We start from the raw sequence: 144,179 nt of genomic DNA, 5'->3' as shown, positions 1-144,179 counted from the left end.
TTTAAAACCAAGAAGTGTAGTTCCAGTTTGAAATGTATGCCTTAGTTGCCTGATGGAACAAATTCATTCATAAACAATTGCAGAGTTGAAAAGTGTTGTTTTTTTAATTCCAGATTTCAACTCCAGTAATCTGAAATTTGCTTTTCAAAATTGTTTTTCAAATTGCATTAGCAGAGAAAGCAGTGAGTATATCTTTTGGGTATAAATATAAAATATCATAATACAAGTGGAATGTTTAACTATCCTACTCTTGGACCACACTTGTTATTATTGTTATTATTTATTATATTTATAAACCGCCCTCCCCCGAAGGGCTCAGGGCGGTGAACAAACAGTAGATAGAGCCCAATAAAATCAGTAGTCATTAAATAACGGCTCTATGTATATTTAAAACCAACCCCATTAAAATGCAGAGTTCTAACGTCAGGTATATCGATGGCATCCTACTAATACATCCCCTAAAGGGGGAGAGGGGAAGAAGAGAGGAGAGACAGCAGGGTCCACAGATGTTAAGAAGGGGAGGGGGAGGGGGGGCTGTTCCTTCCTGAAATGATGGCTGGGAGGCAGTGATGGGATCCAAAAATTTTAGTAACAGGTTCCCATGGTGGTGGGATTCAAACAGTGGCATAGCGCCAATGGGGGCTGGGTGGGACACAACAGGGGCGTGGCCGGGCATTCTGGGGGCGGGGCATTAATAATTTCTCTGTTACTGTAAAAAACTCTTACTGTAAAAAAAGTTTCTAATTTCCAGCTGGTATCTTTCTGTCCATAATTTAAACTCATTATAGCAAGTCCTATCGTCTACTGCCAACAGAAACAACTACTTCTCCTCTAATTGACTGCCTGTCAAATACTTAATACTTTCAAATACTTAATTTTGTTTCTAGAAATCAAAGGAAGGATATTTTCCTTAAACAAGGAACTTTACCATATTTCTAAAACATGTTTTGAAAACAGCCCAACAGGGAGAATTATCCCGTTTTCTACCTTCGCTAACCAGCCACATAGGAAACAACAGAACTTTATGATTTTTGGACCTAATGGAATTTCTAACAGAAAAGCAGACCCAATTAGTAACCCCCTCTCGGCACACACAAATAATTAGTAACCCACTCTCGGGAACTGGTGAGAACCTGCTGGATCCCACCTCTGCTGGGAGGGCGGAGCGGGGGCGGGGGCATGGGTGTCCATTATTGAAATTCACACTATTGAAAACTGTAGTTCAAGTTTGGTAAAAAAATTTCATGCGCACTATGGAAAGATAAATCGATGTCTACAAGGCTAAAATGTTTTTGATGCCTGTTCTGAATTCTCTGGTGACTCCATTTTTTTAAAAAAATAGATATTTAGACTTTGAAACCCAAAGTGTCTTACAACACCATTTCCCCTTCCTTCATTTTATCCTCATTACAACAACCCTATGAGGTAGGTCATTCTGTAAGTCAGCAGCTGGCTCAAAATCACCCAGGGAGATTTCAAGGAAGAGTGGGAGTTCAAAACCATGACTCCCAGATCAGAGTCCAACCGACACACCATACTGGCTCCTAAGCAAAGGTTGCCAAATCTGGCTGGGGATCTTCATGGATATTTGGGGCAGTGTCTGGGCAGAGCTCGGAGCAGAGTTGCCGTATCCTCCAAGGGAACTGATTTCTTGGAGATGTTGTAATTTTGGGAGAATTCAAGCCCCTGCCTGGAACCTGGCATCCTTCTCTTAAACCAGCCCTGCGTAGTGACTGAAGGAGCAGCATCGGCCAGTTCCGGCTGAGGCAGCCAGCACCGCTACCCCAACAAAGGGCTGACTCAGAGAGCTGGTTGGAGACCCTTGTTTTAACAAGAGCCACCTGTCAACGGAGCCGGCCGTTTCCCCTCACAACTTGTCCAGTTTTTGCCTCCTGAGTGACCCCATCTATTCACCATCTGCCTCCAACTGTGATATATTGTGTGTGTGTCTATAGCTGCAAAGGAGGCAGGAACAGCCCACTTCCTGGGCCTGTCTAAATCTCCCTATCATTTCTCCTGCTGCCTTACTCATTCAGCTATGCTGGAGGTAGTCTTCCTATAAATTAGGAATTGTTCATGGGCCTGTCTGATTTCCAAGCGTGCTTCTTTTTCCCCCCTGTTCTGCTATGATCGAGACCAAGGCGTCCCAAACCTTTGATACGCTGCTTTTCTGCATTAAAATGGAAGACAATGCCATTTTTACACAAGGAACTGTGAATATGTTTGTGTTACCTCACAACTAGGCACCTTCCCTGCAAATAGACAGCTCCCTCAGTGTTGCCTCTTAATAGTCTAAAAATTGTCAAGACTGTGGGAGGGGGTTGTGAAAAGGGTTAACACCCCTCCTTTTAAGATTGCTAGGAAATTCCTGGGGAAATTCCTGGGAAATTGCTAAAGATTTGAGGGAAGAAGAAGAAGAGGAGGAGGAGGATAGTAGTAGTAGTAGTAGTAGTAGTAGTAGTAGTAGTAGTAGTAGTAGTAGTAGTAGTAGTAGTAGTAGTTTGGATTAATATCCCCCTTTCTCTCCTGTAAGGAGACTCAAGGTGGCTTACAGACACCTTGTGAGGTAGGTAGGGCTGAGAGAGTTCTGAAGAACTATGGGCGTTTCCCCACTTACCTTGGTCCGAAGGTTGCTGCGCGCAACTCCCAGCACACGCAATTCCTGGCGCACGCCCGTGGTTCCCCACGACCCCGCGCTCTGCACGGGGTCATCAAAAGGCGCCATTTCAAAAGGCACCAGGAATTACGCGCGCTGAGGGGGCGCGACAGCAACAGCATCGGGGCGGCTGCGCTGTTGCCGCCCCTGTAGGGGGTAGTGCTGGGGGACCCCACGCTACTTGAGGAGAGTAGCACGGGGCTTAAGGTAAGTGGGAAAACGCCCTATGACTAGCCCAAAGTCACCCAGCAGGAATGTAGGAATGCGGAAACACATTTGTTTCACCAGATAAGTCTCTGCTAGTTCAGTGGAGGAGTGGGGAATCAAACCCTGTTCTCCAGATTAGAATCCACCTGCTCTTAACCACTATACCACACTGGCTCTCTACTCACCAAAGTGGCCATTTTCTCCAGTGGAAGTGACTTCCATGGTATGGAGATCAACTGAAATTCCAGGGGATCCCCCGGTTGGCAATTCTATGCCCTTTCCCATACACCACTGCAGGACAGGAAATCCAGTAATATATTCTGGCTTTGGCCAGGAAAGGGCAGGGGATAAATGAAATAAAATAAAATCTCCGTCAGTCTCCCAGAGAATGTATTTTTTTCAATCCTTAAGCAAAGGGAGGCCACGATAACTTTGCAAAACAGAGGCAGTCGACGTGCCTTTTTTCTGATATATGGGCCATAGAGCAATGCCAAACTCTAAGAATATCTGAACTGAAGCTGCCGTTCACATCTCTCAATTTCTCCACTGGAAACACTGGTCTTCCAGTAAACCGTTATCCTTCTGGAATGTGTACGCAGCTTGTCCGTCTCTCTGTATGCCGGTATTTCTATGTAAAACCTGAGAGTCAGACAGCACAAACCTGAATCTGTTTATTCAGAAATAATCTCTGCAATGTATGGTGTACTCCAAGGTAAGTGTGCATAAGCAGTGGTGGGATCCAAAAATTTTAATAACAGGTTCCCGTGGTGGTGGGATTCAAACTGTGGCGTAGCGCTAATGGGGCTGGGCAGGGCACGACTGGGGTGTGGCCGGACATTCCGGGGGCAGGGCATTGCTGGGCGGGGCTGTGGCAAAGATGCAGCCACTGCGTCAGTCCTTGGGCAGGAAACGAATGCACACAGACGCAGGCTGCCACGCACGCCGGTGCACCTCCTGCTAGATTGCTTCAAGTTCTGCGCACTACTGCTGAGAGAAGGGGCGTAACTAAGGCAAAAATCACGTGGCAAAATCACCAATTAGTAACCCCCTCTCGGCACACACAAATAATTAGTAACCTACTCTCAGGAACCTGTGAGAACCTGCTGGATCCCACCTCTGTCAGCATAAGATTTCAGCCTTAGTTGAGACAGTAGAGAAGACATGAAATTGTCTTGTGCCACTGAGATACCGGCATGGACACTCCCTCAAAGCAAATTCTGGAGTATTTTTCGTTCCCAGCAAGCCATGTTCAGAAAAGGGCTGCATATGTGAGCCAAAAGGGGAACTATCTTTTATTTTCTATCTCTTTATTTTCCACATAGGATTTGTTTGTAAAAAGGTGTCATGAGCAAGGTGACCCTAAGATGTACCATTTCGTTGCCATCAGTGGCTCTAGCTGCTAGCCCATGCAAAAGTGCCTCGCTTGGTCCATGCTTTTCTGTCATAAAGTGGTAATTTTCCCACATGGCAACATAATGGAGCCAGAAGCATAATGCGCCCTCCAGAGCTCTCTAGGTCATTCATCTCCCCCACCCTGTCATTTTAAGGATGATCCACAATGTGTGAACATCACCCGCAATTGAAGCCTAATTACGTTTCTTAAGTGAGCGCGTTGCATTTTGGAGGAAGTCTTAAACGAGCACTTATACGCCGAAATGCTCTTGAGTACGCCGCGGTGGATTTTAAGGCCCGCTACGTATCCTGAAGCCTGTGCTGAGCTGGCCGCGGTCTACTCCCACAAGTACTTTTAGCGCAGAGTTATTACACCATTATGGCCTACGATTGTCTTTTACTGCCTCTGATTTCGTCTGTTGTCAGACGTGAGGAAAGTGATGTGTAATCCGATCCAAAGGGCTCTTGTTTGTTTTAATCTACTGTTTTAATATATTATGGCTTCCTGCCCATTACGCTTCTCCTCCGAATGGATGGGCCCTGGAGTCATTTGGAACCATTTTATATTGGCCAAAAGCGCAAAAGCCTCTTGATGGCCGCGGAGACCCGAAGAGTGAGAGCGGCCCTTGTTTTTTCTTCCAGCTATTATGCAGAGCGAGATATGTGTGCAGCAGAGTCTGGTAATGGGACTGTGAAGAGCCCTCCACAGATTGCATAATGCATGACTGCTGCAGGCCTTGAGTGGTGAGGCAGGCGTCCCAAAGGAGGGCTTGCATGCGGGCGGAGGTGCAAAATTGCAAATCCCTCCTCAAGCGCCTCTGAAACCAGTCTTTATTTGTATCTCGGTACAGCTTTCAGCTTGCCTGTGTCACGCTTCTTGGCATAAATTGTACTTTGCTTCCGTGCTGACCTGCTGAGGTCTCGTCACGCCGAGGCTTCAAAACAAAGTCCAGGCCAGGCCGCACTATTTCCATGTACCTCTGCTGCAGCCTTTCCGACAGGGGACTGTAGCTAAGGATGGGGAGGGGGGAGCAAACAAATCGTGCAGGGCAACAGACGCTTCCCCATCTGGCCGCTGGAAATCTTATTCAGTCCTGGAGTGCTGGCACAAGTATAGAGGGCTGCGTTTATTTTAAATGCCTTCCCTGCTCTCGCTCTCTCTCCCTTTTGCAAAGGCGGCTTCTGGGATTGCTTTATCAAGGGGGAAACTCTGTGGAAAGAGGGAGAGGGAGAGAAAAGAAACCCCAGTTCATGTTATCTCAAGAAAAAGCTTCCCCCCACACACTGATTTTTTCCAGTTGGAGAAAAACACAGGTGCGTGTATTGGGAAAAAGTTGCTTAGAAGGGTGGCTCTTCCCAATAGGAAAACTGAGGCTGCCTGCTTTCCACCTTGGTTGGGCCCTGAGTTCCATCTTGGGTCCTACCTACCCCCTCCCTCCGCTGGCCTTTAGATCGGGCACCTGGTTTTAACAACCTCTGTTGTTTTAACCTGTATTTAACTTTGTAACTGCTGTTTAAGTTTTAAGTTTTTAAGTTTTTAATGAATTAAGTTGTATTCTTGTAATGATTTGTTGATTTGCTGTCTTAAAAGGACAGCCATTTTGTGAGCCGCCTCGAGCCCTTTGGGGGTGAGGTGGCTTATAAATAGATAGATAGATAGATAGATAGATAGATAGATAGATAGATAGATAGATAGATAGATAGATAGATAGATAGATAGATAGATAGATAGATAGATAGATAGATAGATAGATAGATAGATAGATGGATGGATGGATGGATGGATGGATGGATGGATGGATGGATGGATGGATGGATGGATGGATGGATGGATGGATGGATGGATAATTAAAATGGCAAGGGAGAAAGGGTTAAAGTCTCTCTCTCTCTCTCTCTCTCTCTCTCTCTCATGTAGGGTTGTGAGGTCTGAGTTGGGACATTCCAGGAGATTTGGGGGTGGAGACTGAGGGGGGTGAGGTTTGGAAAGGTGAGGGTTTTCAATGGGATGTGATGCCACAGAACCCATCTTCCAAAGAGGCCATTTTCTCCAAGGGAATTGATCTCTGTTGTCTGGAGATCAGTTGTAATGGTGGGAGATCTCCAGCCACCCCCTGGAAGCTGGCAACCCTGATCCCATGCCTTTCTCCTCCTGGATAATGCAATCCCAGACCTTGCATTTACAAAAAAATGGTTATTAAAATGTGGAAGGAGGCAGGATTTTGATGGATCAGGGGTAGAGCCTGGAAGAATCTAGGAGACAGTCGTGGTGGAACCTTGAGGAATTTCTAATGGCTATCTTCTAACGACTGCTCCCATTAGAAGCTGTCAGGTCACTGGTGGAGGCCTTCATTTGGGGTGCCCCTGTTTTCAGAGATTAAGTAGGGGCTGTGGGTGAGGGGGGGGTGTCTCAGTAATGGCACCCTCCTCTTGGAATAGCCTTCCCTGAGACACTCATTGGTTCCTTCTTTGATGTCTGGTAGGTAATGATTTTCTCTTTGTCCATGTGTTTAACAAGGGTGCCCACTCTAGGTTGGGGAATTCCTGGAGATTTGTGGGGGTGGGTGGTGGAGTCTGGGGATGGTGCAGTTTGGGAAGGGGAGTGACCTAATCAGGGACTAATGCTGTAGTGCTCTGCCCCGCAGCGAGGGTACATTTCCTTTGGACCAGAGATTTCATTGCAGACACGCTGACACCGATGGCGTTCAAGATCCCGGAAGCCCCGTGGTTCCTGAGAGTGGGGAAACCCCGATATTTTCCCTCGCTGTGGTGCTTCTGCTCCTTCCGGTCTCCCCCACCCCCCACCCCTTGTAGGTATTTTCAGGGAGTCAATAGCCAGCTTTTCCCACAAAAGCAAAAATTAATACTATTGAGCCTGAGCAATAACATGAGAAATATCGATATGAAATTTAAAGAGCTAAAAAAGAAGCTGGCATTCTTGTGATCGACGGGGAGTGGGGGCAGGCAAGCCACACAGCAGGTGGCGGGGCACCTCCTCACGTGTAAACAATGAAATGCCAAGAAATCCCCCTGCAAACACGCTGTAGAGTGAGGAGAATTGTGAAAAGCACTCCATGCATTATGGGCCTTAGAATTTACCCTCCAAAGCAAGATATAGTGCCTTAGAGTTCACCGTCAAAAGGAGCCACTTTCTTCAGGGGAAGTGATCTCTATAGGGTAGAGGTATAAGTCTAGGTGTTGCTAGGGTTGCCAGCTCTGATTTGGGACTGGAAGATTTGGGGGCGGAGCCCAAGGAGGGCGTGGTTGGGAGAGAGGAGGACTTTAATGAAGTGTAATGGTAAGGAATCGACCTTCCAATTCCCCACTACAGAAGGGAGCTAAAGTCGACTCGGTTCCCTTCAGTGGAGGGCGATTCCAGGCTGTCCCCATAGCAACTGAGTTGGCCCCCCGGAAACGAGCTAAGTGGGCGGGATCATCTTGGTGCCTGTTTCGCTCCTTGATCGTGATTGGCGCTTGTGTTATGGCGGGAAACGGGAGCGTTCTTTCTTTCTTTTTTTACAGTTTTTACAGTTTACAGTGACATGCGCTTTCTGCCTGCCACGACTCTCCCGTTCTGTGCATGCCACAAAAGCGGCTCGTGATTGGTTGATTGGTTGAACGGATGAGGTGTCATTTCGATGCTTCCCCACTTCGAAGCGGTATTGACCTTGTTCCGGCAGAAAAGTGTAGTTCATAACTGCGACAAGGATGTCACAGTTCTGAGGGGTGATGGTGGTGGAACTGAGACAAAACAATGTTGAGCTCGGTGGCAGTGGGGATTCACTGAGGTGAACCTAGGTAGAAACCAGTTCAACTCTGTCAGTGGGGAAAGCCCCCAAAGTGGCCATTTTCTTCAGGTGAACTGATCTCTGCTGCCTCAGATGTAATATCAGGGAATCTCCAGCCACCATCTGGAGGATGGCACCCTTAGGCAATAGCCAGGTGCTACCTGGCTATATATAGGTTCTGTTTATGGAATACAATTTTGTTGCTTTACTATTTGACTAGATGCCTATCAATTCTGAAATTGCCATTCATTTTAATAGAGTGCAAACACGTTCTTAATAGTCAGGTAGTACCTGAGGTTAGAAACCTTTAAACAACCAATGTCTTGGTTGTTACTATTTGTGTCCTATTTATTGCTTGTATTGTTTCAACTGTTGAATTGTTTCAATGAGATTTCTTGCCAGTAATTAAAATTATGGTTTTATTTATATAATCTGTTGTTGTTGTGAGTTACTTCCTCAGAGATGTTTACAACTGAAAGCGGAATATAAATATTGGAAATAAATAAAACTAGATGTTAAGGATTTTGCGATATCTGCATCTTGTGCAATTTGGAATTTACTGGCTTTTCATATAAATGGACCAGCATTATGTCGCGGTTGGAATCTCTTACTAGAATCTGGAAGACTCATGTTTGAATTTCCACCATGCCATCAAAGCTTGCTGGGTGAGCCTGAGCCAATCCTTCCCTCATGGTGTAACCTACATGACAGGGTTGTTGTGAGAATGAAGTGGAGGGAGAGAGAATGCTTTGGGTTCCCAGTGCTGTGCAAAGTAGGGCATAAATACCTTATAAAATACTTTAAATAGATCAGATTCGTAAACGATTTTTACCTAATATCCCCTGGCATGAACTAGAGTTGTCTGCTTCGAGTTGGGAAATATCTTGGAGATTTTGGGAGTGGTGATTGATGAGGGAGCGCTTCAGAGAGGGGAGGGAATCAGTGAGGTATAATTCCATAGGCAGCCATTTTCTATGGGTGAATTAATCTCTGCCACTTGGAGATCAGTTGTAATAGTGGGTGATCTCCAGTCATGACCTGGCAATTGGCAACCTTAACATGAACCCACATTTGCAAATTCTGTAGAGCCGCAAAGTTTAGAAACTTGCTAAAAACACCGTCAATTGTCAAATTCTGCACACAGCATCAATTTCTTTGTGGTCCTCTATTTTCGTGGGACGCAGAACCCTCTGTTTCAGATAAATCAAAACGTGTAAATATCTCAGCCATTGGAAATAGCTGATCACCCACCCACCCCCCATTTGCTCAGACAAGTGTGGTTTTCATTTATGTAACTGTTCCTTTTTTTTTCAAGGTCAAAACTGGGTTTCTTTGTTTCCTTATTTTAAAAAAAGAGAAAAGGAAGAAAGCAGTTTAATTTGAAATAATCATGCAAGATCTTGTCGGGTCAAAAAGCATCAAGACTAAGGCAAGGTCATCGGAACAGACTGATTGCACAAAGTGAAGTTAATCTGGTTGGCACTGAATGTAAAATGTTAATGGAGAATGGAGTATAAATGTCATGACCTTAAACGGATAGAAACAACAGTATGACAGAAATGTAATTTTTGTCTTAGGAGGGTTTTTTTTATTATTATTGATGTTTGCCAGCCAAGAGAGAAAGACATTTCCAGTATGATGAATGAATGCTTTCTCCCCCTGATTCTTGATGGTGTTTGGGAAAATTATATTTACCACATAATTTCTGTTCTTGCCAATTTAAAGAATACTGAAAGATGAGTTGGAATGGGAAGATAATCCCGCCTGCCAAAAAAATAAAAAGGATTTTGTGTGCACAAAAGGAAATGGGGAGAGACGAGTTCATATAGCGTAGCATTTTTTAAAATTAAAAACGCTGGAGAGAGAAAGAGAAGGAGGGAATTTTCATTCTTTCTCATTTACTGGTAATAGATATTGGCCAAATACTCCCCCAAAAAGGATGTTTTACACAATGTATAATCAAAGTATAGAATCTTGTGGTTCCAAATGTTGTTGCTGGAACTGTATGTGGTGCTAAGTCGTGCAATTCTCCCCTTCCCCATTTAATTTTTAAAATGTATGGGCAGCTGCTGGAAGGTTGCAATCTCAGAGTCCTTGTGTCTCCCCCCCTCCCCGCCACCCCCATGGGTGGGAAAACAGCTGGGGGGATTATTTTGATTGGTTGTTCTTTGTCAAGCCTTCTGTGGTTGCTTTGCATTGAACAAAACCCCAAGCCATTAAGGGAAAGAACCGCTTATGCAACTGGGCATCAGGTGAAGTTTGAGCCTCAAATGGCTTTAGGGAGAAATTAGGTAGGTCTGCTGATAGGCGTTTGTCCTGATGGCTCGGTTTGCTTCTGAATACAAGGGATAATGCGGGGAGGATGCTGCCTCTTCCTGGCCCGTTGGTGAGCTTCTCAAAGGAGATCTGACTGGCTACCATTGGAGAATAAAAGCTCCCTTTAACAGGTCCTTGGGTCTTAAAGATGCTACTGGACTCAAATCTCACTGTTCTGTGACAAACCAAACAGCTACCCTCTGAAATCTTTTACAATTGTTTTCCTGCATACCTGGGGAACTCCCTGGATCAGCACAATCTCCCTGGGGTGCTGTGTGGTTTCCGGGCTGTATGGCCGTGTTCCTTCCTTCTTTCCCCTTCTGCTTGCCGCTGTAATATCATGTGGCCCCTACCGCCCTTCTTTTCTGATGTATGTTTTAGGGGGAATAGATAGCAGGCGCCATCTTGAGCTAATATTAATATTAATTTTATAAGCTGCATTTTAATGGGGTAGGGTTTATTTTTACTAGAGCCATCTTAACTCATATTTATTGTATTTTAAATTGATTGTGCTCTACTTGTATTGTACACCGCCCTGAGCCCTCCGGGGGAGGGCGGTTTATAAACCCAACAAATAAATAAATAAATAAATAAAAATTCTCTCCTGACGTTCCGCCTGCATCTGTGGCTGGCATCTTCAAAGGATCTGATAGTATTCCTACTATCAGATCCTCTGAAGATGCCAGCCACAGATGCTGGTGAAACGTAAGGAGAGAATGCTGCTAGAACACGGCCATACAGCCTGGAAACCACACAGCACCCCAGTGATTCCGGCCGTCAAAGCCTTCGACAATACAATCTCCCTGTCTTGTTTTGCAAGTAGTTTGCAGAGTTGGTGTGGGGGGGGGGTCTCTTGATTATGCAGAAACTCATAGAATCATAGAGTTGGAAGAGACCCCAAGGGCCATCAAGTCCATCCCCTGCAATGCAGGGACACACAATCAAAGCATTCCTGACAGATGGCCACCCAGCCTCTGCTTAAAAACCTCCACAGAAGGAGACTCCGCCACTCTCCGAGGTTGTGCATTCCACTGTCGAACAGTACTGTCAGGACGTTTTTCCTGATGTTTAGGTGGAATCTCTTTTCCTTCCCCTTGAACCCATGACTCCTGGTCCTAGTGACTCTGGAGCCACAGAAAACAAGCTTGCTCCCTCACCAACATGACATCCCTTCAGATTTCTAACCTTGGTTGTCTTTGTGGGTAGCCCCCGTTTACTGCATCTGTCTCCCCACACTGCCTTGGAAAATTCCTTTTGTTCAGATTTATGATGACAATGCAGCTTATGATGGCAATACAGAACCATTCTTTAGTGAACAACTCAGTAATTGCCAGTAATGTTCAAAGGGCCAGTGTGGTGCAGTGGTAAGAGCAGGTGAACTCTAATCTGGAGAACCAGGTTTGATTCCCCACTCCTCCACATGAGTGGCAAACCCTTATCTGGTGAACTGGATTTGTTTTCCCACTCCTACATTCCTGCTGGGGAGGGGCGTCCCTCCCACGGGGACACGTCCCTGGGTGCACACCATCTAATCACGTGGAGGGGGGCGCCGGGCCCAGGCCATGTTTCCCACCTCTGGGTGGTAGACCTGGGCACCGTCGCCGGCTCCAGGTGGTAGACCTGGGCACCGTCACTGGCTTCAGGCTGTAGACGTGGGTGCCACCACTAACCTGGGGCTCCTCTGTGAGATCAGCAGACAGCTCGATCTCTCTCTCTCCCCCCCCCCAATATCTAGGGAAAGTGGAGCCAGGGGAAGGGGGGTAGAAAACTCAGATTTTGCCCTGGGCAGATTTTTCCCTAGATACACCTCTGCTGTTGGGTGACTTTGGGCTAGTCACAGTTCTCTCAGAACTTTCTCAGCCCCACCTACCTCACAAAATGCCTGTTGTGGGGGGAGGAAGGGAACAGAGTTTGTAAGCCAGCTTGAGTCTCCTACAGGAGAAGAAGTGGGGTGTCAACCCAACCTCTTCTCTTCTACTCTAACACAAAGTTGCCCTCTATTAAGCAGAAGCAGTGGCATAGGAGGTTAAGAGCTCGTGTATCTAATCTGGAGGAACCGGGTTTGATTCCCAGCTCTGCCGCCTGAGCTGTGGAGGCTTATCTGGGGAATTCAGTTTAGCCTGTACACTCCCACACACGCCAGCTGGGTGACCTTGGGCTAGTCACAGCTCCCGGAGCTCTCTCAGCCCCACCCACCTCACAGGGTGTTTGTTGCGAGGGGGGAAGGGCAAGGAGATTGTCAGCCCCTTTGAGTCTCCTGCAGGAGAGAAAGGGGGGATATAAATCCAAACTCCTCCTACTCCTCCTCCTCCTCTTCTTCTTCTTCTTCTTCTTCTTCTTCTTCTTCTTCTTCTTCTTCTTCTTCTTCTTCTTCTTCTTCTTCTTCTTCTTCTTCTTCTTCTTCTTCTTCTTCTTCTTCTAGAGGGCCGACCCTGCAAAAGGCACACAGGATCCTTGCGCAGCTTGTTCCTAGGACTTGCAAACCAGAAGTTTATCTCGGGAATTCAGTGCAGGAGGCTAAAAGGCAGCAAGAGAGAACCCCTCTAGTCTGAGCTTCCTGGTGTATAAACTTCACATCAGCAGGGTGGGTGGGGAGCTGCTGCATCTTTCCTGCTGTGGAAATTTGCACAATTCAGGTGAGCATTCTGTGTTCTCAGATTAATCATGGGATGTGAAGAGCATGACGTTATTCAACCTGCATTAAACTGGGAGGCTGTTCCTCCCTGCTGCCCCCTTTGGTGTGGAGGCGGTTAATAGCTAAATGACAGGTAAAAAGTCAAGAGGAGAAAACTCTCTTTCCCCGCAGAATCTTCATGCTGTGAAAAGTCAAGCCTGCAAACTTCGTGCCTGCAACGAAGCTGCAAACGTTCTGCCAAAACAAGGAGAAAAGGGAATCGAAGGATGTGTGAGGTAAGTCAGGCCGCTTCCGCTCATGCAGAATAATGCACTTTCGATCCACTTTCAATGCACTTTGCAACTAGATTATACTGTGCGGAACAGCAAAATCCACTTGCAAACAATTGTGAAAGAGGATTGAAAGTGTGTTATTCAGAATGTGTGTTATTCAGAATGGTGTCTCAGAATGGTTAGAGCACTAGGTGAACCTCTGGGTAACCAAGGTTTGCTATGGAAGTTTGCTTGGTGACATCTCTCAGCCTAACCTACCTGACAAAGTTGTTGTGGGTATTAAATGGAGGACCATGCTGCTTTGGGACCACACTGGGGAAGACGGCAGGATATGAATACATGAAGGCTTTGGATCTTGGTTATCTAGGGGTGGGCAGCCTATGGCGCTCCAGATGTTCATGGGCTACAATTCCCATCAGTATCAGTCGAACAGTATCAGTAGAGGCTGATGGGAATCGTAGTCCATGAACATCTGGAGCGCCATAGGTTGGCTGCCCACCCCTGATCTAGGTGCTAAGTGACGTATGGGATGTATGTTGTCCACTAGCATGTAATAGCTGGTTTTCTATGTTTAAATCACTTTGCGGTTGTGGCAGCGCAGCAAGTCTTCCATGTGAGTCAGCTTTTAAATACATACATTGTGAGGAGACTAATTAGACTCCACAGTCTTAGCACTAAGTGGTTTATAATGACAACCAATATAAAGAAGCCTATAAACATCCTGGAAAGATTTTCTGTCCGATCTCCTGTCTCTCTGCTGGCAAAGGAGATATATTTTTCAACTAAGGCTGCCCCATTTGTTTTTCTAGACAAAGAATCTGGGAAGCTAACGGGCCGCTTTTTGCGGAGTGAAACGCTGTGGTTAACATCACGCAGTCTTGGTTCTGTGCTTTGAAAGAAGGCGTTTTGTGGAACGCAGGCAAGGTACCAGGTTTGATCCTTGGCATCTTTCAGGTTTATAAAGGATTTCACATTACTAAGCTGAGGAAGACCTGAGAGAAGCACTTCCAATCAAATATTGGGATGGACAGGTGTAAGGCTATAAGCCCTATTTAGAGGCAGAGTGAGGGGAAACTGCGCCTGGGGCATGCATGCGCCCTATGCCCCTGCCGTGGTGCCGCCCACCCTGCCCCTGAATGTTCCGCCACGCCCCCTCCACGGCCTGGCCACGCCTCCGCCGAGGCTCTGCCCAGGGCGTTTCACTCCCCTGCCCCATTGGCGCTACGCCACTGGCCCTATTGAATCAGATCAGTGGTTCATCTAGTCCAGCATCCTGTCCCACAGAGTAGCCAATCAGATGCCATGGAGGGCCAACAAAGAGGGGCTGAGGTCTTCCCATGCTGCTTATTTTCTTAAAATGCTCAAGCTGCCTTCTAGCATGGCCATTCAGAAGTCTGCTGCTTCTGCATGTAGCAGGAGGACTTTTATAAATCACAGTATTTCCAGTTTCTACTGCATTGTCTTATACAGTGTAATCTGCTTTCTGTACTGTTTATATTATATCTAACTGTTGTCTGCATAGTTCTCCAATTCTGTAATCCCAGTCTTGTTGCATTGTTCATTGGTTGTCATTGTCTTGTGCTGTCTGTTTGTACTGCTTGACAGCGGCGTACTGAGGGGAAATTACTCCTGGGGCAACACCTGCCCCCGGCGCCCCCCCTTGAGGGACACCCCACAGGCCAGCAGAATTTTCCAAATTCTATTCTCCTCAGCCTCTGCTCCCAGAAATCATCAGAAATTTCCCTATTTAGAGTAGCGACCCTCGGTGATGGTGGTGGTGGTGGTGGTGGTTTGTTTGTTGTTGTTGTTGTTGTTGTTGTTGTTAAAAAATAAATTAAGCCCCCCTCTGCAAGCAGCAAACTAGCACCGCCGGGAGCAAAATGACTTGATGACTTTTTACTTTCAGGGGATTTTTTAACATCCAAAAACAATACGCCTGTTACCAAATAGAAGCGGTATAGTCCACTCTGGCAAGTCATTCCGCAACATGTAACATGTAACTGGGGAGGGGCAGCTCTGAACCAGCTCACACTGGCTAAACCCTGAGCAAAATAGCCTCCCCGCAAATATTCTTCGTTAGCATGCCAAGATGCATCGATCTCTAGCCCGACAAGGAAACCACTTTGCACGGGTGGTATCCCCCATTAAATGAGATGCCGAGCCCATGGAAAGTAACCCCCTCCCAGTTAGGATCACCTTTGAATCAGACCTAAATTGATCAAAAGCGATGGTCTTAGACTGAGCCTAAAATTGTCCCCGGTGGGGTGAATACAGGGGACATTAATTAACACAGAGAATTGGTCCCGTCGATAATTGCTCCTTCAAATCCCCTCGATGGCCATATGATTAGTTCTGGTCACCCACTCCAGAAAGACTGTGGAGTGGCTTCCCAGGGTTTAGTCAAGTGGCTCTCAAATGACAATTGGTTACAGCTGGATGAGCTGCCCTCCATATTTGTTATCTGTGCTTATCGCAAGGTCAAGCTGAATACACTTTCTGACAACTGGAGCTGCAAATGGATGCTTCCTGCTGCTGGGCTAATAGAACGCTACAAAGCCAGATGGGTTAACCGAGCCAGCGAAGAGCCATTTCAGACCTCATTGCAATTATTTCTCAGGAGCTCCTTCTTCTATCTATCTATCTATCTATCTATCTATCTATCTATCTATCTATCTATCTATCTATCTATCTATCTATCTATCTATCTATCTATCTATCTATCTATCTATCTATCTATCTATCTATCTATCTATCTATCTATCTATCTATCTATCTATCTAATCTACTAATCACATTCTTACCCCTGGTTTTTCCTGTAAGGAACAGAGGGCAGTAAATGCAACTACCCCCCCCCCCCACTCAGTTTTTAACCTCATGTTAGCCTTCTGAGGTAGAAAGCTGTGACTACACACAGTTGCTCCCAAGGTGCCCAGTGACTTGTGTATCTGAATGAAAATTTGAACCCGGGTCTCCAGTTCAAAGCTTACCACACTAGCTCCAGAGAGCCTGGTGTGGTGATTAAGTGTCACCCTAGGACAGGGGAGCTCAGCTTTTGTTGAGCTTGTAGACATCTTTAGGATTTTGTGGGGCGCAACCACAAAATGGCTGACACAGGATGTGGACCCAACCTCAAAATTGGCACCTACTCTTAACTCAGTGATTTCGGATCAACTATGTTCTCTCTGATTATTAACCTACTACGCTGGGCTGTTATGGGGGGCTATCGATTCCCCTCCCCTTCTGGCAACATTCCAACGCATCTCATGCCACTTCTGAGAGTCCCCCATACTTAAGGCTGCCAACCTCCAGGTGGGGCCTGGAGATCTCCCAGACTTCTAACTGATCTCCAGATTACTGATCTCCAGATTCTTCTGCTGAAGAAATGGCAGCTTTTGTGAGTGACTTAGTCTCTGTGGAGATACACAGACTTGTACAAGGTTTCAGAAACCAGCCAATGGTGCAGCAAAGGACTTTTGCTGAAAAAAGACAAAGCTTTGAGGTTTCCTGTATTTTTATGGAACATTCTGAATGGCACGAAATGATTGCTCTTGATTCATATATGCCATGAAGCTCAAGATTATGGCCAGTGCTTTAAATCAGTGATTCCCAGATTTCTGACATCTGACCTACACAGAGATATTGGGTTATTTATCTGAACTAAAATTGGAAACACTTCAGTTTTATGACCCAGAAGCTTACTTTTGGATGAGGGAAGGAAGAATGATCTGCATGAGTTACTCATTGCAAAAGCCCAGAACACTTACTCGAGCAGAGATGCAACAGGCAGCCTCCTCAGAAGGTTATCAGTTCTGCATTATCTTACACCTGATGTCAAGATGTCATGGAATTAGTCCACCCTAGCAGCAGTTGACTGTGAAGAGGCAAGGCGATGAAGAACAGCGGGCAGGTTTGGCATGGGGTTGGAAGGTTTCCGTTGTAGCGGCCCTAAACTGAATAACCTGCTTCTAAATCCTTTGAAGTCAGCAGGATTAGAAGGGTGTATGATTGTTCGGGTGGATTGCATTGTAAATATTATTTCAGTTGGCTTTGTGGTAAACAGCCATAATCAGCAGTGAGCCGTGCTGCATTTTTACCTCAGAGGGAAAGAAATTTGAGGTGGGTCCATATATATAATGGAGGAAAGGAGGCATGGCATAGCACTATCAGATTTAGCCAGATACCTCAGCCACTATTTAGCCACTATTAGCCAGATACCTCAGAAGCTAAGGAGAGCTGGTACTTGTAGACCTCCAAGTAAGATTCTTCAGAGGAAGGCAAAAGCAAACCCTGGATCACCTTAAGTCGGTTGTGACTTAAGAACATAAGAACGAGCCTGCTGGATCAGACCAGAGTCCATCTAGTCCAGCACTCTGCTCCTCGCAGTGGCCCTCCAGATGTCTTGGGGAGCTCACAAACAGGATGTGAAAGCAATGGCCTTCTGCTGCTGCTGCTCTTGAGCACCTGGTCTGCTAAGGTATTTGCAACCTTAGATCAAGGAGGATCGAGATTGGTAGCTGAAGATCGACTTCTCCTCCATAAATCTGTCCAAGCCCCTTTTAAAGATATCCAGGTTAGTGGCCCTCACCACCTCCTGTGGCAGCATTTTCCAAACACCAGTCACACATTGTGTGAAGAAATTTTTCCTTTCATTAGTCCTAATTCTTCCCCCCAGCATTTTCAATATATGCCCCCTGGTTCTAGTATTGTGAGAAAGAGAGAAAAATTTCTCTACCCCAAGCATAATTTTATAAATCATATTCCCCCCCCCCCCCAGAAGTCTCCTCTCCAATCTAAAGAGTCCCAAACGCTGCAGCCTCTCCTCATAAGGAATTTAATGGCACATAGGTATGCATGTTTGTGTATGTGTATGCGCTGTGTTCGTGTATGTGCTGTGTGTGCTATTGTTCCATTTCTGCTGGCCAGAGTAAAGGAGAAAATAGTTCTCTTTAAATGCTTTTGCTTAAAAAAAAAAAGAGCTCTGAAAGATAAAGGGAAAGTTCAGCCCTAAGTGCTTTCCCTTGTTTGTTGATGGACTCGCGTCTCATGTACTCTCTGCATGAAGCCGCTCGAGACAAATATGAGACTTTTCCGTAGAAGAGTAAAGGGAAGGTCAATGGAACTCACTGTCAGAATGCCTCAAACTCTCCTACAGGAAAATATAAGTGTATTAAAAAAAACACCCACAAGGAATGGTTTCATTCCAGCACCAGCTTCCCTTTGAGCATCTCTATATGGCAAACTTCAACTGGTTTTGCAGTCATTCCCCTTCCTAGTTTTGGGGGAGAGTCTTGGGGGCCTCTTGTGAGAATTTTAACCAACCCCTCAGCCCAAATAAGATGCCCAGGCTTCTTTGTGGTCGATTCTGCACAGCAAATGTATAATGGGTTGCAGTTGTGATAAAGGAAACCCATTTCTTGTTTACGCATTCACGTGCGTTCTGTGCAGGCAGCAGTGGCGTAGCGCCAAGGGGACAGGGGGCTGCACGACGCACCAAGTGCATGCCAGTGTGGGGGCATGGCGGGGGCATTCCAGGGTGTGGCGAGGGCATGGCAGGGGCGCGGGGCGCACACGTGCCCCGAGTACAGCTCTCCTTTGCTCTGGCCCTGGCAGGCAACAATTGGAGCCCACAGAAACAATCCAGGTTGTTGTTGTGCCTTCGCCTCTCTCTTTTTAAAAATTTCCTGCAACACATGTGTAGCTATGAAGCCATGCAGAAGTGAACCCCTACAGCCATGCCAATCATCCCACAATGCGACTGCTTGTATCTGCGTAGCTACACAGATGCAACCTGCAAAATAAAAAAAGGAAAAGGGGCCTCCCTGCAACAGCTGGGCAGTGGCAGGCGGCTTCTCCCTCACCGTGGAGGGCTCAGTGGAAGGGAGGCGCCTCCAGGCTGGCCGTTCCCCCCAGCTACCAGCAGGGGATGGAGACATAGGGTTGCCAGATCTAGTTGGGGAACTCCTGGGGATTTGGGGATGGAGCCTGTGGAGGTCAGGGATCTCAAGTGGGTAAGAACATAAGAAACAACGAAACTTTTAGAAAGGAAAGAAGTAGTAGTAGTAGTGGGAGATTTCAATTATCCTGATATTTGTTGGAAGTTAAACTCTGCCAAGAAGACTATAAGGTCCAACAAATCCCTTTTGGGACTCTTTAGATTGGAGAGGAGACTTTGGGGGGGGGGGGGATTTGTTGGACCAGAAAGTAGAAGAGGAAACAAGGGGAATGGCTATTTTTGATCTGCTCCTAACCAACAATGATGACCTGGTTAGTGGGGTGGAAATGGTGCTGTCCTTAGGTGGGAGTGACCATGTTCTCCTGGAGTTTGTTATACGGTGGAAAGGGGATGCCAAGCATAGTCAGACACTCATTCTAGAATTCAAGAACGCTGATTTCAGTAAACTTAGGAAACTACTGTGTGTGATCCTGTGGTTAAGAATACTATAAGGAGGTACATGGTGGATGGGAGTTTCTGAATACTGAGCTCTAGAAGGCACAATTTCAAACAGTTCCAATGAGCAGGAAAGACAGTGGCCCCTTCCGCACACGCAGAATAATGCACTTTCAATCCACTTTCATAATCCTTTGCAAGTGGATTTTGCAATTCCGCACAGTAAAATCCAGCCGCAAAGTGCATTGAAAGTGGATTGAAAGTGCATTATTCTGCATGTGCGGAAGGGGCCTAAAGGTGTCTGAGGAAACCAGGGTCGAATCCCCACTACCGTCTTAGCCAGTTTCAGAACACACACTAACCAGGTTTGAGGGACGACCTCCCCATTGCTTGCATGGCAGATTCCGTTTCTGGCGCTCATTCTCCCCGTTAATCCGAGTTCCGGCAGGACCTGATTGCAAGTGCCATCAACCCCATTAACACGGTTCAGAGCTGATCCAAGGGGAGGGATGAGAGTTAAAACCCTGACTCATTTCCCACCCAGGAGCGTGACACAGAATTCAGGCAACCAATCAGCGCTGCGATGCGCGCACAGCCTTTCCTTGGTTTCGTTTCCGCTTTTGCGATCGGCCAGCAGAAGGGGATGCAAATGTTAAACAGTCAAATGTGTAACTTTGAATCGTTAATGGTTTACACAGGTAATAATTAACTGTTTGAACAGTTAAACAGTTAAACGTTAAACTTTTAAATGCTGGGTTTTTTTATCACGCCCCTACAATGTACATTTCTGCAGTGGGAAAAGGTCCCGCCCCATCAAGGCACACCAGCCAATCAGGGGAGACTGGCAAAGCGAGCTTGCCTGGTAGGGGGGATTGCTAAGAGTTCTGCAACCGGGTGTGTCTGCTGTGTGCTCCCTGCGGTGGGGAGGAAGAAACTCTGATGAAGAGGACGCAGTTTCACAACGGACAGGTTTGGATCTGCGTGCAAATTTCAAGTGGGGATTCGACCCAGGATTGTTGTCTAAACAACTTTAAACTGAGCTAAGATTTAAAAGGGACATGTACAAGAAATGTAAAAAGGGGGAATCACTCAGGTTTGCCAGAGAGGTTAAAAACAAGGAGCTCAGGTTTGCCAGAGAGGTTAAAAACAATAAAAAGGCTTTTTTGATTAGGTCCGTAGCAAAAGGAAGAAAAAGGTTATGATAATCACTGCATGGAGAAAATGGCAAAATACTAAAAGGGAACAGAGAAAAGGCAGAACTACTCAACATCTTCTTTTCCTTGTTCTTTTCCCAAACAGAAAAGCTCCCCTGTGATATTCTTGCAAACAAGCTAGTAAAATGTGGGCTAGACAATGCTATTGTTAGATGGATTTGTAATTGGTTGACTGACCAAACCCAAAGGGTGCTCACCAATGGCTCATTTTCATCTCAGAGAGAAGTGACTAGTGGGGTGGCACAGGGTTCTGTCCTGGGCCCAGTGCTATTCAATATTTTTATCACTGACTTGGATGGTGGAATAGAGGGCATGCCATTCAAATTTGCAGGTGACCCCAAAATTAGGAGGGGTAGCTAGTACCCCAAAGGACAGGGTCACAATTCAAAATGACCTGGACAGATCAGAGAGCTGGGTCAAAACTAACAAAATGAATTTCAACCGAGATAAATGTAAGATACTACACTTAGGCAGAAAAAAATGAAATGCACAAATATAGGATGGAGAACACACAGCTTGGCAAAAGTACACATGAAAGGGATCTGGGTAACTTAGTAGACCACAAACTGAACATGAGTCTGTAGCGTGACGTGGCAGCTAAGAAAGCCAATGCAATTCTGGGCTGCATCGATAGGAGTATAGCATCTAGATCGAGGAATGAATTGTATCACTCTATTCTGCACTGGCCAGACCTCACCTTTAATACTGTGTATAGTTCTGGGCACTGCAATTCAAGAAGGATATTGACAAGCTGGAACAGGTCTAGAGGAGGGTGACTAAAATGGTAAAAGGTCTGGAATGGGCACTACGAGGAGAGACTTAGGGAGCTGGCTATGTTTAGTCTAGAAAAGAGAAGGTTAAGAAGTGACATGATGGCCATGTTTAAGTATTTGAAGGGATATCTTGTTGGAAAGAGAGCACCCTTGTTTTCTGCTGCTCCAGAGACTAGGAAAAGGAGTAATGAATTCAAGGTACAGGCAAAGATATGTCACCTAAACACTAGGAAGAACTTCCTGATAGTTAGAGCTGTTCAACAATGGAATTCGCTGGCTTGGAGTGTGGTGGAGTCTCCTTCTTTGGAGGTTTCTAAAGAGAGGCTGGGTGGCCATCTGTCAGGAGTGCTTTGATTGTGTGTTCCTGCATGGCAGGGGGTTGGACTTGATGACCCTTGTGGTCTCTTCCAACTCGATGAGTCTATGATTCTATCTAGCTGTTTCTCTGCTTCCTTTGCCGGTCCTGTCTCCAAGGAGCTCAGGGTTGTACACAGGGATGTATTAATAATCCATTTTTGTTTCCACCACAGTCTTGTAAAAATAGGAACGACGAAGAGCAAATGACTACCCCAGAGTCACCCACTAAACTTCATAGCCCAAGTTATTTGAACCCAACTCCCTCCAATACAGATCCAACATTCAGGCCCTTTCCGCACGGGCCAAATACAGCACCCTGGGGACTGCAAAAATGCGGTCCCCAGGGAGCCGTTCGCACGGGGGGCACAGCTGCTTAGCAGCCGCAGCGCTTCGTTCTCCCCATAGCGGGCGAAGCGGTCACGCATTTTCCCACCCTCCCCAGAAAGTGAGGTTTTGGAAAATCACGTTGAATTTTCCAGCCGCTGCCGTGTGAACAGCAGCGGCTGGAAGGCGCCATCCCCCTCTCTTTGTTCGAAGTCGACCACCCCCCATTTTGGTGAGTCACCGCATCGCCGCCGAGGTCTGGGGACGATGCCAATAGCACTGCCCCAAGCGACTTCTGGGAGCGGTCACTCAGGGCGGGGGGCGTGTCTCCTGGCCTCAGCGACGCGCCGGACGGTCACAGAGAAGGTAGGTCGATCGGACGACGGCGCTCCACGGCGCCGTCTTCCCTTTTGTTACCGGAACCGTTCGTGCGAACGGTCCCGGGGGGGTTGGGTCGGCATTACTGTACTGGCTGCATTGGTGACTCTTGCTGTGTCTGTTCACCCACGAAGCTTCCACTGCCCCATAAGTCTGGCCACTACCACACTACTATAGAATAGAGATCCCCAACCTTTTTGAGTCTGCGGGCACCTTTGGGATTCTGACAAAGGGTGGTGAATGCAAGCACAAAATGGCTGCCACGGAAGGCAGAGTCATACACACAGGGGAAGCCCAAATGCAGATAAGGATGCTGAGAATTTTTTTTAAAATACTCTGGCAAAAAGGAGTGATAGAGAATAAAACCAACAGTCGTGACCGCTGTTGCTGAAACAACACCATTTTAACCTGCCCAACCAACTGGATGTCCTCTGGCCTTACTGGGCAGATGCCCCCATTCGGTCTCATCCATTTTCTAAAAACATTTTGTGGGCACCACGTTGGGGAGTCCTGCTATAGAAGAATATGTAAGGACTGTATTTTGTGATATGACTGCAGATCAGCTACAGCAGTGGTTCTCAACCTTCCTAATGCCACGACCCTTTAATACAGTTCCTCATGTTGTGGTGACCCCCAACCCTAACATTTATCCATTTTACAGATGGAGAACACTGATGCAGAGAGTCTTTGGCGACCCCTGTGATAGGGCTGTTCGACCCCCAAAGGGGTCGCGACCCACAGGTTGAGAACCGCTGAGCTACAGGAATCTGAGGATCCCATTAAATGTGGGGTCAATCATTTTGTGTAAGAATGGGATCCATCACCCCTCTGAGATATTTATTTCTTGTATTCATTTAATTCGTCTGTGTATCTAACTTTTCTCCCCTCTCTTTCACTTTATCTTCCAAACAACTGTGTGAGGCAGGTTAGGCCCAGAGAGTGGGACTGGCCCAAGATCACCGAGCGCTCTTTCATTGCATAAGTGGGTATTTGAACCCATGTCTCTGACACTCTTAACCACTGAACCACACTGACTCCATGCTATCTGCCTCCGTTGCCCATGAGACAGTAGTGTTAAAGCTCTTGAAACACTGATACTGTCGAGGCGCTTCTGACTTAAATGTTGCACTCGGTAATAGAAGTTAACGGTCCTGAGGACCCCTTCTGCACACGCAGAATAATGTGTTTTCAAACCACTTTCACAACTGTTTGCAAAGGGATTTTGCTATTCTGCACAGCTTCTAAGGCCCCTTCCGCACACGCAGAATAATGCACTTTCAATCCACTTTCAATGCACTTTGAAGCTGGATTTTACTGTGCGGAATAGCAAAATCCACTTTTAAACCATTGTGAAAGTGGATTGAATGTGCATTATTCTGCATGTGTGGAAGGGGCCAAAGAGCACTGAAAGCAGTTTGAAAGTGCATTATTCTGCATGTGCGGAAGGAGCCGTTGATTCCCAGCATTTGGAATTTCCCTTGGGCTGATGGGAGGGGCAGAGGAACATTTATGCCATCGCTCTGAATTTTGAAGGAGGCAAAATGGGAGAATTGTGAATTTATAAGAGACTACCTAAAATGGAAGCAAACTTTCAGAGCACGCTTTTTGGAGATCTGCTGCACGTTTAGTGTTTGTGCTGCGTGCTTTAGCAGTCTTTCTTCCAATATGCTCGACTTGAACACATGAAGCTGCCTTTTACGAAATTGGACCATTGGTCAATAAAAGTCAGTATTGTCTACTGCGGCAGCAATTTCTTCAGCATCTCAAATTGAAACCTTTCACATCATCTACTGTCTAGTCGTTTTGACTGGAGATGCTGGGAACTGAATCCTATCACTTACTGTACGCCAAGCAAGTGCTCTTCCACGGAGCCAGCAATTTCTGCCACTTGCTGAAATCAGGAAAGCCCTGAGAGTCCTAAAAACAGCAAATGCTCTTCCAGTGGTGGGATTCAAAAAATTTAGTAACAGGTTCCCATGATGGTGGGATTCAAACTGTGGCGTAGTGCCAATGGGGCTGGGCAGGGCACGACGGGGGCGTGGCCAGCCATTCCGGGGGTGGGGCATTCCTGGGCGGGGCTGTGGCAAAGACGCAGCCGCTGCGCCGGTCCTTGGACAGGAAACGGATGAACGCAGGCGCAGGCTGCCACGCACGCCGGTGCACCTCCTGCTAGACTGCTTCAAGTTGTGCGCGCGACTGCTGAGAGAAGGGGCGTAACTAAGGCAAAAATCATGTGGCAAAATCACCAATTAGTAACCCCCTCTCAGCACACACAAATAATTAGTAACCTACTCTCGGGAACCTGTGAGAACCTGCTGGATCCCACTTCTGTGCTCTTCCATGTAAGGATTGATTTTGCACGCAGCCCTCCATTTTGTAGGAGTCGGTTCTTGATGTAATTACTTTGTACATCCCAAGCACTCTACATGTCTATAAAACATTATAAATGCACAGTCTATATTTCTGTAATTTAATCCTTATGTGGGAACTTTGAGCATAGCATTTCCTTTTATTCCCTCTCTAGCAAGTAAGGAGTGATCTGTTTAAAGAATGTTTTGGTTGCATGGAGCACTTTATGAGAGTGAACCAGTCCTTAAATTTGTGCAGCCCCATGTGGGCATTAGAACCATACTATGTAAACAGAAGTTCACTGAACCAAGATGCATAGCTCCGGATTCTCCACAGTCTTTGCTCCTGTGGTGTATCTCTGCTGCTTAAAAAAAAGGTCTCTTTTAAAGCATGTCCTTGCTGCTCAAGGGAGGGAAAATAGCCATTTCCTCATTTATTCAACTTTGACAAACCATATGTGTTTTTTCTTTTATTTTTCACATCAAGAACTATAAATTAAGACTTTGACACATATACAGTAATTTGTTATTAAGGTAAAGGATGTCTGTTGGCACAAATAATTGAGTAAAAACCATTTAATAATAAAAATAACATTCATTCTGTAGCTACTTTTATTTGTCTGGAACACTCGATTTAACATACCACCTTCACAAAAGAAAATTAAAAAAAAACAAAACGAGACATATAATGGCATTATAAAATATACCTTAAATTACAAGTATTCTCAGCAAAACTTAGTAAGCTGACCCATGCACTGTTTGTTTAAACAGTAACAGGCATCGCTATTCTCTCACGTACCCCTTATATCCTTTGGATTGAAAGAAAAAAAATTGCATTTGAACATTATGAAAATATTACAACAACTGTATTTTTGGTTAAAGTATGGTTGGTGGATCTGTTACCATGACTGGTCTTTATTGAAACAAATATCGATTTGGCTTATTGCGGAAGAACATATAAAGCTTTTTTTTTTTTTGGGAAGTTTCAACACTATTACAATCATTAACTGTCTTACAAAAAAACCCTATTTAAAATCCTTGTATCCATTACCGTCTTTGGCAGATAAATAGGAAAAAACAAAAACAAAAACAAAACAAAAAATAAACAGACTCTAGTACAAAGCTTTCGGCTTTTTTAAAATCACAATCTACTTTTATAAGGCCAAATAAAAAATATGTTCTTTTGCACTAATGAAAGCACACGTCCAGTATACTTTAAATGACAAAAAAGACATATAAACACTCTACTGATGGTTGCTTTGGACATCTCGTACAGCAGGCTGCCATTTTCCACACACCCCGATTCCTAAGTTACACACTCCTAAAGCAAGGGAAAGTGTACTTAGCAGTTGATTTGGCTTTATGGCGTAATGGACGAAGACTGGTTTGGGCAGGGAGTTTGCAAACAGGGAACGAGGATCAAGAATCGACCCAAATATCGACAAGCACAGACATACTAATGCCAAATGGTTCTAGTATAAACTGTGTCGAGGCCAGGTTCGGTGCCGTTTGTGCAAGGTGTTTACCCACGCCGGAGGCACAGCCGTGCATAGAAGAATGTTTCACATCATGGTAAATCTGAGGCTGTTGGTCACCTTGTTAGGGTTCCCAGCTCTGGGATGGGAAATCCCTGGCGATTTTGGGGCGGAGTCTCAGCATGCTCCATGCCATACAGTCCACCCTATGAAGCAGCCGTTTTCTCCAGGAGAATATCTGGAAATAAGTTGCGACTCCGCAAGATCTCCAGGCCACATTGTAAGGTGGACAGCCCTGCACCCTGTCTATGTGATTCAGCAGACGTTGTTGAGGACACCGTTTCAGAATGGAAACCTTAATCCACATTACCCAAATAAAGATGGCATTCTATTTTGGGTCCCTATATCCAGATGCTGTGGACAATAGTGGGTTAGACTATATCAGTGGTGGCGAACCTTTGGCACTCCAGATGTTATGGACTACAATTCCCATCAGCCCCTGCCAGCATGGTCAATTGGCCATGCTGGCAGGGGCTGATGGGAATTGTAGTCCATAACATCTGGAGTGCCAAAGGTTTGCCACCACGGGACTATATTCATCATTCTGGACCTGCATCTAAAATATATTTCAATTAATATTACCTCACAGTCTGTAACACCTTACTTTATTTGCTGAAGGCCTGTGAAGGACCCTGCCTCTGTTTAATTTTTTGGGGTGCCATACAAAATGAAACAAACGGCTTTCAAACATATTGGAAAACTGAAATACAGTTGCATAGGCAAGGCAGACGAGTGACAACTATAACTGGTTTTAGGGTTTTTTTTGTTTTTACTTAATTATCAAAAGTGCCTATTGTCAATCATACGAGACAACAAGATTGTAACAGACCCTGCTAATTCCAGTGGGGTTTGGTTCCTGCTGAGCGTTAACTCTCTTGTTGTAATGCATCCCGAAAGGAAGAAAGCACAAATACATCAATGTGGTAATTTCCTGTGAGCTGGGAAGATGATACTACTTCACGGCATTGCTATGTGAATCTGCAATCATATTCCATGTATTGCTGGAAGGTTGTTTTTTTTAAAAAAAACAAAACCATAAAGCCAAAGGAACTCCTTTTGATTTTTTAAATTGGAAAAAATGCACAGCTGACTCGTATTTCCAATCAGAGGTGTCTTTTCAAACTACCCACTCACAAATCACATGGTTAATTTTAGAAATGGGGAAACTCAATTGACGAATCTTTGTCTTTCATATTTATTTTAGTGTCATCATAAGAATCCAATTTGGATTGGGTGTTTTTTTCTCTCTCTCTTCAATGTGCACTGATTTAAACACGTATTAAAACAGAAGTACCTTCTCTTTGCAAACCCATGTTTCAACTGTATGAGACAGAACTGTGCACATTTTCACAGTCTAAATGCATGTATACACAACTCTTCCACAACTGCTAAGGGTTAACAGCCTCCCATGCATAAATAAATTTCATGAAATCAAGAGGGAAACATCTATTTCCAAACAAAAAAGAAAATAGTTGCTATTAAGAACCACAATGCATTACACTGCTAAGTTTTTTTTGCCTCATGCATCAAAATTATAGCACTGAAATTATAGCAGTTGCTAATTATAATACTACACCGTTAACACAGAACAATTAATCCTTCAGACCAAGTAGCACAAATGTAGAAAATAATCATACTTTTTCTTCAACAGAGCAAATTAACACAGATTGTTTCTTCAGCAAAATATGAAAACTGTAAACTTTTGGGCTCATTCTGCAACTTTCCCCAATCCAGAATAAATAAAAATCCAAAGGGAAGAAAGACGGACAAACATTTTTAAGCGTACCTTTTTTTTCCTGTCTATTACAAAAGCACAACCTAAAACGTATAAAGCTTTTTAAAATTTCTTTTAAATCACAGTTACCAAAATGAAAACAAGTGAATAATTTATTACATACGCTATAATAACATTACTCTAAACACTATTATCTATGAGGTATATCTGAGAAAATTCGGTAAGGAATTGAGCGGTCTGCGTTGCCAACATGCCCAGGTTCATATTTTAAAGCTTTGGAACCATGAAGAAATAGACAGAAGAAGAAGAAAAAGTAGTAGTAGTAGTAGTAGAAGAAGAAGAAGAAGAAGAAGAAGAAGAAGAAGAAGAAGAAGAAGAAGAAGAAGAAGAAGAAGAAGAAGAAGAAGAAGAAGAAGAAGAAGAAGAAGAAGAGAAAAAGAGGGAAAGGGCCTTTGGTATTCTTATTACAAATCGTGTTCTTTGCAGGGCTGCATTGCAAAGCACCACAATACAGTAAGCTCACCAGTTACAATATGGCGGCTCAGTTGACGCTGAGGTATTCACAGGAAGAATAAAAAAACAAAAAAAAGCACAGAGAGGTCTAGACTGGCAAAATCGTTGCTTTGGTTCAAGCAAGGCACTCGTCCTGTGGTAAATTCACACTTTGCAAGTGAAAGAAGAGTCTGATATCAAAATGCAATAGCCGTCAAAGGATCCTGCCAATTTTGATCGTTTTCTGTGTTCAAGGTTTTCGGCCCTCCTTAAAAAAATCTCTTGCAGGGCAGGAGGTCTACAGAGGGCCTGGCTTGGAAAGTTTAACACAAAGGATCTATCATTATCTTCCACACATGGAAGGCATCCTGAGAATTATTATAGCTCTAAGTTAAAGGCGTACAGCCGTACGTTATACAATAGGATACAAGGAAAGAAATATATGCCGTTTTGAGGAGGGAATACAAACATTAAGAATAGAAAAGGTAATTTTTTAACAAATGTATATGGGGTAGGGGGCGGTTTTGTGTTGAACTGAGGAGAGGACCACAATTTACATTCTGGAAATCAGCGGGGAATTGCTAATGCCTTGTTGGAAATTGGAGGATTACTAGCCCTGCAGCTTTGGCTGAATTGCATTTGCCCATAAACCCCGGACATCCTCCCACCTCTAAAATCTCTTGCTACAAGTCCAGAGCCGGGGGTACATTTCAAATGTACAAGGTTCGAATAACAGCTATGGGTCCCTCTCAATGCATCCTCTAGGAATTAGGGTTCTGTCCTGAGGAGCTAGGGGGTTCTTTAACTGAGAAATGCTGCCACCCTGAGCTAACAGCTCCTGGACAATACTCCTCAAGAGACACTGTGACAGGATAAAGTTAATTTCTCTGGCATGGGAGTGACAGATTCCTCTGGTATTCTATTGCAAGTGGTGAATGCTGAGACAGTTGTGTTACATATCGTCTTAAAGTACTCACCGAATAGCTTCTTTTCACAGTCTAGCAAAACCTCATGTTCATCAGGATTTGCTAGAGCTGGTTTATCTATCCAATAAGAGTGACCAAAAGCAATTCTTAGGGGTTTTAAGCAGACATGCCAAGAATCATGCCTGGGCTCTTCAATTCTGCTGCCCACCTTCCTAGCACTGAGATCTTGTCTTTCAACCACCTTGTGAACTGATTTTATATTAATGAATGTCGGCTGCAGGGCTACAAAGGGGTCATCACTTCACTGACGCTCCTACAAGGTCTCGGTCCCCTCTGCCCAAAATTAACAATTTTGGTTTCCCTCCAGTACGAAACAGCGGGATCTAAGAGAGAGATTTGCACAGGTGGGAATCTGTTTAGGCAGTCCTTTCTAGACTGAGGGAAATGAAAAGAATGGATACACAAAATAAAGCTTGTAAAATGTTTAATCGAGAAATGGGGTTGCAGTTTCCAAAGTCTAAGAGGCTTGAGCAAGTTGCAACTCAAGGGGCACTTTCTTTGTCTAAACTTTACATAGTAAAGTCCTGCTCCAGATTTGGAGGTCGCAGCAATATTTTCTTGGAACCAGGTTTGTCTGTTCTCCTCATGGAATTCCCACACAAGCACAGCTCATCAGTTCTCGTCTGAGCTTCCAAGGGACCTTTTGCAAGGACAGAGTATTTGTGTCTGCTGGTAGCTTTTAAAAATAGCCTATTGTCAACACAATCCAGCCAAAGTTAAGCGTTTTGAAGTTCCACGGGTTTCAATGAGAGAGTTACAGCAGGTACGCAACACTTCCATTTAATCCAGTGGAGTGTAAACAAACTTAATTTTGCCTGGCTCATGCTCAGTTTATTTCATTTCAAGTATCTTTATAATTTGAATGCTGATTTATAACATCCTTCCTATTATAAGCCGCCTTAGCAGATTGTTTTGGGCCCAAACGTGTCTGTGTCGGGGGGGGGGGGGGTATTGTATTCAACAACAAATTACAAAAGATACTTAAATGGTTTGTCTTCACGTTTCTTTTCCCTTTTGGCAAATCTCCAGCAATTTTAAAATTAAGCTCAATGTCAATTACCCAGGTTTTGTTTCACTTTTCACAGTGGTCAAAGTGAGGAGTTTCTCAGAAGAAGAAGAGTTTGGATTTATACCCCACCTTTCTCTCCTGTAAGGAGACTCAAGGTGACTTACCAACTCTTTTCACTTCCTTTCCTCACAACAGATAGCTTGTGAAGCAGGTGGGGCTGAGAGAGTTATGAAGAACTTAGACTAGCCCAAGGTCATCCAGCAGGAACGTAGGAGTGCAGAAACACATCTGGTTCACCAGATAGGCCTCTGCCACTCAGGTGGAGGAGTGGGGAATCAAAGATTAGAATCCACCTGCTCTTAACCACTACACCATGCTGGCTCTTCAGAAAAGGGTGGCCCAATAAACTATTTATTTATTTGCAGTTTTTAACGGTCAGCAAGCAAGTTCAAGGAGCAACTATTGCTAAATAAGTCTTCTTTAGAATCTCCCAGACATTCCCAACAGGCATTTAGCAATTAGCTGAGTTAATTTTCTAGGAACAAAAAGGAATAAATTCAACTCATGTTCAACATGATTGCCTTCCTTCATTTTAAAGTCCTACACCTTAATCTCAAGCATGTTTGCCCTCATCCAGTAGTTGCTCGGGGGGACAGCAGCTGCCAAGAATGTGTTCATGCACACATATCACACCACCACATGCAAAGGCTTCTTAAGAAACTTCAATACCGTGGGAAAGCTATGAGCCATTTAAGGGAGTTCCCCCTTCCAATCAAACCAAAAGGAAAGGACTTCCTATGCAGGAGATCATAATAACAGAAATGGACTAAAAACATGCGGCTAGTGGCAGTCGAAACCAATGAGATGCATAGGCTATTTGTGCAACCAAAGTCCCGTGATCCTACTTCTGATGAAATATGCTCCGGACTGCAGTCCTAAGGATACAGTCAGTGGTTTCTATCCTATTCATGTCAACCAGACTTAAAGCTCAACCTTAAACCCCTCTTCTTAGAAATAAGATGCACTGATTTCAGTGGAGCTTATAGCTAAGTATGGGTGCTCAGGATGCCAAATAGGAGCAGGTTTCTCTGAATTGCTGTCATCCAGCAGATGTCCAGTTAAACCTGGTGCCCTCTTTGCCGCCTAATACCCACTAACCATGGGCCACTATTGTATATGAACTTCATGTGGCTGATGGCCAGGATCTAAAGGTTTAGCATAATTTTGCCTTGTTGAACTTATAAATGGGTTGCTGTTTTTCAAGAAACCACACATCCATTATTTATTTATTTTATTCATTACTTAGATTTCTACACCGCCCGATCCCCGAAGGGCTCCGGCATACATTAGGCATACATAAAGCAGCCTTAGGCCACTGCTCATCTAGACCACTACTATCCGGTCTGGTTGGCAATGCAGTGGCTCTCCAAGGCCACCAGAAAGGTCTTTCTCATCCTTGTTAGCTAATATTCTTTTCAATGAAGAGGTCGGGGATTTGAACCCGGCACCTCCGGCAGGCAAATCATGTGACCTACTGCTGAGCTAATTTTGATCCCAGGCCCAGGCTTCAGTTCAGCAATAGCTCTAGGCAGAGCCTCTTAGAGTTTGAGGCTGATTCCACATTGGCCAAAAACAGCAGCGTGAAAACGGTGTGAAAACAGTATAAACCCTTTTACACCATTTTAAACCCTTTTACACCATTTTCACACTGCTGTTTTTGGCCCATGCGGAATCAGCCTGAGAGAGGCCTGGGCCGCCTCCATTTTTAGAGGTCCCAGCAGCAGTGAGGGGTCGGAAGCAAATCCAGCGTGGTTCCTTCCCCGGCCTTCTCTGCCGCCATTGAGACCTATCATGGCTGCTGGTCTTGCTACCCCTGTTGCAGTGGTGGGATTTAGCAGGTTTGCACCACTTCGGCAGAACCGGTCGTTAAAATGGTGCTTGTAAACACCATTATTGTTAAATTATTTGAATCCCACCACCGGAACCGGTTGTTAAATTATTTGAATCCCACCACTGCCCTGATGGAAGGGGATATTTATTCGTAGCATGCATTACTGGGACCCAAGTTTAAAACTGGTGAACATCTTCTTTTAATCTTACCAGGGTATTTCTTTGACTGTACACGTATAACCTAATCTGGAGATAAGGTCAAAAGTCTAGATTGGAGGTCCACCATGAAGATGAGGCCAAGATCAAGTGGCCCTTCTCCATGATCTCCTCATAAGGCTCTGGCTCTGAGCAACTAGTTTCATCCTCAGCGACTAACCGGGAAAGGATTGCGCCTCCCCGCATCCTTTTATCCGGCCAGTTCAGTGCGGCCGGGATGAGTTTCACGAGTTGTATCCATGGAAACCTTTCTCTTGCGGGCAGTTGCCCCTTCCTGGATGAAGGCAAATGTGTTGACAATCAAGGTTGCAGACCCGTTTTGGAGAGGCAGGGAAAAGAGGAAGGGGGTCGGCAGAAAGATAAACACAGAAAATGTCCTTGTCAGAATTAGCAGTCCCCTCAAAACGGTGTTTCTTTGGGGGTTATCTGAGTTGCAGCTGTACATATTGAATGTCAAAAGAGGGGGGGGGAAAGTTCAAAAATGAGCAAGAGAGCACAAGCAAAATGCAGACCGCACAGAGAAAGAAATCTTTGGTATCTTTGGTATCATCAACACGATTAAAATTACAAATGGAAAAAACTCAGTGAGGTAGCCTCTTTGGTTCTCACTAGAAATAGAAAGTTTTTTTTCTCCTTTTTTCTGGTTTTTTTTTAATCCTTTTATTTATTTATTTTTTTACACACACACAAAGTTCATTCTTGGAAGCAGCTACTTTAAGGGTTTCTCTCTTTTTAAATTTATTTCTTTATTATTATTATTATTATTTTTTGCTTGTTGTTATTATTTTTTTTTAATATTTTCCCCGCCCCCAGCTTAGGTTTTTAAAAAGCCACAAAGTTCAGGCAAAGTGTTGCAGTGTCTTGGTTTTTTAAAATATTTTTTTGAATCCCCTGTTGTTCCTGAATGCGTGGTTTTAGCCAAAATATTCCTTGCTTGTCCAAAAAGAAAAAAGGAAAGGGAAAAAAAAGGAATATCACTCTGTTGTTCTGACAGCAAATAAACTGTAGTGCTTTAAGTTGATTTGATAAAAAAAATATAAACTATACAAGAGCACCTTCAGTAGATGCCGAATAAGTTAAATAAATAAGTTATATTATGAAGGCTTTTTTATGTGCCACAACAATAATTAAAACTTATGCCTCACTGTTTTATTATTATTATTATTAATTATTATTTTGAGTGAGGTGAAGAGGAGGAATTAATTTAAATAACTTAAAGATTGATCATTTAATAAAGCATTGAAAGTGATTATAAGAAATAAAAAATACCCCCATTAGGGGGGAGGGGTGGGGGATTGGTAATATTTTTGGTAATTTATCCTCCCCCCTGTAACAGAACTTGGCAACTTTCTTTAAAACAAAACAAAATCCAATCCCTAATGTTAAAGTTATGCGTTAGCCTCGGATTTGCATCTAAGATGCACTACACTTCTAGGATTGATCAATACGCACAATTAAGCGTAGCCAACAAAAGGCAAACTCACTTGGAAATTGGCCCTTGGGCATGCCCCATTGAAATTTGAGGCAGTTGCGTTCATCTGTGCTTTCGCACAACTGTGTTCATTTCAATGGGACGTGCTTGGGAGCAATTCCAGGTGCATCATAGCTGTTATCATCAGGAACGTCATTCAAAGAATCGCAAAAGATAATCAGTCTCCACCAAACCCGGAAGTTTTAGCTCCAGCTAAAGTTGTCTTTGATGCTCAAGGTTGTACACCTGCATCCAACTGCAGATTTGACTTGGAATGAAGGTTTTAGCGTGAGCGAAAACTTGTGGGCTTGGGGGGGTCTCCATCCAATTCAACAAATTACACAACTGAGAATCAATATATCGGGTGGCAGCCTAAACATTACCAGGGAAGAAGTAAAGGCTTTGAAGTTGACTGGCATAACTTTAAACAATAACGAAAAAAAATATTCTTGCAATAAATATTGTCAAATAGGCCAAATATAATCTATAAAGATCACAAAGTACTTCAATATAACAAGCAAGAAAAACATCAGACTTTGTTCCCCCATAGCTATGTCATTGCCGTATCTCCTCTTTTTCCCCCTATTTTGGGTGTAAAGAAAAAAAAGGAGGTCGCTATTCCTGTAAGTCGGTGTGAGCTTTACATTTTGCTGGTTTTTGTCCCTTTGTAGGTCTTTGGATTTAGCTTTAGTTAAGAGAGATCCAGAATAAAGCTATTCAACCGAAGTAATCAAGCACATTCCTTGTTCCTCCACAGATGATTAAACAATATCCAAGGTTTCTTGAAAGTTGAATTCATCTTGGATGTGCCCATGAAAAAAAACTCCAAGTATAGAGGTAAAGAAGATGTTGGGATACTAGGCCATTAGAATTGCTTTCGGGAGCTGAACACAGACAAAAGGGGATACTTAATGCAAAAAAAAAAATAGAGGTATTTGTCAACCATGTTTATATCAGAATATGGTAGAAAAGAGTAATAGGTATAAAAGGTTGCCTATTAGGGGTGCAAAGAAGATGGGTAATTTGGGACACTGTGGGGGGTGGGGGTGGGAGGGAAGAAGCTCGGTATTAGAAATAATTGGCTCAACCATTGTCCAAAATGCAGAACATTAATACCGTCTTTCAGCTCTGACTTATTAAAAACAGAATATGCTTCTCAGGTTTGAGTAGACGTACCAGATGTTGGAATACCAGATGCAATATGGGATTGTTTTTTCCTCTCCCCCCCCCCCCCACCTCCACAGTGTGAAGCTGAGAGATCCTAAAACCAATATCAGAATTTTGAAAGGAGAACTCTGGTAGATCTATGCAAACGTACACAGGTGTTCTGGCGCATCAAATATGCATACCTGCATGGACATGTATATTTGTGCGCGCAGCATATTCTGTAAACCTTTGAGCACTTCGGTCCTCACTCAGATGAATCTGTAGGAGGCCTGATACCTGATCCCACAGCCCTTCAAGTCTTTACCCTGACCCTACAATACAAATGATTCTGAGTGGTGACATCACTTCCCTTTCCTTGGAAAACCTACACTGGTTCTGCAAGAACTAGTAGTGTATATATGTCCCAAGATGCCAGGACCAATCACAGGAATGCAGTACAATCCCAGCAAAGTCACATACACCCCCATGAGATTCACGGCATACTCGTGTAAAGCTGTCCAAAGCCGCCTGCCGATGACCCCAGCGAGATGTATGCCAAAATATGCATCAGAAAATTGATTTTCGGCGCATTTTCTAAAAATAGTGTTGCAGTAGAAGATGAAATGGAAGACTTAATAATAAGTTTCAGCCCTAAGTGGGATGGCTCAGGCCCGTCCGATTTTGTCAATCTTAGAAGCTAAGCAGGCTTGGATCGGAGACAACCAGAGAAGTCGACTAATACACATGAGGCAGGTAATGGCAAACCATCTGTTTGTTTCCTACAAAACCCTGCAAGTCACCATAAGGTGCCTACGACTTGATGGCACTTTACACATCCGCCAGTGATCAATTTAAGTAAGGTGAAGTCACAAAAATGTACCACATTTGAACCCATTTAAAAAAAAATCACTGGAGAATAATTGGGGGGGGGGGGATCCACTAATGATTCTAACTAAAGTTTAACACAGAAATAAACTGGATTTAGAGTGTATACCTTTCCTTAGGAAAACTTGGGAATTCTGACATAGAGTTCTTAGCACCTTTACCAAACTACAATTCCCAGGATTCTTTGGGCAAAGGTTAATCAGGATATGCCATAAAGGTCACTTGGCCAAGTTGAGACCTGGGAGCTTTGCTTCTGTAAAAGTAGGGGCCTGGTTTGTTGTGGCTATATTGTTGGCTGTCTATCAATAACGCAACTATCTTTTATCTCATATATGATTGTTATATCTTGTTCAGTGCTTAAATAATGCAAGTAGCTACGGTCTGCACTCAGCACACCTGAATGCTTGGAGAGAACCGAAAATGTCACTTAACATCTGCGGTTTGTTTGTCGCCCAATAGTTCTTTCTGAGCCGCTGTAGCTTCTTGCATGCCTATCACAGAGCCGAAAAACAGCTTGGCTTCACTGCATGGTCTTTGACTCGCAGAGACCAAAATCCTCTTTGGATAAGGAGCTTAGGTGTGAAATTTCCAGTTTCTCCTCATCCTGCCACAGCTAGCTGAGCAAGGGTTGCAAATTTGTCTGTGTATTGAGTTTATAATGAGACCTTGGCCACATCTTTGACGGTGATGTTATGCCGGATGAGTCTCAAGGGACCAGGGGATTTGTTCTGATTCTCCTTCAAACTGGTGATTCCGATTCGAAGCGGAGGGGTATGGTAGGGTCTGTTTGGCTCAGTACTGCGGAGGGCTCCTTTGGTTCGGATAAAGCACATCATTATCAAATGCACTTTAGCTCCATGCTTTTTGTATAGCAGTGTGAAAGTTGCTGAGGAGAAGATAAGTCTCCCAAAGTCCCTGAAGTCCTTTAAACAGATGCCACCCTCTCTAAATGCTCAAAGATCTCACATAGCTTCCCCACCAGAGCTTCCAGGGCCAATTGACAGACTTGGTGCCAATCTTGATTCAAGGACAAATGCTCTGACACTTCAATTTGGACGGTAGTGCGTATTATACCCCTACAAACATGAAGTAGTGTCTCTTATTAACATCCATGAAAAAGAGCTATGGTTTAATGGTTCTCACATCTTATTTCCAGGAATCCTCGGATTCCTCAGAAGCTTATTAGGAGTTGTTGGTGAGAAAATCAAGTTTCCCAGAAAGGCTGGGATCTTCCTGGTACGGACTTTTCTGCATTTCCCTTTTCCTTGGAAGTTCATGTTTCTTTGTGGTGGGGGAAGGGGGGGGGTTTGAGGTTGGTTCTACTTGTGTTTTGCTCTCTCTAGCGATCGATTCCATATCACCCAGGTTTAAGGCCAGCATATCTTCCTTTAGATTTAAACTGCAGGGTTTTATGCTAGATATAAACGTACGTAATAATGAATCAGCCTCTAGAGGGAGCAAAACACATGCAGATTTGAAAAAAAAAAGACCTGAGGAAACAGGAAGAAAAAAGAAGCGAGGAAAAGGAGAATGCAGAGAAGCCCAAGATGGCAGCTTGCTCATCATCATTTGCTTTTTAATGGCACAGAGCCACAAGGGGTGTCCTACAGCACACACTCTCAGTGTAGGCAGGGCAGCTGGGGACCCCAAAGGCCTAAAAATCTGCTTCAATTTATGGTGCTCTTTAAAGCGTGTCCCAGAGTCCTTGCAAATTACCAGCATCCAGTGGCACAAGGGATTTCTCAGCAAATCTGGAAATGGTCTACTGAAGATAGAAATAAACTGCTTTCCTGGCATATTGAAAAAAAATGGCTTACTATGAAATGTCTAACAGGTATACTATAACTGATTTGGCTATGGATGCTTGATGTACTTACGTGTGTGTCTGCCCCTTCTAACAAAAAGCACAAGCAGTGAATAAATGTAAGCAAGCTAAGCAACAGCGCTTGTTCCCCAACTGCGCACATTCCATTTAGCAACTTGTTTAAAAGCCTGAGAATTATAAAAGGAACAAATAATAATGCATGGAAAAAACCCAATGAATATCTTCTGAGAACAGGAAATGACCACTATGATTCAAAACACAAAGTCTGCCTGTAGTTCTGGGATCTTATTTCTCTATACAACAGAAGCAACCTGTAATGCCAATCCAAAACTCATGCATGGTATGTTTTCCTGATCTGTCCCTGTGACCATTGAGAGAATTAAAAATCAGCATTTATTTGTTGTCATGGTGATTCTTAATGGAAATGTAGATTTTTGATGTTAAAATCTTCCTATCCGTACTCATTTTTGAGAAGAAGAAAAATCCACCTCCGAAATCTGAGCTCCTCTGAATTTTTGGAACTTTTGAAATGTTATCTGTTTTCCATGTAAGGACTATGTACTGCGGCCAAATTAATTTTTCGAAGAAATAAATAACGTGCGTGTCTTTTCTCTATGGAAAGTTGTCTTCCTTTCTTTTTTCCCTTTCTTTCTCATTTTGAAATCTGTGCTCTCAGCAGTAACAATCTCCACGTATTTTAACAGTGCTAGATTATAGAACACAGGTCAGTTTCTTGGGCAGTCAACCGATTCTCAAATAGTTATAGTTTCCAAAATATCAAATCTGTAAAAAGAATCCCAAGAACCTATAGCTGGCTCACTAAATTATCAGAGGTGGATTTAGTCCATCACGTGGAAGTAGCATTCATTTCTAATTATTAGAATGAAGTCAAAATTTCATTGGAGGTTTAGAAATTGGTGGCAATACAGTGTTTCCTAGTTGGGAGAGGATCCCTCCCAACAGAACGGGGGGGGGGGGATCCCTCCCAACAGAACATGTGGGCCCAAATAGTGTGATACCTATTGGCTGTGCGGACAAAAACTGGTCATGCATCTCTGACTGCTTCAGGTGCAATAACTTTACATCAGATATGAAGGGTCCTACAGAGTGTGGTGTGCAAGAAGTAAATAGAGGAAGTGGGGGAACGTGTATGCAGGAACTGGGGGATGTAATAAGGTCTGACCTGGACAATCGTCCCGGGAAGATAACCTACAATACACATATTAGGTCATCAATGGAGAAAGGGACAGAACATTTAGCAGATTTAAGGAAGTGCCATCACGTTATATAAGAAAATTTTGGACTTGGCTGGTCATGACTCAATGGACACATGAAACACCCTGAATAACATGATGAAGAGTTAACTGGATTCCATGATCTGGACTCTCCCCCACCCCCACCCCCCATAGTATCCCTCTCTCAACCAAGAAAACGTCACCAAGTTGGCATTCACAACATTTCCCCTCTAATCCTGCATTGTTAGAAAAGAGTTTAAAAAGCACGAAACATACACAACCTCATTGAACCAAAACTAGCATTTCACCAGTACGACGCGCTCCCCTCCCCTCCACCCCTCACCCACCCTGCTAGTTGTGGTTAGAGAAGATTGTTTAGTTTAGTATCCCAACATCTTATACTTGGAGCCCACAGAATCCTTTAGAAGATTCCATGCAGGAGCTGAAACTGGGGGGGAAAAAAACCAGAACTGAAAGAAAATCATCTTTTGCTTGGTTGGTTGGTTGGTGCTGCTCAAAAGAAACAGAATCAATTTACCTTTACACAGATCAATGGTGCTACAAGCATATTAGCTGTGCAAGGGAAGTAAATGAACTGAACGAAAAGTCATGAGAAATCCTCATCTTTGGTATTGTAGCTGTTGAGGTCTCGGTTGCTCTGTTCCTTGTTCTTTTGAAAAAACTGCATAGGCACAAATTAAAGACAATCTTCAACTTTAAGATTACTGAGTTGTCAAATGAAGCAGCAATCCCATTGGCTTTTCCATTCTTTTCTTGTCAACCCTTTCCTTGAACTCTGCTTCCTAAAAATGTCCCAAGATGTCTGTCAAAACACAGTGTGTTCGCATCGGTTTTGTTTTTTTCCTGACGTGCTTCCTTGTTTTGGTTTTTTTTTTTTAAATTATTATTCATTTCTTTTTAATTTTTTTTCCCTAAACGGAATAGTTTGTTGCAGTAGTAGGTGCAGAAAAAAGTTTCTTTGGTTTCAATTAAGTAGTACATAAAAGAGTCTCAAGTGTCTTTAAAGGATCGTTAACAGCGTTTGGCTTGGTTTTGAACACTCAAGCGGTGTTCCAAAGAAAGGGGGCTATTCACTGGTAAATATGCACATTGAGGTGACTGTAAGAGCTCCAGTGAGAAAGATGGCGAATGGGTACCATGAACACTGGACACTAGCACGGTGAAAAGTTAGCTTCGCTACTTCCTTCGAGAGCATTGTCTCTTCAGGCTCGCCGGGAGGAGGAACCGAAAGAGAGCTAGGCGTCGACTGCTGCTAATTTCTAACATACTCAGGATCTGACTATGTTGATGGTGATAACAAGGATGAATGTTAGAAAATGGTGATTATGATCTTTGGTTTGCAGAAGCCTGCATCTTTGGTGTGCTGCATTCTTACATGATGTGGTAAGGTGGAGATGAGTTTTTTTTTTTAATCCATGGAACAGACCTGGAGATTAGAGTTAAGTAAGCGATCAAGTAGACGGTAACATCTCGAAGGCATAGTTTTGTCTTATTTTCCTGCCTAAAAACACCAGCTAACGTGAATAGAGAGAAGCAATGTGGCAAAATCAAAACCAAACCCGTTACTTGGAGGACGGTGACAAATTGGATGTCTTGAAACTAATGAGTGTGTGAATCGAGGTTCTTTCCCACCCCCTCCAGAGAAATAAAAAACCCTCAAATGTTAGAGCTTTGGAAGTGTTGCATTTGCTCTGTGTGGTAGCATTGAAACTGGTTTCCTGAGTGTGTGTCGGCACTATGTACAAATAGAAATTGTGAAAACCTGCAAAAAGTGTGCTTGAAACCAATGTGTTCACTAACACCTCCCTAACTCCGAGCACGTCTTGAAAGAACAGGCAAAGAGTCCAGAGCTGTTCCACTTTTCTCTGTCTATTGTCTTTGTGCTTGATAGTTTGGGTTCAAGGGAACCGAATCATACTGATCCAAGACTGTATGTTCACAGACAATATTTTCTTTAAAGACAATATATATATATTTTTAAAAGCCCAAAAGGGTGTAGTCAGATCATTCTGAAAATATTTAATGTAACAATGCCTGAGTTTCTAAAATAAAAACCCAATGTTCTTAGGTCTTATTTAAAGTTTGTGCTCAGTACTTGTATGTTTCATGTTTGTGAGCTTTGGTATAGTGTAGTGTATATAATCTAAGCATTCAGACAAATAAATTAGGTCAGACATGTTTGGCTTTCTTTGGGTGGCCAGTTTTCTAAGCCAGGCACCATTTTGCCTGCTGATCCCAACAAAAATCCCATTCATCAAAACAGATGAACGAATATTTGAAGTTTGGCCTGGCTCTGCCACCTTGGCTGCGGATCAACTGGAGTCATGAATGACCTATTTCTATTTCAGACATGCTTAGCTTGTCTTGGGTGCATTTTTGACTTGAACGCTAAAAAAAAAGAAAAAAGGGATAGTCGTTTAAATCAGATTCAATGTCCTAAGCTGGAAATTAGTATTACTGTCTAAGAGAACTGTGCTTTCAAATCACCAGTGAAGGGCCCCGTTAAGAATACGTTTCTTTCGTTACACATTAGTTGAGTTGTGCCCAATTTAGATTCTGCTCTTCGATCATGCTTTGGTACAAGTGCTGGAGGTTGAGGAAGATCCCCCGGTGCTCAGGTCATCTTGCCACTTCTCGAGACTCCGCCTCCTAGCATTCATGAAGAAGTTACTGACCGTAGTAAGTTCCAAGCCCAGCTGTTGCGAGATCGTGATCTGCATTTCTTTGGACGGACGTTTGTTCTCTTTGAAGATGGCAAAAAGTGTTCTACGTTGGAGATCGGTGAAGACCAGACGCGATTTCTTCTGGGAGTTGTTCCTGTCTTTGTTTGGTTCTTGTTCTTTGCGCTTGCAGGCTTGGGAAAGCGAAGCAGAGACAGGGTGGGGGAGGGGGGAAAGAAGAAAAAGAAGAATCAATGCGCGCATAAATACCAATCAACTGAGCAGGTGATACATTGAAAACATTGATGAAGCCGTAGATGAGATGTAAACTGTTAAACTTTATTGTGCAAATTGCCGAGATGTCAATATTGTACCTTCTCAGGCTCTCAATTGAAGTAACGAATACAGATAGCAGGCACCGGGAAAACAATTGCAGTTAATGTAGAGTGATAATTAACTGGGTCAGCAAGACCATAGAGCCAGCTTAGGCAGCCACACCTGAAGGGGGTTCGGCAGATTCATGGAGGAAGGGGTCTACTACCCAGGGTGCATAAAAGGATCTGCCGAGACAGCTAAGCTCTGAATACCAGCGCTAGAAGGCAGCATAGAACAGTGACGGCGAACCTTTTCGAGACCGAGTGCCCAAACTGCAACCCAAAACCCACTTATTTATCGCAAAGTGCCAACACGGCAATTTAACCTGAATACTGAGGTTTTAGTTTAGAAAAAATGGTTGGCTCCAAGGCGTGCATTACTCTGGAATAAGCTTGGTGGTAGTTGTTGGCTTTGCTTTGAAGCAACCATGCAACTCTTCAAACGGGTGAATCATTACCCTAGGAGGGTTTACTCAGAAGCAAGCCACATTGCCAGCAACCGAGCTTACTCCCAGATAAAGGATCGTACTTTAGTTCTTTGCATGAAAATCAGTGGGGTTTAGCAGCGCTTAACAGGGTTACCTATACTGCTTCCCCAAAACTAGGTCTTAGGTTTAATGCTAATAATTGAGCCCAGTGGCCCAGGCTAGCCTAGATGTGTGTGTGGGGGCAATTCCCCCCCTCCACATTATGAACTCTGTTTGTGCGTGCCCACAGAGAGGGCTCTGAGTGCCACCTCTGGCACCCGTGCCATAGGTTTGCCATCACTGGTATAGAAAGTAGCATCAGGGGAAGGCCTCCGTTTCTACGATCTGTTTGTTTGGCCTTCTAGAGCGACTGGTTGGCTGCGGTGTGAAACAGGATTGCTGGATTAGGGCCCTTTCCGCACAGACACTTTAAAACAAATCAAATCCACAAACACTGAGAAAACTTCAACGAGAAGGAAGAGACTCTGAGAATTAACAAAACTTGGCTCCCAGTACTTAAAAACGCCAGAAGCAAAGGCCAGTGGCGTGGTGGGTTCATGGACAGTGGACTCTACCCAGACACAGGGTTTGCTTTCACTAAGACTGTTGCTGCTGCAAGGAATGCAAATGCAAATCACTCCCTGGCCTGAACACACACACACACACACACACACACACACACACACACACACACACACACACACACACACACACACACACACACACACACACACACACACACACACAATTCAGTGCAGTCAGCCACACTTTTGAATAGTAAGTTCCACCCAAACACTTACTGATTGGTTCCCCACCCTGGGACATAGACAATATATACCCCACTAAACATTCCCTTCTCACTGGAGACAGTGTGTCTCTGTGACACACCTCTGAAGATGCCAGCCACAGGCGAAACGTGAGGAACAAGATCTACCAGACCACGGCCACACAGCCCGGAAAACCCACAACAAACACTTTAAAATGTTTTGAGGCAGGAAATAAAACATTTCCTCTGTGGAGTTCTAAATTATTTTTGCCGTGAAGTGTTCTATTTGCAGCCTCAAAACGTTTTAAACCAATGTGCTTTTAAAACGATTCTTTAGTTGAAATGTTTTCAAAACAGCTTCATTTGTCTTTACTGGCCTTTGGCTGTATTAAACTATTAAACTATAAACTAAGTTTCATTTGTCCGTGCAGTCCCTTTAAGATCTTTCCCTTGCCTCTCTGCCTTCCCTGCATTTCCTCTTTGGTGCCATTTTCTCAGCACACCTTGCCCCTCACCTGTTTTCCTGCCGGTTTTTTCTGTTTTTCCTGCAAGTTTCTTTATTTGGGGGGGGGGGGGGGCTGATAATTGAAAAAGAAGAGTTTTGGATTATACCCCACTTTTCTCTCCTGTAAGGAGACTCAAGCCCTTGGCCCCTTACGCACACACAGAATAATGCACATTCAATCCACTTTTACAATTGTTTGAGGCCCTTTCCCCACTTACCTTAAGCCCCGCGCTACTCTCCGCAAGTAGCGCGGGGTCCCACTGCACTCCCCACGTCAGGAGCGGCAACAGCGCAGCCGCCCCGACGCTGCCGCTCTTGCGCCCCCTCAGCACGCGGCATCCCTGGCGCTGGCAAAAACGGCGCCTTTGGATGACCCCGCGCAGGGATGCCGCGCGCTCAGAGCAGCGCACAGCGACGGCGGCAGCAGGAAAAGTGGGGAAAGGCCCTGAAAGTGGATGTTGCTATTCTGCACAGTAAAATCCAGATGCAAAGTGGATTGAAAGTGGATTATTCTGCATGTGCGGAAGGGGCCAAGGTGGCTTACAAGCTCCTTTTCCTTCTTCTCCCCACAACAGACACCTTGTGAGATAAGTGGGGCTGAGAGTGTTCTTAAGAACTGTGACTAGCCCAAGGTCACCCAGCAGGAATGTAGGCGTACGGAATCAAACCTGGTTCTCCAGATTAGAATCCACCTGCTCTTAACCACTACACCACACTGGAGTAGCAAATTGTGTGTATTTTTCTGCTGGAAAAGACCCTGTTCACATATATCTATGCACATGTTTACTTCTTCAGGACAGAAACATTGACTTGCATGTGTGAAAGAACCATCCTGTGAGCAACACCGCAGCCCGAGCTTGTGCATTAGTTCAAAAACGACACTTGTCAATGGAAGCAGTCTGCATGTTCAGCTCAGATAGTCTCTAGCAGGGGTAGGGAACCTGCGGCTCTCCAGATGTTCAGGAACTACAATTCCCATCAGCCCCTACCAGCATGGCCAATTGGCCATGCTGACAGAGGCTGATGGGAATTGTAGTTCCTGAACATCTGGAGAGCCGCAGGTTCCCTACCCCTGGTCTCTAGTGTTGAATAATCAGGTGATTCAAACAAGTTCAGGCATGTGTGAATTGGCTTTTAGTCCATAATCACTTAGACAATATATACTATATCCTTATGACGAGTGCATACCAATGGAAGTGGCTGTGAAATGAATTCAAACTACGGAACTCTTTTAGCATAGCGGGTCAAACATCCTTGACCTAATATTTTACATCTACTCCTGTGGACTCTACAGTTCTACATTTCCTTCCCTGCTCAGCTGCGCTATGCTGACCAAATGCAGCATCAGTCTGCGAAGTTAATGCATATGGTTGGAGACATAGCTGAGTCAACACAATTCGCCCCCTCTCCTCCTTTCCCTGAGTATGCAAAGGCCTCGCCAAATGCACATTATGAATCTCAGGTTCCCTGGATGAACAGAGGAAGGCCAGCCTGGAACAGCAATGTTTTTACAAGTCTGTTATCTGCAGCCAATCAAAAACAAGCATCCTTCACAATCCCCCAAACAGTTGGCAACTGAAGCCCAGTTCAGACATTCAAGACGCTTTCCGCGTGGTCAGCTTATGGGAGCAATGTAAAATAGGGATTCCAATGGCAATTAAGAACTAACCCGTCCTTTTTAGATGGAGAAGAACTCTATGGAAGCCACGGAGTTTTGTGGCGAATGCTAGACCATCACCCTGGCACAACGCCAGGGCTTTCAGGTCATGCCGGAAGTGACATCAACATGTGGAGAGGACGACAGCTGATTTCCTCAGTTGGCTGGCCTGACTTTGCCTGCCAACCAACTAGGGATGCCAGCCTCCAGGTGGGGCCTGGAGATTCCTTGGAACTACTTCTTTTTTCCAGACCACAGATATCAGTTCCTCAGGAGAAAATGGATGGTATATATCCTATTGAAGTCCCTTCTCTGCCCCAGTTTTCTCCACTACAGGCTCCACCCCCAAAACTCATAGCTGGCAACCCTACTAGCGGGCAAGTGAAGCTATTTTGCTCCTCATTTCCAGCGTACACCGAGACCTCCCAGGTTAGCTTGTTACAGAGGAAATACACAACAGAGGTAATGTCACAGCTCACTTCATCAGGACGAACGCAAAGCTGCCAATAGACTAATGACCCCTTAATTCTAGGTGCCCGGGGGGCTTTTGTTGTTGAGTGGAACATAACTGGATAGTAGCCAGTCTTACCACCAGAGGTGGGATCCAGCAGGTTCTCACAGGTTCCCAAGAGTAGGCTACTAATTATTTGTGTGTGCCGAGAGGGGGTTACTAATTGGTGATTTTGCCACGTGATTTTGGCCTTAGTTACGCCCCTCCTCCGCTCCTCAGCAGTAGCGCGCAGAACTTGAAGCAGTCTAGCAGGAGGTGCACCGGTGTGCGTGGCAACCTGCGCCTGCGTGCATTCGTTTCCTGCCCAAGGACCGGCGCAGGGGCTGCGTCCTTGCCACAGCTCCGCCCAGGAATGCTTCGCCCCTGGAATGCCCAGCCACGCCCCCCATTGTGCCCCACCCAGCCCCATTGGCACTAAGCCAGTTTTAATCCCACCACCATGGGAACCTGTTACTAAAATTTTTGGATCCCACCACTGCTTACCACCACAAATATTTTGGATCATAGGTCAATGACATACGGACATCATGCATTACAGAAGCCTACAAGCGACATCAGAGAGGAGAAAAGGCAGCGGAAATTATATGTGATGGGAAGTTTAAAATTTGAATTTTGACGAGAGGAAGTCACTTCACAGGAACAGGAGGAGTTGGGGCTGACCTTTGACCTGGATATGGCATCACAAGATATGACCTCACACCCCACTGAGCTCTTTTCCCTCCTCAAACTCTTTCCTTCTCAGACATCTCCCCCAGAAATATCCCAAGCCAGAGTCAGCAACCCTGCTGACAGTCCAGTTGTGCGGTGGCAATTTTTTTTGCTCCCCCAATCAAATAAATAAATACAAATTAACAGATTGATACAGTCATAGAGAACGGGGGAAGGATTGGCCAAAGGTATGGTCAGAAGGCATGTAATTCATCAGGTGTGGAACTAAACAGGTGTGTGTCTGTTCATGCCTAGATGGCAGACTTCTTAGTGGACTGTAGGTGTAACCCCCATACTCAGAATGGGTTGACCCAGAAAGGGGTGGAGACTCAAAGCAGCAGAAGGCTGCAGAGCTCATGTAGTTTGGAGGAGACAAGGCTACCAGACTCGGACCTTGATTTGTATAAACCCTTAACACCTTGTTAAGGTAACTGCAATGTTGTTGGGAACTACTGGGAAGGTAGTTGTTTATATTTGCTATGTTTCAGGGTTTCTTTTTATGTTTGTAATGGGTGAGAGTACTCCTGGAAACCTTCATCATGTTGAATCCTGTTCATCAAGCCCTTGGAGTCTTCAGGAGCCAACCCACTTGCAAAGAAGAATTGGACTTGGCAGTATCAGTAGACTGTAATAAAAACACTGTCCTATTTGCCATGAATTAAATCACAGACGCATCCTTGACATTTGTGCATTTTTACTCTAACACACAATCCCAATAGTAAAAAAATGTGTTCTTTTGAAGAGTGATAGCATAGGCTCACATTCAGGGTAAAAGAATGGTGATTTAATCATACTTTGTATATCACCACCAATGTTCTTGGAACATGACCCCCTAAAATAAGTTTTTAAAATCTGACATTTTTTTAAAAAAAAATCTGACAAAAATACAGTGCAAGGAAATCTGTGAGGTGAGGGAAATGTCTTAAAGACCTACACACAGCAAGTGAAAACTTTTTCAAGACATTTTCAGAAAAAGAACTGCCAGGGAACAAGATGCAAATAAATCATTTTGAGGCTGGAAACAAAATATTTGGCGGCTAAAAAATATTCGGAACTCTTTAGAGGAAACGTTTTATTTCCTGTCTCAAGACATTTTATCTTGGTTATGCAGAAAGAGCCATTGGCCAGTTCCCCATGGTCAATTAATTGCGTGATACTCAAGCGAAATATCAAGGATTCAGGAAAAACTCCCCATTGCCTAATGGACGAACAAGGATTCATCCCGGTTTTGGCGCTCATTCTCCCCCTTATCCTGCGTCTTTGCAGAACCTGCTTGAAAGTACTACTTTTTTAAAAAAACACATCTTTGATCCAGTTGGAGGGGAGGATCGGGGGTCTAATCTTGGTTCAAATTTCTGCCATAGAGCATGACGCCAATGCCTTACAACCAATCAGTGTGCGCGGTGCTGTTCTCACAAGAGCACGAGACAGCATCAGAACCAACCAGAAACTTGGACGGCGGAGACGTGATGACGTTCTGACGTCAGAACGTCAGCACGTTTTTGCGGGAGAAAAAAAAGGTCCCACCCTAGCAGGGCATGACAGCCAATCAGAAGAGACCCGCCAAGCCGATCGCATGGTAGTGGGGATTGTTACATTTCTTGAATCTGAGATAGGCCTAGATGTCTTCACTGGAAACATGCTGCGGTGGGGAGGTTGAAACCTTGATGAAAAGGTGCAGTTTATTTTCAAACTTGGTTTGATCAAGATTGAATTTCCCGGTGGGGATTTGGCCATTATGTTCAGGTTTTAAAAAATCATGTTAGAGTTTTGTCCAGATGGCGCTGTAGCTGCTTTGAATGTTGAAAGTCTCGAGAGCCTCCCCCCCCCCCAAGTTGTTTGAACAGTGCAGTAAAGTTCAAAGTTGAGTGAACTGGGTGTCATGTCAGAGTCCCTAAAAATGTTAACAAGAGTTTCTATTTGTGGTGGCAGGGAGATTTCACTGGGAGGGGAAGGTGGGGGTAGCAAGCGAGGGCACTGGGAGGGGAAGGTGGGGGGTGGCAACCAGGGACAACAGGAGAAGGTGGGGGTAGTGACAAGCAGGGGAAGGGGAGGGAAAGCTGCGTTGACAGCCGCATTGTTTGTTTGCCTAAATTTGGCGTGAATTGGGGGGATTTAAAGGGAGAGCTTCCTTTAAATCTCCCCAAATCCATGCCGAATTTAGGCAAATAAAACAATGCTGCTTTTCATGAGGCTCCCAAACCCCCTCCCTCAAATCCATTTGATTCTAGTGGGGGGGGGGGCAGTAGCATTGTCAGGGTACCCCTGGGACGTGCTAACGGCACCCCAGGGTACCACGGAACCCTGGTTGGGAATCACTGCTTCTACGTGCAGTCTGAAAGGCATTCTACTCTACCTGGATCTAGCATCAGCTGAGAACTTCCTGAAGTCAGAGGAGTAGCAGCAGTGGCCACACAGGGTAGCCAACAGGCCTGGAGAAAAAAATTCCTTTCTCTTTAATGGGATTTTAAAGGGATTTTAGCTATTCTATTTTATAACTAGTGGAGCTTATGTAATTTGTACTTTATTTATCTGTATTTAGTTCCTGCTCCCCTTGCTCTGATTGTACTTCTAGTAGACTTTTATGTTGTACACCACCCCGGAGCCCTTCGGGGATAGGGCGGTATATAAAACTAAATAATAAATAAATAATAAATAAATAAAATGGAAGCTCAATGTGTGGAAATGGACAGCTGAAGCTTCTTGGGGCTTGGAGGGAAATAGCACCACTTACTAAATAACATCCAGTTAACCATCTATTAAAGGGACAGGAAGTAGGTGTCTTTAGCCACCATACCTGGACTCAGACTCTACTAAGAACCCCATGGCTACATCTAGATCAGGGGTCTGCAACCTGCGGCTCTCCAGATGTTCATGGACTACAAATTCCATCAGCCCCTGCCAGCATGGGAATACCAGACCATTCCAAAGCCTAACATACTTTCAGATAGAAGTTGACTCCTTCAAAGTCAGTGGCACTTGGTGGGTGAATTCAAAACTGAGAAGGGCCGCAAACAATGAAATCCTCAACTGAAAACTCCTACCAGAAAAACCAGGAACCTATTTGGATAGAAGAAGGCCTGTTTGTCTGAATGCGTGTGTGAATGTGCGTGCATGCGTGTGTGTGCGTGTGCACCCCTGAGAGGCTTTGGTCCAGTTGAGACTTTGTTGTTGCAAGTTTAGCCCAGGTGGGAAGTGGGAGAAACAGAGCTTAGGGTTCCAGTAAAGTTCTCATCCGTTTACGCTGGGTGTCTGAGGAATGAGTCATATGAGGTTTTCCCTTCTCTTCTTATTGCCTCACTTAGGTTATTTATTTATGATGCTTGTCTCCACTCCGTTTCCACGAGAAGCCCGGAGAAGCTGTGGAATATGATCAGGAGCTACAATTCACTGCAGTTCCTAAAAGGTTTTCTTTTTGGTGGTGGCGTGGGGGGAAGGCTGTTTTATAACATCACTAATTCATGGCCTGGGGCATCATGCGTCTTATAGTTATCAGTGGCTAATGATAAATAATGCAAAGCCTGCGTGCTTCTCGATGCGATTCGGTAAATACTTTCCTTGAACTGTTAAGTTTGCCCTGGAAAAGAAATGGCCGAGGTCCGCTGCGCCCCCCCTTCCCCCTCCCACCGCCAGAGATGCGCATCTCTCTAAAAGGGAAAAATGGAAAACGTTCTCCACAGTGAGGCAGTTCACGATGAAGGTTAGGGAAGGAAAGATGTGTCTGATGGCACATGATGTTCTGTCCGTTCCTCTCCCGATTCCCTCAGCCGCTGACTCTGTATCCCAAGAATGACCGAATTTGCAATCAGACATTCTGGCTGAAAACCATAAATGCATATCTGCACAGAGGAATATGCTAGCAGATGGACACCTAGACAGAATTCCCAGTGCTACCCTAAAACTGCTGCTAATTTGAGATCCTGGAAACTGCTTGACATAGGGAGAGAGCAACCAAACACGAACGCGGATCCTAAGCATCAGAGGGAAAATGTAGGCAAAATCTGAGTTTTCCGCCCCCCTCCGCCCCCGAATGGGCCCTCCCCCACCACAACCAAGCAACTTTTTTTGCACCAGGTCTTGAAGTCAGTGTATGGACCTGGGGAGAAGGAGTAGGGATATGGGAGGCAATTTTCCGCCCTCCACGCGACTAAATACATACCGTCGCCCTCTCTGGGAGGGGTTTTTACTGACAGTTTTAACGCTGGACGCCAAATGGAACGCTGTAATTTTATATATTTTAAAGATGTTATTGATTTTAAATGTTATTGTTATTGCCATATTGTTTGTAATATTTGTTGTCCACCGCCCAGAGCCCTTAAGGGATGGGGCGGTTTATAAATGCAATTATAAATGAATAGAATAGAATAGAATAGAATCTTTATTGGCCAAGTGTGATTGGACACACAAGGAATTTGTCTCCGGTGCATATGCTCTCAGTGTACATAAAGAAAATACATTTGTCAAGAATCATAAGGTACAGCACTTAATGATTGTCATAAATGAATTGTCATAAATGATTGTCATGAATGAATGAATGAATGAATGAATGAATGAATGAATGAATGAATGAATGAATGAATGAATGAATGGCTGCACCCAAGGGACATTAGAGCCCATATGTTCCCCTGGGTGGTATGTCCCTGCTAAGCATACTTCCAAGGTAACTCATCTAAGTCACAGTTCTTTTACACAGCCTACTCCCTACTAGGGATGTCAGGTGCCTGCTAAGGGTGGTCGAATCCCTTCCATTGCCTGTCCTTGATCTAAGGAGCAGTGGAAGGGAAATGGGGAAAGAAGACAGCATTGTTGATGTATCAACATCACTTCTGGGAAAGCAGCTGGAATTGATGTCATCCCCCTTCAGATGTTCTAGGAACTGACTACATCTCTATGGTATTTAGCATAGTTTGGGAGATTCCTAGAGTGTTAAGTGGGACAATAACTTCATCTCTGGGTTTTTGCCTGGAAGTGATGTCAGCATATCAGCGACCCTTTCCCCTCCCAGGCCCTGCCCCTAGACTGCTCACGGTGAGCTTAGATGCAGGATGGTATCCCTACCCCTTTCAGATGGTCAGCTATACGTCTGCTATATCTCTCTAACTTCCTGTTGTACCTGCTTATCTCACTTTCTCCTGAACATCTAAAACTGCAATGATTGTCATGCCCTTATATAAAGCAGTGGTGCGACCGCACTTGGAGTACTGTGTCCAGTTCTGGTCGCCGCATCTCAAAAAGGATATTGAGGAGATAGAAAAAGTGCAGAGAAGGGCAACAAGGATGATTGAGGGACTGGAGCACCTTCTCTATGAGGAGAGGCTGCAGCGTTTGGGACTCTTTAGTTTGGAGAGGAGGCGGCTGAGGGGGGATATGATTGAAGTCTACAAAATTATGCATGGGGTAGAAAATGTTGACAGAGAGAAATTTTTCTCTCTTTCTCACAATACTAGAACCAGGGGGCATTCATTGAAAATGTTGGGGGGAAGAATTAGAACTAATAAAAGGAAACACTTCTTCACGCAACGTGTGATTGGTGTTTGGAATATGCTGCCACAGGAGGTGGTGATGGCCACTAACCTGGATAGCTTTAAAAGGGGCTTGGACAGATTTATGGACGAGAAGTCGATTTATGGCTACCAATCTTGATCCTCCTTGATCTGAGATTGCAAATGCCTTAACAGACCAGGTGATCAGGAGCAACAGCCGCAGAAGGCCATTGCGTTCACATCCTACATGTGAGCTCCCAAAGGCACCTGGTGGGCCACTGCGAGTAGCAGAGAGCTGGACTAGATGGACTTTGGTCTGATCCAGCTGGCTTGTTCTTATGTTCTTATGTTCTTATGTTCTTAACATGATTTTACACTTTGCCTGTCTATTGGGAATTTCTCCTAGCCATGCTTTGTAAACTGACTGGATTGTTAGATTCAAGTCCAGTAGCACCTTCGAAACCAACCAGCCTGTAAAGGGAAGGGTGGCATACAAATATAATAAACAATAACAATTTTTAAAAATATTTTCAGGGTATTTCGAGAGTCAAATCTTCCTTTGTGAGAAACGACTCACGTCTGACGAAGAGAACTTTCACTCTTGAAAGCTCAGACCCTGATAATCTTGTTTGTCTCTGAGGCGCTACCAGACTCAAATTGAAATGTCCTACTGCAGACCAGAACAGCTACCCTATGAATCAATCTCTTTGGACTGGATTTTGTTTTGAACAGGCCTCTCTCCACAATACCCTCCCACGCACACACGGACACTTTCTGTACTGTATACAAATCAGCCTGATGGATTTACTCTCCAGTGCAACTGATTAAGTGAGCTCTGACTTATGGGGGAATAAATTTTGTCCATCATTCAGGTGCTACAGGGCTCCTGTTTTATTCTGCTTCTACCGTCCAAGAATTCTAAACAGACTCACAGTCTGGTCGAATCCCCCCAGTCAATTAATCGCGAAATATCCAGGTTTCACGACGAACTCCCGGTTCTGGTGCTCCCTCTCCCCCTAATTGCGTGTTTTTTCAGAACCTGCATGTAGGTGCACCTTTTCCAAAAACACGCGCCGGATCCAGATCAGTGGGGAGGATCGGGGTTTCAATTTAGATTCAATTTCCTGCCGTTGCCAGTGATGCAGAGCCTCAAAGCCCATCAGAGTGCAGTGGGCTGTGCGCGATTCGCGCGCAGACCTTTTTTCATGGCGGCGGAGGTAACGTAGCATTGTTTAAACGTGGGCACGACGAGCAGAAGCTGTTTAAACGTGGACACAAGCAGCAGAAATTGTTGAAACGTGGGCACAAGTAGCAAATCAAAAGAAAGTGGCATAGGCGGGGAGACTATGCGTATGCACCTACGTGCTTACGTAAGCACGTATTCTTGTGCCAATTTTTTTAAAAAAAGTTCCCGCCCCAACACCGCACGACAGCCAATCAGGGTAGACCCGCCGAGCTGCTCACTTGTTTGTGGGGAGCATAACATTGTTTGAATCTATGATAGGCATCGATGCCTTCACTAGAAACATGCTGCAGTGGGGAAGATGAAACCTTGGTGGAAAAGTGCCGATTCTTTTGAAACCTGGTTGTATCTGTATTTAATTTTCTAGCGGGGATTCAACTTCTGTCTCAGAAAAAGATGTTAGTAGGGTTGTATACAGTGGTGGGATTCAAATAATTTAACAACCGGTTCGGCAAATGCCTTAGCAGACCAGGTGCTCAGGAGCAGCCGCAGCAGAAGGCCATTGTTTTCACATCCTGCATGTGAGCTCCCAAAGGCACCTGGTGGGCCACTGCAAGTAGCAGAGAGCTGGACTCTGGTCTGATCCAGCTGGCTTTTTCTTATGTTCTTATGTTCTTATGGTGGTGAAATTCAAATAATTTAACAACTGGTTGTTTACAAGCACCATTTTAACAACCGGTTCTGCTGAAGTGGTGCGAACCGGCTGAATCCTGCCACTGGCTGTATATCCCTGCTGGACCTTCTTTATTGTAGAATGCTCCACCTGGGTCCTAGTGCCTACCTAGCCTCGCTCACCCCTCGTCTGCTTGATAGTCATTCAATGAACTATAAATGCTTTTGTATCAAAGTACCAATGTTCAATAATGCACAAAATAATGATTTTGACAAAGTCAGTGTGTAATAAAGAATGATAATTCTCACATTCATTGAGGACTATCTTCTAATGTTGAAGCAAACAATTTTCTTCTGTCTGTCTGTGTGTCTGTCTGTGTGTCTGTCTGTCTGTGTGTCTGTCTGTCCAATAAAGCAAAAGAAACAAAATTAAAACCAGCCAATTGAACACTTTATAGAACAGAGCCCCAAAGAAGATATGAAATGCCATCACAGTCTTATCTGGGGGGGGGGGGGGTCACCAAAAACTCTCTTGCCCAGTTGTACAGACACTCCAGAATGTCAACGACTTTCTCCAGAAGTTACAGAAGAGCCAGTCTGTCCCTGGTTGTTTCCAGCAGGGACTGGAAAAGGGGGGAGCATTTCGCTGAGAAAACTCAGGACCTCAAACAGACATATAGGAGAAGCAGCAACTGAAGCCTCAGCGAGACACTTTGTGCTGTCATTAACATTCACCGCCAGAGAGGGAAGCTGCCACCAAATCAGGTTATTTCTCAGAAGCCAAAACCTCCAGAGATGACAAAGAGGAAACAGCTTGTCAGACAAGACCCTTCTTCATCTTTACCAGACATTTAACATCACAGGACTGGAAACCAAAAGTCAAGAGGCCGGCTGTAACTATGAATGATGATGCCAACAATCACAGCTTGGATTACCGAGAGGGAAACCTGAATTTAAAAAGTTCCCAAACCTGCAAGACGACCATGCACAGTCTACCAGCAGCAGCATCTCTGGGTGGGAAGACTCTGCATATTGTATGACATTGACAAGCTGTATTGTTCAGCACAATTTGCATTGTGGGTGGGGGTGAGGGGAGGTTTCCTTTTCACAATTGGAAATGTTGCAGTCTTTCTTTTGATAGAAAATGGGGGGGGAGGGGAAGCAGAGGTGGGATCCAGCAGGTTCTCACAGGTTCCCGAGAGTAGGTTACTAATTATTTGTGTGTGCCGAGAGGGGGTTACTAATTGGTGATTTTGCCATGTGATTTTTGCCTTAGTTTCGCCCCTCCTCCTCCTCAGCAGTAGGGCGCAGAACTTGAAGCAGTCTAGCAGGAGGTGCACCGGCGTGCGAGGCAGCCTGCGCCTGCGTGCATTCGTTTCCCTCCCAAGGACTGGCGCAGCGGCTGAGTCCTTGCCACAGCCCCGCCCTGGAATGCCCCGCCCCCGGAATGCCCGGCCATGCCCCCGTCATGCCCCGCCCAGCCCCACTGGTGCTACGCCACAGTTTGAATCCCACCACCATGGGAACCTGTTACTAAAATTTTTGGATCCCACCACTGGGGGGAAGTCTGGGGAGCAAAAAAGGGTCTGCATGGGACTTGTGCTGGAACTGCAGACTGTGGGGGGGGGGGGACCTCAGGTTTGGAAATACCTGGGGACTTGAAGGAGAAGGAGAAGGAGAAGAAGAAGAAGAAGAAGAAGAAGAAGAAGAAGAAGAAGAAGAAGAAGAAGAAGAAGAAGAAGAAGAAGAAGAAGAAGAAGAAGAAGAAGAAGAAGAAGAAGAAGAAGAAGAAGAAGAAGAAGAAGAAGAAGAGTTGCATTTATATCCCCCTTTCTCTCCTGCAGGGAGACTCAAAGGGGCTTACAAACTCCTTTCCTTTCTCCCCTCACAACAAACACCCTGTGAGGTGGGTAGGGCTGAGAGAGCTCCGAAGAGCTGTGACTAGCCCAAGGTCACCCAGCTGGCATGTGTTGGAGTGCACAAGCTTATCTGGTTCACCAGATACTTTCACAGCTCAAGTGGCAGAGCAGGGAATTAAACCCAGTTCTCCAGATCAGAGTGCACCTGCTCTTAACCACTACACCACACTGCCTGGGAGAGTGAAGTTTAAGGCAGGGAGCGACCTGGCTACAGTGTAATGCCATGCAGTCCCCCTTCCAAAGAAACCATTTTCTCCAGGAGACGTGCAATACGTGTTTTAAATAAATAAATAATAACTAAGCAAAGTCTGGAGATCAGATTCCTGGACATCTCTAGCTCCCAACTGGAGGTTGGCGACTCTTCTGCTGACATTTATGAAGGATCAGAAAACTCTGTGAGCTGGCGTTCGTCAAAGTTGCATCATTCATTAAGACCTTCATGGTGCCTTGCTGGATCAGACTGGTGGTCTGTCTAGACCAGGGGTCTGCAACCTGCGGCTCTCCAGATGTTCATGGACTACCATTGGCCATGCTGGCAGGGGCTGATGGAATTTGTAGTCCATGAACATCTGGAGAGCCGCAGGTTGCAGACCCCTGGTCTAGACTGCCACCCTGCTTCACATAGTGGCCCCACATTTGCTCCGGAGGGCCAATAAACACACCTCAAAAGCCAAGACCTTGGCTGATGTTGCTTCCAAAGCCCTGGTGTTCAGAGATTTACTGTCTCCGACTAAGGAGGGTCTCTTTACTCACCATGGTTAGTTACCACTGATGGGCCATTTCCGCCCAAGTCACTGAAATGTGTTGCAAAACATTTTCAGTCCTCCCTATTTGTCCACACTCAACCCCTCAAAATGCTCCCCGGGTGCCATTTTGTAATTCTCCCATTTTATTTTGTCTTTTCCGTGGATTCATAGCTTCGATGCTTCAAAGCGTCAGGCTGCGATTCTCCATACATTGTGTCTTTGCGGCTTCAAAACTATTAACCCACCCCGCATTTTTTTAACAAATGACACAAGTAAACAGGCAAGATGACAGAAAACGGCACCCGGGGGGTGGGGGGGAGGAATCTAGGGACTGCAAAGAGGCTTGTGCAACGTTTTAAAGAGATACACACAGCAAGTGAAAACAATTTGAAAATATTTTCATGGAAAGAATCGCTAAATACCAGGACACATATAAAACGTTTTGAGGTGAGAAATAAAACATTTTGGGCTAAAAACTGTGTGGAACTCCTTGGAGGAAACGTTTTATTTCCTGCCTCAAAACTTTGTCTTTCGGTTGTGCAGAAAGACCCCTCCTCCATGAATCTGTCCTTTTAAAGTCATCTATGCTTCTGACCATTACTACATCTACCGGCAGGGAGCCTTGCAACTGAATTCCTATTACTAAACTCTAGAGTAGAAAATAAACCTTAGGGGAATGACAGCAGCCCCAAAGCAGTTACAAATGCTTTAGATGATAACTAACCTGTGTGTATATTTACTAAGGTGTAAGTCTCATCACGCCCAGTGGCGTTTGCTTCTAAGTAAACATGTTGAGGATTACATTTCACATCTCATGGAATCAATAGGATTAATCTAAAGTAAATTTATTCTGTTAGTCTCAGTGGAATTAAGTTACAACTCACTTTAGCTGGATTAGGGCCATCCAGTATTATCACTGGTATAAGAGCATCTTGAATTATGCTCTCTTGTTCTAGTTTGTTGGGAGGCAATACAGATGGTTTAGACATCCATATGTATTCTGGACAGCAAGCCTGTGGCACTAATCGAAGGGCACTTTCGCGCACGCAGAATAATGCACTTTCAATCCACTTTCAATGCACTTTGCAGCTGGATTTTACTGTGCGGAATAGCAATAACCATTTGCAAACCATTGTGAAAGTGGATTGAAAGTGCCTTATTCTGCATGAACGAAAGTGCCCATGCGGAACACAGTACGTTGACTAACTTTACAAAAGGTTCAAGGAACAAAGTTCCAAGACTGTTTGCAGTCCAAATGCTGAGTTTGAGGGAAAGGGGGGAAGCGATCAGTTTAGTTAAGAGTTAAAACCTCACATGGCTCATTGGCATAGGACTCAGTGGTGGCGAACCTTTGGCACTCCAGATGTTATGGACTACAATTCCCATCGGCCCCTGCCAGCAGGGCCAATTGGCCATGCTGGCAGGGGCTGATGGGAATTGTAGTCCATAACATCTGGAGTGCCAAAGGTTTGCCACCACGAGCATAGGTGAAGTGAATCAAAAAGCAGAGAAGGACACAAGGACTCACTTTTACAGATTAATTTGCTCATTGCATCCCTGTGAATTAATATTCTCCCAAATGTCCTATCGTTAACGGCCTTGCTCAGGTCTTGCAAACTGAGGACCGTGGCTTCCTTTATAAAGTCAATGTCGGATGTTCCTCTTTTCCTGCTACCTTCAATTTCCCCTAGCGTTATTGGCTTTTTTAGTGACTCTTGTCTTCTCATAATGCGACCAATATTCGATAGCCTCGGTTTAGTCATTTTAACTTTTAGGGAAAGTTCAGGCTCGATTTGACGTAGAAACCACCTTAAAAACTAGTTAGGTTTTATTTCAGCATCAGCTTTCATAAACTAGAGGTAAAGTCTGATGGCCAGAATCCCTGAAAGTGTATGCTGGGGGGGGGGGGGGACTTGTTAGTCTTTAAAGAGGCACAAGACTTCAGAGCCAGTGTGGCGTAGTGGTTAAGAGCAGGTGCACTCTAATCTGGGGAACCGGGTTTGATTCCCCGCTCTGCCACTTGAGCTGTGGAGGCTTATCTGGGGATCCAGATGTTTCCACACTCCTACATTCCTGCTGGTGACCTTGGGCTAGTCAAAGTTCTTTGGCACTCTCTCAGCCCCACCCACCCCACAGGATGTTTGTTGTGGTGGGGGGGCAGGGAAGGGAAAGGAGATTGTAAGTCCCTTTGAGTCTCCTTACAGGAGAGAAAGGGGGATATAAATCCAAATTCTTCTTCTTTTCCTTAGTTCTTGCACGAGCCCATCACAAGTTACTGGCAAAACCCCTGTTGATCGAAAAGTTGTGATGCCGGGTTTGCCAGGCGCACAACAAGAAACAGATGTGTGCCTATCATACAGTAAGAACAAACCCTACTTTGTGCAGGGATCCCTAAGAAACGCCCTTGAAGGTGGGCTGATGGAAAAGAGTTACACCTGGCTCCAGTCAAAGCCCATCTTTGGGGTTATATAATACCTTTTTAAAAAAAAGTATGTTGAGAGCGACACCGTAATATAGAGGTGAACATGAGATCCCGGCTCTTTGGACCAAAAGTTGGTATTCTTGGTTAAAAAGGTGGGTTTTTATTGTTTGAAATATTTCATTAGGGGCTAACATAAGCAAAGAGTCTCAGGTAAGACCTGGGGAAATCAATTTTTTCTCGATGTGGCTCCACCAATTGGAATATTGGATGTCAGGGATGGCCAAATAGAGGTCGATTCCGCACTTGCGTTATCGACCTAAGTTCGAGTTGCGTTCGACCTAAGTACTCCGCACAACCACTGGGATCGACGTGGTTTTGTACCAGCTTCGCCCCATGTAACAGTCAAATTTCTGACTCCAGTTGGTAACTACTACTTTTTCAGGGAACCACACTCGAACTCAGCTCGATTCCAGTAAAGTGTGGAATCTCTGGTGCCAGGAGTCCCCCATTCAGCCAATCACAACTGAGTGTTTCGGGCATGCGTACAGCTGGCCAATCAAAAAACGCCACCTTTGTCCCTCCATTCCTGTGGCAGTTTTTTTTATAACCTGTGTGGGGATAGACGGAACATGGCCGTAGAACAGTAGCCAATCGGAACGGAGCGGCGAAGAGGCACAGGATGATTCCGCCCTCTGAGCTGGGATCAAGCTGGTTGCAGTGGGGAACAACAATGGCTTCGACCTAGGTCAGTACCCTTCTCAGGGAACTGGGTCGAACATATTTTACTCATGTGTGCAATCACCCAGAGATAGCTTTTTAAATCAGTGGTGAAACAGAGCCTGGTCATACATTTGAAAGTTAGGAGACAGGCTCTTGTAACTACCAATAGGTGCTGACCTGCTTCCAAACATGGAGTTGCATATGTCACATGTCTATGTTGTTAGCCTTACAAAGTTCTTTAAAGTGGACCTGCCAAATATGCGGCTTGATGATAGTCGTGGATTAAATAGAATTTCTCTGGACATTTGTAACGATGGACCAAAAACTCCTGCAGTCATTTTGTTGAGACCACGTGCCTCTCTCTTTGCAGGGTTCAGAGTGACAGCGTCCAACTAATTGTAGAATCCGCTCCTTAACTCCCGGCAAAGCATCACCGGGTCCCCTCGGATGCATTATGGAGAAGTGATCGGATGTGTAATGAGAGCAAGTGATTAATGAATCACTCTATATGTATGAACTGGAAAAGCCAGCGCAATTAGTGTGAGATCTTTTAATGAAACCGGCCGGCGAGCTTGCCTGTCGCAGAAGACAAAAAATTCACACTTAATGCTGACATTAAAAGTGTTCGTGGTGTAGTTGATCCTGTTGCGAGATTAATGAAGGGCATGGGAGTTCATGTTTCCTTAAGCTATCCCTTTTTTTTTTCTTTTTGAGCTGCCTGACATCTTTGTTCTTGCACACAGACAATTCCCCAGATCCTGGAAAAGCATGGAAACAGAGGCACCCTTTAAGGCAGAACAGAGGAGGAGGAGGAGGAGGAGGAGGAGGAGGAGGAGGAGGAGGAGAGTTTGGATTTATATCCCCCCCTTTTCTCTCCCGAAGGAGACTCAAAGGGCTTAAAATCTCCTTTCCCTTCCCCCTCCACCACAACAAACACCCTGTGAGGTAGGTGGGGCTGAGAGAGCTCCAAAGAACTGTGACTAGTCCAAGGTCACCCAGCAGGAATGTAGGACTGCAGAAACACATCTGGATCCCCCGAGAAGCCTCTACAGTTCATGTGGCAGAGCAGGGAATCGAACCTGGTTCTCCAGATTAGAGTGTACCTGCTCTTAACCAGGTAGGTGAAGCTGAGAGAGCTCTGAAGAACTGTGACTAGGCCAAGGTCACCCAGCTGGCATGTGTTGGGAGTGCACAAACTAATCTGGTTCACGAGATAAACCTCCACAGCTCAAGTGGCAGAGCAGGGAATCAAACCCAGTTCTCCAGATTAGAGTGCACCTGCTCTTAACCACTACACCACGCTGGCACGTAGCTCTCCAGCAGTGATGAGAAGGTGTTGTTCCTTTGGAGCGTCTGTATATCTGGCCAAGTATAGCAATGTTATTATAATAATAACATTGCTATAGTTATGAACCTTCCATGTTCAGAGTAGGGTTGCCAACCTCCAGGCAGGGGCAAGAGATCTTCCAGAATTACAACTGGTCTCCAGGTTACAGAGAATGGTTGCTTTGGAAGGTGGACTTAGTAGCGCCCAATTCTGCCGAGGTCCTTCCCCTCCCCAAACTCCTTCCTATCTAGTATTTACCCCCCCCCCCCAAATCTCTAGGAATGTCCCAACCCAAAGCTGGCAACCTTATGAAACTGAGAGGCAGTATCCCACTGAGTAGGAAGAAGAAGAAGAAGAAGAAGAAGAAGAAGAAGAAGAAGAAGAAGAAGAAGAAGAAGAAGAAGAAGAAGAAGAAGAAGAAGAAGAAGACAAAGACGAGGAGGAGGAGGAGGAGGAGGAGGAGGAGGAGGAGGAGGAGGAGGAGGAGTTTGGATTTATATGCCCCCTTTCTCTCCTGTAGTAGACTCCTGTAGGAGAGAAAGGGAGAATATAAATCCAACTCTTCTTCTTCTTCTTTTGTCCAGTATCATATCCGGAAATTTTGCTGGAAATCTGAAATGGAAACCTTGCAAGAAAATAGGATTTAGCGTGTGGAATCTAAATGAATGCACAGGACTTCTATGAAAGGTATTAAAGGAATCCTCCATTTCCATCCCTGGGTTCACAAAGCAGACCACAATAAATCCATTAGTCCTACTGGTGCCATGCTATTCCACTTTAGTATATTTATTATGAAGCAAAGTCCCACTAAGTGAACTGGGGCCACAGATGAAAGAACTGTCTAAAACCAAAGTTAATATGACGAGCAGCTAAAATATCTTGTACAGATGTCTCTAAGCTCTGCTGCGGAACAAACGAAGGTTATGTGATCTTAGGGCAAGCGCGCAAACACCCAGCTCCTTCACACAGGTAAATCTAAGGGAATGTTTCTAAATTACAAATTCTGTCACTACTCTGAGTCTAACAGCTTAGCATAAACAAGCCTAGCATACATACTTAAATCTCTGAACTTTCTCTGGATCCTGCCCAGAGGTGGGATCCAGCAGGTTCCCACAGGTTCCCGAGAGTAGGTTAGTAATTATTTGTGCGATGTGCCGCAGAGGGTTACTTTCATTGAGGTGATTTTGCCCACGTGATTTTTGCCTTAGTTACGCTCCTCCTCCTCCTCAGCAGTAGCGCGCAGAACTTGAAGCAGTCTAGCAGGAGGTGCACTGGCGTGCGTGGCAGCCTGCGCCTGCGTGCATTTGTTTCCCGCCCAAGGGACGTGCGGCGCAGATCAGCTGCGATCCTTAACAGCCCGCCCAGGAATGCCCTGCCCCTGGAATGCCCGGTCACGCCCCTGTCATGCCCCGCCCAGCCCCATTGGCGCTACGCCACTGTTTGAATCCCACCACCATGGGAACCTGTTACTAAAAATTTTGGATCCCACCACTGATTTCCTGCCACAGCTAGTGGACTTCTAGAACATCACACTTTTCTGTAAAGGTGAGACATGCACATTGATTTATGATCCATTGATTTATATGCACGCCAAGCAAATCCAGGACAAGCAAGTTATCTGCCCAATGGAACTTTTTTTTTTAATAAAAAAAAGAGCAAACCCTTTTCTCAATTCGATTTCAGACAGACCTCAATGTGAAGGGAAATTCAATTACGTCAGTAATGCTGAGCACAATGAAATGGCTGTCAAAAGGGGGCTTCCCGAGGTTTAAAACGTTTTCCTTCTCCCTCTAATTTAGTTACAGCAACCTCTTGTATATCTGTGTTAGTACAATCTCTTAAAAAGTAGGCCCCAGAAATCAATTTGATTACCTCTCTGAATTAAGTATGCACAAATGAGAGCAATTGAGATCGATATAAATTAGGTTAAGTACTCCACTGTGTACAAAACCATTATGTAACAAGAAACAATTGCAATGAAGACACAAATAAACATAGTGTAAGGGGGGCAGGTTAGGATGGTAAACATATTTATCCGCTTATTTCCGTCAGTTAGATGCACGTTGCGCACGCCGGTTATTTTTAGCTGGAAGAGTGCCCTTCCGAATACACTTGACACGTCACAGCGACACACCCGTGCAAAGGCTGCTGAATCGCAACCGCATGTTCTCGTCAGAAGCCTCCCTGTTGGTCAGGGTTGCCAAGCTCCAGGGGGCACCTGGAGATTTCCCAGAATGACTAGGGATCTGTTCATCAGTAGGAAATGGCTGTTTTGGAGGGTGGACACCAGAGAGGCCCTGCCCTTCTCCAAACCCCACCCTCCCCAAATCTCTAGGAATTTCCTGACCCACAGTTGGCAATTTTACTACTGGTGTAGGGTTGGCCCAGCCCACAGGCGGAGCTTCCACGGGGCTGTCTGGAGACAAATGCCCTAGGTGGCTGCCGTTCAGCCACGTGTCCCCCCAAAATCACCCCCACTCCCCTCCTACTCCCCCCTCGGCCCTGCCCTACCAGGCTGCTCCTTCAACCGGTTGAGCCTCCCCCAGCTGAAGGGCCAGCCTGGCTGGGCCACTGCAGGGCTGGGTCGAGGGGGGAGGAGGAGGAGGAGAAGGAGGAGGAGGAGGAGAAGAAGAAGAAGAAGAGGAGGAGGAGGAGTTTGGATTTATATCCCCCCTTTCTCTCCTGTAGGAGACTCAAAGGGGCTTATAATCTCCTTTCCCTTCCCCCCTCACAACAAACACCCTGTGAAGCGGGTGGGGCTGAGAGAGCTCCAAAGAACTGTGACTAGCCCAAGGTCACCCAGCTGGCATGTGTGGGAGTGCACAAGCTAATCTGGTTCACCAGGTAATCCTCCACAGCTCAAGTGGCAGAGCGGGAAATCAAACCCGGTTCTCCAGATTAGAGCGCACCTGCTCTCAACCACTATACCACGCTGCTTTAAAAAAAAATTAGCACTGGGAATACATAAAACCAATTACATATATTTTTTATAACTTTACATCAACATAACAACATTGCAGTGGTGGGGCAATTCCCAGTCACCAGAACAGGGAATTATGGGGAAGCTGCGGTTTGGAAGCCGCTTTGCCGCTATGCTGCACAAAAGCCTGTCCCTGTGTGGAAACCACCGTGGTCTGTTTGGGTTGCCCAAAATGACTGTTTTGATCCCTTCAGGCTCTCTTCTCCAACCGCCGTGACCTTTGCACACTCCCATACTTCTACAGCCTGGCCGCCTGGAGTCCATCATTTTCACCCTCTGCCAACCAGCCGCTTTCTTCTCACATGAGAAATCAATGAAAGTCTGGTTGACTATTGAATATTTTGCCTTATTATGGGAGCTATTTGAGATAAGAGTGCAATCCCAGACACTCTTCACATGCAAAACTCAGCCAGAAATCAATGGGAGGGCCGAGAGGGAAAAAAAACCTGACAGAAACAGACTTAGACAAAAGACCTTTCGCCTGAATACTCCGAGCGGCTCCCTTGCACCGTGGCCAAGGTAAACACGAGGCCCCGTTTTGCCACTGCAGGGAGCGATCCGAGATTTTCAGGCCCACAGATGAAAAAGTGCCTTACATGAACGGAAGGAGAAGAGTTTGGATTTGCACCCCGCTTTTCTCAGCCCTGTGGAGTCTCAGTGGCTTACAAACTCCTTCCCTTCCCCTCCTATAATACAAACCTTGTGATGTATGTGGGGTGGGGAGAAATCTGAGAGAACTGTGACTAGCTCAGCAGGCTCCATGCGTAGGAGTGGGGAAACAAACCTACCCGGTTTCCCCGAATATAAGTCATCCCCAGAAAATAAGACGTAGTAGAGGTTTTGCTGAAGTGCAAAATATAAGGCATCCCCCGGAAGTAAGACATAGCAAAGTTTTTGTTTGGAAGCTTGCCCGACGAACAGAACACAGAAAAATAAGACATCCCCTGAAAATAAGACATAGCGCATCCCCTGAATATAAGACAGGGACACTGTCTTATATTCGGGGAAACACGGTAGTTTTATTTATTTATTTATTTATTTATGGGATTTCTATACCGCCCAATCCCCAAAGGGCTCTGGGCGGTGTACAGCATGGGTTCCACATACAATATATAAACAAAACCCCATTAAATTAAAAGTAAGTTTAAAAGTTTAAATATTTAAAATGCAGCAGTAGTCAACAAAATGGCGTCAGCAATACCCCAGATTGAACCCTCCCAAGAAAGGGGAACAAGATAGTAACAGAAGTGGGTCCCCTAGATGACGGAGGGACTCCGAAAACCGGAGGAATAGAATAGAAGGGGCACCTAATCAGCGGCTGGGCGCTCCAAAAGTTCACCAGATAAGTTCACCAGATAAGAGTACACTGCTCGTGTGGAGGAGTGGGGGAATCAAACCCAGTTCTTCAGATTAGAGCTCACTGCTCTTAAGCCCTACACCACACTAGAGCATCTTGTCCAGTTCTAAGACCAATTTGCCTCATACAGCTGATGACAGACAAATGAAACTCTGAAGGTTCAGATGGATGGTGAAACTTGCTTTCCATCTTTTGGGTCTTTTAGGGTGCAGCATCTATAACCTCTATAGACATTATTTTCCAGACGTTATTTTTCCCCACGGAGCCAGGGAAGTGTAGTGGTTAAGAGCAGGTGCACTCTCATCTGGAGAACAGGGTTTAATCCCCCACTCTGCCACTTGAGCTGTGGAGGCTTATCTGGAGAACCAGATTAGCTCGTGCACTCCAACACATGCCGGCTAGTCACAGTTCTTTGGAGCTCTCTCAGCCCCACCCACCTCACAGGGTGTTTGTTGTAGGGTGGGAGGGAAAGGAGATTGTAACCCCCTTGAGTCTCCTCACGGGAAAGAAATTGTGGATCTAAATCCAAACTCTTCTTCTTCATTGTGAATCACTATTTCCACTTTATTCATTTTCCCTACAACTTCCTTCCATCAAAAGGAAACTGAAGAACTTAGGAACAGCCCTTTGCTGGATCAGACCAGTGGTCTGTGTAGTCCAGAATCCTGTTTTACACAGAGGCCAGCCAGATGGGTCTGGGTGGCCTTCCTGGGAGTCACACTAGAGGCCTGGGCACGGCTTCTTTGTCAGCTGGCAGGAGGAAGATACGTGTTTAAAACCATTGTTTGCACAACAGCATTACATCTCTTCCAGGGAACATCTCAAGAGATCCCACTGCACTCTAGGATGTGCCAATACTCACAGGGGTCTCCAACCTCTGGCCCTCCAGATGTTCATGGAGCATGATTCCCATCAGCCCAATTGGCAGAGCTGATGGGAATTGTAGTCCATTAACATCTGGAGGGTTAGAGGTTAGAGACCCCTGCTCTAGTAGAAGATAGACAGAGGCAGGGTTTCCATCTCCTAGTTGAAAAATATTTAGAAATTACACAGCACTGGAAGTGAGAGCCAAATTTTGGGGGTGGGGCCTGAGGAGGGCAGGGTTTGGGGAAGGGAGGGTCTTCAGTGGAGTTTAACTGGGGATGCCAGCCTCCAGTTGGTACCTCAGGACCCAGGTACAGCTCATTTCCAGACTACAGAGATCAGTACCCCCTAGAGAAAATGGATGCTTCCAAGGGTGGACTTTATGGCCTTGTACCCCACTGACATGCCTGTCCTCCCAAGACTCCATCCCCAAATCTCCAGGTGTTTCCCAACCTGGATCTGGCAACCCAACCCCTTGCCCATCCCCCACTACTGGCCAGGGGACCTTGCAACTCTCAGTATAACGCCACAAAGTTAGGCTGACCAGACGTCCCGCTTTTGGCGGGACAGTCCTGCCTTTAAAAAAATTGTCCCGCATCCCGTGGGTTATTTCAAGTGTCCCGATTTTTGGAAGTCTGCCGCACTGCCTTCTGAGGCGCAAGGCAGTGCGGCAGCCTCCCCCGCGCACGGCCGCAGGAGCACACGGCCTTCTGGGGGCTCCCGTTTCCCGCCCTGTCACAGGGAGCGCCCCAGAAGGCCGTGTGCTCCTGCGGCTGCGCTTGCATGCGCGCGCGGCCGCCTGCCTACCCGCCCGTCCCGGTTCACAAAGGTGACCATCTGGTCACCTTACACAAAGTCCAAACATGGTCCCCGGTAACACTCCACGGTTTCGGTGAACCCCTCCCCTTCCCCAGAGAGTCAATTCAGGTTATTGATGGAGGAGATCTTTTTAGGAAGTTAATCAGTATGTTTCTTCCCTTTCACCCCCAGAATTTTAATTTTTAAATTGCTGCAGCAGGATTACATATTTATCCTGGCAGAAACAAACGTGTGCAGAACACGGAAGCGTGCACAAAATAGGCTGAAATCCTGCATTCATGCGCGTGGTTGAAAAGCTCACCAGATAGGGTTGCCAGCCTCCAGGTGGTAGCTGGAGACATCCTTGGATTACAGCTGATCTCCAGATGGCAGAGATTGGTTCCCCTGGAGAAAATGGCTGCTCTGGAAGGTGAACTCTATGGCATTATACTCCATTGAAGCCCCTCCCCTTCCCCCTCCCCACCCTCCTCAAGCTCCACCCTCAAAAACGCCAGATATTTCTCAACCCTACCACAGAGTTGCATAAAATGTACCTGAGACTCCCTGTGCTATTAATTTACCCTCCATGCCAGGCCCTGTTCCTGATCTAACCTACGGAAAGGCCAGGCTTGAAATTTGAAAGAAAAGCTGACATTTCTTTTTAAAGGGCTGTTTTTAATGGCTAAGATGCTGACTAGACTCACTTTATAGCCCAATATAGAGCGTTTTATACCAGCTTTGCAAATAAGTCTGCCGAGGTTACCAGCCCACAAAAATGTTTATTAGCCAGCTTGGCTACACCGATCTGTGTTTGCCATTAGTGGTACCTTTCTATCCTGACAGAATAAAAAAGCCAGTTGTGATTGACAGATGTTTGTTGGTTTGCTCACCTGGAAACAATCGGAGTTCTCCACAGATGAGGAGATAGTTTACAAGGGACCCCCTTCCCAGGCGACACGGGGGAGGGAGCATGGCCTAGCAGCTCAAGGAGTAGTTCTTAACCTTTGATCCACTACCACCTACCAAGTACTCAACTTTCATATTGAATGTACCTCAAGGGATGCATGTTGTAGTGATTTGACTAAGACATGGTTCAAATCCATAATCCGCTATGGAGGCTTGCTGGGTGACCTTGGGTCAGTCACGCAGTCTCAGCCTGACCTACCTCACAAGGTTGTTGTCAGAATAAAATGGAGGAAAGGAAAATAATATAAGCTGCTTTGAAGAAGGAGAGCTTGGATTTATACCCCACCTTTCTCTCCTGTAAGGAGACTCAAGGTGGCTTACGAGCTCCTTTCCCTTCCACTTCCCACAACAGACACCTTGTGAAGCAGGTGAGGCTGAGAGAGTTCCGAGAGAACTGTGACTAGCCCAAGGTCACTCAGCAGGAATGTAGGAGTGCAGAAACACATCTGGTTCACCAGATAAGCCTCTGTCACTCAGGTGGAGGAGTGGGGAATCAAACCTGGTTCTCCAGGTTAGAATCCACCTGCTTTTAACCACTACGCCACGCTGGCTCCCCATTGAGGAGAAAGACAGAGTATGAATGAAGTAAATAAAATAACTGTCACAGAGAACCAGAAGGCAATTTTAGGCAGTGTCCAGACATACGGTAGGAGGTATCCACATGGCAAACTGTAACCAGGCTATAGTGCAATAAAGGTATCTCTAAATATAAAACCCTCTATTTTTTTAATATACCACACAGAGAATCGCCTCTAACCTTTCAAAGAATCACCTCTACTCTATGTTGTTTGCACAGTGACGGCTTATGGCCTTAGCATGGGCGCAGCGAGGGGGGACAGGAAGGGGTTTCAACCCCGGGCGCTCCTTGAGCAGGGCACAGACAGAGCCCCCCTTCCATCTGGTCATGGCAGCAGTGCCCATACTGGCCACTGCCCCCTTTGGACCTGCTGCCTCAGTGAGGAAGGGCTACAAAGGCCATGCTGGGGCAGCAGAGTCTGGGAGGCGCCAAGTCTGTTTGGGGGGGGGGGGCACAATTTCAGCACTTGCCTGTGTAGCCTTTTTCTGTAGCTACACCCCTGGACCTTAGGATGTAATACAATGCTATCAGTCATTAGCAATCCTTTACACAATAATAACCACTGTAATAATCATTAACATGAATATTCTTGGCAGACTGGAATAACAAGTTCTCTGGATGATCCACTTGTTCTGTGCTCAATTAATTATGGCTCATACTTCCTCAAGACGTGGGCAGTGGGAACAGCAACCTGGTAGTTTCTGTGCCCTAGTCCCCTAGCTGCATAGAGTTGGCTGGCGACTGGTGAGACAGGGTGAGGGTGGAGACGGGGGAAGGCATGATGTCACTTCTGGCAACAAAGTGGGTAGTGACATCACCACGTTGGTACAATGCTCCTCTCAAACTCTATGGTTTTACCATACAGCATCATACCTTTGGCATCGTACTCGAGCATCTCACCAATGGCAGTGACATCATTTCCAGTTTTGCTCCAGAAGTGGGGGTGCAACAACTCCCCTGCCCCATTCTTCGCCAGCTGCCGTGCCAAATGTCAGTGGGGACAGAAGGCAGAGGGCAAGAAGTCACCTAGCCCTGGTGTTCAGAGGTTTCTTGCCACTGGACATGGAGGCTTCTAGTAAACATCATACCCTGTTTCCCCAAAAACAAGACCTACCCCGAAAATAAGCCTAGCATGATTTTTTGGGATTTTTGGAGGATGCTTGAAATCCTACTCCAAAAATAAGCCATAGTTACAGATTCCCCATCGCAGCTGATCTGGTCACGTGGGGGATGCAAAACCATGGAAAAAAGATATCCCCTGAAAATGAGACCTTACACATCTTTTAGAGCAAAAATTATTACAAGACCTGGTCTTATTTTCGGGGAAGCACGGTAGTTAGCAGCAGTGGATGGGACCTCCTGTCCAAACAATAAGAGAACCAAGCTAAATGTTTCCAACCTGTGGCCAAAATTCCGTCTCGTGATTAATACAGGCTACAATGTAAGACTGTCACTTAACTTAATTCCAAAGCTTTCACCTGTTCGCATGCCTCCATGCAGGCAGCAAACAGAGCCCGTGGAAACGATCCAGGTTGCTCTTGCGCCTTTGAATGGAGGTGTGCCCTTTTTAAAAACCTCCCTCCTTCAGTGAAGTAGCTATGTGGGCAGACAAGCCTGGACCCCCGCAGCCATGCTGATGTCCTGTGTCCCTACGTGGCTACGCAGCTGCGAGGAGGGACCTTTAAAAACAGAGGGAAGCGCTTAAAGCGCTTTCCGGCCAGTTGTTTGCTTGCGAGCAGCTGCACCCCATGTTAAACCAAAAGAATCACAGATAGCGTGATTCTCAAATAACCCGTTTTGGGGGAAATAACACGGGGCAGTCTCACTTTAGGGGCAGGAGCCGTGCGAATCCCCCCTGAACGGTTCCCCCCCTTCTTTAGTCCAGGTTTATTGGCCTGTGCGGAAGGGGCCTAAGTGACCAAATGTTTGTGTGCATTAGGTACAGGTGCCAAAGATAAAAATCCACATTTTTTTAAAAGGGACAGTTTTGTGCAGATGATTCTGCAATACCGTAGTTATCGTGACATGTGCACACCACAGCAGTTTCTTTAAAAATACATAAGAACATAAGAAACATAAGAACATAAGAAATAGCCTGCTGGATCAGACCAGAGTCCATCTAGTCCAGCACTCTGCTACTCGCAGTGGCCCAACAGGTGCCTTTGGGAGCTCACATGCAGGATATGAAAGCTATGGCCTTCTGCGGCTGTTGCTCCTGAGCACCTGGACTGTTAAGGCATTTGCAATCTCAGATCAAGGAGGATCAAGATTGGTAGCCATAGATCGATACACTGTGGTCCCCAGTTTTTACACTGGTGAAAAATGAAAGCGGGAGTCCTCTTGGACTATCCAGAAGGCTATGCTGGGGATCTTGCGACTTGCATGGACAAAAGCTACTTGGGACAGGGGCTGTCATAAGGAGGATAATTTTTATGTATTTATTTAATACATTTCTATACCGACTTTTTTTGCCATTATGTATTTTGTATACTGTATTTTATGTTTTATTGGTATATTGTATTTATGATATTTTGTATTGTATTTGTTTTATGTTTCATTGCACACCGCTCAGACCCCTTTGGGGGTTGGGAGGTCTATCAAGATCAATTAATGATGATGATGATGATGATGATGATGATGATGATGATGATGATGATGATGATGATGATGATGATGATGATGATGATGATGATGATGATGATGATGATGATGATCTGGATGGCCCAGGATAGCATGATCTGATCAGACCTCAGAAGATAAGCAGGGTTAATGTCATGCCCCCAGAGAAGCTCTTATTGTTTTCTTTATTAAGTCTGTTATCCCTATAGCTAGTATGGGTTTAGTTCCAGTAAATAAGTGGGGTTTGGGTTGCAATTTGGGCACTCGGTCTCAAAAAGGTTTGCCATCACTGGTCTATGGTGTATGGTCTATAGAGAATCAAATGAAGGTGTTAACAGAAAGTAGAATCCAGATAAAGGACACTGAAGGAACCAAGAGGAAGCCCAGACAAAGTGGACCTTCCTGGAAGGAGCCAGGAAAGGATAAAAGTCTCAAGCTTCAGGTTGTTCCAGTCAAGCAAGTACTTTATTTTAGTCAGACCCAGGGATGAGTTAGGGTCTTAATTCTTCTAAGCAACAAAACCTCTTTTTTTTAACTGTTACACCTTGTTTGTGAGTCTCCCACTCTGTTCTGGCCGAGTACAGGGCACCTAAGACTGTTTTACTTGGGGAACAGAACCGTCAACGCTGGCTGGTATTTGGATGGGAAATAGCCAAGGAATACTATGCAGAGGAAGGCAATGACAAGCTGCCTCTGTTTGTCCCTTGTCTTGAAAATTATGCACACATGCCACCTTTCTACCCAAATAGGATCCCCAATGTGGAAGAATTAAAACATCTCAACATTAAAACGGCATCTTAACTGGAGCAGATCTAAAACAATTCAGTAAAAACAGCCAAACACACGTCACACAAAAACCAGGGAGAACAAAAACTGATATTTCAGGTATGCCAAGAAGAAGAAGAAGAAGAAGAAGAAGAAGAAGAAGAAGAAGAAGAAGAAGAAGAAGAAGAAGAAGAAGAAGAAGAAGAAGAAGAAGAAGAAGAAGAAGAAGAAGAAAGAGAGAAGAGAGAAGAAGAAGGTTTGGTTATATTCCCCTTTTCTCTCCTGCAGGAGACTCCAAAGGGGCTGACAATCTCCTTGCCCTTCCCCCCTCACAACAAACACCCTGTGAGGTAGGTGGGGCTGAGAGAGCTCCGAGAAGCTGTGACTAGCCCAAGGTCACCCAGCTGGCGTGTGTGGGAGTGCACAGGCTAATCTGAATTCCGCAGATAAGCCTCCACAGCTCAAGCGGCAGAGCTGGGAATCAAACCCAGTTCCTCCAGATTAGATACACGAGCTCTTAACCTCCTACGCCACTGCAAAACAATCAAAAACTTCACCCACTGGTGGAAAGCAATGTTCGTGAGAGACAAATGAATCTCCCTGGGGAAAGGGCACCAAAGTTTGGGGGTCATAGGCAAGAAGGCCCTTTTTCAGGTTGCTACCCATCTACCTTCAGATCATCCAGAGTGTTACCTGTGAGACTGAGGCCCCTTCCGCACATGCACATTTAATCCACTTTCACAACTGTTTGAAAGTGGATTTTGCTATTTCGCACAGTGAAATCCATCTTCAAAGTGCATTGAAATTTGATTGAAAGTGCATTATTCTTCATGTGCGGAAGGGGCCTGAGAAAGGAAGCTGATGGGATCAGGGAGCGCTGGGAAATTCCAGGGGAATTGATCTCTGCCATGTGGAGATCAGTTGCAATTCTGGGAGATCTCCAGGTCCACACTGGAGGTTGGCAACTCCAGGAGGAGGGGGTCCAGTGCGTCAAGACTGTGAGCTAAAAAAATGAATCTGCCTGTCTGCTCAAGTGAAGAGTTGGAATGTGGTGAACATCAGCCCACCTTGCTAAAAAAAGAAAAAAAATCCCTTTGCATCCTTCTCTCCGGATACAGAAATTCGAACTAGTGTTCCTCAGCTCAGCCACTTGGCAATGTACCCAAAGTTGGCACCTTTGGAGACATACAAGCCCCAGAAAAAATCAGGGGATGCAGACAAGTTATGCAAGCATTTTGTTTGTCAACCCCTGGAAAAAATTATTCCAAAAGGTTTCAGAACAGGCGCTTGCTATCTATCTGAACTTCCTTTGTTTGTACAAAAGGCCTGCTTGGCCCTTGACCTTTGGCTTCTCCGAGCAGTAAGCAAATAGGAATAGGTTAACCCCGCCTGCTGGAACCCTGATTGGTTAATCAAAAGCCTGGCTCATTACTAGAGGACCGTATTGGTGCAGCTGTCTGAGTTTCTTTCTCTTCCCACTCCAATTTCTGCTTCTGCCCTGCAGGTCAGATCTACCAGTAAAGCAATTATCCAGTGAAAAAATAAAACCTTGTTTCTTATTCAAGGGGACCCAAAAGTCTTCAACAAACAAAACAAACATGCATTTTGTAATCATGCCGAACTAGCCTGGCGTACCAATTTCACAACGAGTTTCACTGTCAACGGATTTCTCCTGGCGTTGCCCAACATGGAACTGTTTGCTCACAGTTTGGATTCGGCACCGCTTCTCTTCCTCAGCAATTTCTATTTAGTTTGCATAAACATAGAGACCTTAGGACGTGGCTGCATGTGTAATTAACCAGAAGGCAAGTTGAACCTTGCCCTCTGAACTTGTCAAATAGATGCCATCAATGCACAAACTCATGCAGGGACTGCTTATATTTCATCCATTGTCAGATGACCGAGCTTTTTTTTTTTTAATCCAGCTACAGACACCTTCTCTTAAGAGGAAAGATCTTAACATCTTAAGATAGCAGCTTTTTGCAAAAAAAGTGAAAGCTGTTTCAATGGTGGTCTGCCATCTATGATGTGAGTATAATTCCACCTTCATCTTTACTAAACAGATTTTGCAGGTTTTTTGTATTGTTTCCAAAACCTGCCAAACCTGTTTGATCAGGGGGTGACAATTGGAATAAAATAAAGATAGCTGTGGGGACAAAAGCATCTCTCAAATGTCTTTTAAATCTCTTATAAACTAGGATCAGTCTACAGCCAAACAAGAACTTAAAATGAGCTTGTTTCTCATATGGTTATTCCTGGTCAAATAGGTTTGGTTGGTTTTTTTGAAACAAAAACCTGCAAAAGAGATAACTGAACAAAAATGCTTGTTTAAGACCACTAACCACGCTCTGAGCTTGAAAATTCTTGGAGGTTTGGGGGATGAATCCTGGAGGAGGTGGAGTCTGGGGGAAGGAGAGAGACCTCAGCAGGGTATAATGCCATACAGTCAACCTCCAAAGCATCGCCTTCCCCAAAGGGAACTAATTTCTGTAGTCCGGAGATGAATTGTAATCCCAGGAGATCCCCAGCCTCATCTGGAAGCTGGCAACTTTAATTTTTTCTTGCGTAGTTTTCCGAGAACCGGCCTTGTTTGGGACTGCTTCACAATTTTATACAGGGCATCTGTATCCTAACTGCTCAGAGTCTGGATTGCCAAGTTATCACCATTCCTTTGGTCATCCTCTTTGTTTTCCATAACCATTCTGAGCCATGCCACTCCAAGCAAACTCTCCCTAGCTATTTCTAACACATTCCCATAGAAGGAAAACATTAAACCACTTTATACTGCAATGTAAAACACGGGAAGATTGAGATGAGACTGTCAGTGCACCAGTTTTAATCCATTAATTAGTTTGGAAAACTAGTGGAAAGGCATCCCCAAACGCCTGCATCTTTTTCACACACATAAACCAACTCTGGTAGGAACAGCCAGGCTCAAGCATGCCAGAGTGAAACCTGCAGTGCTTTTAGGTTGGCATTCAGAAGAACTTGGTGGGAAATGATGACGTGCAACAGTGATGCTCTAGGAATCTCTCCAATCTTTATGGTAAAACTGTAGAGATTATGGGAAATTCCCAGAGCAGCCCTCAATTACACATGTCATCTCTTTTGGGTATTAACCTAGAAGTGACATCACAATGTTGTACACCATAATCCTCTCCATTTTTGCTTTTGCTGCTCCACTGAGTAAAGGAGGGGGGCTGCCCCTGGGTGACAGGGGCAGGAGATTCTCACCATGGCGGCCAACCTGGTAACCCCAATGCTGTAGCAGCCACACATCTCAGACCCAGCTAGTGGGGCCAACGATGGGTAGGCTTGTACTCAGTGGTGGGATCCAAAAATTTTAGTAACAGGTTCCCATGGTGGTGGGATTCAAACAGTGGTGTAGCACCAATGGGGCTGGGCGGGGCACCACGGGGGCGTGGCCGGGCATTCCGGGGGCGGGGCATTAATAATTTCTCTGTTACTGTAAAAAACTTTTACTGTAAAAAAAAGTTCCTAATTTCCAGCTGGTATCCTTCTGCCCATAATTTAAACTCATTATAGCAAGTCCTATCGTCTACTGCCAACAGAAACAACTACTTCTCCTCTAATTGACTGCCTGTCAAATACTTAATACTTTCAAATACTTAATTTTGTTTCTAGAAATCAAAAGAAGGATACTTTCCTTAAACAAGGAACTTTACCATATTTCTAAAACATGTTTTTAAAACAGCCCAACAGGGAAAAGTATCCCGTTTTCTACCTTCGCTAACCAGCCACATAGGAAACAACAGGACTTTATGATTTTTGGACCTAATGGAATTTCTAACGGAAAAACAGACCCAATTAGTAACTCCCTCTCGGCACACACAAATAATTAGTAACCCACTCTCGGGAACTGGTGAGAACCTGCTGGATCCCACCTCTGCTTGTACTGCTTGCCAGGTGTGACCCATGATATTCTGCAGAGCTGCTCACTCCAGCTGGCAATGGCTTACCAGGAACTTTCCTCATAAGTCCACCAGGACAACCTACCACAAATACAGTTCAGGTTTAAAGGTATGTAGTCTGAAGTAGCAGAGAGGTCGCATGGGTGGTGTAGAGGCTATTCTTGGGAACAAGGGTTCAAATCGCTGCTCGGCAGGTGACGTCGATTAGAAACGCCTCCTGTTTGGCAGTGAACATGTCCAACAGTTGAACCTATCATGATAATCCGAATCGAGTCACCCGTCTGTTTGGTTCAGTTCGGCACTGAACCTGCCCATTCAGTCCAATCAGCTGGGCTGTTGTGACGATAAAATGCGGCAAATTCCCAGCACGTTTCCTTGAATTCCTTGGAGAAATGATGGGATACACAAGCAGTAAATAAAACGAGAAATTATCGGTTCGATCCTCGCATCTTTTCTGCTGAGGAAGGAGGGAGGAAGCCTGCTCAGCCATCAAAAAGGCTGTGAAAGGAATTGTGTACGAAAGCCATACTGGATGCCAAAGGAAGAGAATCAAACACAATTAGTCAGGTAAAGGGTGTGTTTCTTTTTAAAAAAACATTTCCCTGTTGAAGGGACAGAACTCATTTTGTGGTTCATTATACTCTGTCTCACAAAAAGATGTTAGTAGATTGTATATTCCTCTGCCACAAAATTCAACATGCCGGACCTCGTTTGTTGTAGAATGCTCCGCCTGAGTCTTAATGCCTACCTAGTCCTGCTCCCTCCCGTCCGTTTGAAAGTTTGACGACCATCATTCAATGAACTATGAATGCTCTTGTATCAAAGTACCAAGTTCAGCAAAGGACAAAATAATGGTTTTGACAAAAGGCAGCACATCAAAATGAATGATAATTCTCATATTCATTTGGGACTATATTTTAGTGTGGAAGCATACAATTTTCTAAACCGCTGCACCTCAAGTGACCGTTATCTGAGACAGAATATAGTACATGTTTTCCTTTACTTAATTAGCAGTGCCCTCCTAAGAAGAGTCCGACCCTTTAACTCCATCAAAATCCATGGGCTTAGAAGGGTATAATTCTGCTTAGGAATGGAACGTAGGTTGTAGCCATCTTTTCTGAAGCAATTCGCAGTATCCAAAAACCGCTAGACGAACTGCTGTATACTGTATATCAACCAATGCCACAATCTGAGATACCTACAAATTTCTCCAAGCATAAAGAGGAAGAAGAGGAGGAGGAGTTTGAATGTATATGAAAAAGTGCCTTACATGAAAGGAAGAGGAAGAGTTTGGATTTATACCCCGCTTTTCTCAACCGTATGGAGTCTCAAAACGGCTCACGGACTCCTTCCCTTACCCTCCCATAACAGGAACCTTGTGATGTATGTGGGGCTGACAGAAATCTGAGAGAACTATGACTAGCTCAGTAGGCTTCATGTGTAGGAGTGGGGAAACCAACCTAGGTCACTAGATAAGCCTCTGCCACTCAGGTGGAGGGGTGGGGAATCTAACCTGGAGAACCAGGTTAGAATCCACCTGCTCTTAACCACTACACCACGCTGGCTCTCAGGATGATAGCGTGAAACTGGTCAACTTCACACAACGTTCAAATGCAAACCATTGGAGTGTGTGTAGATGGGCTGAGGTATCTTTCCCACAAAATGACATGCCATGTTCTTCCATAATCAAGAAACAACCAGTCTCCTAAGAATAGGGGGTGGGGAACACTCGGAGGGAGCGTCTGAGGGGTAAACTACACTTCACGGTGGCCGGCCTACGTTTGGAAACACGGCTGTGCCCCAAACACATATCAAGTGTAGGACAGGATTTAAAATGAAAAGGGGGTATGAAGGTGGTTCACGTATGCAAATGTGCTTCCTAGTCTGCTGTGGCCCAGAACAGCATTTCCCCTCAGGATGGAGGGACAAAATAAGGATGAGGAAAAGGGGTGCGAAGTGCTATCAAGTCATAGCTGACTTACAGCAATTCTGTTTGATTTTCAAGGCAAGAGACGCTCAGAGGTGATTTGCTGTCGCCTGACTCTTATTTATTGGTTGATTTGTTTTCATATCTTGCCACTCACCTTGCAGGCTTTGGACAGGGACCCACATTTAAAATCCCATTTTACAATAAAATGCAGCTTCAAACCCTTAGAACCTAAGGTGACCAGATGTCCCACTTTTGGCGGGACAGTCCTGCCCTAAACCAATCTGTCCCGCATCCAGCACGGTTTTTAAACTGTCCCGATTTTGCCTCTGGGGCGCTCCCCTTTTCCCGCCCTGTCACAGGGCGGGAAAACAGGGAGCACCCCAGAAGGCAGTGCGGCAGCGCGGGAGGCTGCCACACTGCCTTCTGGGGCACTCCCCTGTTTCTGAATAGGATATAGCAATCCTGTGTTTGTGTGGAGCTGATTAGTCACTGTCTTGACTCTAGTGTTTTTCAAAACTGGCAGCCAAATTCTGTTCATTTTCATGGTTTCTTCCTTTCTGTTGAAATTGTCCATGTGCTTGTGGATTTCAATGGCTTCTCTGTGTATTCTGGACGTAGTGAAGTAGTTTGTCAGAGTGGATCCAAGTGAATTTCTGCGTTTTCAAATAATATTCTGTGTCCAGGTTGGTTTATTATGTGTTCTGCTATTGCTGATTTTTTCTGGCTGAAATAGTCTGCAGTGCCTTTCGTGTTCTTTGATTCGTGTCTGACTGCTGTGTTTGGTGGTTTCTATATGGGCATCTCTGTCCACAGCTACATGGTATCGCGGATAAAGCTCCTGCAGTAGCTAGGAGGATCCACCCTCTTATCCTTTGCTGAACGTAGCATTTGTTGAATTTTCTTAGTGGGTCTGTAGATTGTAAGTTATGCTTCTTCATCAGTTTTCCTATGCGGTCAGTGGTTCCCTTGATGTATGGTAAGAACACTTTCCCTTTAGATGGCTCTTTATCTTTGTTCATGTGGCTAGTTCTTGGTCTTGCAGCTCTTCTGATGTCTGTAAAGAGTAACCATTAGCCTGTAGAGCCCGGTTTAGGTGGTTCAATTCATCTTGAAGGAGGTGGGGTTCACAGATTCTGTTTGCGTGATCTACCAAATGAACAGAATTTGGCTGCCAGTTTTGAAAAACACTGGAGTCAAGACAGTGACTAATCAGCTCCACACAAACACAGGATGACTATAGACAATCAAAGGTAACAAAGGCCAGACTACCTCTATTCAGATGCCTCACCTATTGACCTTGCTATCTCCATTGTTACTCACATGCTACACTTCATTGTTACTCTTTTGCCAGGCCACTCCTATTCAGATGCCCTCACCTATTGACCTTTACTCACAGGTATATATACTCCACTTGCTTTCCTTTCCAACTATCAGATCCTCTGAAGATGCCAGCCACAGATGCAGACGAAACAACAGGAGAGAATGCTGCTAGAACAGTGATGGTGAACCTTTTTGAGACCAAGTGCCCAAATTGCAACCCAAAACCTGCTTATTTATCACAAAGTGCCAACATGGCAATTTAACCTGAATACTGAGGTTTTAGTTTAGAAAAAACAGTTTGTCCTGAAGTGTGTATTACTCAGGAGCAGGGGCGTAATGCCCATTGGGCAAGGTGGGCAGCTGCCCAGGGCACCACCTTGTGGGGGGCATCAAAATGCAGGGTTCGTTTTTGGTTATTTTTAGTGGTTTTCCATTTTTGGCCTGCAGGGGCACAGTTTTTAGGCTAGCGGCACCAAAATTTCAGTATATCATCAGGAGATTGTCCTTCTCCTACCCCCCAAGTTTGGTGAGGTTTGGTTCAGGAGTCTGAAGTTATGGACTCCCCAAAGGAGTGTTCCCCATCCCCCCCATTGTTTCCAATGGGAGCTACTAGAGATGGGTCTACAGTTTGAGGGTCCATAACTTTGGCCCCTGAACTAAACTTAGCACCAAACCTGGGGTAATATTAGGGCAGTCTCCTGATGGGGACCATGAGACCGTGCCTTCACAAATGCTCCCCAGCCTGCAACCCCTATTGAGCAATGCAGAAACTCAATGCAGAACAAAGATCTTAAAAAATTTCTGGGATGTTCTGCAGGGGGTGCATTTTCGATGTATCAGCATCAAAATTTTAGGATATCATCTGGAGACTGTCCTGATGGGACCCCCCAAGTTTGGTGCAGTTTGGTTTAGGGGGTCCAAAGTTATGGACCCTCAAAAGGGTAGCCGCCATCTCCTTGCAAAGAATGAATGGGTGAATCCTGACCCTAGGAGGGTTTACTCAGAATCAAGGCCAACCTAGATATGTGTGTGTATGGGTGTGTGTGATTTTCTGCTCCCCCCACATGATCTAATCCCTGTGTGTGCGTGCTCACAGAGATTTCCTGAGGCCACCTCTGGCATCGCTGCGGCCATAGGTTCGCCACCACTGTGCTAGAACATGGCCATACAACCCGGAAACCACACAGCACCCCAGTGATTCCAGACGTGAAAGCCTTTGACAATACAAATTCTATTATCCCGATTCATCCCCAAATCTGCCAATCCACAGCAACGTACTATTCAAACAAAATGTTCAATATATTTCCAAAGAATCTGACTTAACTTCATGGCAACAAAGTCAATCACAATGAAGCATGCAAGGTAGTTATTTGCGGGCTAGGCTTGGCTCTCATCCTCAAGTTGAAGCCAAAGCCTTTTTTTTTAAATTGGACTGTGATAATAGAATTTGCTGATAAGTGTATTGATGTCTTGCCACATGTAAAAAAGTTGAAAAATTATGGAGAAATTAAGATATTTTGGTTGATGTTTTAATGCTTATTGATGCACAACGCTTAAGAATATACATTGTTCATTGGTACTGAGAGCATAATTGGTGCAGAGGGGATGTATTGCATAACTTATGGGTGCACCTCCCTCCAGAGCAGGTATGGTGGAACCACCTGGAGGTTAGTAATCCTAGCTGACGCCCTAATCACTACACAACACTTCCTCTCCATGAGCTGCCTCCAACACTTCTTCCTTTAGTTGCCACAAAATCCAGAAAGAAACAGCCCTGAATGTCCAAAAATAATATGAAAACGGTATGCAAACTTCCAGAGTCTGCAGAACTGTTCATCGGGCTGAAGGTTACAAACAAAACAGAGGAATGGAAAAATGAACGACACGGCAGGTGCTGATCTGCAGAATTTGGGGTTGGTTCCAAGGCAGTTCTGTTGTTTAATCCCAGGCGCTGCTACCTAGACGAAACCACTTAAAAGAATATTGCAGGCAGAAAGGATAAATCTCCCGAATGGGCGTGGGGGAAGGGTGCCTTTTAACTATGCGGTTTCCTTAAAGGGAAAGACTGGATCAATCGGATCGATAGAAAAGGTTTCCCTGGCTCTGCATAAAAAATGGCTCGCGCTTTCTCTCCCCGCCGGTTTAACTTCCCCTCCCTGACGAATGCAAATCAATGGATATGTGTTTACTACAGAACCCTCTAACAGACTCGACTTGTAGAGAATGCCATCACTGAAGCCAAAGGTTGAGAGAAAAGAGAAAGGGGAGGGGAGAGAGAAACAGAACACCCCCTGGGCCCGGCCAAGACAACAGGGCTGGAGACCTGCCAGAAGCCCCTGGGTCACAGCCAATTTCCATAAAATGGAAAGCGTCCATGAGGCTGAACAGAGAAACAGGTGCTCAGCACCCAGCAAAGAAAGACACGAGAGACAAAATTCAGGCAGATCTCAAGAGCCACCTGCATAGCTTCTGGCAGACAACAGGGACAACCCTGATATTTTTAATTAATTAATTAATTAATTAATTGGCCTTTTATACTGCCCCATCCCCGAGGGGCTCTGGGCGGTGTACAACATTAAAAACACAGTTAAAATAAACTAGGTAAAACAATTAAAGCAGCAATAATAATAGGAGGTGTCCAGCGAACCCCATTTTGTTTTCATAAAATCCTCCCCAGGAGGGAGAGATGGCGCGTCCCATTAGCTGGAGAAAGGCCCAGATGTCAAGAGCCAACGGGGGGGGTGGGGCACTTTCAGCGGCTGGTCCCTCCAAAGGCCCGGCGGAACAACTCTGTCTTACAGGCCCTGCGGAACTCACTAAGATCCCGCAGGGCCTGGACAGCTGGAGGAAGAGTGTTCCACCAGGCCGGGGCCACAGCCGTAAATGCCCTGGCCCGTGTGGAGGCCAGCCGCATCATTGAGGGGCCAGGGACCACTAACAGATTGGCCTCCGCCGAGCGGAGAGGCCGTGCAGGGACATATGGGGTGATGCGGTCTCGAAGGTTTGTTTATATTCATTCCCTGACCTTTACCGTGGTCTGAAAGGCGGGTTACGATAAAAACCATACAAAATCTAATGCAACAATGGTAAAATCACAAGCAAACCCCATCCTAAAAGCCCTGAATCAGTCTAAAATCTCAAAAACCCACCCGACCCCATCCACAAAAAAGGGAGGTCTCCCTCCCAGTGGGTGAAGTCAACCAAACGCCCGGGTATTGGCCAGGTACCAACACTCCAAGAGAGCAGGCTCCTGGCAAACCTCTGGAGGGGGGGCATTCCACAGTGAAGGGGCCACTGCAGAGGACTGGGCTGCCCTCATCCCTGAGGTGGGATCCAGCAGGTTCTCACAGGTTCCCAAGAGTAGGTTACTAATTATTTGTGTGTGCCGAGAGGGGGTTACTAATTGGTGATTTTGCCACGTGAGTTTTGCCTTAGTTACGCCCCTCCTCTCAGCAGTAGTGCACAGAACTTGAAGCAATCTAGCAGGAGGTACACCGGTGTGCGTGGCAGCCTGCGCCTGCGTGCATTCGTTTCCAGTCCAAGGACCGGCACAGCAGCTACATCCTTGCCACAGCCCTGCCCCCGGAATGCCCAGCCACGCCCCCGTCGTGCCCCGCCCACCCCCATTGGCGCTACGCCACAGTTTGAATCCCACCACCATGGGAACCTGTTACTAAAATTTTGGATCCCACCACTGCTCCATCCCCTTTACCTCTGAAGGGGGCAGGATAGCCAGGTGGGTCTCCCCCTTTGATCTCAGCGTCTGGGCAGGAATATATGGGCAGATGTACTCTCTCAGGGATATTTATATATGAGTGTGTGTGTGTGTGTGTGTGTGTGTGTGTGTGTGTGTGTGTGTTTGTTTCCATCAATGGATGTGGCACTTCCCAGAGAAACAAGCAAAGCCTAGCAGGTTCCTGTTCCCACGGGATCCGTCAAGGGGGACCAGATCGTCCAAGTCAGGCATGGAGGCTGGGTTGCCACCCTCCAGGTAGCACCTGGAGATCAACTGTATGACAATTGATCTCTAGATGACTAAGATCCGTTCCCCTCGAGAAAATGACTGCTTTGGAAAGTAACCTCAGCATTCTATCTTACTGAGGTCCTTTCCTGTAGTAATGCACTGCCGACCCAGCAGCGCCGTAGTAGAACGTTGGGACGCCAACGGACCTGCGGCCTTGCCGGTCGCATCGCACCCCCACTCCTCATCCCCCCATGAGTCACGGGTCGTGAACTGTCTGACTCAATCACCGGGCGCAGGGACAATGGTCTTGCCCCCAGGTGAGGATTTAGGAGGCTCCAGACCAGCGTGCCCGCTCCTCTCCGCCTTGTAGCCAGATGAGATCATGCATCACATGAGTGATCTCCCGACCTCCACTTTATTTACTTCCGTTCTCCACGGAGACTCCCCGGTCCTCCCTCCTACTACGCCCCGAGAGAGGAACAATAAAAGGTGCCAGGAACCGGCAGACGGGAGATTCGCTAGGAGCCACGGACCTCGGTCTCCGCTGCTGGCGATCTCCACCAGATGTTATCTCAGCGTCACCAAAGTCTCCGTTCTTGCGCTGACGGCGTGGAGTGGGCTACAAGCTGGTGCGAAACCGGGAATCCCTCGAACCTCCACCCTGCTCACGTTACGCCTGGGGAAGGGCAGCGATACCAGAAGTCCGGCTGGATCGGCGCCATCCCAGGGACCACCGTTTCGTGTGCTCATGTCCCTCTGAATCCGGTATACATCCAGAACACGCGTCCTAGGACTTACTCTCTCGTCCGGACGGAACACCGGTGAGTATGGGGAGCTTGCAAAAGCAGGACTTATGAGCAAGCACGTTGCCGAACTAGAAAGCGTTAACGAAATACGGCAGGGTCCCCGTAAAGAGAAGGGAACTGGCGCAAATTGGTTGAGAGATTGAAGCTCAGTGTCCATGGTACCCAGAGGGGGGACATTGAATCTTAAGGACTGGGAAAACATCGAGGTACTCTTCGCACAGAGCCTCGCTGGCAGATAAGCTGCTACTGACGATGGAGACAATGTTTTGTAGCCATCAATACCTGCAGAACCCTACGGCTCTCCCTTGCTGTAGGCAGCCCTCCCTTCGATCTTTCACCTTCAATTTCAACCGAATTTTTCTCTATCCACTAAATTGGACGCCTGCAATCACTCCTTCTGCCCCCCTGGCTCCCTTCACCCAATTCAAACTCTCCCGCGGCCCAGCCGCTTCTGCTCCGCCTTCATTTTCCGAAGCCACTGCCTCCGTCCAGCGCCAGCGCGTAATGGCGGGTTTCAAAACTCTCAGAGCGTGTATACGATCTGCAGAAGAAAGGAAACCCTGGCGGAAGGCGATGCCGAATTCTTACGTGCATTGTGCCCCGTCCACTTCACAGATACCACTGAGGGGAGGGTAGGCGTCATTAAATTGGCGGAGTTGTCAGTACCGCCCTTTAAACTATAACATCCTCACTGGAAGCTCCGCCAAAGCAATGCGGGACGTAGGAGTCCACTAGCCCCTACGTGAGAGGCATGCTGGAGGCCATCGCATGAGGAACCACCTAATGGTTCCCAGGCGACTGGAAGACCACCTTTAAGCATGCTCCTGGGCCTGCGCGAATTTGTGGTCTGGGAAAGTGAAGTTCCGCCAGCAATGCTTTAGCAGGGCAGCCGCCTCGGCGGCGCCTACACAGCCGCTCAGCTTTACGGCTTTGATGCCTTCCAGTAACCCAACAATCCAGATGCGTCCTGCGGTGTACACCCTTACGGTAAAAGCATACTCTGAATGCGCCTACAAGGCGTTTTTGAAAGTCCCCAATGCCCGGGACAGCCAACCCAAAGTTTTCTAGCACCGGCAGAAGCCTCAAAGAGCCCTATGCTGAGTTTGTGAGCAGGCTCCAGGAGGCCCTCAAGAGGCAGGTTGACAGCAGAGGGAGGCCCAAGAGGCCGAACTCCTTAAGCGCCCTTGCCAAAACGCCTCGGAGAGCATATCAGCTGAGTGCCGCCAAAGCGATCACTGAGCCTAGGAAGGAACCCACGAGCTGGCGACATGCTCCAAAGCTTGCCAGGATATGGGGTCTTTTAAGCCCATCAAGCCAGCCTTCACAAGTCGCCGCCCTCTCCACTGCCGCTGAGGCAGCCAGACGAAGTGTTTCAATTCGCGGCAAAGCCAGGACATTTCAGGCTGCCGTGAGCCTACAACCCTGGCGGAGGAAGGTCTCTCCCAGAGGGCGAAGACCCCCAGGAAAGTCTAGGGCAGGCGCTCCCAGGCATGCCCGCTGGGGAGGCCGGTGCCCGGGCATCTCCCCAGCCGGAACTCAAGATCCGCACCTCAAACCCTTCCACCGGAACCCCCCCATGAGATCTTACATTGCTCCAGCTCGGGTATATGGTGGAATGATCCCATCCCACACGGAGACCATTAGGCTGGATCTTGCCAAAAGCTTCCGCCGCACTGAACGAAGGGTTGTTCATCATCCCAGGGGTCATCCCGACCCCCATGCACCAGGGAGCCATCCCACATCCAAGTATGGACAAACATCCCGCAGAAACTGCCAAGTTCACCTGAACACCCTGCCTCTATGCTCTCACTTGAGTCTAATCTGAAAGTTCAGCTAATCTAAAATCTCGGTTACTCGCTCCCCCTCTACGTCTATACTTCCTGCTCTGCTAGCCCCTTCTACTTCCAAAGTCACCCATGCACTCCGCCAGTGCCCCAGAATGGCTTACGCATTTCAAAATCTCTGCAAGTCCACAGTCACTGAATTGCAGCAGAAAGAGGGAATGCTGGCCGGAAGGACTGCCGTTTTGAGCCCTCCTCAGAATGCCCCCCATAGCCAATCTACAGGACAATGAGGCATGGAAAGGGGAAGATGCTGCACTTTAATGGCCTTAAGCCAAAGTCCTTCGTGAAGAAGAAGCCCCCTTGGCCCTCTCCAGCTGTAAGGTTCAAACCAGATCTCATAGCCTCTGAGCCTGTGCAAAGCCCTAAGCTCAAAGCTCCCAGTGGCAACAAAATCGTCAGCACCTCAGAGAGAGCAAAATCTCAAATCAGAGTTGCAATCCTCCTCGTTACTTTATGTATGTGCTCCTGTATGCCTATGTATGTTCTGTATGTCTTGCCCCCCCTTTCAAGAGACCCCCAAGTTTTTCCCCTCCAAGGGGGGTTTTTTCCATTGCTTCTAAGCTATGCTCTACGTGCTTCAATTAAAAGTTTTTCTCCCCTTCTGATTATGTGTGCCAATGCCTTGAAGGCTTCAGCCCATTACAGCATCCGCCTTAAGCGGGACTTTACACAGTTAACGAAATTGCTCCCCAGAATACCCGATGGGACCTGCTTCAAGCCGCCTCCATCTTAGTTTAAACCTTCAAAGAAAGCTTTTCTTCAAACCTCTGCCTTGAGAACCTTTTCCTTACGTCCCATCTGAGCCTACACTGCCACATTGAAGCATTAGGCGCCAGTTTACATATGAAGCCAAAATCATTTTCATGCTCCCACATTTCTCTGCTGGCTCCCTGGCTAGTCTACCTGTGGTGCACAAGGGGGGTCTCTCTCAGCCACACCTATCTAACACAGCCTCGCTGTGAAGGTAGAAAGCAAGCTCAAACCGACCAAAGTCCCCTTCACGCGGAGGGAAGGTGAGGCTGACTTCCAAACCCTTCCCCCCCCCCTGCCTTCCTTTCTGCACACCCTCCCTCTTTCTAGTGGGCGGCACGCACCCCACCACTCATAGATCTAGGATCTGATAAAAGGTTTTTGCAAACCCCTCTCAATTTGCTCCTGTGATCAAACCTCAAGCCCAGGAACTGTTTTCTTTGCATCTTCTCTATATCTTTCCTATAGGCGCTACATTACGATATGACTATAATTGTGAATTGTTCAAGTTGCTTTGCAAAAAACCCACACCTTAGACGGTGATTGGGATTGTTTTACAAACAAACATCCGACCTGGATATGACCTCTCCCCTTCTCCCTAAAGCCTTCGGGCGAGATTCCCTGCCTTGTATCTCTTCGCCTTGAATGTTTGCAAGTGATCGTTGTCCGGAATGGGCCAACTGCGCCTAACTTAAGCTTGGCCCAAAACAAACGAAAAAAAAGGGGAGTGGATTCCCCCTATTGACCCAATCAAAGGTCTCATCCATGCCAGACCATATCCAAAGTACTCTTCTCTATTCTCTATCAAAATTGCCCGCCCCACTCAGGGGCTCGAAGGCCTTCCACTGTCATCTATAGGGACTAACTCAGCTAGCACGCCAAAACCCCTAGGGGAAAAGCGTTGCTTGTCTTTCTCTTCCATACAGGGAGTCCAGCTTGCCATGCCAGACCAGCCCCATCCCGAGGAGATGGAGGCGGGGCCTCCCTGAGGATCGACCCCGCCCGTAGCCCTGTCCGAGAGGACCCGATTGCCCCAGCCTGGGCGAGATGGGAGGGATCTCTCTGGAGCCGGCACACCCATTCCTCCACAAGGATCACAGCCCCGGCTGGGTGTTACCACCCCCTGGGGGCAGCGGCAGCCCTGGAGCCAGCTGTGGCTCAGGAGGGTTGATGCCAGCGTGTTGCTGCCTCCCTCATCTGTCGCTATTCTCTCTCCCTCCTGCAGCCCCTGGCTGAGGCTTGGAAGTTGCAGCCAGGGACATTCCTGATAGATTAACCTTGGAGACTCTCCAGCTGTTCTCAGCAGATATTGTTGGAACAAGCCTTCTCTCACAACCTTGCTAGGTGAGAATCACTGAACCCTGCAATGCTAAGAGACTATCAGTAGCTCTCCCTGCGTTCTTAGAGAAATCCACCATGGACTCCTAGCGCCATGTCGGCTCTGTAGCTTTGGTAGTCAAACAGCAAAGAGCCATGCATTGGACAATTATGCAACCACGCGGGTTTGCCTTCCTTCCGATACATCCCCACCCAGCCTATGTATCGTTTAGCCATGTGTTTTATTGTTTTGAATTTGTGCATGCCCTAGAATTTTGAAGTTATGTTTATTTTGTCATTGCTGCATTTCCAGCCTGTCTGTCTGCGGGACTCTCTGCTACCCGAGCTCCACCCAGGAGCCCGGCCGCCGCCGCCCTTGCCAGCTCAGCTCTGCCTTTCGATCCCTCCTGGCCCGAAGCAGCAGTGCGCAACCCTCTCCAAAGCGAACCCTGTCTCCGCCGCAACTTCCCTTGGCCCAGAGGAGCCCCGGACTTGTTTCCTGTAACACCAAGACTATTGGCCGGCTGGCCTGTGCCCCTTCTTCGCGAAGTCCATCAACTCCCACCTCCACGCTCTGGGCGCCCTGGCCTCCGAGCAGCAGGAACTTTTCGATCAAGCGACCCTAGACAATCGTGCAGCTATTGATTACTTGTTGTTGTTACACCCACCAAAGGTTGTGAGAATGTACATAATATGTGTTGTTTATCTTTCTGATAATTCCCAGGTTAGAGTCCACGCTTGAAGAAAGTGCGTTGAGCTGCAAGAAGTTGTATCTAATCTGCAGGTATGAGTGTTTTTTGCTCCCCATTGAGTGAGGTCCACAGCCCTCCTGGAGCTGGCTGCAGGAGGATGGTTGAGTGCTATTGTACGAAGCTCTGCATTGGTTTAATTGTTATTGCCTTATTATGTCCGAGGATCTTGTTTTACGTTCAATGCGTGTCTAATATTGCCTGTTTCTTAGCGTGTGTAAAATTTCGAAGATTTCCCTTACCCATAGCCAAGTTCTAATGTTACACAAGCAGCTTGGTCAGCAGCTTGACCCGGACGGCGGAGAGACAAGCGTCCTTTAAATTGCGCCCTTATGGCGTTTTGACCCCCTTTTACACTAAAATGTAAAAAAGGAGGAGATGTAGTAATGCTACTGCCCGACCCAGCGAAGCGCCCGTGAAGTAGAACGTTAGGGATATAGCGGACCTGCGGCCTTGCCGGTCGCCATCGCGCCACTCCTCAATCCCCATGAGTCCGCGGGTGGTGAACTGAAATGCTGAGCTCTCAATCACCGGAGCGCAGAGGACAATGGTGTTGCCCCAGGTGAGGATTGAAGGCTCCAGGCAGCGTACGCTCCTCTCCGCACGTAGCCAGATGAGATCATGCATCACATGATGATCTCTCCGACCTCCCGCCTCCCGTTCTCCCGGAACTCCCCCCGGTCCTCCCTCCTACACGCCCCCGAGAGAGGAACAATAAAAGGTGCCAGGAACCGGCAGACGGGAGACTCGCTAGGAACACGGACCTCCGGTCTCCCGCTGCTGGCGATCTCCACCAGATGTTATCTCCGCGTCTCGTCTCGTTCTTACGCTGACCGCGTGGGTCGACTACACTTTCCCTCTCCAAACCTGGTCCTTTTCAGACCTAACCTGTCAGTGGACATCCTCAAATTCTACTCATGTGTCATCCCCCTGCCCCCCACGCCCCCCACCCCAATCAACTTGGCATACACTGGAGGGGGAGGAAGTGGCTTGCTGAACCGCCACAGCTTAGTTACCTTGAAGAGCGATAAGGTAGCATTTTTACTTCTGGGATAGAATTGGTACTTTGTCAACAACTACCAACAACGAGAGTCAGAAAACTGGCGAATGGGGTGCTGAGATTCTAGAGTAGAGTAACATAGTTTGCCTCATTTAAAACCCATGTCACTTTTCAGACTCCACTGAGATTGATAGATTTGCTCTGAATCTGGTTAGGTGCTGGGTTCAGCACAGCATGGCAGGATTGGTGCAAAAATGGGGCGTGTCCTCGAACAGTTTCACAAACCTACAGAGAGGGGCAAGGAATCTATGCTGGTCGAGGGCTGTGTTCTCCAACCTTTTTGGTCCACAATTCCACATTCCACTTTTTCAAGTTAATCATTAAATCATTAAAATGCAAAAGCATGGGATAGGCTATCACAGCTTAAGGAACACAGGCCCCGGGAAGTACAGGATCTTCAACTATGCAGACCTGGTGCAAGCCAAGGCATATGCTGACATTTGTACAGTCTGAAGAATTTCAATTTTCTTCCTTTCTTTTAAAATAATAACCTCCAAAGACCCCTCAAACCCACCATACAATGTTTCAACTATAATTTGTATGAAGAGGAGAGAGTTTTAGCAAGTCACTCTTATCAGCCTGTGATGGAAAACCTACACGCCAAGCTATTTAGGGGTCAGAAGAAATCCAACTGGGTGTAATGGTTAAAGTATCAAACTAGAAGAAAGAGGAGGAGGAGGAGAAGGAGAAGGAGAAGGAGAAGGAGAAGAAGAAGAAGAAGAGGAGGAGGAGGAGGAGGAGGAGGAGTTTGGATTTATATCCCCCCTTTCTCTCCTGTAGGAGACTCAAAGGGGCTTACAATCTCCTTGCCCTTCCCCCCTCACAACAAACACCCTGTGAGGTAGGTGGGGCTGAGAGAGCTCCGAGAAGCTGTGACTAGCCCAAGGTCACCCAGCTGGCATGTGTGGGAGTGCACAGGCTAATCTAACAACTCCTAGAGCTACATGGAAGTGACAAGGGTAGCGATAGGAATTTTCCCAGCAGAGCTGGGAATCAAACCCGGTTCCTCCAGATTAGATACACAAGCTCTTAACCTCCTACGCCACTGGCATAAAATCAGAAACAACCATGTTCAAATCCCCATGCAATTATGAAGCTTGCTGGGTGACCTTGGGCCGGTCACTCTCTGACAACCTAGTTTACCTCACAGGGGTGTTGTGAGGATACAATGAAGAAAGATGGGCTCTGAGCTCTTTGGAAGAATGGCAGGATAAACATGTACTAAGAAGACGCGCTCTCTGTTCACCATGAGGATATTCTGCACAATACACCTTCCCTCCCTTATTGTCGTCAAGGAACAGTTGATTTATGGTAACCCTGTAGGATTTTCAAAACAAGAACCTTTGGTGGTAGTTTGCCATTGCCTGTCTCTGTGTCACACTCCTGGCATTCCTTGGAAATCTCCCATGCAAATATTCGCCAGGGTCAGGGCTATGAGTGTGTGATTGGCCCAAGGTCTCCCGGCAAACTTCAGTGGCATGGGTGGGGACTTGAACTAGTGTTTTCCAGGTCCCAGCCTGACACAAACACTAAATCACTCTGGCTCTCTTCCCTCCCATAGTGAATAGAAATACTGCATCAGGGCCATAGTACTGCAAATCTCCATAGCCTCCAAGTCTATCTAGCCATTGGTAACACTGGCACACACAATCTAAGGGCCTTTCCCCACTTACCTTAAGCCCTGTGCGACTCTCCAAAAGTAGCGCGGGGTCCCCCGGCACTCTCCACGACAGGGGCGGCGACAGCGCAGCTGCCCCGATGCTGACGCTGTCGCGCCCCCTCAGCGCGCGGCATCCCTGATGCTCTTTTAGACGGTGCCTTGTGATGACCCCGTGTGGACGCCAGGGATGTCGTGCGCTGAGAGCAGCACGTGGCATAGGGGGGATTAAGGTAAGTGCGGAAAGGCCCTAAGACTGCAAATCAGCCACTGTTATACCGGTAAAACAAGGTTCTGTCATACAGGCATCTGAAAATGCAAATAACATAGATATGCCGAGCTTCCCCTCCTTGGGTTCCTACTTGGCTGAGTAATGGGACCAAAACGATGGGGGATCGTGTCAACTCTGCAGCGTCGCTTCTGTTGTGAACCCAGCAGTGACATCACTGTGTTGTCATGGTGCTCTAAGATCCTCCCAGAACTCTACGGTTCACTGAGGCCCCTCCTTTCTTCAATCTTTACTCTCCCCAGGCCACACCCCCATATCTCCAACCTGGAGTAGGCAACCTTAAATACTAGCTTTGATAGATCAATGGACCGACTCGGTATATGGCTGATTCCCTGTGTTCGTTTTACCCCAGCTCACTGCCCTGAATCCTGTTCCTGGCTCTGCTTTTTGATCCAGTTTCTCCCTTGTTCTGCCAGGTTTTGAATCACCTTGTCCTTGGCTCCACCCTAAGGTTGACAGTTCTAATTTGGGAAGTTCCTGAAGATTTGGGAGCAGAAGGCAGAGGCGTATTGAGGGGAAAGGGAGCCTGGGCACAACACCTGCTCCAGGTACCCACCCCCCCACCTCCCTGGAAGAGCATGGTTTAAGGAAGGGAGAGATCTCAGCAAGGTTTCATGGCATACACTCTCCAAAGCATCCATTTTCTTCAGGGAAACTGATCTCTATAGCCTAAGGTGACCAGATTTTCACATTTTTAAAGCGAGACTCCATTGGGGGGTGGTGCGTGTGCGCACGCGCATGCGCGCACACAGCCGCAGGAGCACACTGCCTTCTGGTGTGCTCCCCTGTTTCCCGCCCTGTGACAGGGCAGGAAACGGGAGCGCCCCAGAAGGCAGTGCGGCAGCGCAGAAGGCTGCCACACTGCCAAACCCCTGTTTCCCGCTCTGTCACAGGGGAGCGCCCCAGAAGGCAGTGCGGCAGCCTCCCGCACTGCCACACTGCCTTCTGGGGCGCTTCCATTTCCCACCCTGTGACAGGGCGGAACGCCCCAGAAGGCAGTGCAGCAGCCTTCCAAAAATCGGGACATTTTAAAAACCCCGTGGGACACGGGACAAATTATTCAAAAGTGGGACTGTCCCGCCAAAAGCGGGACTACTATAGCCTTATTATTTATATTTATGGAACATCCTTTCCAATATGGGCTCAGTGTGTCATGAGCTGTAGGAATTAGCTGTAATTCTAGGGGTCCCCAGATCCCACCCAATGGCTGATAACCCCAACCATTTCTGCAAGATGGCAGTTCAACCTTAGCGCCTCCGTGATTACTTCCAGTTACTACAAGAGCGATGGATCAATCACCCTGAGGTGGCCATTTTCTATGGCTTTGCTGCAGCAATGGAACAGAGGCTCCAGAGAGAAGGCCTATGACCACTGTCTCAGGGTTGACTGACCCTGCTTTTAACCATTTGCGGGCAGTAGTCTCAGAGAATCCAGTGTCAAAAGAAAAAATAAGCAGAGTGAAGACGAATAAAACGGCTGGGGTGCCAGTGATGGCTGCCCATTCCATTCATATGCCAGCCAGTTTGGCAGGAAGCGCTCCCAAATGTATGTTCCTCAGCAATTATTAATCAGAACTTATCCGGCTGTATTTGTTCAGGCAAGATTTTGCCGGTTCAACTGGGTGGGGTCCTTTGCCTCGGGTGGCCTCTGGACTAACACTCTGTCTCACGTTTTCATTTTCCTTTGAGTACATTTTTCATTCCACCTCTTCCAAGCTTGGGATTCTGCCCTAATGTTATTCCATAATCTTGTTTATCCTCCATCTTTAAAATTGTGTGATTTTGCCCTTGTTTTTATAGTAATGTGCTTTGGCTGAAGGTTGTTGTTCGGCTCAGGGCTTTAAACAACTTAAAGAGTATGTTCTCAAGAGACCTTATTAGGGAACTAATTTGTAAACAAACATTGGCATGGTGGGTTTTCTGGGCTGTTTGGCCATGGTCTGGGGAATCTTGTTCCTAACATTTCGCCTGCATCTGTGGCTGGCATCTTCAGAGGTGTATCACAGAGTTTTCTTTGTGACACACCTCTGAAGATGCCAGCCACAGGTGCAGGCGAAACGTTAGGAACAAGATCCCCCAGACCATGGCCACACAGCCCAGAAAACCCACCACAACCAGTTTGATCCGGCCATGAAAGCCTTCGACAAAACATTAGCATCATCAATAGGTCCCTCCTGGTTTTGATTTTCATCCCCAAATAACCTTTTGCTTAAACTGTACATTGCAGAGGCGTACTGGCAGAAAATGGTGCCCAGGACAAAACCTTATTTTTGGGGGGGCACCCCCCTGCCCGGCCCCACTTATGGCCTTCTCCCTGCCTTGTCTTCACTTGGCCTCTTCCTCTGGTGGGGCCAGGCCGAGGGGCGCCCTGTGGGCCCGCAGCAGGCTCCCAGCCCAGCCCACAGATTGCCACGACCCACCAGCTTCAGTGTGTGGGGGCGATTTTTCCCATATGATCAGATGGGTGGGTCCTGGGGACATGCAACACCCCATGTCCCTCTGGCAAGTACGCCCCTGCTGTACAGCAAACAGAACTTCACCGTTGCTGCATTTTCCCATAATACAACAGTGGAGACATAGGAAACTCCTGCAAACTAAGTCAGTTCATCTGGCTCCATTTGATCTATTAAAAGGCCATGGCTTATTGGTAAAATATCTACATTCCATGTAGAAGATCGTATGTTCAATCCCCAACATGAGGTAACATGACGTAACAGGTAAAATTCCTATAGCTACCCTTGTCACTTCCATGCAGCTCTAGGAGTTGCTAGGAACTCTATGGTCAGAACTTCCTGTAAGTAGTTTTTCTCCTCTCGACAATTCCCCCCCCCCCCTCTAATTTCCACCCACCAATCGGCTGAGCATTGGCAAGCAAGGTCTCAATTGCCTGGAGGTCTCCTACCCTAAGCAGGCAAACAGGGACCCTAAGTGACGTCAAAGACCTCTCCTTGGAGAGTGACTACCAGTCAGATTAACAAAACTGAGTCTGACAGACCGGTGGTCTATTCAGCATAAAGCTGCATTTTAACTTAATTCGATTATTATTCAATTTATAAAGCGTTCTCCCTTGACAAGCAAGGCTCAGAGTGGCGTGCCCCTGCCAGCAAAGTCCCCCCAAATCCCAGATATCACTCGGCCCCCAGATCCCACGGATCAGATTTGAGACATTTTACATGCACAGCATGTGCTCTTCCAATCAATAACCCACCCTACTCTGCAATATGTACATTATGTGTTGTGAACCACGCATTGTGGATGGGAAGCAAAGACTGAGCTAACCAAGAAAAAGCTGGAGATTTCAAGGAAAGGATGCACTTTGTTTATTCAAACCACGGGGGACGTCATCCCTCTCCCCAGAAAAGAGGCCTTAAGCAACTTACACTTCAAACGGCAGTAATTAAACATAATACCAGTCACCTATTCCTCTGCCTCTAATAGGCCCCTTCCGCACATGCAGAATAACACACCTTCAATCCACCTCGAATGCCCTTTGCAGCGGGATTTTACTGTGCGGAATAGCAAAATCCACTTGCAAACAATGGCGAAAGTGGATTGCAAGTGCATCATTCTGCATGTGCGGAAGGGGCCTCAAAGGAGGCAAGAAGAGAAGATGGTTCCCTAATTGTTTTAGGAGATCCATTCCACAAAGTCAGCATCTCCTCAGTAAATGCCAGGAACCACAAAAATGGACTTCAAGGAGAAATTGCTGAGCTTCTGTGGTTCAAATCCACTTCTAGGCAGCAAAGCCTGCAGAAGACCGTTCTGGAGGGGAGTTAACGGCAAGAAATATCTGCTTCTGTCTTATTAAATGGGGGGGTTAAAAAAATTATAGCCCGTTTGTCCTCTACAAAATGTCTCCAATTATTCTTTCCCTCTTAATGTAACTTTGCTCCATCCTGATTTCATATGATTAGTACTTATGACATGCTCCAAAGTCAATACAGGCTATATACATTTAAATTATTCTCTTCCTGAAGGAGAATGTGTATGTATATTCGATTACCAGAGCCAAAGTCCAAATGTGATTAAATTACGGTTGAGGTATGCTTAGAACTCCGACAAAGCCTGCCGGTTTCCATAAGAATAATTCATCTTAAAATGATATAGTACAGCAAGCCATGAATGCTAATATTTTCCCCACATTAATATTTTGGCTGGAGTCTGCAGTGTCTAGGGAAAATATCGCTATTGAATACAGCAATATTTGGCTCCAGTTATGTGAATTCCATTTTATAATGTATAGAGATTTTGTTGAGCCCTTTTGTTCATTGTTTACTCCCCTCTGCAGCAACTGACATTCAGAGATCCACTGCCTTAGAAAATGGAGGTTCCATTCCACACTCATGGCTAATACCCATTGGAAAAATGGGACACTGATCTGCTAGACTGCAGGGATTTGAGCATTCCAGATGTTGTTGACTACACTTGTTCCTCTGAGATTGAACATAGGCTGCCCCTAATGAGATGTTTCTCCTCCAAGGTTGGGGTAATCTTTATGGGGGTTGCATAGGAGCGTAGGCCCTTAGTTACACATCACTGGTGACCCCAAGTTCATGAACCACCCTCTTTCCCACTATCTTATTCATTTGCATGGGGTTATTATGGAAAGTGCAAAGTAACACCTATGTTCAGCATTTAGAAAACAATCCCAACGTACTTTTAATTAATAAACAGAAAAAAAAATTGAAAAACACCAGCAATTTGAATAAAAACCCATAAGATGTAAAGATTGTTTATCAAATAAAGTTATTTGAATTGGGCCCTAGAATGTGGATCAAAAAAAATCCACAAAATGGGGCTGGGGACAGACAGTATGGATTTTTTCTACAAAATTCCAGGTTTGCAGAAAAATCTGTAATTAAAATAGGTTAAACGTTTTCCAAATATTAAAAGCAACATCTGTAGCTTTAAGAGATGGATGCCCACCGAGACACCACGACAGTATGTTTCTGAAGTCTCCACAGTCATTTAAGGGTTGATAGGCAACCACAGCAATATTCCAAAACCTTCCAAGCCCTGGTTTCTATCAATCAAAAAGCGGGCTAAAAAGTGTGAATGATGGAAACTAAGGAATGATGCAGGGAAAGATACGAAGGAGCAGCTGAAGGGGGGAGGGATATAAAAATGTAGTTAGGTGGGTAGGAGCGAAACAGGTTTCCCAGTTTGGTAAATAGCAGTTTCTCAGGCTGTTTCAGGACAAGAACAGGATGGGCGAGAGGCTTCAGCCCCCTTTTTCTTGACACCATGGTCTCAATTTGAATTGAGTTCACACACACCTGAGAATTAAGTTGCAAACGTGGAATGTTCAGGCCCTGCTGGTCGACAGTCCATGTGGGGGACACGAGGACTTGTGAATGGAGACAATTTCAAAACTAATTCCTGTCTTCTCACGGCATCAGACTACAAGAGTGACCAGACTCTGATATGGGCTGCTTCCCCTGTGCGGTCAGCAGGATATCAACACTCTTTTGGAGAGAATTCATACAACATTTTGCTCGTTTGCTCATTCCGAGCGCCAAGCTTCATATATTCCAAGCACCTCTTTCCTCCCTGATATTTTTATGATCCTTCAGGGCACTTAAGTTCCCTCACTGGGGCAAACAGCACCTTCCTAGAGCCATTTCTGGTCAGGAAAATGGTGCAGGAAACAATCTGAAGCCCCTCAGCCAGTGAACTATGGCCCTGATAAAAAACTGCACCCCTGTACACCTAAGAATCAAGTTTCCAGCAGGAACCGTGAGCATACATCTAGCTGACAGCTGGACCTCGTCTGCTCTCCATCACGTGGACTATCAGCCAAACTGAAATGTGATGTTGTCCTCATGGCCAACATGAGGAGGCTACTGCCACTTTAAAGGCATTTTAAAATCCTGATTGGGCCTTAGCACAGCACTCATACCCCCACCCCCGCCCCCGCGACTTTTCAAGTGTTGACACTTGAAAAGTCTGGGCGGAGGGCAACAGTGCCGAATGGCAGGTCCGATCATGGCTTTTTGAAATGGTGGCAGCATTCTCCTGGCAGCCATGAGGAAACCTTCACATTTAGCTTGGCCCTATGTCACTGGTGGTGAACCTATGGCACGGGTGCCAGAGGTGGCACTCAGAGCCCTCTCTGTGGGCACGCGCTCACAGAGTTCGTCATGTGGGGGGGGGGAATCGCCTCCCCACACACACATCTAGGCTGCTCCTGGGCCGCTGGACTTTGATGTGTGTGCATTTCAGCAAGCAGGGATGACTCGGCTGGCGGGCCTGGTCCCTGTGCTCCAGGTGGCTGCTGCCCAGGGGGGGCAGAGGGGGCAGAGTTGCAGCACGGTGCATGTGGGACTTGCCGGAGGCTACAGCAGGCTGCCCCCTGCTCGAGGGGGTTATTCGGGTTAAATTGCAGCATTGGCACTTTGCGATAAATAAGTGGGTTTTGAGTTGCAATTTGGGCACTTGGTCTCGAAAAGGTTCGCCATCACTGCCCTATGTGATGTACGAAACACTGTCTGGATCTCTACACACCTAACAAACTATACAGTGTGACAGACTCCATAACAGGCAGCGCTGCCTACTATAGCATATACAACAAGAGAATGTTTCTAAAGTTGTCACTAAGTTCTCCCAATCTCCATTTCATCTTCTGAGCCTCCTCCCTACTTTTCCTCTCTCTCATCCATTTTATCATAATACTTATGTTCCATTTGAGGCCTCACCTGAATGTGCCAGGAAATAGTTTATGAGGAGACGGGAAGACAGAGAGAGAGAATGAACTGACTGGGGGTGGGGGGTGGGGTAGGGGTTGTCTTGTACTTTGGAGCAGCAGTGGCGTAGGAGGTTAAGAGCTCATGTATCTAATCTGGAGGAACTGGGTTTGATTCCCAGCTCTGCCGCCTGAGCTGTGGTGGCTTATCTGGGGAATTCAGATTAGCCTGTGCACTCCCACACACGCCAGCTGGGTAACCTTGGGCTAGTCACAGCTTCTCGGAGCTCTCTCAGCCCCACCTACCTCACAGGGTGTTTGTTGTGAGGGGGGAAGGGCAAGGAGATTGTAAGCCCCTTTGAGTCTCCTGCAGGAGAGAGAGGGGGGATATAAATCCAAACTCTTCTTCTTCTTCTTATCGCCACTCACAGAACAATATTGCATGATGCCATTATTTCTACAACTAAAGTCATATGGTTTTCACAAAGTTTTCACAAAATACTGCTAGAAGGTATCACACCAGTCATCAAGAGGCACCCCTTTGTCCTCAGCACATGAGCCTTCTGGAAATAAAACATTCTACGTTATAATACAAGCAGAGTATAGAAAGGCCTAGATCCGTGGTGGCGAACCTTTGGCACTCCAGATGTTATGGACTACAATTCCCATCAGCCCCTGCCAAGGCATGGGCCAAATTTGGCAGGAGGCGGAAATGTAGAGGGGAAACTATAGCCTGTGGCGCCGGGCATACTCTTGTGCCCCCTCAGCATGCGTGTAGTGCCAGCCACCAACCCCCGGTGACCCTGGAACGCCCCTGGAACACCCAGGAATGCCCTCACCATGTCCCCTATACTGCTCCACCTGGGGCATCCCCCCTGTCCCATGGACGTTACGCCACTGGTAGACTGCAATATCTGGTGTTCACAGGGCAAATGGTTCTAGATTAGTCAAGCTGTATTCCATAAAGGGATGGGGGCGGGGAGGAGGAAACTCCCATTCATGTCTCCCATTGAGGTGGTTTGCCACTGCCTGCCTCTGCATAGAGACCCTGGTATTCCACTGGGGTCTCCCATCCAAATACTAACCAGGACTGAGCTTGCTTAGCTTCTGAAATCTGATAAGACCAGGCTAGCCCAAGCCATCCAGGTAAGGGCTCAGTCTCCCATTACTTCCCTATATCTCTAAAAAGGATGCCACACTCAGTTGAAAAATTCTAGAGACTCGGGCATGGAACCTGAAGAGGGTGGTTTGGGGAGTGGAGTCAGTGGCATAACTAGGGGGGAGTGTGGGGAGCGGCTGGAGTCCTGGGCATCACTTCTTAGGGGTTCAGAGCAGGGCATTGCTCCCCTTGCAATTGTACCCTGTCCCGAACTTTGGAGAGTTCAGACAGGGATGCACTTGAACACTGTAGATACTCTGGAATCCCAGGAGACCTCTAGGCCCCAACTAGAGGTTGGCAATGCTAATATCTAAAGACCCACAGAGTCCCCATTGATTGGACAGGGATGAGAAAGAGGGATTTGGGTGTCTTTCCACTTCATAGAATCATACAGGCCATCTAGTCCAGCCCCCTGCTCAATGCAAGATCAGCCTGGAGCAGTGGTGGTGAACCTATGGCACTCCAGATGTTCATGGACTACATACTCCAGATGTTCATGGACTATGGCATGGCCAGATGTTCATGGACTACAATTCCCATCAGCCCCTGTCAGCATGGCCAATTGGCCATGCTAGCAGGGGCTGATGGGAATTTATTTATTTGTTTGTTTGTTTAATTAATTAATTAATTAATTAATTGTTTGGATTTGCAGACCGCCCCATCCCCGAGGGGCTCTGTACTCCATGAACATCTGGAGTGCCATAGGTTCTCCATATACTCCATGAACATCTGTACTCCATGAACTCTCTGTACTACGTGAACATCTGGAGTGCCATAGGTTCGCCACCAAGGGGCCTAGAGCATCCCAGGTGTTCAAAGGATGCTCATTGAACTCCCTCCTCAAGGGATGCTCCTTTCTGTCCCTAGCATTTTTCCACATCTTTGTACGCAGCCTACACAGCAGGGTATGGCTGAAAAGCACACAGTCCAGCAGCCATGCCAAAACTAGCCATGTTGGGGTCTAGTCAACACCTGAATGGGAATCCTATGTCCATGACATGTGAGGTACTAATAAATTAATAAACGTTCCAATACTGCGACAACCGACCTTCTTAAGGCATTTTAAAACACTGTTTGTATTGTATTGTGGCTGAAAGCCTTCGCCCAGATGGTTAATCTATTCATCATGGGTCTTTTAAATATGGATTTTCAATCAGCACAATGGCGAGGACTGCTCATCAAGTCATTTATTACATTCGTGCGCTGCTCTTCTTCTCCAGTGTGACATGTTCAGAATTCCCCCTATTCCTTCTTGGCCGGGGGGGGGGGGGGGGGGAGGGGGGAGAAGCAATCATCCATATCTTTCTCCATCTTTGGGAAGAACAGCAGATTGAAGGAGGCACAGTTTTGAGCGGGGAACAAATGACAAGAGGGAAAGGGGTTATATAGCTCCTCCTCCAGTTTCCACTTAAACTGCGTGACCTATTTCCAGAGTGCCTCTGTGACAGACCAGCCTACTTTCCATAGAAGATATCATATCACCTGATATCAGGGGCGGAGCAAGGAAAATTGTGCCCAGGGCGCAATCACCCTCTGCACCCCCGCCGCAGCGGCGCCTGCTCCAGAACACCCCCGGAACACCACCATCATGACCCCTCCACGGCCCGGCCACACCTCCACCATGGCTCCGCCAGAGGCGTTGAGCCCCCCTGCCCAGTTGGCACTACACCACTGCCTGCTATTCTTGAGGCCCAGTTCTGCCTACTCCCCAAAACATGGGTCTATTCTAATCAAATATAAGCTCTTTTAGATCCTATCCACCTCACCGAGAGTTAAACATGGGTTCAGCTTGCACACTGAAGCCAAGCAGTGGCGTAGCGCCAAGGGGACGTGTGGGGTGCAATGCACTGGGCGCACACCCACCAGAACCTTCCGGACAGATTTTGCTGCATTTGAAAATAACACCCAATAGATCATAACTGATGGGTTCTCCCCCTTCAATGGGCATCCTCTCATAATTAGCTGCCTGCACAAAAAAATGCATTCATTTTCATTTCTTTTCAAAATTACCTGCTGGCTTTTTTTATTACCCATTTCATTTTGTTATTCCATTCGCCATTTGTACTCACTGGTTTCATCTGGGAAAAATGTTTCTGGCCATCATTTTTTCCAAACCTTCTTTGGATTAAATTCTTTATAGATATTGTAGTTCTCACTCTTGGCCAAATTTCAGGCAGTGAGGAGGAGGAGGAGGAGGAGGAGGAGGAGGAGGAGGAGGAGGAGGAGGAGGAGGAGGAGGAGGAGGAGGAGGAGTTTGGATGTACACCTCACCTTTCTCAATCCCATCTCCAGCAATTACATACATGTTACCAGTGAAAGATGCTGTACAGTCAAAACACTTCTATTGAGCTAAACAGACAGTCAAAAACACTCTCCAACGCCATCCACACATGCAGAATAATGCACTTTCAATCCACTTTCAATGCACTTTGTAGATGGATTTTACTGTGCGGAATAGCAAAATCCACTTGCAAACAGCTGTGAAAGTGAATTGAATGTGCATTATTCTGCATGTGCGGAAGGGGCTTACATTCTTACCTCTACAACCAAACTAGCAGACCCGGTATCTCATGTGGTAGCAAAGTTGCATGTGTCCAAATAACTGCAGGCTCATGTCACTAGGGATACTTGAACACTCACTGGTTTGAAGAAGAGTTTGGATCCCTGTAAGCAATCTCAAAGCAGCTTACAAATTTCCTCCCACCCTCTCCCCACAACAGACACTTTGTGAGGCAGGTGGGGCTGAGAGAGTTCTGAGAGAACTGAGCCTGTCCCAAGGTCACCCAGCAGGCTTCATGTAGAAGAGCATAAAAACAAATGCAGTTGACCAAGAGTCCACTGCTTAAGTGGAGAAGTGGGGAATCCAACCCGATTCTCCAGATTAGAGTCTGCCACTCCTAACGACTACACCACGCTGGCAGTTATTTCATTTAATGGCTTTGCATTTCAGTCAATTACAGGGAAAGTACCGTTTTTTGCTTGTAATGTCTTTGCTTTTCCTCCAGTTCAGGGGAAATTCTCGGGAGTTGTGCCTCTCGAGCAAAGAACCATCCTTAATTTGGTTGTAGTAGGTAGGATCAAGTCTCCCCATTTTCTAGGCAATTAGTATTGTTTCTTGCGCAGATTGGCACTTCAAGAAAGCAGAATGTAGGGTAGAGTGAGCGGAAGAAGAGCGATTATTCCCCCAAGAAAGACAGATGAAGAAAGTTTGGCAGTCTAGGCAAAGGAGTATGCACCGGGCAAGTGAAGAAATCCAGCTGTGTCACAGAAGAAGCGAAAATGTTGTAAAGACAGACAGTGGGAGAAACCCCTAAGAAGGCAAATCGCATCACTGAGCAGTACATCTGACAGGTGGATTCTCACACGTCGGCTCGCTCACACAGTAGCAACAATGAAACAAACTAAAAATTCTGCAAATGCAGTCTCTTGATGGGAAATATGGGCATTGCTAATGCTGGATTTACAGAATGACTTAAACTCATTCTTGAGACAATGCAAGATTTTCTGCACAGGATTTTCATTCTTCGATGTAGTCCTCTTTGGTGGAATAATTGGCTTAACTCTGCTGGTTGGATCACGTCCCTATCAAATACTATTTGCTGATCCACTCTGGCCCCCTCCTCCCGGGTTTGATTCCCCAGCCACTTGAGCTGCGGAGGCTTATCTGGTGAACCAGATTAGCTTGTGCATGCCAACACATGCCATCTGGGTAACCTTGGGCTAGTCACAGTTCTTTGGAGCTCTCTCATCTCCACCCACCCCACAATGTGATTTTGTGGGGGGGCGGGGAAAGGAGATTGTAAGCTCCTTTGAGTCTCCTTACAGGAGAGAAAGGGGGGATATAAATCCAAACTCTTCTTCTTCATCATCCTATTAAGCCACTGCTATTTACTTCACTTATATTCCGCTTTTCTCCACCTGTGGGAACTCAAAATGGCTTGCAGCCTCCTCTGTGTTATCATCACAGAAACTCTCTGATGCAGGTTCAGCCGAGAGTGTCTGCCATGCTTCCAAGTTTCCCTGGCAGAGTCTGAATTTGAACTTGGGTCTTCCAGATCCTAGTCTGCTCCAAACTATTGACAACTATGGATCCAAACTTCAGCTTAAAAGATCTTTGGGGATTTTAAAGAAGTCTTTAACCAAAACCAAAAGCCTGTAGCAAGGGGATCATGCGTAATTCCAGAGGAGGGGAATGCCGTAGATTAGTAAATTCGCTGATGCCAGGAGTTAGCTATTAAATAACTATTGCATCCTTTTGGTGTTGCCTATTTCCTGCTAAAATGCAAAGTGGATCCTAAGAGGATGCTAATAATCACATTGGCTTTCAAAGGCATCATTTTAAAAGCCTACTTAGGACGGCAGCTGAAACTATTCGGAACAAACCATTACACACTACAGAGATCATTTTCCCTGTAGAAAATGGATGCTTTGGAGGCACTGTACCCCACGGAGATCCTGTTCATCCCAAAACTCCAGGCGTTTCCCAATCTGGATCTGGCAATCTTTCGCCCCCATCTCCTGCTGGTGTGGGGGAGGGGATGGGCTGGCAACCATACCAAAGAAACCGGTAGACTCCAGAGAAGGTACTGTAGCCTTTCTGATCACAGGAAAGAAACCTTATTTTTCAAATGGTCCCCACTTCCGAAACAAACACACAGCAACCCTCTTGGTAAGACAAAATATCTCTTTTCTTCCTGCTGCTCCGGCTGTCTGTTGTGGGGAGGGTTTCACTTGGGGCGGCATTAACCAATAAAGCCCCCCCCCCATAATCTGAAGTGGTCTGATCCATTTTGACCACCTCCAATACCCCTCCTCAGGACTGTACCACCAGCTAAAGAGATGGCTAGCATCTTCAAGCCCACACTATTGCACTGTTTGGTTTCAGCAGCAAGTCATGGACAGCAACTCCAGTTTCACTAGGCTGGGAATCGGAGCTTCAAAAAAGGGGCTCAGATCCCTGACAGAAAGAAATCGATTCCTGGGTGGGGGGCTGAAAATTGCAAAAGGCAGCTCCCCCCTCCCTCCCAGCTCTTTCTCAACCTCTTTGACCTTTCCAGGCATCGCTTGGGAGGGAGGCTGGCTACCGTATTCTTGAGAAAAGCAGCCCACCTCATTTGCAAAAGCCATTCAGAGACTGCGGGGGGGGGGGGGGGGGGGGGGGGAGATGGCTTTAAGCATGCATGGAAGGGGAAGAGCATATATACTCAAGAGGAAGCCCAGGTGTATTTAAAGGACTGCCAAACATATTTCCTTGTTTCCAGCATCAACCATAAGTGAGACTGCAACCAAGAAATCAGGATTGAGATGGAAAGGGAAGCTATGAAGGAGCTAGGACAGAGTCTTAAGTGTAAAGATGTGCCAATGGCAACCAAGTTTAAGGCCCCTTCCGCACATGCAGAATAATGCACTTTCAATCCACTTTCACCATTGTTTGCAAGTGGATTTTGCTATTCTGCACAGTAAAACCCAGCTGCAAAGTGCATTGAAAGTGGACTGAAAGGTGCATTATTCTGCATGTGCGGAAGGTGCCCAAGTTAAGTCCATCCCATTGCCTATACAGGAATCACATAAGTATTAATAGCACAAAGATCAGGAAAAAAATAGGGTTACATAGTTTAAAATTAAGTGATAAAACTCCAAAATACAATATTATTAAAAGAGAAAAAAATCCATCAAATCTGTCCTAGGATCACTTAAAGATCAAGTTAATTCATGCCATTGGAGCAGCAGTGGCATAGGAGGTTAAGAGCTCGTGTATCTAATCTGGAGGAACCGGGTTTGATTCCCAGCTCTGCCGCCTGAGCTGTGGAGGCTTATCTGGGGGATTCAGATTAGCCTGTGCACTCCCACACACGCCAGCTAGGTGACCTTGGGCTAGTCACAGCTTCTCGGAGCTCTCTCAGCCCCACCCACCTCACAGGGTGTTTGTTGTGAGGGGGGAAGGGCAATGAGATTGTAAGCCCCTTTGAGACTCCTATAGGAGAGAAAGGGGGGGATATAAATCCAAACTCTTCCTCCTCCTCCTCCTCCTCCATAGTGTTTCCCATTGCTATGTATGGGTGTGAAAGCTGGACAATGAAGGCTGACAGGAAGAAAGTAGATTCCTTTGAAATGTGGTGTGGGAACACAGCGTTATGGATATCGTGTACCGCCCAAAAAAATAAACCAGTGGGTTCTAGATCAAATCAAGGCTGAACTGTCCCTAGAAGCTAAATTGGGTAAACTGAGGCTGTCGTGCTTTGGTTACATAACGAGGAAAGACAATAATGCCAGGAAAAGTTGAAGGCAACAGGAAAAGGGGACTGACTGTATAAAGGAAGGCACGGCCCTCAGCTTGCAAGATCTGAGCAAGGCTGTTAATGATTAGATGTTTTGGAGGTCATTGGTTCATAGCGTTGCTATGAGTCAGAAGCGACTTTATGGCACTTAACACACACACAAACATAGGATTCATCTGGGTTAACTACCAGGGAAAACCCAAATCTCAATGCATACTTAGATGAGGTAAGCCCCTTTTAATATCAGTGTGGGACACGCAGCGTGACCTAGTGAGAGAAAATCCAAGCATCCATTTATATCCTGCCTAGTTCAGGTTGGCATACGTGGTTGTCTCACCCGTGATTATCCTCACAACAACCCTCTGAGGTAGATTAGACTAAGAGAGAGAGGTTGGCCCATGGTTAAAAACCATACTTTAGGACTGAGTCTGAATTTGAATCCATGTCAGCTTTGTGTATCATATCGCAATCCATGAGGCAGTAAAACCACAGCGCCGTTCCTTCAGATGTAATTTCAATTTAGGAATAAATTTGCACAAGAATCAATTTGCTTCAAAGGGAATGGGGTCAAGAACGGAAACACTGGATTTTGAATGCTGGCGAGGGGGAATCTACCCAATTTCAATGGTATCAGTTTCCAGATTACGGCAGCCAGCCGGTTTCGTTCTTTCCGACTTCATAGGGTCTAGTGACTTGACAAGTTAAGAAGACTAATAAAAGGAAACACTTCTTCACGCAACGTGTGATTGGTGTTTGGAATATGCTGCCACAGGAGGTGGTGATGGCCACTAACCTGGATAGCTTTAAAAGGGGCTTGGACAGATTTATGGAGGAGAAGTCGATTTATGGCTACCAATCTTGATCCTCTTTGATCTGAGATTGCAAATGCCTTAACAGACCAGGTGATTGGGAGCAACAGCCGCAGAAGGCCATTGCGTTCACATCCTACATGTGAGCTCCCAAAGGCACCTGGTGGGCCACTGCGAGTAGCAGAGAGCTGGACTAGATGGACTTTGGTCTGATCCAGCTGGCTTGTTCTTATGTTCTTATGTTCTTAAGACTCACCCCTATTTTTCTTACAACTACCATATCGGAAATACATCCCTTGCAAATACAAAAGGGACCGCATCTCCTTGAATTCTGTAGCCTTGAACCAATTATTTATGTACTGGTGGTTGTGGGTTTTCCAGGTAGTGTGGCCGTGGTCTGGTAGATCTTGTTCCTAACATTTCGCCTGCATCTGTGGCTGGCTGCCAGCCACAGTTGCAGGTGAGATGTTAGGAACAAGATCTACCAGACCACGGCCACACAGCCCGGAAAACCCACAACAACTAGTTAAATCTGGTTGTGAAAGCCTTCGACAATAAATTATTTATGCACTTTATTCCCCCCTTTCTCCCCATCGTGGCCCCCAAAGCGGCTTGCAACAGGGTCCTCCTCTCCTCCAGTTTGTCCTCACAACAGTCCTGTGAGGTAGGGCAGGCTGATTGCATGAATAGCCCAAGGTCACCCACTGTACTTCCCTGGCACCAGCGGGAATTTGAACCGGGGTTATCCCAGACCCTAGTCCAACAACTTTATCCACAGCTCCCAGCTGGCTCCTCTCCTGGAAGAGCAACTCCCAGGACAAGCCCACACTGGTCTACTTGGAAGTAAGGCCCATAGGAGGAAGAATTTCTGCCTGGGAAGCAGCAGTGGAGTTGTGGTTAAGAGCAGGTGCACTCTAATCTGGAGAACTGGGTTTGATTCCCCGCTCTGCTGCTTGAGCAGTGGAGGCTTATCTGGGAAACCAGATTAGATTGTGCACTCAGACACACGCCAGCTGGGTGACCTTGGGGTAGTCACAGTTCTTCGGAGCTCTCTCAGCCCCAACCACCTCACAGGGTGTTTGTTGTTTGGGGATGCAAAAGGGAAAGGAGATTGTAAGCTCCTTTGAATTTCCAAACTCTTCTTCTTCAAGCAGTGTTTTTCAACCCTGTGTACAAGTTTTTTTCACTTGTGTACTCCTTGGCAACCCATTTTCCTAAAACTGCACTCCCTTAGATTAGCAAACCCATTATGTAATTTTTGAGTACCCCCAAACACCCTGGCATGTGACCCTGGGCATATGCATACCCTAGGTTGGGCTTAGAGCACAGGTGTCAAACTTGCGGCCCTCCAGATGTTCCTGAACTACAGTTCCCATCAGCCCTTGCAAGTATAGCCAATGCTCATGTTGGGAGGGACTGGTGGGAATTGTAGTTCATGAACATCTGGAGGGCCGCGAGTTTGGCACCCCTGGCTAAGAGGATGCCCCCCCTCCTTTCGGTAGGCCTGCCACCCTTCCTCTCTCCCCAGGCAGCTGTGGATCAGGGCCCTCTGCCCAAGTTTGCTGCGCCTTGCTGGCATCTGGGCAGCCCAGGGCTTCGGGGAAGGAGGCAGAGGCGGGGTCCTGGGGGGAGTCTGGATCGGAGGGGGCGGGCCAGACCAGAAGCCCCCCCCCACCCCAGCCAGGGCTGTGGGGCTGGGGGCAGCGGTCCCGGTTGCCGGGAAAGGCGGGCGCCCCCCCCCCCCGCGCGCTCTTCCTGGCAAGGCGCCGGCTCGGGTTGCCGGGCTGCCGATCAATGCGGACTGGGGGGGGGGGCGCGTTCCTCCCCCCCTCCTCTGCCTTGCCAGCATTAATGCGCTTTTAATCTTCGCAACATTATCAGCATCGATCCGCCTCCATAGACACGTCGGCTTGAGAAAGTGACACAACCGCAGGGAGAGACGGGAATAAATAGAAACAAATAAGAGGGAGGAGGAAGGAAAGGGTCTCCTTCGTCTCCCCACCCCCCTCCCCTGCTTCCCATGCCAGGGCTAACCTCTTTTTTTCTAGCCCCGACAGTCTCCAAACCCTCACACCCCCAACCAAGCATACTTTCACAGGAAGGTGACCATTAGGGAGTACTGCCTGCTTTGACTGGCAATTTCGCTCCAGGGTCTCACAAGCAGAGAAGAGAAGAAAAAGAGTTTGGGTTTGTACCTTGAGGTGTCTCAAAGCAGCTTACAAACTCCTTTCCTTCCTCTCCCCACAACAGGGACTTTGTGAGGTAGGTGGGGCTGAGAGAGTTCTGAGAGAACTGTGACTGGCCCAAGGTCTCCCAGCAGGGTGCATGCAGAGAAGCGGGAAAACAAACCTGGTTCTCCAGATTAGAGTCCGCTGCTCTTAGCCTCCACACCCAGAGGCCTTTCACCACCCATAATGTCAAGGGCTGTCAAGTTGCAGTTGACTTATGGCGACCCAAGTAAGGGGTTTTCGAGGCCAGTGAGAAGCAGAGGTGGTTTGCCATTGCCTTCCTCTGCAGAGCCTTCCTCACAAGTCTCCCTTCCAAGTACTGACCCTGCTTAGCTTCTTAGCTCATCGGGCTATGACACACTGCCTTCTCTCTCACATCACTTAATACCAGATCATTTGAAGTGGGCCTGCTGGGGATCGAACCGGGGACCTTTTGCATGCCAAGCAGGTGCCCTGCCACTGAGCCACGGCCCCTCCACATGCTCCAGTCTGGCTCCAGCCAAGCAACTGTACAATCATTCAAGGCACAAATATAATGGAGCCATCAGGGGTAACTCTAGCAGTCACAGGTGCCAAACTCACGACCCTCCAGATGTACGGGACTACAGTTCCAATCATCCCCTGCCAGCATGATGCTGGCAGGGGATGGTGGGAACTGTAGTCCCGTACATCTGGAGGGCCGCAAGTTTGATACCTATGCTTAAGTCTAGCTGAACGCATTTCAGTTTCATAAGGAGCCCAGGGTGCCCTGTGTTATCCTTGTCGCCTCCGTTTCCTTCTCAGAACAACGACACTGTGAGGAAGGTTGGGAAGAGAGGGAGTAACTGGCCTATGGTCACCCAGCAAACATAATGGCGGAGCGGGGTCTGGAATATGGCTCTTCTAAATCCTACACTCTAACCGGTACACCATGATGGCTCTTTTCATGCATTCCAAGGAATTTTCATCAAACTGAGCTGGCTGCTAGTCCACGAATTCTTAATGCTGAAATAAAGTCTCATTTTTAAACTGCCACAAGAATTGTGTCTATTTTGACTCCTACAGAAGAAGAGTTTGGATTTATATCCCCCCTTTCTCTCCTATAGGAGACCCAAAGGGGCTTACAATTTCCTTGCCCTTCCCCCCTCACAACAAACACCCTGTGAGGTAGGTGGGGCTGAGAGAGCTCCGAGAAGCTGTGACTAGCCCAAGGTCACCCAGCTGGCGTGTGTGGGAGTGTACAGGCTAATCTGAATTCCCCCCAGATAAGCCTCCCTGTGCCAACTCAAAGCTGGACAGAGGCGCTGGGATGTTCAAACCCGGTTCCTCCAGATCAGAGTGCACCTGCTCTTAGCCACTGCTCTTAGCCACTACGCCACTGCTGCTCCCTAATTAGCATGCCTAATATCAGAAAAGAGGGCCTCGGGCAACCATGGAACATTTGCTTGGCCTATAGAAGGTTCATCCTCAGCATCTCCAGTTAAAAGGACCAGGATAATAAGGGGGCAACCCCACTTTTTACATGGACCCCCTTCCTTAGAAGACCAATTTAGACCAAACTGTGGGGCCGCCTAAGTCAACCACACCAGAGGATGAAATTTACATTAGATTCACTTCGCTACAGTACATATGAGGTTGCCTTATATTGACTCAGACTATCATCATCAGTATTGGCTGCTCTCTGACTAACAACAGCTTTTTAGGGCCTGTGGCACAGACACCTTGCAATACCTTACTACCCAATCCTTTTTCATCTGGAGATGCTACGGACTTCACCTGGGACCTCTGCACGCAAAACAGATTTTGAGCCATAGCCCCTCCCCAATAAACTATAATATAATGCTGTATATATACATTTCACTATGTGTTTTACATATATACTATGTGTAAGTGTATTACACATAAACACAAACATAACACTGGAAGGCAGAGGTTCTGTGAATCAAAAAGCAAAGCAAAGATAAAATACCTTGCCACAAATCTCGTGCAAAATTGAAACAAGGTGATATTTTATGGCAATCTGTGGATGCGCGTATATTTATAAAGAAAAAGAAGAAGAGTTTGGATTTATATCCCCCCTTTCTCTCCTGCAGGAGACTCAAAGGGGCTTACAATCTCCTTGCCCTTCCCCCCTCACAACAACCACCCTGTGAGGTGGGTGGGGCTGAGAGAGCTCCGAGAAGCTGTGACTAGCCCAAGGTCACCCAGCTGGCGTGTGTGGGAGTGCACAGGCTAATCTGAATTCCCCAGATAAGCCTCCACAGCTCAGGCGGCAGAGCTGGGAATCAAACCCGGTTCCTCCAGATTAGATACACAAGCTCTTAACCTCCTATGCCACTCAACCTTCTACGCCACTGCCAGAATGGTACGGATCAGCTATTGGCGTTCTGGGCAAATCCAGGCCTCACTGGACTCTTCAGCTCCCACCCCCAAAGCAGTCAGGCCCTTTCCTCGCATGCAGAATGAGGCACTTTCGATCCACTTTCACCATTGTTTGCAAGTGGATTTTGCTATTCTGCACAGCAAAATCCAGCAGCAAAGTGCATTGAAAGTGGATTCAAAGTGCATTATTCTGCCTGCGCGGAAGGGGCCAGAGAGAGAGAATTTTCACATGGTGTGAGCTTAAGTCTCTCTTATGTTAAGCAGCATAAGGGTGTTTTGATCATCCATTACTTTAACAAATGTATTCAAGTTGTGAAATTAGTGCAGGAATTTGGTAAAGTGTTAGCAGTGGTGGGATTCAGCCGGTTCACACCACTTCGCCAGAACCGGTTGTTAAAATGGTGCTTGTAAAAAAACCAGTTGTTAAATTGTTTGAATCCCACCACCGGAACCAGTTGTTAAATTATTTGAATCCCACCACTGTGTTAGAATCAGGTGGGATGTTTTATTTTAATTATAACAACGATTGTCTACAAGTAAAAAAATAAAATGGCTTCTTAGTCCTGAAACTAGTACTCTGAAACAGGCAAGACAAAAACACCACTTTCCCCAGTACTGACTGGTATGTTCCTGAACCATGTTCCTGTATGCTTGTGGTGGGCACACTGTTGCATACTTCAGCCCAACCATTTGAAAAATCCCTCTGTCAGTTTTGGTTCTCCCTTGTGGAATCTGAATGCTCATTTTACATTATTTTTCTGTTTCCATGCACCAATTTTTTCCCCATTTCATGTACATAATTTTAGTGGAGTTGGAGCTCCCCCCCCCCGTATTGGATGGTTGCACATCAAAGGTCAGTAACTGGTAACTGGTGTGAATGGCTTTCAAACAATCACATTTGGAAAGTTATGACCCAGTGCACATTTTTCAAGCATAGCATAGACTCGCCCAGGAATATCTCATTCGGAGATTCATATAGACATGATGAATACATGAAACTTCCTTATACTGAGTCAGACCATAACTAAGGCCCCTTCCACACATTTTATCTATCTATCTATCTATCTATCTATCTATCTATCTATCTATCTATCTATCTATCTATCTATCTGTCTGTCTGTCTGTCTGTCTGTCTGTCTGTCTGTCTGTCTGTCTGTCTGTCTGTCTGTCTGTCTGTCTGTCTGTCTGTCTGTCTGTCTGTCTGTCTGTCTGTTAATTAGATTTTTAAACCGCCCATCCCCGAAGGGCTCTGGGCGGCGTACAGCAGGCCAGCAACAACAATAACATAGTAACATTAAACACAGTAGGCCAAGAACAACATTATACACAATAATAACGAAGTTCATTTAAAACCGAGCAATGCACTTTCAATCCAATTTGAAGCTGGATTTTACTGTGCGGAATAGCAAAATCTACTTTCAAACAATTGTGAAAGTGGATTGAACGTGCATTATTCTGCATGTGCGGAAGGGGCCTAAGACTTGCCATTCTCTGCTCAAGCTGGCAATAATTTGCCCGGGGTCTCAAGCGTTGGCCTTTCTCATCCACTGATCTTTGCAACTGGAGATGCCAGGAATTAAACCTTCTGGAAATAAAACATTCTACGTTATAATACAAGCAGAGTATAGAAAGGCCTAGATCCGTGGTGGCGAACCTTTGAAGCACGCAGCATATCACAATGGAAGATGACAAGGGAAATGCACATACTCACTTTGATTCAATCAAACTCCTCCAGTAAATCAAAACCTTGAACTCAGCAGCCCAATTCTATGCAATCAGAAATATGTTTCACACCCCTTCCGCACATACAGAATAATGCACATTCAATCCGCTTTCAATTCACTTGGCGGCTGGATTTTACTGTGCGGAATAGCAAAATCCATTTGCGAACAATTGTGAAAGTGGCTTGAAAGTGCGTTATTTTGCATGTGTGGGAGGGGCGTGAGTTCAAGAGAGCAAGTATGGTGTTGCAGTTGTAAATTGAAAGTCTACTTGAAAGTTCTCATCCTGTTCGAAACTTGCTTGAAAGACTAGTATGTAATCTATAATACTATTACCACGTACTGATATGTGAGTATAGAGGTTGCGAATCGGGCTAAGCCATTTAAGTGTATTAAGCCAAACTGAGAGCAAAATTTTGCGATGTCAACCCCCGATGCGTTAGTCAGAAGATCTTTTGATGTTCTGGTTAAGGAAAAATACCATGGGCAGTTCTCTATGTCCAGCCCTACCAACTTCTGGAGGCAGTGCTCATCTTTACCCACCCTAGCATTAAGGTCTCCTGCTACCAACCATTCATTGCATGTATTAGAAAGTTGTAAAGTTTCTAGATATTTGGTGTAAATTCAAATCCCCGTAGTGCCATGAAAGTTTGCTGGTTGACCTTGGACAAGTCATTCTCTCTGAGCCTAATCTACCTCACAGGGGTGTCGTGAGGACAGGATGAAGGAAGAGAGCATGATATCAGCTGCTTTGGGTCCCCACTGAAGCAAACCAATCAATAAACGCTATGGGCTTGACACCCTTAAGACCACAGCCATAGCTGATGGATTGATTGGGTTAATTGGACCAATAAACTTCCCACACATTGACAAGTGGGAAGGGCATACTGAGTTCTTTCTTTCTTTCTCGACTCTTTCGTTGGATTATTTTGTATTAACTTTAACAGACTACAAGGAAGTCAATAGTGAGCAAAATCAAACAAGCTATGCATCTTTTAACAAAGATATATGGTGCAATATTAAGAAAGCCTTATTGGATATAATAGTAGCAATTGGGTGTCGTCAAGTTGCAACTGACCCTTGGCAGCCCCTGGGCCATGGACTTGTCAAGGGAAAAGATGAGCAGAGATGGTTTGCCGTTGCCTGTCTTTGCAATGAGCCCCTGGATTTCCTTGGTGGTCTCCCCTAAATAGACATGAGTAGAATTCTGGGTGGCTTTGTGTACAGTTGCTCTCTTATTGAAGAAAATCTGAATGCGGACAGTTCTATTTATTCCGTGAGCAGCAGTGGCGTAGTGGTTAAGAGCAGGTGCATTCTATTCTGGAGGAACCGGGTTTGATTCCCCGCTCTGCCCCTTGAGCTGTGAAGGCTTATCTGGAGAATTCAGATTAGCCTGTGCACGCCCACACACGTCAGCTGAGTGACCTTGGGCTAGTCACAGCTTTTTGGAGCTCTCCCAGCCCCATCCACCTCACAGGGTGTTTGTTGTGAGGGGGGGAGGGCAAGGAGATTGTAAGCCCCTTTGAGTCTCCTGCAGGAGAGAAAATAAGGATATAATTCCAAACTCTTCTTCTTTTCTTCTAACTATCGACCATGTATGCTATGTGTGGCTTTATCTATTTTTTAAAGTCTCTAATATTTACCTGTGTCATCATATTTTGATTGCTTGTCATATTCATGTTGTGCCGACAGGTTATGGAATAATTATAATTGGAAGAAAATGATGTACACATCAGTCCAGGTGGACTTTCGCAGGCCCACCGTGACGTAGCTAAAAAGGAAAGACGTGAAACCATCCATTTCTCTGCAGTGTCCATGGATAACCTGATCCGGGACAACCCTTTTGGACTCTCCCATCAAAGCAGCTGGCAAGTACTGTTGATTCGGAGAGGACTGGTCCATTTTTAGATAAGGAGGGGTGGCAGAAATCCTCCCCCCAGGATAATGAGCACCAGCCCTCTGTTTAGTCCAAGCCTCGGAAGACATGGGACGCTTCCTCCAACTTTCATAGCACAATTTTTTGGGTCCAAAGTGTGCAGTAACTGAGGGGCAAACACTCTTGCTAGATCAGGATAGCTATGCAGGCGTACAGATGCAAAGGGAGTGCAGCGTAGTGATCAGCTCTGGGGTTCAAATCACATCACAAAGTTCACTGGGAGCACCCTGGTCCAGTCCTGTTTTTCTCACTGTAGCCTACCCCGCAGGGTTGTTGGGAATATGGAACAGAGAACCACGAAGACTGAACAAATTTTCTCAGGGGAAGGGCAGGATAAAAATAAAATGCAATGCTATAATTAGAAATAAATCCATATTAAAAAAAAACTATTAACCCAGAGATGCCCCACAGGAGTCAGAAGCAAAACCCACAGAATTCAATCAGCCTGACTCCCAAGTCCGTGCGAATCTTTATGCTAGCGACAGATCTGCATTGTTCTTGCCCCACCGAAATGGTTGTCGGCAGTATTGCATTCTCTGGAGCTCGGTGGCCTTCAACGTGACTGACAATTAAAATGATTCGGAAGTAAACACCACCAAGAGAGGTTACTCCCAAGAAAAGGCGCACAGGATCGCCTCCTTGGTAAAGGAATGTTTCCTACCGGCATCGGGAAACGTAGGTTATAATTAAAAATTAGGGCAAAGGCATTTCAGCAGCACGTGGCCTGCATAGTAAATCAAAAGTTAGAGCCAAACTCGGTTTGCAAAAATCAGGAAAGGATTAGCAGCGACAAGCTGAGAGCTCTCAAGGAACTGAGATGGGGAGAAACAACCAGGCTGTCTTCTCCAACCCTGATTTCTTGCTCTGGAGTACTGCAAACTCTCCCTGGTTTCAGCAGGTCAGTTAGGCCCCTCCCCCTGTCCCACCCTTCTTTGACTGACTTTCAACTTATCTGAATATTCCGAGGACAGTGAGCATGCTCAGTTGTCATTAGGTTGGTTTTCTTTTGGGGGTAGCTTTCTTTCAGTCATATTAGAACGGAAACCTCACCCTTATCTATACATAGGCCATTTGGCTGCTCTTCTGATAGGTGATCGACTGTGAAGTACGGCACCAGAGAGCTGGACCCACCAAAGATGGTCTTGTTGATATTGGGGTCCTGGGCTAAAAATAAGCACAGGGTCCGTTCCCCCACCCCACCCCAGCCTTCTTTCACCACTTCTTCAACCGCTGCAAACAAAGATAAACAACTTAATCTGCACCACTCACATCTCTCAGAAATGCATCTTTGCATTTTGACTTTCTTTTCCACCATCGTTTTCTATCAGTCCCCCTCCCAGGACCCCCAGCCAATTGACTAGAAGGCCCAGCAGGTAAGCCCCCGGGGCGCACCCAGAAATGCAAGGAAGGGAGCAACTGGTTTGAAAATTGTGCTTTCACACGCCCAATATCCTTCCATTTTTTTGGCCTACGTGGGGAGTCACCCAAGAATGAAGAGGCTCCCACCATGTCTGTGGGTATCTTGGTTTTCCTGTTCAGAAGTCCAGCACAAGCCACCACACAACTATTAGAGACAGTAACGATCCCAAGGCTGACTCATCCAAAGTTTATGAATAGTGGGAGTTTCACCCACAAAATCCAGAGTTCTGCAAGGACCCCAATGACCTCAGGCAATTCCCATTCAGTTCAAGGGTGTATGAGCAAGGGAGACAAATCACACCCCTATTTATTTATTTCAGACATCCCTCTTCCACACCCCTTGTTATGGTCCCATTGTGGAAATGAGTGCCAAAATTAGGATGAAAATCAGGACACAGATAGCAGAGACTCATGCAGAGTCTCATTTGTGCACCTTGCAAACACCAGGGACTCATACAGAGTCTCGGGCCTAGATGCCCAATCGCAGAGATGGAAATGTGCCTTGAACTCTACAGCTGGTATATATTGGACTCCAAGAAAATGTCGGAATGTGGCTGAACGCTGTTTTAGATTCCTGCAAAACCCGATCGGCCTCTATCAAAAAGATCCTTGCCTGATCTTGCATCATTAGCATCCCATTTTATATGACTGGAGGATCCGGAAATCAAGTCAGCAGTAGTCCAAATGGGGTTATTCCCAATGACAGGTCTTTGCCCAGGGTGGGCTGAATTTGGCACTCTGAAGGTAGGGGGTTTAAACGAAACAAAACCAACAAGTAAAGATGATATAAGAAAGATGATCCTCTGAAGATGCCAGCCACAAATGCAGGCGAAGGCCAGGAGAAAATGCTACCGGAACACGGCCATACAACCCTGAGACCCCACAACACTCCAACACATAAATACATAACAGATTATATGAAACAGGTGTGGCACAAATAAATAACAGATGATGCAAAACAGGTATGCTAAATGATGGCAGACTCTCAAGAAGCATTTTGCTATGATCTTGGCGGGAAGGCACCTCTTGCGCTTGGGTGCCCACCAGGAAGGCATTTGATGCTCTGGAATTGCGGGGCACCCATGGTGCATGAAGGGGGTGGCCCCAGCTGGGGAGGACAGAGTCCGGCCTTGCTAAAGGGCCTTTCGGCGGAGGGAGGGAGCCAATGGCAGGGGGCGGTAATTAAGTAACTCCGGGTGTTAATGGAAAGGACAGCTTCCTAATGGCGCTAATATTAGCCGGGCCAGATAACTGCGGGGCTGAACCTGGGCGCTCCTTAACCGCCGGCCCCAGGCCGCACCCGGAGCGGCGGCGGCAGCAGCAAGCCCCGCGCAGAGACGCCTTGGCAGGGGCGACCTGGCCTCGTTCCCTTCCCCTCTCCCGGGGTGTTTTGGTCCCTAATTGAAAATCGATCAATTGAGGGTGGGGGGAGGGAGGGGCTGGGCGGAGAGGAGCTTTGTGGAAGGGGAGTTTATCTCAAAAGGTGGAAATGAAATGGCATTTTTTTTCTCTCTGCCAGGCCAAATGCCGGCTACAACCACAGGACAGAAATTCTCCAGGCAGAGAGACACGGGTGTCCTTTCTTTCTTTCTTTCTTTCTTTCTTTCTTTCTTTCTTTCTTTCTTTCTTTCTTTCTTTCTTTCTTTCTTTCTTTCTTTCTTTCTTTCTTTTCCTTCCATCCTCCCTCTTTCCCTCTCTCTTCCTTCTTTCTTTCTTTCTTTCTTTCTTTCTTTCTCTCTCTCTCTCCCTCCCTCCCTCCCTCCCTTCCTTCCTTCCTTCATTCATTCATTCTCTCTCTTCCTCTCTCCCACTCTTCCTTCCTTCTCTCCCTCTTTTCTTTCTTTCTTTTCCTTTCTTCTCTTTCTTTCTCTTCCTTCCCTTCTCTCTCTCTCATCCTTCCTTCCTTCTTTCTTTTTCTTTCTTTCTTTCTTTCTTTCTTTCTTTCTTTCTCTATCTATCTCTCTTCCTTCCTTCCTTCTCTCTCTTCCTCTCTTCCTTCTCTCCCTCTTTTCTTTCTCTCCCTCTTTTCTTTCTTTCTTTCCTTCCTTCCTTCCTTCCTTCCTTCCTTCCTTCCTTCCTTCCTTCCTTCCTTCCTTCCTTCCTTCCTTCCCTCTCTCTCTTCCTTTTTTCTTTTTTTCTTTCCTTTTCTTTCTTTCACACAGACTATCCCCTTTTATTTCTTATTTTTTAAAGAAACAGCAGATTTCTGTTCGGGCAACCCGCCTAAACAGACATTAAATCTGTAAAGAAATCCGCCCGCGGCCCATCTCGCCCGGTGGGGGTTCCGCATGAATTTTTAATCGCGTGGAGAGAGAAGAAAGAGACAGACTTCGACACTCGGCCACCTTCCCCAGCGCCCACGCGGGGCCTTTGAAACTGACCAGGCCGCTGCGGCCGCCGGCCCTGACACTGACTAGAGATCCTCTTCAAAGGTAGCGTTTCCCTTCCAGGTAGAAAACAGGTGAAAGCGCGAAGGTATGAAGTTGCATTAAGTCTCCCTGACTCTCCAACCCAAATAATAATAATAATAATAATAGACCTTGACAACGGCCCCCGCCCACTTCTCGGCAATCGCTGAGATAGTTTTTAATAAGAAAATAATACAATTAAAATAACAACTGTAATCATTTTTAATAATGTAATAATTTGGCACGTTTCTCCAGCCCTTCCGACTGGCTTTTCCAGCTGCGGGACCCACGCGACACACACTTGTTGCGAAGGAACCGGACTAATTCGGAGGCGGCTCCGGATCCCCCGTTCCGAACTCGGGCGGCCTGCTCGGATTCCTTCGGACTTGGCTGCCACTGAATCCGAAATCTGCTCAAAGTCCGCCCCCCGCCCCTCAAAAACTGACCGCCTCACCTCCTACCCGCTACTCGCAAGGAAACCCCCTCGATTGCAACGAGGCTGGCTTGGGGGTCAAGGCGCGGGGCGGGGCTACTAGCCGGCAGCTTGGACCATCCCGAAGGCGCTTTTGAAAGCCCCCCCCTTCAAACAATTCCAGGTTTAATTTTTGACACCCCCCCCCCTCCTCAAACAACCGAGCCGAGTATTTTGGCCGAGACCTCCGCGAAGGCCATGAAAATAAAAAACCCCAAAGGGCCATCCCACTGTTTTACTGGGATTGAGTTCCCAATAAAAGGCGCTGGAAATGGGGGAGGGTCCCCCCCCCCAGATTGATGCCTCTTGTCCGCAGTCCGGCCACTTAAGGAACCCGCCTTGTCCCCGGGGGGGGGGGCTCCGAGGGCCCGGGAAAACCCCCGCAGCCCCCCCGCCCCCCGCCCGCAGAGCGCCTTCCCCAAGACGCCGGCCTGCTTTTGTTTTATTAGTGCCAACAACCTGGCTATTAAAAGGGGGAAGCCCATGCAAACGCCCGGTCGATAGACCCATTCCGAGGTTTCTCACGTTAATTATCATCACTAAGACCGAATGAGGGGGGGAGGGGAGGGGAGGGGAGGGGGAGGAGGGGAAGCCCCCCTCCCCCCTTCCGCGGCACCGCGTTGCCAAACTGTCTTGTTAGGGGGGGGGGAAGGGGTGTCAAAGTGCCACACGACACACAGGCGCGCGCGAACAAAGGGATGTCAAGACCCCCCCCCTCACATCCACTCACACCCAGATCGCCTCCAGTCCAGCAGACCCCTGACGTGTGGGGTTTGGGGGGGGGGAAAGGAAATAGCCCAGCAAACACCCCCCCCTCCCCAATGCTGCAGGGAGGCTTTGGGAAGCGAAAAGTCCCCCTCCGAAAGGGATGCCAGATCCCCCCACACACCCTTCCAGCAGAGCTTTGGCCAGGTTCATAATTTAACTGAGCAGAAATGCAGATTAATAATAAATCAACCCAGACGTGCGAAGGGGGGGGGGGGGAGACGGAGGAAAGAAAATAACTTCCTCTGTGCCCCCCTCCCCCCGGGTGGGGAGGAAATCGCTCAGCACAGACCCCCCCCCCCAAAAAAAAACATAGGTTGGATGCGATGGGGAACTGGATTTGGAAGCGAAAGGTCCTCTCTCCGAAAGGTATTACCGAGTAGTTAGTCCCCCCCCCCACAACTCCACTAATCAATACCAGCCAACGATTAATTGCTACAGACCAGAATCAATCACACTACAGGTGAACGAGGCGATTGTCAGAAAGGCGAGGGATTCCTTCCCCCCCCCGCCCCACCCCACCCCCACCCCCACCCCTCGAAGTGCATCTGTAAACAGTCCGCTACGGGGGTTTGTGTGCGAGAATGCCACTTTGGGGGGGGGGATGTCCAATTGGAGCACCTAGAAAACAAAAGATCGCCGCGCGCCCCACAGCCAAAGGGGGGGCTTTTGACATCTCCGCACCGGCTTAACGTCGGCATGGAGGAATTTTAAAAGCATCAGCCGGGATATTTACCTCTCTTCCCCCCCCCCCTTACCAGGTAGCCCCTTCCAAACAACTGTCGAATTAGCGATGCAAACCGTTTCCCCTCGTAACCCGCAGACAGCTCTATTTACAAAACCCCTTTCAAAGCATCCCCTGTCGGATGCTGCAAGCTGCAAAAGGGGGCCAGAGAGATCCCCCCAAATGCACGCATTCCCGGGGGGGGGCCTTCCTCGAGAGGAGACCTTTGTCAACAACTCGCATTATAATATCTGCAGCATCGCATACCAGGAAAAGCGTAATAAATGAGATTTCTGGCCGCCTTTAGAACAATAGAGGTCCAATCCGACCTCCCCGAGTCGCCGCTAGAGGGAGCCCGAGAACAGCTCGGCTCGCATCAAACAGAAGAATATACCGAAAAAGTGATTGTTCTGTTTTGCCCCCCCCCCCTCAAATAAATCCAATCTGTTCTGCAGAAAACAGCGCCGGGTTGGGGTTTCTCTCTCTCTTCCCGGTCCAAAGCAGCCCCGGAGCTTTCCGATGCATGCATCAGGGCACTGCAATTCCCCACTCTTTATTTTTGCCAAAGCCCGGAGGTGGCTTTGCAACATTTTGCCCCCGGTTTGCACCGGTTGGGACTCGAAATAGCACACAGGCACACACACCTGGGACAAAAGCGGGCGACAGAAAAGACCACTCACGCCCCTTTGGGGAGCACCAACAGGAACCCCGTGCTCGAACGGGGGGGCCGAGAGAAAAGCTCCCTTTCCTGCGCCTTTTCTTCCAAAATGAAAGCGAAAACACAGCCAAGACTGGGGGGACCCGCAGCGCAGATGGGGAGCCCCTCCTGGCAGTAGGCTCCTATGGTGTTCTGCTCCTTTCCCAAAAACTGGGTGGGGGAGGAGGAGGAGGAGAAGTCACCCTTTCCTCCTGAACAGAAGTTGACCAAAAGGGAATCAACACCTCCCCCCCCCCCCCAAGACATACACACAAACACAACCCCAATCTCTCCAAGACTGCCGGTGTCAGCCCTGGGCAGGTCGGCCCGTCGAGAGCGGGACGAAGGCAGGGTCTTGCCCGCGGTGGCCCCTGAGACCTAAGCGGGACTTCTTGCAGGCAGCGCCCCGCAGCCCCGCAGCAAGGCCCCGCGGGCCAAAGACACGCGTCCCCACGAGTCCGAGCGAGGGCTGTGGGGGTCCGGGCCCCCCACCCCCGCGCGCGCAGCGAGGCTTACCTGCGAGCCGGAGGGCCGACATGCGCTGGAACTCGGGCTCCTGCAGCCACTTCCACATCCTGCGGAAGGTCTCGCGGCCGGACTTGAGCTTGCTCCAGGGCTTGGGGTTGCGCAGCAGGTCGGAGAGGGTCCCCTGCGAGCGGCACAGCACCCTCTGCGCGAAGATGGCCTGCGGGATGCTGTAGCGCTTCAGCTCGGCCGTGATGCGCGCCGCCACCTCCTTGGTGTTGATCTCTTCGAGCGCGGCGCCGCCGGTGGTCGAGGGGGGCCGCTCGCGGGCGAGGAGGCCGGGCCCGTGGTGGGGCGGCGGCGGCGGCGGCGGCGGGCCCGGGGGCGCGGGGCCCAGGCCGTTCAGGTGGGCCAGCATGGGCGCCGGCGGGCTGGCCAGGCCCCGGGTCAGCGGCTGCTCCATGCCGCGGCCCAGCAGGTGCGCGTCGAAGCCGGCGCCCAGCAGCTTGTCCCCGGCGGAGGGGCCGTAGCCGTGGAGGCCCTGCGGGCTGCCGTGCAGGGGGCCCAGGCCGTTGCCCAGCGGGGAGAGGCTGGGCCCGAGGGGCGGCGGGGGCAGCTCCTTGTAGGGCCCGTAGAGGCTGTTGACGGCGGGCAGCCCGCGCTCGTCCCGCAGGAGGGTGAAGCTGCCGCTGACGCCGCCGGCCAGGCGCTGGTGGGCGGCGTGGGGGGCGCCGGGCGGGTGCGGGTGGTGGGGGTGCGGGCCGGCGTGCGGGTGGTGGTGGGGGTGCGGGTGGTGGGCGCCGCCGCCGCCGCCGGCGTGGGGGTGCGGGTGCGGGTGGGCGGCGTGCGGGTGGTGCGGGTGGGCGTGCGGGTGGTGGAACTTGTCGGAGACGGTGGAGATGGGCGGCAGGGGCTGCAGCGGGGTGAGCGTCGTGTAGGTGCCGCTCATGCCCATGCCGGGCGGCGAGGCGTCGCAGGGGCTCATGCCCATGGCGTGGTGCAGCGGGATGGACAGCTCCGGCCGGTAGTCGCCCGCGCCGTCCAGCAGCGAGGCCATGCTGCTCACCATGGCCGAGCGCGACGCGGCCGTCGTCAGGTCCGGGTGGGCGCGCAGGGCCCCGGCGTTGGCGGCCCCGGCGTTGGCGTTGGCGGCGCGGGCGGCGGCCGAGGCCGGGTGGTGGTGCGGGTGGTGCGGGCTGGGGCTGGCGAGCAGCTCGGGCTCATGGCCGGCCGGGCCGTGCAGGGGCGCCAGCGTCTCCAGGCTCAGCTCCGGCGGGTTCATGGCGCAGCTCTCCGGCTCGTGGGGTCGGCATCGATAGGAGGTGCAGCAGCCGCTCGTCATTCAGGCCGCCGCCGAGCAGCGGGGTTGGTGGCGTCCCGGCCCGGGGCCAGTCGGCGCTCCTCGGCGCGTCCCGGGCGATGCAGATGGTGGTGGGGGTGGTGGGGGTGGGGTGGGGGGGTGTCGTCGCTGTAAGGCCTCTCGGTGGCGCGTGCGGGTGGGGGGTGCGTGGTGGGTGCGGGTGGGGGGCGAGGGTGGGTGCGGGTGGGGGGGGGTCTTCAGCCGGGCTGCTGCTGCTGGTGCTGCCGGGGGCGGCGGCGGCGGGGCATGGCGTGCTGCGAGCCCTTGGGCGGCTGCGGGGGCTTGTGGCGGGCGAGAGCCGGCGCGCTCCGAGTGGCCCCGCCAAGCCCGGCCCAGCCCCGCCGCCGCCGCGGCTGGCCCAGAAGAGGGAGGCGGGCGGGCGGGCCGCGCGGGATTGACGCGTCTCTCCGCCACTCCGCGCGCCCCACCCCGCGCGCCGCGGCCAATGGCTGCACGGAGGGGGAGGGCCTTCGCGCGGGGTGGGGGCGGGGGGCGGAGGAGCCGGCGAGGAGCTGCCCAGCCAGGCAGGCAGGCAGGAGGACGGAGGGAGGGAGGGATGGACGCGCGGGCAGCGGGATGGAGGGATGGAGGAGGCCTCGCCTGGACTGCACTGGACTGGCCTGTCTCCGCGGGCGCACAATGGGGCCGGGTGGGTGGGTGCGGGGGGGGGGGAGCGCAGGGGAGCCACGGCGGCCCGCGGGGGGGGGGGCACAGCGGCGGCCTCCTCCCACCCAGCATCGGGACTGGCCACCGAGGGTCCTCCTCTTCCTCCGCCTCCTCCACCCACAACCGCGGACATATAAACAAACCCTCCCCCTGCCGTCCCAAGGGGGCGAAGATCTGGGCTCTCCGCCCTCCCCAGGAAGCCCCCCCCCCAGCACTCCCCCCTCCCCCTCCGCAAAGGCTGCAAGGTGCTCCCAGGCTTGGTTCTCAGCAGGGGCTAGCCGCTTGTCTAGACTGACCAAGTGGAGACCGGTCATACTAGGGGGTAGGGGGTGGGGTGGGGGTAGGGATCGTCCTTCGGGCCGGCCTCTCTGAGCGTGCCTGGTCGCCCCCCCCCCCCCACGATTGCAGAGACAGCCCCTTCTTCGCCGCCGCCGGTCCCTTTCTCACGGGCAGAACTTGACACAACTGGGCTGGACGCATTGGCGGCTAGACTGAGGCGGGCGGGGGGCAAACAGGTAGACTTGGGGGGAGGGTGGACGGGGGGGGGGTAGGAGGTCTTCTAAGAGGTAAGGGAAAGAGAGGCAACATGGCCGGCCTAGACTGCTTTTCCGCCCCCCCCCCCCCACACACATATATCTTCCTTTGCTGGCCACCACCATGGGGCACAAAGTTCCTCTGCCACCAGCCGCCTCTTTGATCTGTTGAGGACATTTCCAACCCCGCCTCCTTCCAACGCCCTCAGTGTGCCTGACAAGGTTCTCTCCACCTTACAACAATCCTGTGGGGTAGGCTTGGCTGGTAGAGTGGAAGTGGTCCCAGGGCCCCCAGCGGGCATCTACAGGAGAAGAAAGAAAACCTAGCTTCCGCCCAAAAGGGTTTATCATCTAACTTGGAGTTTACTGCCCAGTGGGGTTGCCCCTTTCTTCTTTAATGGCAGCTTCATGGGATATGGTTGACCAGGCGATGCACTTTTACTGTTGTGTCATGAAAAGGGTCCCCTGCTATTTTCCACACGGGGCAGCCTTTTCTCTGGGCCAGTTATCATCACCGAGCTCTGCACGCGTCCCTACCCTTTTAAGGACCTCAGTTTTACGCCGATCCTAAGCAGAATGGGCGCACAAGCCTAAACTCACTCAAGGGCCCAAGGATCCATAGCCTGGCTCCAGCCCAAGGTAGTGGAACGTATTTCCTCTCCTGAGACCTTCAAAGGGCAATTTCCTCTGGATCGCGCCCTACAGGAGTTCTCGGAAGCAAACCCTCACTTATTTCCCCCGCCCTCAGGACTCAGACCCTCAGCCTTAAAAAATATCCTTACACATTTATTCTGAAGTAATTGTCGTTGAGGCTGACTGTGTGGAGGAGGTTTGGTCTTGGCCGGAATCCACCAGGCTTAAACTGGTTTAGGGATCGGGCCGCTGCTGTTAGGACAGCTCTCCCCCCTCTCCCCGGGAGGACCACAATGTCCAGATTTAATTTGGGAGATGGAGAAATGTCACAGAAGAAGGTCAAAGGCCCTGGCTGGGAAAAGATGGTCCCTTTGCCCCTCCCCCGCTGCCCCTGTCAAGAGCCTTCGCCCCCGTTCCTTTTGAAAACCGCTCTGAAATCTGCGTGTCCCCCACCCCCACCCCATAGAGGCGGCTGGGGCGGGGCGCCCAGAAATTAACCCCCTTTTCTCTATCGACTGCGAATCTTTCTAAGCCGCCTCTTCAGAGCCTTGATCCAGGCGGGTTGCAATTTAACACCCCCCCCCCCCCCCCAAAAAAAAAACCAACATGCCCGAGGTTTACACGCGAATAAGCACCGCAGATTGCAGGCCCAACTGCAAAGGAGCCACTGGGTCTGGTTCCAACACACGCACACACACACACACACACACACACACCACACCCGCCTTGCACCCCCTGTACCCTTTTGCAAGGAGACCCCCTCCCTTCCCCAACAGCCCCAGAGAGCCCCTTGGCAGAAGTCGCAGCTTCCCCAAGAAGGGAGCAGGTTGCGCTCTCTGAAGGTCTCCAGCCGGACGAGGCTGCGCAGATGCGGCCTTTGTTTAAAGAGACAGTAATTAAGGGCGGGGAGGGGGGGGGCGCACAGAAGTTTGAAAAGCCTGACCTATTTTCTTTTGATCAGCTGTCAAAGGAAGAGCGGGGGGTCTCCTTAAGACAGCCCTTCCAACCACTTCCAGCTGTTAGAGAAAACTTGGCTCAGAGAAAAGGCGCGCGCGGGGGGGGGGGGCTGGGGGAGGCCCCTCTTTGGGTCGGAGAAAAGGCTGAACACAAGACCCCCCCCCCTCGGTATCAACCCAGAGAGGTCTCTTCCCCCCACCCCGATCATCTAATCTGCTCTCCCTCGATCCTGAATACGTTGACCGCCCCCCCAAATCCTAAAGGCAGCGCTTGAGACGGGTCACTCCCCAAGGCTGTTTACACTGAAGGAAACTGACACCGATTTCAAACCGGAATCCCAGTAGCTGAACAGCCTGAAGTTGGGAAGGTGTCGACTGACATGAGATCGGCGTCAGGACTGAGAAACAGGGAGGGGGCTACTCGGAAGTAAACGTGGCCGATTTGACTGCACTTCCATACGGGGGACAGGGCGACCCCAGCTGCGTTTCCTGAGAACTGGCTCCAAATGCTAACGTAATAGGAGCGAGTCCCCTTGAAGGCGCGGCGATTGACAGCGGGGACAACCGCCCAAGAGCTGCAGGGATCGCCGCTTTCCGTTCGCAGCAGGCGACGCCGTTCCTTCTCGAGTAATCCTATTGACTTTAGCGGGGAACCAAGTGTGTTCCTTTGAAACAGAGGCTGGGGGCGACTGATGGCTGTTGCAAGATCTCCGCCCAGCAACACCCAGCGGTTCCCCGGGTCAACTTGACGGCCTCACGTGAAGGGCCTCTTAGCTGCGTCCCTTTCATTCTGCACCGCGCAACAGATAATAACAGATCCAGCAGGTGGATCTGCTGGATCTACATCCCCCCCCCCCCGCCCCCCCCCCCCGGAATTGCTTAGGGCCTCAAAAACAGCTTCCCAAAAAGGCAGCCATTCCAGTGCCTTTTTGGAGCAGAAGCTAGAATACCGGGACTGGAAAATAAAAACGACTGAAATGGTTTTTTAGTCGTTGCTAAGTTTAGCTAGTCGTATTCAGGCTCACCCGCTTGAGAGAGGTGGCTGCCATAGCAAGGTGGGAAATATTTGTATTGCTTTAATAAGTGACCGCCTCAGATTATGCGCGCATCTCTCTGGCTTCGCGGTTTTATAACGCTTTAAAATTATAATAATGGGGATGCTCGCAGCAACAGACTTAATGACCAAAGCCATTTGGTCCCCCAATGTTAGAGAATCGCAGCAGCGGCCACAGGGGGATCCCGCACATCCGGGAAACGCTCGGACTTTGGCGAGCCTCCTGCTGCGCCCGCCGGCACCTCCGCTGTCCAACGCAGCCCCCGTCAGGTCCCCAAAAGCCGCCCACCTTTTTCATACGCCACCCAGCCAAACTTGACCCCCTTGGGTATCCGTCCAGCTGGGTGATGGGGGGGGGGCTACATTGGCCAGTGAAGCCCCCTCCTCTAGTCCTTCCCGCATCTTTTGGAGTCTTGCGCACGAGCGTTTTACCCTCGCCATGCGCTACTGGGTCTCTTCGCCTTCGCCCCCCCCCCCCCTTGACCGGCCTCCGGCAGCGTCGACCCAGCGAGCCCCATTCTGACTGGGGGGTGGAGGCGAGGGGGGCCCAGGTGGGGGGGGAGCACGGCGTTCCCCCTCCCTCTCCAGCCAGACCACGTGCGCCGGAGTGGAAAGGTGAAGCATCGCTTAGATCCCTCCTCCGGATCGATACTGCCTTGGCCTGGGAAGCGCAGCCGGCCTCGCGCTGGCCTTTGTGTGCGGCTCCTTCCCCCCTGCGGCGGCGGCGGTCCTCCAGAGGGGCGTGTAGGGATGGATTCCCTCTGGGTGCCCCCCCAGACCAACCCCCCCTACCCACTACAAGCGGATCGCCTCTCCCTCCTGAGAAAGGCCAGCCCCCGTTGAACGACTGAAGGGTCCCGACTCGCAAAAACTGGCGCTGGCACCTGTCCCGTTAGCCTGAAGGCGACCTCCAAAGAGGTCCCTTCCCCAGTTAAGCCGCGGGGAAAAAACAGACCCACGCGTGAAGCTCCGCCGGTGGTTTCCCTTTGTTGTAATTTTAACAACAACAACAACAATCTAGAACTGTAATGAAGCGCCAACAACCAGCTAAAGAACTGGCACCTGTGATATTATATAATAGTAATAATAATAATAATTATATATAATATAATGTAATAATAATACGCTGATTCCTTTACAGTGCATATAATACGACGTCCTAGGCCTCTGGGTGAGGCTCGGATTGTAATGAAAGGCCAACAAACCAGCTACAGAGCTGGCAGCTGTGATATTAAACGAAATTAAATAGTAATAACAATAATAGTCCTCTGTTAAGTGGCTATCTGTCCCGTATCGATTTCCCCTCCCCCCGGTTTGTTAATGTGTGAGAAAAACACACCCACTGAAGGCGGGTTAGGATTTCCCTCTCCGGGGGTTGGCGGGCCCCCGGGGGTGCAGTGAGGTCATTCACACGCACAGGCGCCCCCCCCCCCTACCCACTGGTGCGCTCGAGTGGGGAATGGTTGGGCCGGGGCTTATCGTGGAGACCTGCTTTCCCGGGTCGGTTCCTTTCGGGTTGCTCAGCCGTTGAAATGAATGCCCCCCCCCCTCCCCAGCTTCACTAGGGCACAGATCCTGCTGTCGACTGGGAGAATAGATCAAGGACTTGGGGTGGAGGGAGGAACCCCACCCAACTCAATGGGATTTCCTTGAGACTACAGAACAACGGGTTGCAGGATCGACTTCTGCTTTAGAGAGCTCTCAGTCGAGCTGCGTCGGACCAGCGGGTAACCCACACATCTCGGCGTGGGTTTGGCTTCAAATAATTCCTGTGCCCACGGACTCTGTGTCTGGGTTAGGCTGCTTTGGCAATTCACGCTTTACCTGATGGTGCCTCAGTGTCTTAGACGGGGTGGGGTGGGTGGATGTTTCATTTTGTTTGCCAATCCCCCCCCCCCCCAGTTCTTAGTCCTACTGCTTTACTTATTGGGTGTTTGATGCTGTCTACAATATTGTTTCGAATTTGCAAACCAGCTATTAACGAAGCTGAAAATAGCAACAACTATTATTACCACAATAATACTCACTACTACTGATAACTATTATTATTAATATAAAATACTTATAATTATTATAACAACTCTTCTCGCTACAATAATACGATACCACTAATAACAACTATTATTACTATAGATATTATTATTTGATATCACAGCTGCCAGCTCTTTAGCTGGTTGTTGGCATTATTATTATTATTATTATTATTATTATTATTATTATTATTATTATTATTATTATTATTATTATTATTATTATTATTATTAGTAGTAGTAGTAGTAGTAGTAGTAGTAGTAGTAGTGTTATCCTCATTCTGTTTCTGTCTATGGAAAGAAATGGGGTGTGTGGGCATTTTCAAAAGCATATATTTCTCCCTAGGTTGGTGAAACGTTTCACATACAGGTAGAGCTTTTGAGACTATCACCATCTTGGTTCTCTCCGTGTTTGCCTCTGGAGAGCTTGGCAGTGTATGGATTTTCGAGACAAAATCATCCAAAACAACAGAGATCAGCCAGCCAAGTTTCGTCCAAGCCTCCATGACCCCCGGTCTAATTGGGGGTCCTGTGTTTGTTCCCGAGTTGTTTGCCTGCCAGCTCCTTTGCGCTGATTCCGGTGCCCCCCCGCACCGTCCCAATCTGTGTCGCCCCCTCAACACGACGGCTTGTTAACTCTTGGGTCCCTGGTTTTAAACCGCAGCCCTGACTCCGCGTGTACACGTGTGTCAATCCCACCTGTGCAGGTGTACGAACCGACTTCCCACATGCAAGTGGAACGTTCGCACGTCCACGTGTGGAAATCGACACCCACCCCCACGTGTGACCCCTCCCTCTCCTCGTGGGCACGTGTGCGAGTCTGCCCCCGGGTGTAGGTGAGAAGCACACCTCTCCAACCACGCCAGGCGCCCCAGGATTGGATCGAGGCGTTAAGCCTTCACTTTTAACGAGAGGAAAAAACAGAGAGGTTTTTTTTGGGGGGGAAGGGGTGGGAAGAGAAAAAATATTGGGGAGAGGAAGAGCGGCCTTTCTTTGTCGTAAAGTTTGGAGTCTTTGCGGGCCGAGCGGCCGGCTCCTCTCCCCAAACCATCTGGCACGTGAGCGCGGGGTATCGATCCCCTGTCGGCGTGTGCTGCAGACCCCATGCTAACCTCGAGCGTTGCTGGCCATCCGCTCCGCGCCGGAGGTGCATCTGGCTGTCCCTCCGGCTGCCAAACAAACCGCTCTCTCCCTTCTCCGGGCCCCAACTTCGGGGGTAAGTCGCATCTCTTTCCAAAATAGGGGTTTCCCCCCCGCCGCCAGGGGAGTCGAGGCTGGGGCGTTGTGGGTCTGGGGGGGGGGGGAAGGGCCCCCCTCTCATTTCAGGGCCGGTTCCATTTAAAAGACAGGTGCCCAAAACCGGGGCGTAGAAAAAGGACTTTGCAGACAGGCCTGGAGTCCTCAGCTTGCCCCAGAGACCCCCCAGGCCGGGCTGCTTTCTTCTAGCCCACATCTGGAGGCTTGGGCAGGGCAGCTTGTGGGGAGGGGGCTTCTGCTCCCCCCCCCTCAGCCCCAGACTGCATCTGGTGGGAAGACCTGGTGCCCTCTGCTTGCCCATAGGAAGGGGAGAGAGCGAGGCCGGTTTGCAGGCCAGAGCAGAGAATGAAAGGACGAAATGGCAGGGCGGGTGGGTGGGGGGTCGTTCGAGGGTCGCCCTTGCAAGTGAGAGGAGGAGGACACCCTAGAGGTGGAAGGATTTGTGGCAATGGGAGACGAAGGAGACCCCTTTTTCTTAGGGGCAGGAAAAACTGGAAGCCACCAATGTGGGAAGACTGATGGGGGATCCCCTCCCCACTGAGGAGAGGGGCTGTAGATTCTGGGAGGGGGCGAGGGGGCCCTCTTGTCCCGGACTGAATCCCAGAGGCGGACGGGCGGGGTGGCGGGTCTTATCTCTGGCCCTCCAAAGAGCATCCAGACGAGAAGGGCCCTCTCTCGTGTCTTCTGAACAGTTCGGGCTTCTTAGAGGTGGGGGGAGGCGAGGGGGCAAGAGGGAGGGAGGGGGAGACCCAGAGGGGAAGCTGCTGCAGGCCGCTTTCAGCCTCCAACTTTCTTGGGGTCACGCCCCCCGCCCCCTCCCAACAGCTCTTAACTCCCCCACCCCCCACAGAATCTGGCCAGGGCTGGGACCGGCCAAATGAAAATGTCACTTTCTTTTAAGGTCAGCGAAAGTTAATCCTGTTGCTTCTCCACCGACCGAGGCAACCGGGGAGGGGGGGGGGAGTTTGCAGCTCTGAAGGCGCAGAGGGAAAACGAGACCGACCCCCCGACCTCCCATCCCTACATACACCTCGCCCCAAGACAGCTCAATTATTTCTTTCTGGTTTGGGGGCGAGAAAAGTCACAGGTTTGTTTTAAGAGCCACCACCGAGAAAGAAGGATTGGGGCCTGCTGACCCCCAGTTACAGCACTCGACCGATTTGTGTGTGTGTATATGTGTGTATACACACACACACACACACACATATATACACACATATATTTACAGAAACACACACACACACATATATATGTACACACACATATACACACATGTATATACACACACACATATATATACACACATATATACAGAAACACACACACACACATATATATGTACACACACATACACACACACATGTACACACATGTATATATACACACACACACATACATATATACACACACATATATGTATATATATGCATGTATATATATATGTGTGTGTGTATTTCTCTTTTACCTATGGAAGGAAAGAAGGGAGAATCTTTAAAAGGGGGAAGGGGCCCTCGGCCATGTTGGTCAGGGGGTCGCAGCATTAGAAGACGACATTGGGTGGATGTGGGGGGGGGGAAGGGGAACCTTTTCCCTTTCAGGAACAAACCCCTTCCCGAGTCCCCGGTTTGAAAACAAAAAGGCCGAGCCAGCGGCGACTCTGTGCAGCCGCTCCCTCCCCAAGCTGGCGACGCCGAAGGTGGTCAGGGCCGGAGGAGGCAGATGGCCGGCCGGCCAGAAGGGCCCTCTCTCTCCATTGGATGCCAGCCCACCCGGGACTGACCGCTGACTTTCAGAGGGCTTCGGGTCGCCGAAAGACCAGCAGGTGTTGGCTTAAGTGGGGCATGGATCCCGCCGGAGCAAGCTGGCCCGAACTGGCCGGCTGGCATGGGTGCGGGCGCTCAGTCAGACTCGAGAATCGCCCGGCAGGACCCATTGGCGCAGGGGAAAAAGAAAGGGACGGATTCCTTGCTATTTGTAGCAAAATATTTAATAATACAATATATAATGCAATACAGAACAAGGCACGGGGTGCTCATGATTTTGCGTTTTTAAACAAACCGGAAGAGTTTCTTATAGCGCAATTCTGCGAGTTCGAAGGGCTCCGACCGGAACAAATCTCCAAAAGTTTTGCTGGCTTCCTGTCCTTGGCACTTTCCTACATATCCTTAATTTTGCTTGACGCAGGTTTTCTTTGTAAGGATACATAATATGAGAAGTTGGAGATTGCAGAGCAACCCTAAACCCCCCCCCCCCCTTAACTCTAGTGGACTTCGGAGGGGAGTAATTCTACTTTGGATGGCCCGGTTATTGGCGTACTGTGGTTGATTTATTACTGAATAACACTTTGACTGGTCACATATGTGTGTATATGCGCCTTCCTTCCTTCCTTCCTTCCTTCCTTCCTTCCTTCCTTCCTTCCTTCCTTCCTTCCTTCCTTCCTTCCTTCCTTCTCTCCTCTCCTCTCCTCTCCTCCTCCTCCTCCTCTCCTTCTTCTTCTTCTTCTTCTTCTTCTTCTTCTTCTTCTTCTTCTTCTTCTTCTTCTTCTTCTTCTTCTTCTTCTTCTTCTTCTTCTTCTTCTTCTTCTTCTTCTTCTTCTTCTTCTTCTTCTTCCCGCCCGTCAAAGGGGACCCCACCTCCCCCCCCCACCCCGAAAAGCGTGTGAGAAATTAAGTCCTCGGGTCTTGTCGCCTGCAAAGCGACCCCACCTCAATGGAGAGCCGGGCTGGGGGCCGAGGGGTGGGAGGCGAGCCGGCGCGAGGTCTCTTTGTTCCGGGCAAGTTGGGCGTGAAATCTTTTTGTCGCGCTTCGCAAAGGCAGGCAAAAGTTGCTGCCGCTTGTCCAGGGGACGCGTTTAACACCCGGCCGGCGGAAGCGTCGCCAGGTTGGCCCAAAAACTTCGCGCGGGGCTGAATTTATGGCCTCTTTGGAAGGGGGGGGGGCGGGACCTCTGGCTCTGGACCTTTCCTTGACTTTGCAGAACCCCTTTCCTCTTTGCTGGGCTGCCCCAGATCTTGACCAAGCCAAGGAGCGCATCAAGTTCCTTGCAAGTCTTTCCTTGCAAGTCTTTCCTTAAGACCTGGAAGTTCGGGCGGCAGATTATTTTGTTGGGGTCCGCCAGGACAGACGAGGAGTTCCAAGAACTGGATCTTGCACTTGGGGGGTGGGTGGGGGGGGGCGAATCCCCCAAGTTTTTCATCTGACTTGGTGGACAAAGTCTGACCAGTGGAAGAGGGACAGGGGACTGTTTGTGCTCTGTCTGAATCAGAGCTGTTTCGATCTCGGAGCTTTTTGAAAAGTTGGAAGGACAGGACCATGATGCGGAACTTCTACAAACTTTTTAAACGCCTCCCTTCCCCGGCAATGCCAGCCACCTTGATTCAAAGATATGTCTAGCTGGCTCAGTGCGCAAAAAAAGATATATAGGAAAATACACGACATCACACAACGCACACGGGTTTAGGGTGGAATGATGTTATTTCTCTCTCTCCCAGATTCGCCTTCTCGTGCCCAGATCCTGAAACTACCTCTGCTGCTTTTCTTGATATATGACTGGAAACTCTTCTTTCCGGAATCGAACCGACTTGTTGAGGGTCGCCTTTCGGTGTTCTTCCTTAAACCCGATCCTCAAAGGGCTCGAGTGGATCTAAAGCCAGTCCACGTAGATTCAGCCAGAGGAAAATTTGCTAAAACCTCCTAGCTGTTTCAGTTTAGTTTAACAAGAGTGCTGGTCAGAAAAGAGAAGAGGGCGGCGTTTGGAAGCGGTTATTCAGACTTGTTTATTTCTTTTCAAATCCCCAGTGTTTTTATTTCTTTTCTTTTCTTAAAAAAATGCATATGTAGGATTTTAGGTTTTATTCCTCAATTAAGGTTGTTAGATTTAGAGGTGAGTCTGTGTGCGTGTATATATAAATATGTAACTGATTATATAACTGATATATGATTATATATTTAGATCTAGCAATCTAAATGCACACAGGCATAACTTTAAAGTATCCTAAAGGTTGCATACAAATGACTGAAATCATGTACTTATAACAGAGACATTTTTAAAGAAAAGCAAATCACGTGCTTTTGTTAAAAAAACCCCACAACAATTCTCATCCTGCCTTGAAATATGAATAATGAACGAGACAGCTGTAAAATATATAAACGTGACTCATGTTTCTACATAAATACACAACCTAGAATCTTGATATATGCATAGAAACTATTCTCGTGAAGTTTATAATTTTTGAAAGACTGGGGAAAGGGTGAAATAAAGAAATTAAAAAACTGGGGAGGGGGTTAAATAAATAAATTAGAACAATGAATAAATTAGAACAATGAATAAATTAGAACAATCAAGAAATGCTGAGTTTTACTGGACCGAGAAAAAGAAAAAGAGTTTTTTAAAAATTAACTGTATGTTTTTGGGAAAGCATTAAGTCGGTTATTAATTCTGTGGGCAACCTTTTAATTTCAAGTATGGGGGGAGAGACAGAACTAGCCGCATCTGGAGGACAAACCTCGAAAACACCCCCCCCCCCATTTTCAAATTGTCTTTCTTGGTTCCTCATTTCGGCCAGTGGGCAGGATACCTTCCCCAAAAGGGGTCCCTCAGTCCTTTCATTTCTGTGGGCAAATAAGGGGGGGACTGGAAAAGGGGGTGGGGGCTTCTGCCCCCCTGTATCCCAGAGCAAAGTGTAATGGTAATGGTGAGGGGGCTACGCTTTGCGAGATCTCCCTGTACTGAAATTCCATTGGCGATTGAGGTCTCCATGGCTAATCCCCGTGGAGTTTACACTTGGGTAAGTCCACATTGGTTGAACAGGCTTTGGACTGCATGCCTGTAAGACCCTCCTCAGCAAAGAGGGACTGGTTTTGTAGAAGAAGGAAGGGACAATTGGTTCTGGTGGGTTTTCCGGGCTGTGTGGCCGTGGTCTGGTGGATTTTATTCCTAACGTTTCGCCTGCATCTGTGGCTGGCATCTTCAGAGGTGTATCACAGAGACTTTTCTCTGCAATACACCTCTGAAGATGCCAGCCACAGATGCAGGCGAAAGCCCGGAAAACCCACCAGAACCAGTTGAATCTGGCCTTGAAAGCCTTTGGCAATACATTGAAGGGACAATGTTTAATCCAGCCAGTAGGATGGACAGGAACAGTGCAATCCTAAAGAGAGTTGCTCTACTCCAAACCTGTCAACTTCACTGGGTTTAGACTGGAGAAACTCTGCTACGGATTAGGATAGGATCTGGTTTTCCGGGTTGTATGGCCTCTGCTCAGGATTGCTCTGTAAGAATACAGGATCAAGTCTGGGGTCTCTGGAAGCAGGATTGGGCCCTTCAGCAAGAGTCAGAGTAAAGTGGAGCTAGCTAGCTTTCCTTCCCAGGTCCAAGGCTTCCACCCAGTGCCCACTCACTGGAGAGGAAGCGTCCATAACAGTGGGTCTTACTTCTGAGTAAATGTATACCCATGCACTCTGCTGAGAGTAGCACCCGGGACCCACCTCCTAGGAAGCAAGCCCCATTAAACTCTGCAGGATTAACTTATGAGTAAATGGGAACTGTCTGTCCCATGGAGCTCAAATTGGCTGAAACTTCTGAGTAAATGTGTCTGAGATTGGGCTGCTACTCAGGCCAGCAGGAACAGTCTCCTTAGTTTTCATGGACGAGAAGTGCAGCCCGAATATTTCCAGTGTTAGGAACAGTCAGATTCTCAGGTATGTCCCTCACAGTAATTGGATGGTGTTTGTTCCAGGTTCAGTCTGACAGGCTGAAGGTTTTGCATGTTGTATAAGCTGTTAGTGATAACAGTTGTCTGGTCCCGAGACCCTCAGTGGAAAGACGCTGTTCCTTTATGATTTAATGTTTCATATTCCTAACTATGGTGTGAATGGGAAAAATACCTGCCCTGGACATTAGAATAGGGGTGGCCAGTGTATGGTGCTCCAGATGCTCATGGACTACAATTCCCAGCAGCCCCTGCCAGCATGGCCAATTGGGATCCTAATAGGAGATGGGGGCTACAGTTCTGAGGGTCCATAACTTTGGCCCCCTTGAACCAAACTGCACCAAACCTGGAGGGTATCATCAGGGCAGACTCCTGATGAGACCAGGAAAGTTTTGAGACTGTGCCTTCAGAAATGTGCCCCCCCCCCCCCAAGCCTGCAACTCCCATTGACAGCAATGCAGAAAACTCAATGCAGAACAAAGATTCTTGGGCAAATTTCTGGGATGTTCCTGCAGGGGGCGCCTTTTTGGATGAATCAGCACCAAAATTTGGATGTATCAGCACCAAAATTGGCCATGCTAGCAGGGACTGATGGGAATTGTAGTCCATGAACATCTGGAGCACCATAGGTTGGCCACCCCTGCATTAGAAGGTCCTGATTCAGTCAAGAGGAAAAGATCCAGTTGGTGTCTAGGCAGTGTGCCAAGAGTGTTCAGTTAGCACTGGGGAGACCTTGGTTCGAATCTTTGCTGTGCCATGAAACATGCTGTGTTGACCTGGGCCCAGTTGCATGCACCCAAGTCTCCCACCTCACAGGGTTGTTGTAAGGATTAAAGAGGCAGAGGAATAAAGACGTGCGCCCCTCTGTGATGAACTAATTGGTGTGGAGGATGCAGCATATTCTTCACTCGGTGTCGATTTTTAAAAAATGATCTTTTATTTGCTAGGGCAGCGTCTTTCCAGAGGGTCTCTCTCTTTCTCTCTCCCGCACCCCCTGGGGCTGATCCGTGCCTATTAGAAAGTGCCTTTCATTTTGTATACTTATTTTTACATGCATACCTTCTTTTTTCTTTGTAATGGTGACCTAAAGTGGCTTACCACATCTTTCTCTCCTCCTGCATTTTATCCGCACTACAACTCTGAGGGAAGGGCTGTTGTGGGTTTTCCGGGCTGTGTGGTTGTGGTCTGGTGGTTTTAGCTCTTAACATCTCGCCTGCATCTATGGCTGGCTTCTTCAAGAAGAAGAAGAAAAGTTTGGATTTATATCCCCCACCCTTTCTATCCTGTAAAGAGACTGAAAGGGGCTTACAAACTCCTTTCCCTTCCCCCCTCACAACAAACAGCCTGTGAGGTGGGTGGGGCTGAGAGAGCCCCGAAGAAGTGTGACTAGCCCAAGGTCACCCAGCTGGTATGTGTTGGAGTGCACAAGATAATCTGGTTCACCAGATAAGCCTCTACAGCTCAAGTGGCAGAGCAGGGAATCAAACCCGGTTCTCCAGATTAGAGTGCACCTGCTCTTAACCACGCTGGCTCTCTTTTTGGTAGTGGCTGCCCCTCTGCTGTTAACAGAAACCTGATATGCAGCTATCAGCAGCTGACAACTGGGCGACCTCTGCAGCTACAAAAAGGTGCATCATACAGAAAACCTCATCACCAGCCGCCCCTGCTTACAAGCTCTCTGCTGCTGACCCTTCCAACGAACCTGCTCTACGGTCATTGGGTCCAAATGAGCTTCGCTAGGAGGAAGAGGCCTTCGGGCCGGCCTTGCTGCCCCTCCAATGGAGCAGCTCCAGAGGTGAAGATCTAATGAGTGGCCTGCTCCACGGCCCGGCCGGAATCTGCCCGGCCTTTTCCTCTCCGGGTCCTGGGGGGTCAGAGGTCAGCACCTTCAGGCACAGCCGGGTGGCAGCTGATTAACAAAAAGCTTTTATGGGGACGTGTGGCAAGGAGAGGGTGAACAAAATGGCAGGCTGTCGTCCGGAAGGAGCAAAGGAAGGAAGTCAGTGCACTCGTCTCACCGTGCACGCCTCTGGGAGGGCCAGCCACAGAAGTGGGCGAAACATTAGGAGCGAAAATTACCAGACCACGGCCACACAGCCTGGAAGACCCACAACAGCCTGTCATCTGGCCGGGCAAGCCTTCAACAATTAATTCACATACATGCAGACACATATGTGTGCATAATAAGCACGTGCTTTTGCGCATCTCTGTGCCGCCTCTGCCACATTGAGATGAATCCATTCAAGTCCTTGTGACTGACTTCAAAGAAACGGGGCTCCTATTAATTAGGCAACCGAACCATTTTAACCGCATTATTTGAACCCTTCCAGTTGCTTAGCAAAACCCACAAAAAGGGGCAGCCCTAGACCGAGAGAGGCCTTGTGCCCCATCCCATGCTCTTCCCCAGCCCCGTCTTCAGATTTATTGTTATTTTTGTGTGTCTAATTGATTCAGAAAACCCATGCTGCCAAAATCAATTCTGCACATTTACTTGAGAGTCAGTCCTATTGACTTCAGCTTGACTGGTTTCCAAGTAAGCAGACCGCCACGTGCTTCCAAGGGGTTGTTTGTGCATCCACTTTCCTTACACAAACACACACGCGCGCACACACACGCACGGTTCAAATTTACTGCATGAGAATAGCAATGGGCAGAAATGTTTGATGTGTGGCAATATGCTTGATTCATACCTTTCTTTTTTTGTGTGTGGGGTGGGGGGGGAGAAGGGCAAGTTGCTCTTTTCCTTTTCCAAAGTGGACGTGCCAATAATTCTGCCCGTGGCTTGTTCAGTGGGACTCCTCCTCAGTTCATGCCTCTTTCAGAAAAACCAGGAATCCCTCGTTTACGTTGAGAAGTTTGTCCCTTCAGAGTGTCTGTAGTCAGACTACAATTCCCAGGATGCTCTAGCTCAGACACAGAAGGCATGGGAGGGGACGGATGGAGGAGGGGTTTAGGAAAGGAGTGAAAGCAATCAGAAAAAGCAGGACTGTGGTGCCTTTTTTTCCTTCTGGTTCTGGTTTTCTTTTTGCAAGAACAGTTTGGTTGGAGACTGAAGATCTTTCTGCATTCAAAGTCCAAATGTTGTCCAGGGAGAGGGGATGTTTTTTTAAGCTACTGGGGTGGACAGGTCCTCTGAATGTCCTAGACTCTGGCCAGTTCTCTGCACACACAACACCCCCCCCCCCAATAATAATTAAAATTCTAAACCCAACAATTTTCATTAGCAGTTCATACTCACCAATGTTTTTTTCTAGTGCCTACCAAGTGTTTTTAGAAAGTGGGTAGCCAGCAGTGGCGTAGCGCCCAGGGGACAGAGGGTTCTTGCACAGGGGTGCGCGGTGCAGGGGCATGGCGGGGGTGTTTCCGGGGCATGGCGGGTGGGGACGTGGCAGGGGCGCAGTTGCCCCTCGCTATGGCTCTGGTAGCCAGGCAGGACTTTTGCCCAGCAAGGCTTATTTATGATCGACTATTGGAGATTTAATTGACTGTAATCGTTTGGCAGTAGCTGCCCCTACAGCACTAAGGCTCTTTCTGTACATGCAGAATACTGCACTTTCAATCCACTTTGCAGCTGGATTTCACTGTGCGGAACAGCAAAATCCACTTTTAAACAATTGTGAAAGTGGATTGAATGTGCATTATTCTGCATGTGCGGAAGGGGCCTCTCTACCTGTGTTACTATAGTTAAGCTGTGGCAATTGTGTTGTGGGTGGCCCTTCCTCCTCCGGCAGACATTTTGTAGCAGCCATGTTGTTGTTGTGCCCACTATGTAGGGTTGCCAACTCTGGGCTGAGAAATATCTGGACATTTTGGGGGGTGGAGCCTGGGTAGACCAGGGTTTGGGAAAGGAAGTCCAATGGGGTATAAAACCATGGAGTCCACCTTCTGAAACAGCAATTTTCTCCAGGCTAACTGATCTCTGTCACCTGGAGATCAGTTGTAATGGCGGGGCAACTCCAGTTGCCACCTGGAGGCTGGCAACCCTACCACCACGCCAGGCCAAGAATTCCAAATGTTCCCGCAGGCTCAAAACCCTTGTCTGCCTGCCTGGCTGCTTGCCACAGCCATGTTGTCCGTGGGCCTCACCTCGTTCTCTGCCATTGGCCCCTATGCAGCGTTCAGCCACTGGTGGCACTGCACCACCCGTCAAGCCACGCTTCGGGGAGAGGCTCACATTGCCCTGAACTGGCAACAACAATCACGCAACACGCGATGGGTGTTTGGAATATGCTGCCACAGGAGGTGGTGAGGGCCACTAACCTGGATAGCTTTAAAAAGGGCTTGGACAGATTTATGGAGGAGAAGTCGATCTATGGCTACCAATCTTGATCCTCCTTGATCTCAGATTGCAAATGCCTTAGCAGACCAGGTGCTCAGGAGCAGCAGCAGCAGCAGAAGGCCCTTGCTTTCACACCCTGCATGTGAGCTCCCAAAGGCACCTGGTGGGCCACTGTGAGTAGCAGAGAGCTGGACTAGATGGACTCTGGTCTGATCCAGCAGGCTCGCCCTGACAACCCCCACCAGTAGGACTGATCCTGGTTTGTCATATGCTCTATTTTCCATAGATATGCCCCAGGGGGTAGCTTTTTATAGGGATGCTTTCCTGGCCAGGAGAGAATACCACAGCCTAGTAGAAATTATTGACAGTAGGCTTCTAGACTTCAAAACAGTGCTAGATAGCATCTGTATCCACATGTGAACGCACTTCTATTTTAAATATTACTAGTTTGGGCTGCAACTGGTAATGCAGATGGTGTTTTTAAAGCATCTGTCCTTCTGGAGTGTTGTGGGGTTTCTGGGCTGCCTGGCCGTGTTCCAGTAGCATTTTCTCCTGACGTTTCGCCTGCATCTGTGGCTGGCATCTTCAGAGGATCCCCACAACACTCCAGTGATTCCAGCTGTGAGAACCTTTGACAATACATTATCTGTATTGTCGAAGGCTTTCACGGCCGGAATCACTGGGGTGCTGTGTGGTTTCCGGGCTGTATGGCCGTGTTCTAGCAGCATTCTCTCCTGACATTTCGCCTGTATCTGTGGCTGGCATCCTCTGAAGAATGCCAGCCACAGATGCAGGCGAAACGTCAGGAGAGAATCCTGCTAGAACACGGCCATACAGCCTGGAAACCACACAGCACCCCAATACATTATCTGTCTTTCTGGCTCCTTCCGCACATGCAGAATAATGCACTTTCAAACTGCTTTCAATGCTCTTTGAAGCTGTGCGGAATAGCAAAATCCACTTGCAAACAGTTGTGAAAGTGGTTTGAAAACGCATTATTCTGCGTGTGCGGAAGGGGCCTCTGTTCAGTTAGGCACAGCTAGGCTTTCCAACAAGACCTGGGGATCTGGGGATGGAGATTGAGGAGGGTGGGAACCTCAGTGGGGTGCAACGCCACAGACCCCACCCTCCAGAGCAACCATTTTCTCCAGGGGCAACTGATCTCTTGCAGTCTGGAGATGAGTGATAATTCTGGGGGCTCTCCAAGTCCCAGGATACAAGATGAGCCAGAAACAGAAGGGACGTTGCAAAAAGAATACCTCTGTCCGGCTTGTAATGGCTAAGAGCAGCAGCTAAGAGCAGGTGCACTCTGATCTGGAGGAACCGGGTTTGATTCCCAGCTCTGCCACTTGAGTTGTGGAGGCTTATCTGGGGAATTCAGATTAGCCTGTATACTCCCACACATGCCAGCTGGGTGACCTTGGGCTAATCACAGCTCTACGGAGCTCTCTCAGCCCCACCCACATCACAGGGTGTTTGTTGTGAGGGGGGAAGGGCAAGGAGATTGTAAGCCCCTTTGAGTCTCCTGCAGGAGAGAAAGGGGGGATATAAATCCAAACTCTTCTTCTTCTTCTTCTTGAAGGACAGCGTTGAAAACTGTACCTTTAATAGAAATAATTAAAAAGTCTGTATCAAAAAAACCCAACTACCAACAACGAAGAAAAATACAAAACGTGGACACGTTGCAAACAGAAAAGGGATCCCGAAATATACACAAAGGACTACAACTCTCTGTATAAATGATACCCCTTTTCAGTGAAAATCCGTAACTGATGTTTGTATGTGGACTATCTCCTGAAGCAGAATACAGCTGAGCTCCTGGCAACTGGAATCACTCCAACTTGTGATACTTTATGGATTTTCACTGAAGGGATATCATTTATACAGAGACTTGTGGTCCTCTGTGTATATTTTGGGATCCCTTTTCTGTTTGTAATGTGTTATCCACGTTTTGCATTTTTTCTTTATTGTTGGTAGTTGGGTTATTTGATACAGACATTTTAATTCTTTCTATTAAAGGTATAGTTTTTAATGCTGTCCTTTGAGCCAGACAGAGGTATTCTTTTTGTAGGATCTCCAGGTCTCACCTGGAGGCTGTCGTCCCTAGGCGGCTATGACATTCAGAGTAGCATGCTCCTGACCTTTGTGTCATTCCTATGAGGCTGGTGCAAACATCTGGCAAGGCTGGGTAGCTTCATGGGGCCAAGTGATCTTTAGAAGAAGAAGAAGAAGAAGAAGAAGAAGAAGAAGAAGAAGAAGAAGAAGAAGAAGAAGAAGAAGAAGAAGAAGAGGAGGAGGAGGAGCTTGGATTTATATCCCCCCTTTCTCTCCTGCAGGAGACTCAAAGGGGCTTACAATCTCCTTGCCCTTCCCCCCTCACAACAAACACCCTGTGAGGCGGGTGGGGCTGAGAGAGCTCGGAGAAGCTGTGACTAGCCTAAGGTTACCCAGCTGGCGTGTGGGGGAGTGCACAGGCTAATCTGAATTCCCCAGATAAGCCTCCACAGCTCAGGCGGCAGAGCTGGGAATCAAACCCGGTTCCTCCAGATTAGATACACGAGCTCTTAACCTTCTACGCCACTTTAAAGACCACTTCCACCGTTGATCCCAAGATGAGAGAATAAACCCTAACCCAGTGTCACTATGGGTATCTTCAGTACCTGAGAGACCAGGGGCCACTACCCACTCCTCATCTCTCACTCAAACTGCAACGCCGCTAATCTCAAGCAATGAAAAGCCCCTCCCGCGTGGCTTCTGACCACGGAGACATTTGTTCCCCACACGCTTGTACCCTGGAAATAACGTGGGCAGCAAAGAGCTGGAGTTCAAGGTTGCAATGAGGGGAATGGAGCGCTCCGATTGGCTGTCGAACGTGTGCGTCATGAGTTACGAGAAAGTGGCGGCCAGCCGAGGGCGGGTCTCCAGTGTGATTGGCTGGGAAGAGGTTGTTTATGATAGGTTCGCACGAGCGTGAGTGTGAACGTCATCAAAGAGGCGCTAACAGCCCTCTATTAAGACGTCGGCACATGCTGACGTCAGCAGTAAATCGTTGGCTGCGCTTTCTGTGGAGACACGTCATCAGCAGTGTTTGGAAGTGAAAGCAGAAGCCAGCTCGCACGCACGCCTCTTGTACTTCCTCATTCGCTCGGCGCCGACATTTTCCATTTGCTCGGCACGGGCTTTGAACAAGTTGAGACGTGAAGACGTGACTTCGACTGGGTGTCGACACGTGTCTACGTCATCACTACGCGCACTTTTAGACGGGGACACCCCCACTTAACAAGATGGCGCTCCCTGTTCCCTGATTGGCCGTGAGCTGCGCGTCACAGCGAATCAGCCGCGCGCAAACAGCCGAGGTTCCCCACAACCCCGAGGCACCCGCGGGGTTTTTAAAAAAGTTGCTCTTTTTAGCGGAGCTAATT

General features: G+C 47.7%; 1 protein-coding gene across 1 annotated transcript; it reads right to left on the bottom strand.

Moving 5' to 3' along the window:
- Positions 1–38,878: 38,878 nt before the first annotated feature.
- On the bottom strand, positions 38,879–123,731 carry ONECUT2 (one cut homeobox 2). Its single transcript, XM_048503015.1, has 2 exons — positions 122,330–123,731; positions 38,879–42,345 (listed from the first exon to the last, which is right to left on the bottom strand). The coding sequence occupies exons 1-2, from the start codon at positions 123,618–123,620 to the stop codon at positions 42,059–42,061; spliced, it is 1,578 nt and encodes a 525-aa protein (XP_048358972.1). The 5' UTR covers positions 123,621–123,731; the 3' UTR covers positions 38,879–42,058.
- Between the last annotated feature and the right edge of the window lie 20,448 nt (positions 123,732–144,179).

The sequence above is a fragment of the Sphaerodactylus townsendi genome, linkage group LG07 (assembly GCF_021028975.2).
Source record: "Sphaerodactylus townsendi isolate TG3544 linkage group LG07, MPM_Stown_v2.3, whole genome shotgun sequence".
Taxonomy (NCBI): domain Eukaryota; kingdom Metazoa; phylum Chordata; class Lepidosauria; order Squamata; family Sphaerodactylidae; genus Sphaerodactylus; species Sphaerodactylus townsendi.
The sequence above is the reverse complement of the archived record's forward strand: the minus strand, read 5'-3'. Positions and strand labels throughout refer to the sequence as shown.

What these genes read in the sequence shown, in the direction of transcription:
- ONECUT2 (XM_048503015.1), bottom strand. Translation starts at nt 123,620, where the DNA reads ATGACGAGCGGCTGCTGCACCTCCTATCGATGCCGACCCCACGAGCCG. An exon ending in GTCGGCCCTCCGGCTCGCAG is followed by an intron (nt 42,346 to 122,329) that starts GTAAGCCTCGCT and finishes CGCTTTCCCAAG; the next exon opens with CCTGCAAGCGCAAAGAACAA.